At 45.3% G+C, this 144179-nt stretch overlaps 1 protein-coding gene across 1 annotated transcript; it reads left to right on the forward strand.

Annotated features, from left to right (window-relative positions):
* Positions 1–337: 337 nt before the first annotated feature.
* On the forward strand, positions 338–68980 carry LOC146181097 (ferric reductase 1-like). Its single transcript, XM_084575709.1, has 15 exons — positions 338–563; positions 4416–4552; positions 7772–7863; positions 9816–10050; positions 13378–13590; positions 16940–17038; positions 28568–28727; positions 35208–35318; positions 36068–36183; positions 43876–43962; positions 46142–46198; positions 47057–47156; positions 47670–47828; positions 62536–62789; positions 68873–68980. Exons 1-15 carry the CDS (start codon positions 338–340, stop codon positions 68978–68980), a joined length of 2154 nt encoding a protein of 717 aa, XP_084431835.1.
* The last annotated feature ends 75199 nt before the right edge of the window (positions 68981–144179 follow it).

Here is a 144179-nt window from a genome sequence, read left to right on the forward strand (position 1 = left end):
AGCTTTACAAACGAATTGTGGCGCGTCGTTACACTTGCTGCATTTGATTTCAGAGGTTTGCCTCCTATTGCGTCGACATTAATAGCGGAATGTCTTTAAGCGTATCGTCGTGAGGCATTTGAATCTAGGTGGAGCGAAAATTTTAGCAAGACTTCTATGTCCCGAAAAGTGCCGGCATATAAAATGGGATTTAGTAAAAACGAAGGCTTTATATACTTTTTCTCAATGTGCCTTAAGCCGAGATGGCGGTATGAAACTTGGTAGCTATTTTCGATAGATATGCTCTCTTGTGGCGCTAGAGGACGATTATTTTTCTTTTTGTGCAGTTAGAGAGATCATGGCTGGCAGCATGCGGAAAGCCCTTGGTGCTTGGTTGGTCCTTGTCATCGTCTTTACCCGAGCCTGCGCGCTCCGCGATGAGTGGCCCGTGGACCCCTGCGCGACGGTGACGTCAAAGCCAGAATCCGAACCAGACGCTGAGAGCGGCGACCAAGCTGCCAGCGACAATGCCGTGGGCATTGAGCTCAAGATGGCGCTGCTGTCGGGCCACCGCGGCGTAAAATGTGAGTGACGAGATAACGAGTACAGCATTTTTCAACCCGCAATTTGCGGGTTGACACACTACATTGCGGGTTGCACACTTGTGAGGTTTCCACCCGTAAAAATAACTAAGGCTGCGACTTAGGCGAGTTGGTATTGATTCAGTGAAAACCATGCGGGAAAACGAGACAAATGAAGAAATACACAACAGAAGTGCTGGCTCGCAACTGATTTTTATTTAAAGAAAACGTTCTTTAACGGACGATAACCAAAACTATTGATCATACCTGACGGTGAGGGGACGCACATACCAACGCAGTGGCACATGCGAGTGATACAGTTAGATGACTTTTCCGGATAAATAGGAAAGCTCTTTATCATTGAGAGCGATAGAAGGATCGCTGATGCACCCTGCACTGTTATCGCGAATATGAAATGCCTCTACTTTCACGTGTTAGCCGATATTTATGTTTGGTCAAATATAAAAATTAGATAACACGTTCTATCGCTCTCAATGATAAGAGTTATCTTATTTATCCGGAAAAAACATCGAACTATATAACACGCTTGTGTCACGGCGATGGTGTGTGCGTCTGGTCACCGTAATGTATGACCAGTAGTTTTGGTTAACCTTCCTTTACTTTTGGCGTTTTCCTGGCTAGGGAGGCATTTAAAGAAAGTTTTCATTGAATAAAAATTAATTACGAGTCAGCGCTTATGTTGTGTGTTTCTTCATTTGTTTGTTTTCCGCGCAGTTTTCACCATGAACTGTAACAATTTGTTTAAAAGTTGAAATTTGGTTCTTTGCGGAATATCTACATGTTCGGAATAGGCCGTGTCTTCAGAATTTTTCTGTGACAACGTTCCGCGCAAAAAAGAAAAGAACAAAAACATCGTCGTCACTATGACATTGTTAACGCTAAATCTTTAACTGTTACTATATCGCTGTCACTAAGCTGACTTAGTTTGCGCCTTTTTACGCTTATTAATATTTTAATTTCGGGAAATGTTACTCGCCGGAATAGTGATTAAAATGACGATAACTCACATGACCAATTATAGGCCCCTAACATTTCAATTGAATTGAATTTTTTATTTTTCCATACAATATATGGAGGAGGCTAAGGAAAAAAGCTGCACGGAAGCAGCTTGAAGGGCCCTTCACCCCCTTACAAGCAACAGCGCAGGACCGCTACACGCACGATGTCCGAAGGCGTTGACAATTTTTTTTAGATGATGGATATTTTATACATAGACAAACACTAAAATTAAAACACAATCATAAATCACTACACTTAGACGTTTGCACCAAAAAGGAAAAAAAATATATTGAACGTTTTAAAACATTCCGGAACATTTGTGCACACAAGAATGAAATTATTGGAGTGAAAATGCATCGAACAACTTTTTCTTATACAAGAAGGTTAGTGAAAATCTCCGAGTGCAGGAAGGATTTGAATTCTGTAGGGTTTAATTTTAGAATACTTATGCCTTGGCTTTCAAGACAGTTTAGGAGCGTAGGCAGCTGTGGCGAAGAATTTATGTTAGTTATGTTAGTTTATGCACCTTCTTTCTGGTTTACACCTCTCTTGTTTTGACGCTCTACTAGCAGCATGCAGTGTATTAATACATAAATAATTCATATAAGTATGTAGCGAATGACGTTTGCACCCGACCGTGAGGAAAGGAGTGAAGCATTTGAGCTTAGAAAAAAAAAAAAAGTCTCCATGCTTCAACGCATATTACTCTTTGCGGCAGTGTGCACCGCCGGAAATTATGGCGCATATGTTCCTGAAGGAAGTCCGACTGACTGTATACCATGCAAGGTAGGGGAAGTGTAGTGAAATTCTTTTCTATTAGGTAGCACTGAGCAGGGCGGATTTCTTCGTGACTAAAAGGAGTCTAGGAAGAGGATTTGTGGGCTAGGTAATGCGGGTCTCGCTGGTGAATTACCGGAGCAAAATGATAGCATTATCTGGGACAAAAGTCTCTGTACCGCACGTCTGGTAATTGTGGACTTGAAGCATGAAGTAAACAAACTATATCACCTTATTTCTCTACCACACTTGAAAGAACTAAAGTCAAACTTCCACACCGACAAGTATGATCCGAGTACACTGGTTCATATGAACTTTATGCGCTGTGGTTGCGGCTTGCGTGGTTCACAGGCATTTGGCCCGATAGTACAAATGCTCTGAAAATCCCGTCTGTGTCTAGTAGATACCAGTGCATGATTTTTATGATGAAGAGCGGAAATGCAGTAATAGCTCGCAAATTGCAATAATTATTGGGAAGCACGTACGCTGCTTGATATAAATCATAAATGATTTTTCTAATATTTACTAGCCATCTATGAACAAGGTGTGCCGATAAATAGTTTTCTTCAGCAGTGGGGAGATCATTTTTCCGTAATTCCCGAAAATCATAGACATTATTCCCGTAATGATGTCTATGATTGCTTTAGGGCTATACGCAGAGAATTCGTGTTTTTAGAGAGGGAGAAAGTATTTACATATAATCACCCTTGTGCCTTTTGTGCGGCAGAACAAGAAAGAAATCTCGAACAAGATTATCTATTAGCACATATTTTCCCTTAAATAATAAATCTCCCTTCGAATACCTTCTCTAGGAGCCCTAAACCTCTAAAGTACTAGCCGATAACTACAGCTATTCTGTCCTCGTGATTATTCTGAGACTTCATGATAGCCTAACTTTCTTGTGACTGAGCTTATTCAGGAGTGAGAAAGGTACCTGCCAACTGCAACCTTGTTTTCAACGCGCTGAAGTCTTTGAAACAGCCTCCGTCACTAAATATTTTTCCAAGTCACTTTCTCTGGCTCATGCATATAAAGTGTGTGCAATTTGTAGGATAATGGCTGGGACACTCGGTTTCTGGGTCTTCTGCAAATATATATTTCTATCTTGGTGGTGTCCAATATGACAGGAAGGAATCTAATGCAAGTTGAGAGAACTTACAGCGTGGTATGAATCGTGGTCTTTTGAAAGTAGGAACTATAGCAGCGGATGATGCCGCAGCTTCCCTGCCAAAGACAAAGACTTCGGTCGAAACATCGGTCAGTTAGCGGTGCCTCCCATTCTTTTTAAAGGTAGCCCTTTGCATACATGATCATATTTGCCTGCGGCGCTGAAGCGGCGTCCTGCGGGCCAAATGGAGTCTTATAGCAGCTGCTTTTCGAAGGGTATATTTCTTCGGGGTGCTCGAGAGCACATTTTAGTTGACAGTGCCTGATTTAGTAGTTCCCCTTATCGTGATCACAACTTCATTCGTCAGTTCTAAACAAGCGTGTAGTCGTATAGTCGCAGTGAGCTTTAGCGTTCCTATTATCAATATGCGCAACATCAGAGGCTGTATAGCTTCCGGCCCAATTTGAACCACATGTGGCCTTTAACGGGCGCTATCATCGCGCAGTTAAAGCGAGATTCAGCATTTAAGATGTGTCGACACACGACCACAGCGTTATAGATTCGATACCAGGCCATTGGACGTAACAAGCTTACTAAGCCCAATACGTTTTATGTGTAACTGAACATTGTGCGTGTTAATACATTCGTCTCTACCATTGTTGGCTCAGCACCTTGAAGAGGACATTCATTCTTGCAGTCTCGATGGCCAGGTAGGACAATAGGGCTCTTGAACAGTCTCCCCCCGCCCCGTTTGCTCACGTTCCACATACGGCATTAGTGTTCTACGCCCGCCGCTCTGAGCAAGAGTGGCGCTGGCGAATACTCTCAATGTTAAGTTACATTATCGCGGCTGGTGGTTAAGGGATAGAAACATCAAAGTGGGAGGGGGGACATGGGCCACTCGTATGTTGCGGGAATTTCTCGCAACCTTATCTTATTCCCATCCCCAGTGATCATAAGCGGGTCCTTCCAAGGGTTTCTCATCCAAGCCAGGCGGAGTGACGACAGCGGCTCCCTCGTGCTCGGACATTTCACGCCAGGAAGTGACGGTGGCGCAAAGACGTACCCTTGCAAGGGAAAAAAATACGTGAGTGTACTGCAGTGCATGCATGCATTTAAGGTGGAAAAATTTAGCTTCCTCGGCCATGTAGGCAAGTGTCTGGGGAATAAACAAGTTTTTTCTTCAAGCTTAGCTGCCTTGTGTAAAGATGGCTATGTTGGGAACTGCACTTAATAAACGGCGCTAGGTTTAATTTTAGGGGGGGGGGGGGGGACAATTGATCTGATTGTGTGTATGCTTGCTGAAGTCTTTTGCTACCTGCCCCCCATTGTAATATGAAAACTTGTCTTTCCTATCTTCTTGTTAACTACTAAAATAACTTGCAGCTCATTGCAGTAAGCTTCTGATTAATTTAGAAAGCTTAGTGATTCTCTTGATTTTTGAGGTCCGTAATCAGAAATGAGGCTTTGTGCTGCTGTACTCCATACATATCCTCGACCTTGACTAGCTTCTGTACTGTACAGCCCGGTGTGATGACTGAAAGAAAAGCTTCAGATGTGTGGTGCAGGCCTTCACAGCCAAGGAAATAGGAAAAAAATTCAGCAAACAAATTACGTATTGCAAAAGAGGAATACATATTTTTTCACATTATTTGTGCGCGCCTTAGGCGGTATAATGGCGTTGTATAGGGTCCTTCAGTCTTGCTCGTGATAGAGCAATTAATATTTCAAAAGAAGCTAAATTTAGTCGGTCTGGTTCACACTATCATTTAAACTTTTAAATGATCTTTCCCTTCTCACTCTTAGTTCATAATATATTACATAATTTCTGTGCAACAATAATTATCTAAATGGTGATTTGAAATCTAAAAACTATTCTCGCTCGTTTTCCTTCATCCTGCTTTTTTTTTTATGCAACATCAACGCCGTATGAACTGCGAACACAAAGAATGATATGGAGCAGCAACGGGAGACTTTGCTTTAGGAAGACTTATTATATCTCCATTTGCGAAGACAAAAGGGACTTACATTATAGGCTATCGATAAGTAACGTCCAGCAGTCACCAAAACCATGAAACGCATAAATGAATGTGTCTCTTCAATTTATTTCGATCATTAGGAAATTGGTCGTGTAAATATCCTTGGTGCAGAGGCGATCGATAATCGATTAGAGGTAGAAGAAACAGTGAGCAGAGGGAAACGCGAACCAGCTGCACAACCTTCTACTTTTAGTTGTATTTGTGTTATTGGTGACCAAACATTCAGCGTGTTCCTACATGTCTCTACCCAATACCTGCTCAATCAGCTTGACGAAGACCTAGTTTCTGGAAGTAACGATGCCAAGGTAGTAAAAAATGACGGCCCAGCTGCCGCCTGCCGCTGTAGATCACGTTACACGTGCCCCTTGTGGCATTACAGAATGTTCCATGTCCGCCCCCATGGACCAAGGTGGCGCTGATGTGCACACGCAGTGCTAAGTTACATGAAATGCGAATGTCCTAAAAAAAAGATAGGACAGCTTGCGGGTGCCTTGTGAATGTATCTCATCGGAATATGTTGTTTTGTGCTCTCCTTTCGATTAGATTATCCTTCAAGTAAAAGAATTGCTAAAACAACGGTTTTATCAACAAACGTTTACCTTATCTTCCCTTGTTTTCGGCGAGCGTTGGCTTGAAATATAAGGGCATTTAGTTTTCCCTTTGATAGTGAGAAGGCTGTTTTGGGTTAATAAATGTTTAGTCGGGTACAGTTCTATGACGAAAGCAAAATGCCATTGAAACATGTGCCACTAGTCAAGAGGGTCGACCTATTTCGGAACTCTCGCGGTTATTCCTTGGTTAGACACTTGCCACGGTAGCGCGCATTGTCCCCTCAATTTTATATTAAACTATCAGTGCTGGAATTCACCACGGATTAACCGTGAAGTCATGACTGTGAGTCGACACCATTGGCTGAAGGACCTCATTTGACAGACATTTGTCGCTTCGTTTTCCAGTTGTATCCGACTACAATAAGCACTATCGGTATACATATCCAGCAGCAAATATTATGTATGTCGGCGCTCGACTACTGTGGTCAAGGACGCGGGATCGAATCCCGGCCTCTGCGGCCGCTTTTCGATTGAGGTGAAAAGCAAGGCGACCGTGTGCTGTACGATGTCAGTGCAGGTTAAAGAACCCCAGGTAGTCGAAATTTCCGGAGTCCTCCACTACGGCGTCTCTCATAGCCCGAGTCGCTTTGGGATGTTAAATCCCACAAACCAAACCAAATATTATGTATGTCCGTTTTTTGGAGGCTGCGTTTTTTGTTTGCGTTTTACAGTTGCTCTAATAGATGCGAATCTGCACAAGCTAACTTGACATGACTGAGCGATGACTAAGGACTAGACCGGGCGCAACTAAGAGGGCACGAATCAGTGAATATAGCGTCCAGTGTGAAAGTGCTGCATCTGCTTCCTTTTGCCTTAAAGAACCAAACTACAAGTCTCTTGAGATGACACTTGTAAGTTATTCAGTGACAGATGCATAGAAACATTCAGTAACAAACATTCAGGAACAGATTTGAATGTATATTGTGTCCCCTTCCTTCGACTGCCACAAATGCGAGGTCAGCAGTATATTTAAATAAATGAATGAATGAACGAATGAATGAATTAATGAATGAATAATGCAATGCGAATGAAGGTTATTAATTTTCTTTAGGCAGTTGGTTTAAAGCTTGCAATCTAGAAACATCTGTCTGAGCGTCTGAAGCCTCTCACCTCGAAACAAATAAGTGTTGCCGCTACTGGGCGGTCCCGCTGTGGCGCATGTAAATAAGCTTCGCTGACCATTTGTTTTAACCCTCGTGCTTAACTGCCTCTCTCCAGCACAATGCCCATCTTTATTAATTAATATCTGTGAATCGTATGTCCTGAATATAACGCTTTCGCGTTGCCCTATCAATTGTGTATTTCGCTACCGATGAGTAACGCGCCAATTATCAGTTTCTCCGAAATTTGGCTGAAGCCTGCATGGCGTTGAAACCGTAGTGACGAACCGCAAGCGAAGAGAAACACGACAGTCTAGCCCTCGTGCTACGAAATGTTAGACTATGCTGAATTGTGTTTAACTGTTTTTCGTAAAATTGATATTGTTACGGGTTTATATTTTTGTAGCTTCACGTTTTCAACTTCGATCGTCACTCGGTCATTTCAGGTAAGCTGTAGATATCTAGGCAATAGCTGCGGCATAGCCTGTGTAGTTATCTCGCTTTTCATTGACTTTGGAAGGCGTTAATGTTCGCTTCCTCTGTTGTTCACTTGCAGGCTGTCATTTTGCACAAGGACTATTCGACGAAGACAAGAACGGCGGTGGTGTGGCGACCGCCGCGTAACTTTTCAGGAAAGATCGTCTTTCGGTACGGTAACAGATCTTGATGTTTTCTATCACAGCAATGAAAACGTGCTATATTGGAAAAAGAGGTGCGCTTTAGAGGCGCACATGTGTCTGCGCGAAACTACCGCACTGGACATTTCCGACGCTGGACGGCTGAACGTCACGTTGCCAGCAAAAGTTAATATATAGAGTATATATTCACATGTAGAAGCTTCAGCATTTGAAACACGCACCGCAGCCTCGAAACAAGAGGAATGCGCTGCACACCTCCATGTATGCACGACCGTCAGTGTACGCACACTCCTTCGTATTGAGGCACACCGCCAGTCAGCGACAGAATGTAGACATCTTATCTGTTCCCGTCCGTAAATTGCAACACGAGGTTCGCAAAACAGTCCTCTCTTCTCATCAATTTACCGCCGATAGCCGCCAATGTGCCATCGGCGTTATGTGCGATATATTGATCCCCGTTTTAGGTCGACAGACTTAAAACAGATTAACGAATAGGCGCGCTTATCGATTATTGAAATTATTTGGCTGTGCGCCATCTGTCGAGCATGCTGGTAAGTATACAACGCACATGAGAAGTTAGGGATTGGAACTTTCTTATATTGTGAGGGCATGCGCGAGGACTTGAGGCTGAGAAAAGGCTAGGCGGAAGTTGGGCGAGGTGTCCGGCATTGAACAGGGCTCAGGTAATGGAGGCAAACTTTATTAACGAGGCATGGTGCCCCACTATACTCAGCTTCACATCTTCGCGCCGAATAGCGCTTTCAACTAACTCGCACACACACACCACGCTAGGCTTGGCCGCTTGCCTCGGTGGAGTTGTAAGAGGTAGGTGGCGCCAGTGATGAGCCGATTACTGTATATATTCGATCAAGATGAAAGAATACTATCTTTTCATTCTTGCAAGTCTCGTATACAAGATCGAAAGCAAGCGGATAATAAAGAAGTTCCACAGATGGAACATGAATTGTGCGTTTGGCTGTCGAAGAGGCATTAAAAAGGGTGGCTTTAAGGTAGTGATGGAGCGCCGCCTCACTTAAGGAGCTAAAGCTGGTTGGCCTTGCTGAAATCGTGATAAAAATGGCACTTCAGTTAGACATGATAGGGGAGGTTCCAGGTTTGATCCCCTGAGTAATCACGTACCCACGGATTTTAAATAAATGCCAAATTTCTCCATTCCTGTGCATGGCTGATCTGGGGTAATTTATTTATTTATTTATTTATTTATTTGCAAGTACTGTTAGCCCTTGCGGGCTGTTACAGGGTGGGAAATGCACATTCAATCGGTTGGTATGAGAGTCTTTGGCCAAACTGCTGCACAAGGCTCTATGTTGCTAAAGAAACAGTTTCATAATTTAAATACAAAAACTGATTTCAGACCAGTTTTTAAGTATTATTTGGCTTGATGCATACACGGGTAATTACTGATTCGTCAAAAACTATAGAGGCAATTAGGCTCCGCATATAACAAAGCCTTAAACGTGTCTGAGTGGCCTTGTGTATTGAGAACGCAATGCTACTGACGAGCCGATTCTGATATAACCCTCTCACATGAAAGGAGAGACCCGAAGTTGGCAGTACCTGTCCAACTTAACGTCAGGCAACCCTAAGTGCAGCCGGTGCGTGGTCACGTCAAATGCCAGCTACCGCGGGTCAGCGCCATGCTCGCAATTTTTCGCTCACAACGCCAACGCCACCTCCGGATATTCGGTGAACGGGGTACATAACGCTATCGCGGCCATAAATAAAATCGTTTGACATAAAAATGGAACTGACTGACTTATTAACTTACTTAATAATGAATGGTTTTCTAATAAAAAGTAGCGGTGATAGTTAAGGATATGAGACTTAATTTCTGACCGAGTAGAAATTAAACGCGTGGAAAAATTCTACTTAAAGGGTTCGCTAACGTGCCTTCCATTGAATAGCCTTTCACTCTTGCATTACGCACCTTTCTTTATCCAGGACGAGTGTTACGCGAAAGAATGGAGAAAATCCGAAAAATATAGTCTCGATACCTGTCAACGTAGAAAAAGGAAAAGCATTCATCTGGTCCCGGTCAGTGCGGAGGAGCTCACGTACCCCACGCGCTCGAGTCGTTGCGCAAGCGTCCAAGCCAGCCGGTGCAACGGATGCCACTGACCTGCCTGGTAATGGAGAAGGGGCCGGGAAAGCTCTGGATATCGACGATCCGAGTGGGGCAAGTACATATTTTCGGACGGAACTGCGATATATCCTGTGGATAATGATGTTAGTTATGAAGGTCCCCTCAGGGGCAGCACACATGCTAGGACGTACACCGAAATTCGGTAGCGCAGTTTCGTTTTGAGCATTGCAAATGGCCGAAGCACTCGATAAAATGCTTTCAAAGCTTTCCTTTATGAAATGTTTAATGTTTTATTTTCAATGCTGCAAGCTTGTTCAAGCAGTAACAGCATCACAACTTGTGCGCCTCTTTCCTTACAAGCAAGTTGTTTCTGTACAAAGGAAGGAAGAACTTGCATTTTTTTACGTGCTACGCACGAATTGCTCTACTATTTGAAATGCGTTATGCTGGTTGTCCCACGTAGCATAAACCAAGATGTTAAGAATAAAGGACATATGGAATGCGAATTAATCCAGCTGCATGATGCCGGCATTAGCATATTTATATAGTATAACTGTATAACTACACCCCCCCCCCCCACACACACACACGTATATATATATATATATAGTATAACTTAGTCTCCTTTGGTCAATAATTACTTTTGAAACATTGGAGCAGGCCTCAAGCGTAATATGCAACGTTGTATAGGGACTTTAGGAAACAATTTACAGATTGATTTTGTACACACTATGTTTCATACGTTATTTTTTCTCTTTGCTGAGAACGCGGAAAAAGCAAAACAAAGACACGTGGAGGTGGGCTTGATTACGTCTGTTATGCTGCTCTCAAGCTTTCAATGAATAAGCAAGGTCGCCTACAGAGTGACTCTGGCAACGGAGCTTTATACAGTTTGTTGGTACTTGAGCCACCGGCTCATGTCGCACAACCGCGCAAATGCCTGCTTTTTGGCCGAGCATTGCCAGAGCGATGATGCTCCACAAACTTCGATAGTAAAGAACGAAAGAGCTTTTTGTGATAAGACAATCGTACGATCGTGAGAGCCGAATGAAACTCTTGCTTGGGCCTGGCTGCTGATTGGCTCACCTAATTTTGAGGTCACTTTCCCCGTATACGGCCACAAGTAACTGATACAAAAATTCCACACGATTCATTGGTATAATCAGGTTAAACCCGGCTAGTTTTAGTACAAAAGCATTACTTGACATTGTAAAATCCAATTAAGAATGTTGTGGCGTGCACCTGCACAGCTCGGACAAAAGAAAGAAAAAGCTTGCGGAGCGGAGATGGGTTCGAACCGATGGATACATCGTTGGGGACGAGTAGGAAACGTCGTGGCTGTCACCGCAGATTTCTTTTTACTTTACTGCCTTTAAAGCAAGTTATAACGAACACACTTCACAACAAAAACAGGGCTATTCAAGAGTAAACAGTGCAGTTCAATACAATACAATGCACATGCATTTCACAAAACAGCAGCAGCCTTAGCTGATAGTGAATACTCTAATTTGTTCATTTGTTTTACTTTTCTAAACAGGACAGCGGTTTCTTCGCTGCAGGCTGTCGTGGATATTCTTCACGCTCTCCACAAAATATTCACGTGCAAATCAATTCAGAGGCCGCAATGGCGAAAAGTCATTGCACTACGCCACATTTCATGCAAGCCAAGATGAAGCATTGTATTGTATGGGTTCACCGCGTCCACCAAAAGCAAAAGCCTAATACCGTGCGGTGTGACTGGGTGGGGGGGGGGGGGGGGTGGGGGGTCTTTTTGAAATGTGCCTTACACCTCCGCAAAGGAACTCCTCCAGTAAAAACTTGGCTGAATGCAAAGGGGATTTACGTGTCGTAGGGTACACAGTGTTTTCATTGTACAAACGATGAGTGCATTGGACATGTCTTCATCCACTGCAACTATGCAGTATTCTTCCGGGATGTGCTGCAACTTTTGCAGAACACACACTCATGTTATGAATTGCACTACTTCGTCTTCATAAACTTCCACCTTTAGCGAGAGCTTTCGAACTGCCTGCTCTGTTTAAGTGTGCTAAAACTCCGCAGTTTTTTTATTCTGCTCCAAGGAAGGAATGCTCAGCCAGGACCACTTATTTGCGAATACATGGTACAAACGCAGGAGGCTTTGATACTCACAAGTGGCATATTACCTTCTCCCTTCATCGTGACCACAGTCACACTGCAGCTGACTTTCTTTATGTAACGCACGCTTAACAGGCACCCAATTTTAGTCCGCAAGCGCTCATCGACGCGTTTTATTAATATTTCGCTAGCTTCCTTTGGGAAAGCGAACAAAGACTACATAAAACAACGAGCAGGCAAAGTCCCCCTATTGTCCATGCCATGTCGTAGGCGCTGAGATCAAAGGATGCCGACCGGTGCGTTCAAGGTCAAGACAGAAGTACGAATAGTGCTGCGCCGGAGCTGCCACCACGCGGTGGGGAAATAGCAGCCACTCATGTGCGTCGGAAATGGCAGCATGAAACACTCCGCCGAGTTTGCTCGGCATGCGCGTTGAAATAGTTAGACCTGTGTCAATAATAAAAACACTGCAGCTATAAAACACGCCTATTCTATTTAGTTAAACGTGTAATTCTAAGCAAGCACGAGTTTTCGTGGCTCTTTTTACTGTCCAAAGCAATAAATTTGCTAACGCAGACACACGTAGTCTGTTTGAACCGCAATGCAAGCGGCCCCAGAAATTGGTGCGGCTGGCAAAAAAAAAAGGCGACAATTGCGATTCTATTCCTATAGTACTTGTTTTGACTTTGGGTTGATATAGCGATCACTAAACATTTGGTTCAGTTAGAGGATCTAGAAAGTGTGCGCCCGTTGGAAAACCCGAAAGGTGGGGAAAGCGTAATGCTACCAGATACGCAGGACCCTGATCATACATATCCCCCCTCGCTTTCTTCCCTTTCTTTCTTTCTTTCTTTCTTTCTTTCTTTCTTTCTTTCTTTCTTTCTTTCTTTCTTTCTTTCTTTCTTTCTTTCTTTCCTTCTTTCTTTCTTTCTTTCTTTCTTTCTTTCTTTCTTGTTTGTTTCTTTACCTTGTTTCTTTCATTCTTCTTTCCATCCATCCATCCATCCATCCATCCATCCATCCATCCATCCATCCATCCATCCATCCATCCATCCCATCCCATCCCATCCCATCCCATCCCATCCCATCCCTTCCTTCCTTCCTTCCTTCTTTTCTTTCTTCCATCCTTCTTTCCTTCTGTTCTTTCTTTCTTTCTATCATTCTTTTTTCTATTTATCATTTTTTCTTTTTTTCTTCCTGCGCGCCCTTCCCTCCCTTCTTTCTTTCCTTTCGTTTCCTTTTGTGAGGAATGAATGAAATCCTGGGGCTGGGTTTGTGCTCGGCCTGAGGTGAACACAGTGACGAGCTTCACCCGTGTTGTAGGGCGGTGCCGCTGGGGGCAAAAACATCTACCAGGACTGTGGCGTGGCCACTGGCTGCTTCGGCTACCCCTCTGGGTGCATCGCCACGGCCGACTGCCTCATGCTGGTCAGCTACCAGTTACAGGACGACGGCTACCACTTTGACCTGGTTAGCGGCCAGATGACCAAGGATCAGTTTTGGATCGGCGCCGGTGTCTCCGATACTGACAAAATGGTTCGTCTGTGAACGATCTCCTACTATTTATTCTACTAATAATTAATAGTGAAATATTTTACGTAAATAAGAGGAAATCAATTTCTTAATACCTTAATAGAATAATAAAATATTTTATCGATACATAACTGTCAAATGTCAATAAGAAAATAAATCCCAGAAACGTTACCCCAATTACTCCATTAGTCTGTAAACTAAACAATCGACTACAAACTCAAGCACTGACTGCTTTAGTTATTCATGAATGCAATTAATCACCCACGCATGATTTGTCTCAGCATGGAAGAATTTCAACCGGTCGAATGGAGGACGTCTTTTTTTGGCAATAGTATTTTTGTCAAAATTGAGGCCATCACTCAAAGCATGTATTATATCGGGGCAGCTTCTCAGATATTATAAAGGTTCCCTTTTTAAAAGAAACTTGTGCAGCGTAACGGCCAAATCGAGTGAGTCTTCCTGTTGTTTAGAATGCGTGTTCTCAACATGGTCGTTAGGTTGCTGACTTGATTTGCGTACCTTTCTTGAGGCCTCAGACGAAGTTGTACAAACCATTAAAGATGTGCGTGCTCGTTGCACTCCGAGCCTCTTTTTTTCTTTCCTGCTTTTTTCTCTCCCTCTCTCTGACCACGAGACAGGGGAGCTGTTGAAGGATTCTTTTACTATATTACTCTGCTCTGTATCGTGTATCTCAACCGACAGCTATAATGTCTTACTTGTTTGGTGAATCATATACAAATTCACTATTTCAGGGTTCTCGGGGGCAGTTGAATTGCTACTTATACTACCCGGGACAAGTGACAGAGCAGGGAGAAAATAATAAATTCTCTACTTTTAGGAGGCAGATGGAATAGTAAACAACGGAAGAGAGATAGAGAGAGAGTCAGCTCACGCGAGACGCCAGGATGTTGCAATGATAAATCCCGATTTCGTAAAATGAAAATGTTATAAAAGCTTATCGCAACATCCGTAATTTAAGGCTGAAGTATCTTTGGCGGCGAAAATTTATCCGTGCAACAAGCTTGCTTTCAACATTACGAAAAAATTATGAAACAGTCACGGCTGAATCATCATCATTATCATCAGCCTGACTATGCCCACTGTAGGACGAAAGCCTCTCCCATATTTCTCCAATTAACCCGGTTCTGTGCTGGCTGCATCCACTTGAATAAGGGATACAAAAAGGGATACACTTGAATAAGGGATACACGGCTGAATAAGAGATACAAAAACGAAAAATTTTACTAAGCAATTCGTAATATTTTTTTTCTAACCATTGAGGATATTCTGGATTTTTGTGTGTTTCGATAAATGTATTTTTCGTTATATGAATGTTTTCTAGAATATAAACAAATGCAGAACTGATACCATTTTGCATTTTCTTCAGATATCAATTTCATCAAGGAATTTTAAAATATATATTATTTGTTTAAAAAGAAGGTACAGGATACAAAATTGAATAGTTAATAAAAAACAAAGACAATGTTGAAGGTGCTGAAAAGTGCGTTTTGAACGATAAACTCCCGATTATCACATCTCCATGTTGTGCAAGTGAAGCTCCACACCATTGTGCGTGGATAGAAGTCTATTGTCTTTTATTTCTGAAATTTCAATCAAGATGATTTAGTTTAAAGCGAGAAAATAAATTTCACTTTAGCTCTTGTGTAGAACATCGTGTCATCTGTTAACGATTCCTCAGCGTATAGAGCTCGACAACGTCGATCTTGTGTCTACGTCACCTTCGTTCATCAGTGAAGTTTCCACTGTACATAGTTGTGGGCGCATATTTTGTAAGCATTAAGGTAGCCCTACCTGAACCAGTCAGCTAGTTGACTGCATTCATGTCGTAGCCAGCTGGGTTTAACAGCGTCATTATAGGCCTAAGCACTAATACTCACACTAATACTATAGTGCTAGCGTAGATCCTGTGAGCGCTGCATGGAGAAAACTTCATTGGCACAAACGAAATAGGAATTTGTGCACTTGAATGAAGTCATCTGCGCTGCAAAACTGTAGTGTATGCAAGTTTCACGCAATTTTTATAAGTGTAGAGTATTGAGCTATGCGCACTGCAATGACATTTATTGCGGCGGTTGACTGATGGTGATATTGATCTGTGACGTCACAAAATAGCCTTCTTGCTACAAAAGAATGGCATCCAGATGCTTTTTTTTTGTTGGGGCCTCGTTTTGAGAGTAGTGTGAACTGAATAGCTGTACCAAGCACCGAATACGCAGGAATAAATGACGAAAAAATATGCAAAAGTTTAGAGTGGGTACACTATCGCCTTAGTTTAGGACAACTACACAAGCACAGTGGTACTCCTTGCTTACACGTATCGGTATCTGCAGGGACTGCAATACGGCTTACGCCTAGAGAGCTGATTTTTATATTCATGAGACGAAAATGACATTCATCTTCAATTGAGACTCGATTCTAACTGCGCAAGATGCATCTACCGGCAGGTAGACCTCCTTCATTCTAGCGTGACTCCTCCAGACAAGTGGGACACGCTCTTAACCATTAACACGCTCTTAACTTATTAACCGCTATAGTCATGAGGATTTCGTTTGGTCGCTTGCACACCCAGATCCACACTCTCAGCGAACTTATTTGCAGTAAGTAAATCACTCGAGGTATAAGTAGCAGTGATGGTTGGTCCTGGCTTCCTGCGGGTCATCCCCAGACGGCGCTTTGGAGCCCGCATTTTTCTGCTCTCGGCTGCCTGGCTGCAAAGTGCGCCCGTTCAAACTTCGAAACACAAACGAGTTTAATTAACGCATTTCTTCATAAAGAGCAGGTCTATATCACGTGATAACACTCGTTGATTGTCATGCGGTATCGGCGGTATCTTTAGTTCCAGCCCTAAATATGCACGACGGCGAGTGATGGCAGACTGGAGTGATTATCTGACTCAGAATGGCGCAGGCCAAGTGCCGTGCTCTGCGGCGGAGAAGAGGTGAGGGCTGACGCAACTTTTGGGGCCAGAGGTGAATCGAAAAAAATATTTCGAAGGTGAAAAATCGAAGGTGAAAAAAATCTTGATGGAGCTTTCAGAAACGAAAGGTAAAACTACAACTGCAACTGCCACTACGACGCCGACGGCGCTTCGGCCGAACGAGCTGTATACGCTGTCAAGCTGTATAAGCTGTCCTCAAAAAAAAAAAATGTTCTGCAAAACCCGCTTGTTAAAGAACCCCAAGTGGCCGAATTTTCCGGAGCCCTCCACTACGGCTTCTTTTAAATCCCGAGACCGGTTTGGGGCGTTAAACCCCGTAAGCCAAACGAAACCCAAGCATTATTGGAAAAGAATAACCGTGAGAGCGTTTTCTTTGCGGTTTCATTTTTTCAGGACGCCACGCACGTGGTTGAGTGCCTGAAGATGAGTGACGGGACTGTCGTGATACAGGAGTCCTACAATGTGGGAACAAGCAATGAAGCTCTGCCCAAGGTGAGTAGTTAACGCTAACCTGAGCTCGACGTACTGGTGTACCTAGCTCTTGTACTGGTGCTTCCTTGCCACATCAGTGAGCAATTACTCATTACAAATCTACTCCCTGTTGAGGGATTCCTATACACATTCGACGGACACCGTTTCCATTTAGTATTATTGATCAAGTTGCGTTAGCTGTACCATGTGCTAGCCTTCCCTGTTAGCAAAGTTGTTAGAGCGACTGCCCCAGACAGATGGTGATCTCTTGTTCGAACTCGGGACCAGGATGGAGTTTTCTTTACCTGCGACGAAGTTTATGAGAAACATGTATAGCTTTCCTTTGCAGCCGCTGGTCACGTTTGGGTGGATATCAGTCAGTAATTAGTCTATTACAAACCTAATCCACATTGATGGGTTACCTTAAACATTCTACCATCAATATAATGAAAAACCTCGCAAATAATACAGCCTTTCCTTTCTCCTGTCTGAGATAGGCTGCGTTTTATCTTGTAGCATAATTCAAAAGTTCGCTTTTGAGAGTATTGTTGTAATATTCGATTTACAGGCGAACGTTTTGCTAGATTCTTTTGGATGATTTTTAAAGCGGAAAAATTTTTAGTCTCATGGAACGAAATCCCTTGCGCGAGGTGTGATCTGTGGGCTGATGTGCCACTTGCTAATAACGAATGTATGATGAGAGAAATTACCTGTCAATCATCCTGATGACGTCGTCAGAAAAATAGAAATACTTTCTCCACCGGGAATCGAACTTCCATTCCTCAGATACCCAGCCGAGCGCTTTATCCAGATGGGCCACGCCCGGGATCCGTGAAACGTACATCATAATTCTCGTTGTTCACCGTGTGGATGATAGGGATGACAATTACACTGCAATTAGTTATAATGACAGTGGTCACAATAGCCATGATAATGACGGTTCATTTAGTTGATAATGATAATGAGAGCGAACGCGATGCACCGTGTGCAGCAGCAATGGTTCCGGCTTTCACATTTCGGCAGTGTAGATTTCTCAGGGGTCTCGGAACTTTTATTTGTACCTAGTTGTCACAATAGCGATGATAATGACGGCGCATTTAGTTGATAATGATAAACAGAGCGAACGCGATGCACCGGGTGCAGCAGCAACGGTTCCGGCTTTCACATTTCGGCAGTGTAGATTTCTCAGTGGTCTCGGAACTTTTATTTGTACCTAGTGGTCACAATAGCGATGATAATGACGGTGCATTTAGTTGATAATGATAATGAGAGCGAAAGCGATGCACCGTGTGCAGCAGCAACGGTTCCGGCTTTCATTTTTCGGCAGTGTAGATTTCTCAGTGGTCTCGGAACTTTTATTTGTACCTAGTGGTCACAATAGCGATGATAATGACGGTGCATTTAGTTGATAATGATAATGAGAGCAAACGCGATGCACCGTGTGCAGCAGCAATGGCTCCGGCTTTCATTTTTCGGCAGTGTAGATTTCTCAGTGGTCTCGGAACTTTTATTTGTACCTAGTGGTCACAATAGCGATGATAATGACGGTGCATTTAGTTGATAATGATAATGAGAGCGAGCGCGATGCACCGTGTGCAGCAGCAACGGTTCCGGCTTTCATTTTTCGGCAGTGTAGATTTCTCAGTGGTCTCGGAACTTTTATTTGTACCTAGTGGTCACAATAGCGATGATAATGACGGTGCATTTAGTTGATAATGATAATGAGAGCGAAAGCGATGCACCGTGTGCAGCAGCAACGGTTCCGGCTTTCATTTTTCGGCAGTGTAGATTTCTCAGTGGTCCGGAACTTTTATTTGTACCTAGTGGTCACAATAGCGATGATAATGACGGTGCATTTAGTTGATAATGATAATGAGAGCGAACACGATGCACCGTGTGCAGCAGCAATGGCTCCGGCTTTCATTTTTCGGCAGTGTAGATTTCTCAGTGGTCTCGGAACTTTTATTTGTACCTAGTGGTCACAATAGCGATGATAATGGCGGTGCATTTAGTTGATAATGATAATGAGAGCGAAAGCGATGCACCGTGTGCAGCAGCAACGGTTCCGGCTTTCATTTTTCGGCAGTGTAGATTTCTCAGTGGTCTCGGAACTTTTATTTGTACCTAGTGGTTACAATAGCCATGATAATGACGGTTCATTTAGTTGATAATGATAATGAGAGCGAACGCGATGCACCGTGTGCAGCAGCAACGGTTCCCGCTTTCACATTTCGGCAGTGTAGATTTCTCAGTGGTCTCGGAACTTTTATTTGTACCTAGTTGTCACAATAGCGATGATAATGACGGTGCATTTAGTTGATAATGATAATGAGAGCGAACGCGATGCACCGTGTGCAGCAGCAATGGCTGCGGCTTTCATTTTTCGGCAGCGTAGATTTCTCAGTGGTCTCGGAACTTTTATTTGTACCGAGTGGTCACAATAGCGATGATAATGACGGTGCATTTAGTTGATAATGATAATGAGAGCGAACGCGATGCACCGTGTGCAGCAGCAACGGTTCCGGCTTTCATTTTTCGGCAGTGTAGATTTCTCAGTGGTCTCGGAACTTTTATTTGTACCTAGTGGTCACAATAGCCATGATAATGACGGCTCATTTAGTTGATAATGATAATGAGAGCGAACGCGATGCACCGTGTGCAGCAGCAACGGTTCCGTCTTTCACATTTCGGCAGTGTAGATTTCTCAGTGGTCTCGGAACTTTTATTTGTACCTAGTGGTCACAATAGCGATGATAATGACGGTGCATTTAGTTGATAATGATAATGAGAGCAAACGCGATGCACCGTGTGCAGCAGCAATGGCTCCGGCTTTCATTTTTCGGCAGTGTAGATTTCTCAGTGGTCTCGGAACTTTTATTTGTACCTAGTGGTCACAATAGCGATGATAATGACGGTGCATTTAGTTGATAATGATAATGAGAGCGAACGCGATGCACCGTGTGCAGCAGCAACGGTTCCGGCTTTCATTTTTCGGCAGTGTAGATTTCTCAGTGGTCTCGGAACTTTTATTTGTACCTAGTGGTCACAATAGCGATGATAATGACGGTGCATTTAGTTGATAATGATAATGAGAGCGAAAGCGATGCACCGTGTGCAGCAGCAACGGTTCCGGCTTTCATTTTTCGGCACTGTAGATTTCTCAGTGGTCTCGGAACTTTTATTTGTACCTAGTGGTCACAATAGCCATGATAATGACGGTTCATTTAGTTGATAATGATAATGAGAGCGAACGCGATGCACCGTGTGCAGCATGTTACGTTTCTCCCCCGAGAAGTGGGACAGCTGACGCGGCCACCGCATAGCAACAGGCAGAACCGCGAGCGGATCGGCCATTTCGGCGCCGTTCATCGGCCGCGCAACGCTTCCTCCCGCCGACAAGTCTCAGCGTGTTCCTGCCACGCGCCAAATGTGTGTGCGTGCGTGTGTGTGCAAAAGCTGGCCAAGCCTGGAGCTCGAGGGAAAGTGCGTCGCCCTCTCCTGTCTGCAGGAGGTGGAGGAGATGAGGTCGGAATAAAGCCCCTCAATAAACTAAAAGTAGCGCCAACATGTGAAGTTTGCCGCCCGCCTCCTCTCCTGCGCTCTCCTTCGTCGTTCGACCCTCTCATTGGCCGAGCGCCGTCACGTGCGCGCGCGCGCGCTTTTTTTTTTGCTGGGCGTGCAGCTTCCTCCTTTCCAGCGGGGCGGGCGGCGCGCGCGCGGCACATATCGCCGTGTGTTTTGCTGCCACGCTGACTGCTACTAAATCGTTCCCGCTGGCTATTTAATTTTTTTTTTCAAGAATGTTGCGCTCTTTGGCCGGCGGCGGTGGTGAAGGCGAGTTCAACCAACGCAGACATCGCGTACAAATGGTGTCACGCACTGACAGTTGAAAACGGAACCGTTTCAGCGCAAAATATAAAAAAAACTGCTACCACGCTTCTCAAGTTTCACGGTAGCTTACAATTCAGTCCAACCTGCAAAGAAACCACACAGACTGCAGCTTCCGCAGCCTAGTTAATTTTTTTTTTCAAGCATGTTGCGCACTTTTGTCAACGGCTGACGGACTCAAGGAGGTGAAGGCGAGTTAAATCGACGCCAAAATCGTGTACGTATGGTGACACACCATGGCAGCTGAACACGGCACCGTCTCAACGCCAAATATAAAAAAAAATAACTGCTACCTCCCTCCCCAAGTTTACCGGTAGCTCACAAGTCAATCAAAGCTGCAAAGACTCCACACAGACTGCAGCTTCCACCGCCTATAGTTAATTTGATCTGCAGCTGAAGTTGAAAATACATGGAAGACAGCTGCTGCCACACTTCTCAAGTTTACCGGCAGCTCGCAATCCAGTCAACGCTGCAAAGAAACCATACACAGACTGTTCCAAAATTGTTCCTGTCCGCCGCCTAGTTACAAATTTTATAAAGCATGCCGCTGAGTGGCCAAATGTGACGAACTACGGACACACGGAGATGACGGCGAGTTGAACCAACGCCGAAATCGCGTATATGTGGTGTATGACACTCACAGCTGAAACTATTCTGGCGGGAAATCCCTGTCAACATTCGGTAATTATGTTTCAGCAGTGAGTAATATTTTAACCTGAACCCATTGCGACAAAATTCAAGGCTCTGGTGAGACCCGGCGCACGGCCGCCTCGATCGGCGCGCGCGCGGCGCTGATCGAGACGGCTGTGAAGGGCGCCTGCTCCGGAGAGCGCGCGCTAGTCGCGCACCCCGTAGGTGGAGCCACGGTCGAAATGCGAGAGGAGGAGCGGCGCCGCCGGAGGAGGAGAGAGGAGATGGCGCTACTTTTAGTTTATTGAGGGGTTTTAGGTCGGAACACCTGCGATTGAGTCATTCGTCGTGAACCAACATGTTTGGCTCTCCCTTTCCTGTGAGGGTTTACCCATTCCCTGTGAACTGGAAAAACTATAAAAAGCAGCGGCCGACTCCGCTGAGATAGAGACTACTTTGACGCGCCGTCGGCACGACGCTAGACACCAGCTGTGTGAGAGTGTCTGTAATCTCTCCGGGTCAGCTTCACTGCCCGTTTCTTCCTGATGTTACAGTAAAGGTTGTTTCGTTAAAAGACGCCTCGTCTTTGCTGGCACCTTTGATGCCGTCCGCCGTCCACGGAGCCGCCAGGCCAACGCTACCGAGGGGCCGCGCGCCGCAGCGGTACGCTACCCCAGGCCCACGCGCAACCCAAACCTAACAAATGGTGAACAGCGGTGGGATGACCAAGCCGTAACCGTGGTACGTGGGACGACGACGACCAAGCCGTAACCGTGGTCGGAGGAGCCAGGCGATACCATCGTCCAACGTGAACAGCGGAGGTACGAGGACGACCAAGCAGTGACCGTGGTCGGTGAAACGAGGCAGGCCTGACCGAGGTGCAACATCTGGTGGGAAGAGCGGAGATGTCCGAGGCGTGACTCGTGAATCAAAGCAGCTCAGCGGAAAGGCGGGAGCAGTGCAACGAGCCCTGTGTGATGACTGGTTGCCTGCAGCGGAACGACTGCGTTGGATTCTTGGCTGCGAGGTTTGGTGAGTGCGGGACTTTCTTCTACTGGGTTTTGCCAGGCTTTTGTTAAGTAGAGAACAGAGCTGGTAATTGTGTTGTCGTTGTTGCTGGGTTAATTGCAGCAAGGCAATAGTGGGCAGTAGAGAAGGCAGCACTCGGAACAGCCATGGGTTTGGATTTGAAGTCGTTGCGCAAACCGAAATTGCTGGAGCTTGCGGAGGAGTTGGGTCTGGATTTGTCAGACAAACTCAGAAAACCAGAAGTGTTAAAGGCTATTCTTGAGTTGAAAGCTGAAGATGACGAGCTTTTGGAATGCCTAGAGATCATTGAAGAACGTAAGGAAAGGCTAGAGAAAGAGGAGCGTGAACGTGAACGTAGGAAACTGATGCAGCTGGAGATTTCAGCACATAGAATGAGCGTGGAAAGGATTAAAGCTTGCAATGCCATTCAGTGTAACGGTTCAATACCGCGAGATGGTCCGTCACCGTTCCTCATTGCCGAGGATGTGGCCGATTATTTGGCAGACTTTGAGAATGTCTGCAGAAGTAAACGCTTCGAGCGAGATAGTTGGGCGCAGAAGTTGGTAGCTCTTCTCTCCGCTGAAGCGTCGGAAGAAATCAAGCGATTGGTTGGCGACCGCTTGAAAAATTACGATGAACTAAAAGAGTCATTGCTGATACGATATCAGATAACGCCTCAGGATCTTCGGAAGAGATATGAGAGCGAGAAACATTGTAACGAGGCATACTTTGATTTGGCCTATCAGTTGAAAGCCGCTGTAAGCGAATGGCTAGACAGTGCGGAAGTTCCGGAGCAAATCGAACTTGCACCGGAGTGTGAGAAACAGCTTGGGGAAGCGGCCGAGCAATGTGACCGCAGTAGCGAGCCTACCGAGCCTGGAACAGAAGAGTATCCTGTTACCTTGGTCGAGCCACTAGCTGAGACGGTTAGCACAGGCTTAATCGGCGAGAAGTCCGAAGTGACGCCGTTAAGCGAGGTGAACTGCATGCCGACCCAAGTAGCTGTTGGAGATACAGTTCCATCAAATGAGTGTGGGGAACTGGTAGTAACTGAACCGCCTCTCGAGTTAAAAGCAGAAGCTTATGTAGAGCGTGGCGGAGAAGCAAACCAGCTAGAAAATGACAAAATTGCGGTTTCCGAAATCAGCTGTGTCGTAGAGCAGGGCGCGCAGAAAAACGAAGTGCCGATCAGCGAAACTGCGCAGCCCGCGAGTTGTGATCAGCCAGGGCAGACCGACGAGAAGTGCGCGTCCGCTGTAGAGAGCGAGACTTGCGAAAGCGACAGCGAACGACCAGAGCAAAGTCAGAATAGTTCGTGCTCCGAAACCACGCTAGGTTGTATTCGCGAAAGCAACCCCAGTGCGAACGCGGACGTGGCACACATGACCCTCACGCAATCCGAAGCGCCCCAGCTGTCGAAAGAGCTGGATCGTGCGCCGGTTAACGCTGAGCGATGCGGCTCATCGGAGGACCCGTGTAACGTGAGTGGCGAGCCAGAGGAAATGCCTAGCTTGAGGGCTGGCATAAGCGGTTGTTCGGATCTGACTGAAAGTGAGTCATGCGATGCAGCCGCGGCGCCGCCAGAGGAAATGCCTAGCTTGAGGGCTGGCGTGAGCAGTTGTTGTTCGGACTTGTCTGAAGGTGAGTCAAGCGCTGCTGGCCGCGATGCATATGCGTCACCACACTTTGACCACTCAGACGACACCGGTGTCCTACTAGCTCCGGTTACCGCTAGAACGTTAACCGCTAGCTTGTCAGAGATTGCTCAGAAAGAAAGCAGAAGGCTAGTATTCCAGTGCTGCCGACGAAAAACGCGGAAGGGCAGGCGCGAGAAAGAATGCTGCCCTCCTAAGGAGACCAAACGCATACGGTTGCGAAAAGAAAGCAGAAAGCATGTGTTCCAGTACTGCCGCAGAAAAAAGCGGAAAGGCAGGCGCGAGAAAAAATGGAACAAGTGGAAGCTATCGCTCAAAAGAAAGCGACTATCCCAAAGGCAGAAATGCGCCCGTGCCCAGAAAATGCGTGACTGGTGCGCCAAGCGTAAGGAGAGGGATAGGTTGTTTAGCAAAGCTAGTGACTTATGCTCACGCGTTTCTTTGCACAGAAACAGGAAGGTACGGTTGTTCCGAGAAACGGATAGCCGAAGCTTTAGTGAAAAGGGTGATCTCAACGGTAATGCCGATGGCTTAAGTCGAAGCCCTTAACGTGAGAAGAAGCCTCAATTTTCACTTGTTGTTTTTCTTCCTGGCATAGGATTTTGAACAGATTGCATTGTATTATTTTTGTTAGCAGTGCTGTTTTGAAAATGCGATTTTCAAATTTGTGGACGCGTTCCGAGTGCTTCTGAGCTGCCCTTTAATATAGATGGGGGCATAAGAGGGAAATAGTCTGGCAGAACTTGGTGAAGTTTGTGCCGTGCTTGCTGGCTGAACGGTTGAGTTTTTAGCGTGGTTGTGACGTTGTGGGTTGTCAGAAATCTCTCCTGAAGACAAGTTGCAGAGTGCCTTGGAAACCCGGACTTGCCAAGGAATTCTTCAGGCTGACTGGCTCAAGAGAAACAGAGTCGGACGACCCGGGCTAGCAGCAACATCCCGATCCCTCCGGACAGCGGATGCAGTCCCCTGCTCTTCGGGATCTCCCTCCCCCTGCGGGGCAGTCTGTTACGTTTCTCCCCCGAGAAGTGGGACAGCTGACGCGGCCACCGCATAGCAACAGGCAGAACCGCGAGCGGATCGGCCATTTCGGCGCCGTTCATCGGCCGCGCAACGCTTCCTCCCGCCGACAAGTCTCAGCGTGTTCCTGCCACGCGCCAAATGTGTGTGCGTGCGTGTGTGTGCAAAAGCTGGCCAAGCCTGGAGCTCGAGGGAAAGTGCGTCGCCCTCTCCTGTCTGCAGGAGGTGGAGGAGATGAGGTCGGAACACCTGCGATTGAGTCATTCGTCGTGAACCAACATGTTTGGCTCTCCCTTTCCTGTGAGGGTTTACCCTTTCCCTGTGAACTGGAAAAACTATAAAAAGCAGCGGCCGACTCCGGTGAGATAGAGACTACTTTGACGCGCCGTCGGCACGACGCTAGACACCAGCTGTGTGAGAGTGTCTGTAATCTCTCCGGGTCAGCTTCACTGCCCGTTTCTTCCTGATGTTACAGTAAAGGTTGTTTCGTTAAAAGACGCCTCGTCTTTGCTGGCACCTTTGATGCCGTCCGCCGTCCACGGAGCCGCCAGGCCAACGCTACCGAGGGGCCGCGCGCCGCAGCGGTACGCTACTCAGGCACTCGCGACCCCCAAACGTAACAAGCAGCAACGGTTCCGGCTTTCACATTTCGGCAGTGCAGATTTCTCAGTGGTCTCGCAACTTTTATTTGTACCTAGTTGTCACAATAGCGATGATAATGACGGTGCATTTAGTTGATAATGATAATGAGAGCGAACGCGATGCACCGTGTGCAGCAGCAACGGTTCCGGCTTTCATTTTTCGGCAGTGTAGATTTCTCAGTGGTCTCGGAACTTTTATTTGTACCTAGTGGTCACAATAGCGATGATAATGACGGTGCATTTAGTTGATAATGATAATGAGAGCGAACGCGATGCACCGTGTGCAGCAGCAACGGTTCCGGCTTTCATTTTTCGGCAGTGTAGATTTCTCAGTGGTCTCGGAACTTTTATTTGTACCTAGTGGTCACAATAGCGATGATAATGACGGTGCATTTAGTTGATAATGATAATGAGAGCGAAAGCGATGCACCGTGTGCAGCAGCAGCGGTTCCGGCTTTCATTTTTCGGCAGTGTAGATTTCTCAGTGGTCTCGGAACTTTTATTTGTACCTAGTTGTCACAATAGCGATGATAATGACGGTGCATTTAGTTGATAATGATAATGAGAGCGAAAGCGATGCACCGTGTGCAGCAGCAACGGTTCCGGCTTTCATTTTTCGGCAGTGTAGATTTCTCAGTGGTCTCGGAACTTTTATTTGTACCTAGTGGTCACAATAGCGATGATAATGACGGTGCATTTAGTTGATAATGATAATGAGAGCGAACGCGATGCACCGTGTGCAGCAGCAACGGTTCCGGCTTTCATTTTTCGGCAGTGTAGATTTCTCAGTGGTCTCGGAACTTTTATTTGTACCTAGTGGTCACAATAGCGATGATAATGACGGTGCATTTAGTTGATAATGATAATGAGAGCGAGCGCGATGCACCGTGTGCAGCAGCAGCGGTTCCGGCTTTCATTTTTCGGCAGTGTAGATTTCTCAGTGGTCTCGGAACTTTTATTTGTACCTAGTTGTCACAATAGCGATGATAATGACGGTGCATTTAGTTGATAATGATAATGAGAGCGAAAGCGATGCACCGTGTGCAGGAGCAACGGTTCCGGCTTTCATTTTTCGGCAGTGTAGATTTCTCAGTGGTCTCGGAACTTTTATTTGTACCTAGTGGTCACAATAGCGATGATAATGACGGTGCATTTAGTTGATAATGATAATGAGAGCGAAAGCGATGCACCGTGTGCAGCAGCAACGGTTCCGGCTTTCACATTTCGGCAGTGTAGATTTCTCAGTGGTCTCGGAACTTTTATTTGTACCTAGTGGTCACAATAGCGATGATAATGACGGTGCATTTAGTTGATAATGATAATGAGAGCAAACGCGATGCACCGTGTGCAGCAGCAATGGCTCCGGCTTTCACATTTCGGCCGTGTAGATTTCTCAGTGGCCTCGGAATTTTTATTTGTACCTAGGTGAAAACATCAATGTCGTGAAAAATTTGGATCCCTACCCTTAAATTTGGAGCTGATTTTGTTACCGACGTAGCCTATAATGTATATGCTAACTAAAACATTGTCAACTGAGGCACGCATCTTTTTTATTATTATTTCTTGGCCATTTGGGTCGAAAACTTGTACTATAGCTTTGGGAATCATGGTTCCGCGACAATGAATTCAACGCCGCATGGACCAGAAACATAGGCCTAAGAGTTGGCACGGAAATTGGAACGTGTGCATCTCGGTAATTCACACCAGTATTTGGCATATGTGGTCATCGAGTAAGGAAGCATTCTCGGTCGACTGACTTGTGCACCTCCATCGCTTACATAAACAGTTTGGACAGAGTCAAAGAATTCATAACTATTGACGAGCCCGCGTCGCCCAAGGCAGCCATCGATGACAGGGCGGAAACTCAAGGCAGCGCGTTCGAGTCCGACCTCGGCGGCCCGTTTGAATGGAAGGGAAACGTAGGAGGTTCCATGTGCTGTGCGATGGCCGATTTATTCCTGATATGCCTGCTACGGCACTTTTCTCTCTCTTCTTTCAATCCCTTCCCCCCCCCCCCCTTCTTTCGCCTTTCCTTTCCTATATTCTAATTTATAATTTTACAAATTTGCTTGCGAATTGTTTAGCATCGACGAATTATTAGCCATGTGCATTAGCGTCCTGACTGCCTCATGAATAAATTCCCCTCATCCGCGTAGGACTATATCGTGCAACATTCTGTGCGTGGTTGGTGTGGAAATTTCATGCGATGGCATATAGTGCTTGTTGCGGCGAAAAGCGTCGCCTCGTTTCACGCATCACGGAAGAAACTAAACTAACATAGATATTCTCGTCCAGGCGCGCGATTCAAACCCGCTTCTGCGAGAAAACATCATATCTAGTTACCCTTTTAGACTACTTCATAGGCAAGTTACGCCTCAGATGACTGCAGCATTGCAGCCAGTCTTTTACTGTTCGCTTCAGGTGGTGTCTTCAAAACCCTCCATTCATTAATTCGCGAGCATCAGTGCACAAAGAAGGTATGGTATACCGAGTAGAGCGATAAATGTCAGTGTGGCATGCTGTCGCAAAAGGGGCATGGCATTGCTTATAGTGAGTTCGCAAATTTTTGTGGACGCACTAGAGAATACGGTATCGCGTAATGTATGCTTTGCTGCCGCGTAATATGCTCTTGCCGTGATTGCTTGCACCGAATCACGGTTTCATATGGGCGGCTTGTTTTCGTGCCGCAGCCCACAGATGGCATCACGTACAGCAAGCATGAGGTGACCGATGGCGTACTGAAGTGCTCCTGGGTGAGGCAGGCCGTGACAACTGTCAAGGATAAAACGTTCGACTTCAAGAACAAGTACTTTGTGATCCTGGCCACGGGTGGCATCGCGGGCACAGGTGGTGACTCGCTTTTTATTCTATAAGCCTTGCCATGTGGCATAGGATAGTGCTGTCTGTTGGCTAAAGTAAGCCGTGCGGACTATTATGTCAGGTTCACCATAAAGACATTTCTTAACAACTGAAAGCGAATCACTATTATTTAACTGCCCATTGCTCAAGTGTAGAAAAACATTTCTCAATGTTATTGCTCACCAAAAAAGCGTCGTGCGTGTACTTTCATCTCAAAATATGGAAGGCACAGGAGCGATGCTGGGGTTGATTCCTATGAGAACAATGAGGGAGCACAGAAACATGAAAAGTAAAAATCTTCACCACGCATTGTGGCATTGGTAACCGCAAAACGTGTCAGTTAATAAGATAGAAATTTAAATAGATAGAAAAAATGCATTCACAAACTTGCACATATCTAAACATAAAATTAACAAATGATCCGTGTACTAGGAGCTGTGACGAAAATATTATAGCCTGAATAATACCTTGTTACCACAAGGAAGCAACGAAAACAACGTAGAAATGAGGTTTGAAGGAGTGAAAAGCACAAAACTGCTATACTTAAAATAGGCGTTCTTAATGTTGAATATAATTTGTTACGTAAGTCTTATGACGCATTTCACGGTTTCTGTTATTTGGGTTAGACTGAATAGTGATAGCGTTGCGTTTAATTCTGGGATGTCATTGCTAACAAGATATAAAAAAGTTTTAGGTATACTAAAAGCTTCGTTTTTTGTTTTTATCACGATGGTTATTTTTAACGCAAGCATTGAATGCCGCCTAATTGAGTGTGTGTCACGAGTGTTTGGTTTGGTTTGGGGGGTTTGACTTCCTAATGCAGCTCAGGCTATGAGAGACGCCGTAGTGGAGGACTCCGGAAATTTCGACCACCTGGGGTTCTTTAACGTGCACTGACAGCGCACAGCACACGGGCGCCTTGCTTTTCGCCGCCAGCGAAAAGCGGCCGCCGAGGCCGAGGTTCGATCCCGCTTCCTTGGAAAATGTCACGCGTGTGAAAAGCGATCTTCGCTCTACTACTTCACAGCATTCAAGCGTGTTGTGTGCGCGTATTTATGGGAAAGTCAATGGTGTGGCAAACTGTCTGTTCCAAACTGCACTTTACCATATACAAAAAACTTTAATGCTCATTACACTGTTAAAGAGCCCCAGGTGGTCGAAATGTCCGGAGTCCTCCACTACTTCGTCTGCATAGCCTGAGTCGCTTTGAGACGTTAAACCCCACAAACCAAACTAAACCAAATCACTGCACTGCGCTAGACTAGGGCTCGGCCAGGTGTTCTAGCGAAGATAATGTAAGGAGGCAATGAAAGTTTTCAAACGGGGAAATTGTGATAGGGAAGTAATTCATTTCAGAAGAGAGCGAATGTACTCATGCATGCATGTTGATGTTAAGGATCTTACAACGCGACGACAGGAGAAGAGAGCGAAGTGCGCAAGTGTCTGTTGCATGCGTATACCGTCAAGCATTTTATGCATGGTTGTTGCGGGAAGGAGAGACAGGGGCTCAGTGTACAGCAGCAGTCTTTTTTTTTATTTAGTTGCGTCTAGAACGTTTTACAAAATATACTAGCAGATAGAATGGCTTCATGAACTGAAACTTTCGGGATGTGGTTTCGGAAAAAGAATCACACATTTATTCGCCAGTCAATCAGCTCATATAGTGCAGACCACTTATGTTCCTCGCCAATTTTTAATCTTTTATTTCCATTTTTTGTGGCACCGCGAAGACTATTTGGTTAAAACTGTTTCTCACAAATTGCGTTCATGTCTGAAAATGCGTTCTAAGCTATTGGCCTCACATTTCGAACTACTGATTGGGGCTTAGCTCATTCGGGGCGCTGTAATACCGAGGGAGAGCGCTGTGCGTAGCAAAGCTGTTTGTAGGCTGCCTCGATGACCTTACCTCCATCGAGACGATCTACAAAATAGATAATCACACCGTTCGGATGGCGTCAGTGAAGTTGGCATTCAAAACATGCGCGCAAAACATTCATTCAAAACATGTGCGTTTTGAATGAAGTAGGTCAGATAATCAAATGGGTAAAGACGTGCATTCCTGCATCTTTGAAATGCCGCCAAATTGAGGTGTGGAATAGATCTCGAAAACTCAGTGCTATATTTTCCTTTGAACCTTGTTCTACTACGCCCCACCATGATGGCTCCGTGGTTAGGGTGCTCGACTGGTGAACCCAAAGACGCAGGATTGAATCCCAGCTGCGGCGGCCCCTTTTCGATGGAGGCGAGAAGTAAGGCGCCCATGCGCTGTACGTGGGATGTCACTGCACGTTAAAGGCCCACAGGTGGTCCAAATTTCCCGGAGCCCTCTACTACGGCGTCTCTCATATCATGAGTGTCTTTGGAACGATAAGCCCCATAAACCTCAAACCGTTTTGTTTTCAAGCAACAAATGTCCAGACTGAACGAGGACTTGTGTGCGCTGCTTAAGCTATTGCTTTATCGTCGCTAGCATACCTTCGTAACTTAGTTATCGACTTAAGAAGCCACCAGAGTTGTCTGAAGAAATAGTACTTAAATGTCACCTTTTGCACATTGTTCGTGACGGTAACCTTTATTGTTTGGCCATTTCACAATCTGAAGTTTGGCGCCGAATCCTATATTAGCGACCGAAGGCTACGATGATCTCGACACTCGTGAGCCACATGTTGCACTGTTAATGCCGCCATCGCCGAGTTGCTTGTTTTTTATTGGGAGTAAGTGAACCCAATAAAAAGCTTTACTCTGTTTCGCTGGCTGTTTGCCACATTAGGAAAGAATAACGACGACGTAGGCCAATGAGGATGGCTTGCATTACAGAATTATGCGGTGTACCTGACTTTCGACCATAGACGTGATATGAGCAAAATCATGTTGTGCCGGCCATCTTGATGAGCCCTGGCCTAACGATGTGCGCAATAGCCTTTCGAAGGGATAATAGTTTTATACAACGCACACAAGCTTTTCGTCTGTTTGCTTTGCACTATGGCAGCATGCAATGTAGTTAAAGGCTTTGGAAGTTTGCGCGTTTAAATATGGCCACCTTCATTTGCTGGCGCAAATTTACTTTCGGCACATTAAGAAGTGGGAACTCCGCCTGAGGTTTGAGCAACATTCATGTTAGTATTTTTGATGTTCATCTTTCGTTCTTATTATGTTGCAATATATCCTTAAAATGCGAGCGCCTGCTATCTCATGGCATTATATTGTGCTGGCTTTCCTATGCCATTTAAAGAAGGCTCTCGAAGAAAACTAGGTTTATTTAAGAGAAATGGAGGCGACTTTTATTATCGGAGATTTAGCCATAAATTCTCGTCATTTCGTTTGTACCTTGGTGTTCGCAGAAATGAGCTGGAGTCATTTATTGGCATAGTACGTGCATTATAACATTAGCTGTCTTCGACAAAAGTCATGGACCTAGGTCTCAATTATCCCAGTTTATCCATTGTGTAAAGTACGAAATTACAAAGAAGGAAGCCCTACCACCGTATATTTTAAGTTGCTACCACACTTATAAGCTGTTTCATACATTCGCTTGGGCCGAAGGAAATTGAAATCATTGTTTTGTAAAATTATTTTGGTGCCTTTTGTGCATAGCTCTTGATGAGTAGGAGGAAAACTTCATGGTCGCCTTGAAGGCAAACCAAGGAAATTCGAAATTACTCTTGTTTCCAAGCATTGTAGGCCTAATTTTTTTAACAGACATCTTTGTTTCTTTATTCAAAAAGTTGAAAAATCAGAGAGAGGGGTGGTGTTACAATGGCTAAACATCGCATATTATTCCTCCTAGTTCGTATTGCGCAGCTTGAACGCAGTGGCAGCAAGTTTTACATTCAGATCTGAATGGACTAGCGAGCGAGATCATACTGTCAGAAACATTGTTTGAACTCTCGTACTAATAAGTAAATAACGCGCAAATATTTCATGGTGATCGAGTTCAAGACACCCAGGACGCAGCGTTTTCTAATAGCCTATCTGCCTGTAAAAAAATTCTGAACTGATGAACATACATCACAAATGCATCTTATTATATTATGCCACACACAAAAACACTCTATTACGAAGGTTCCCGGTTAGAAACCATTTCCCCTGTTTCCTTTAACACCCGGGGAACCTTCACGAACTTGAGGCTGAGAAAATCAGGAAGCGCGCCAAAACATTCCGACAACACCGTCGAATCTACACTGAAAAAATGCGCAAGCCTGAGCATCGCTGGTGCACACGGTGCATCCTTTTTGCTCTCATTATCATTATCAACAAAATGCATCATCATTATCGTTGCTAGTGTCATCATTTCATTACCACTAATTGTAGCGTCATTGTCATCGCCATCATCCACACGGTAGACAGCGAGAATTATGTGGTGTGCTTCACGAATCGGACGTGGCGCAGTTGGTTAGAGCAGTCTGCTGGGCATCCAAGGGATGGAGGGTCGACTCTCGGTTGAGGAGAGGATTTTATTTTTCTGCGACTTTAGTTTCGGCTTATTGACAGCTATAGTGTGATCATGCAAACGAACGCAGACAGTATGAGCCATTATAGGCCTTCGCCTTAAAATTAGCTCCCTACCGTGTCCTTGTGTTTGCCCTAAAATGCTACGCCGAGTATATCTTTAAAGTGGTAGTAATCACAAAGTTCTGCCAGCAGGCGTAGAGGCATACATAGTAGGCGTTGAAGTGAAAACGGGGAAGGAAAGAAGTGCTTCCCACGCTCTGATGCAGAGTGTCTGGTTTATTTATTTATGCAAGGCATAGTTGCTATAGTTCGGCAAAATTTAGTGCAGAAAGAATAGATGATGCTTATCGTGAAAATGAGTCACTGTTCTTTTATGACCTTGTCCACATTTCTCGTAGATTGTTCCAAAAAAAAAAAGGGCTACCCGCAAGCAAATGCAAGACAACGTTCAACAATGGCGAACCCATAACGTATATGCATCATCACGTATCATACAACAAAACTATTTATGCACAGTTTTCTGCATAACCAAGCTGGAGCAACAGAAGTTTTGACCACGCTGCTCAAAAGTTAAAGGAAGCTTTCTAGAAACAGCTAGAAAGCTTCTTTTATTTTCTCTTGAGCAGCGTAAAGCGGCACGTCGAAGAAAGGGGGATGCAGGACAAGGTTAATTGAGTTATCAACACCGTACATAACTTTTACTACATGATTCGAAGCCTTGAAACATGTGAATAAGGACTGCTTCGCCTATTCTTTTACGCTTCCAGTGTGAGCTGCAGGGATTAAACTATCACAGTTTTAGGTGATGCAGTACGTCTTAGTTTAGGTTATGCACGTCATGCAGTACGCAGCGCCTTCATCCAGTACTACTGCACTTAGAATGCGTATAAATGCTTTGTCACACTTGTTACCCATTCATTTTTTATCTTGTATGTAAGGAGAGAAAAATGGAAACACGGGGGTCAGTTGGTTGATCATCCTGGGGAATACTGCGCTACTTGATAGACAGGGGACAGGTGAAGGACAACACACGAATGAAGCGCAAACTTACAACTGTTTATTTTTATCGACAAAACACGTACATATATACATATATCATTCTCGTCAAATCACGAACACATCCTTCATGCGCGGGATCACGCGCGTTATCACGTTGACCACAACTCCGCATCTGCACAACTATAATATCTAGCTCCTCCTTGCGCAACATTGTCTGCGGTGCGAAACAGGCTGCAAACCATTTTTCCACAGGACTGAAATTGTAGGCAAACAAAAGGAAATAATCGAAAGAGAAATCGTAGAAGCCTTTTTAATTGAGTCAGCAGAAAGACACATGTGTTAGTACACCATATGTGGCTCTCACAAAGGAGGAGCTAGATATGATAGTTGTGCACATGCGGAATTGTGGTCGAAGTGATAACGTGCTTGATCACGCGCATGCATGATGTGTTCGTGATTTGACGAGTATGCTGTATGCATATATGTACGTGATTTGTCGATAAAAATAAACAGTTGTAAGTTTGCGGTCCATTGGTGTGTTGTCTTTCACCTGCCCTCTGTCTAGTAAGTAGCGCAGTATTCCTCAGCATATAAAGAGAGCAAAGGCACATGCCAATGACACCTAGGTGACAATGCAGAGAATTACGTCAGCCAGTTTAAATTCCAATCCGGGGCGCAGAGACCAGCGCCTGCGACTGCAGCTCCTCGTATGATCGGTTCGCTCCGGCATTCATATGCGTGTCTGCGCTTTTCGGTTGGTTTGTCGGGTTTAACGTCCCAAAGCGATTCAGGCTATGAGAGACGCCACGTCTACCTGTCCCAATTCACGACATCTGGGGCAAATAAATTTGTTTCTCTCTCTCTTTGTGCTTTTCCTTTCGACAAATGGGCTGGGGGCCTTATCTATTCACAATACATCAACATTATGTTATTGTTTCATGTCGGAAACACGGAGGGAAATGCGTAAAATCAAAGGAGCATCCAATGTTTACGATTCTTATTTTGCTCCCAAATTCCCAGCCAAGCTGTATCACGGTGCTGACAAAGGTGCTTCGTCTGAGCCACTGTCTATGGGAGAGAAACGTTTGGCAATAGCTGCCTCGGAGAGGAACCCCCTCATCCTCGTTCACGGTGAGTGTGTCTGCAAACATCTGATCCTCGGTGGCCGCTTGTTGACATACCTCTTTTTTATTGATTTTATTCAGTTCTTTTTATTCCAGCGGGCATTGACAGTTGGGGGAGCCGGTATGAATTTCAATTTAACTTGAGGTACCATGGAAATATATATCAACGCTAGAAAATGCGGTTGGGCCACCGGTATTTCATCACCGGCTTCCGCAACGGAAAAATGTTGGATCTAGCTGTAGTAACACAAAGGTAGCAGCGACGAAAAAAATTTACTAGTTTGTTACGGCTAAACCTAGTGTGTAAGCGATAACAAGTAGCAGGGACGAAAAAACATCTGGTGGGTGAGCTACGGTTAAACCTAGCGTGTACGCGATAGCTTTATGCGCGTCCCTCCCTCAGGACCCATGCTGCACCAGTGGCCTGCTGCGCTGCACGCTCGTCACAGTATGAGGTCACTTATCATATGACACCGAATCATACTCCTACGTCATTGCTTATCGCTTTTACTTTCGACCTTGACTTTTTTACCAAGGGGTGCGACACTATAGCGAACCACAAGTGCTTTGTGATTTCACCTCTGCTTCGCTTGAAGGTCATGCTCTTGTGAATGGAAACCTTTGCACGGCGTAGTAAAGTATCGCATCAAACCAATACTCCGCCTGTCCGCTGCAGTCAGCAGACGCTGACGCGCAAGCGAAAATTAGGCGCAGGAAAAGGCATATAAATCAAGTAATCAATTATTTTTTTTCCAGGAAACTTAATGCTATTGGGTTGGCTTTACCTCGTGGGACTCGCCATCATGATCGCCCGTCACTTCAAGCCTGTCTGGGAAGGCTCGCTCATTTTGGGCGACAAAGTCTGGTTTTTTGTAAGTGTAAAATGATTTCTTTGCATAATACCAAATTGTGGACATCACTTTAGAATACCGGACTTCCTTGTGCGGCGCGTACAAGATATTCAGAAGTCATTACGGACAGCCGTCTTTGCACAAGTAATTTATTTCTGGCATGTCTAGTTAAACTGGGTTGAAATTCGGCAAGTTTAAAAATGAAAAAAGTGATGCATCCGAGTGCTAAGAGACTTAGTTTACTTTATTTGGTTTAATTGCACGCTTATAAAGTGGAACTTTTGTGCTATACAGTATACCTAGTGGATGAGCACAGATGCCCGTTTCTTTACAGTCCGCCTTTGTTGCTTCGAATGCTCGGATGTTGGGATAGTTAAGGCTTTCTGTCTGATAAGTTCAAAATATTACCATGCCCTCTATCGAGGAACTAAAGCTACGTATTCGATATCTGTATGTGTACATTATATGCTTGTCTTTGTCGAGCTTTCGTATTTTTTCCTGAAGTCTCTGACTACATCGTTATGTAGTCTGAGCATGGTATCTTGCGTACAGAGGCCGGGCCTGAATTTTTACTCAAGACGAGTCCAGTGCACCAGAAGAAAGCTCATTAAATTGCATCGCTCTGTACACAATGTGAGGGAGAAGCCGTTGCTGTAACAGTTTATTTATCATGCTAATTTGACATCATCATTGTTTCACCTGTAGAGGGAATCTCTGTCATACCGGTTGTTTGGGCAAATACTTTCAAAATCTATGAATAAAGAGAGTTCAAAACAGACAAATATGGGGTACATGTAATCTCCGCCTTTAGGGGTTTGGTTTTTGTTTTGTGGGGTTTAACGTCCCAAAGCAACTCAGACTATGAGAGACGCCGTAGTGGAGGACTCCAGAAATTTCGACCACCTGGGGTTCTTTAACGGGCACTGACATCGCACAGCACACGGGCGCCTTGCTTTTCGCCACAAGCCGAAAGCGGCCGCCGAGGCCGGGATTCGATCCCGCGTCCTTGGGAACAGTAGTCGAGCGCCGTAACCACTGCGCCACCCCGGCGGGGCTCCGCCTTTAAGGACATGGTGTGATAGGGTGCCGTAGTAGACGGCTTCGGAATGATGTCGAGCACCTGGGAGGAGAAGGAAGAATATTTATTTTTGCCGAATATGGCGCGGCAGCCACCTCCGGGTCCGCACGCAGGCGTCCGGGGAGGCAGTCTGTCGCACCGCGGCCGGAGGACACCCGGCCCCGTCTAGGAGAAGAGGTCTTCAGCCTCGGCCGCCAGGCGGACGGCGAATCGCTGAGTTTTATCGTCGAAGCTTCTTAGCGTGGTCTCCCATTCATCGCTAGTTTTAATCGCGTTGCGCCCTGGGGAACGAACGCATCTCCATATTATGTGATCTAATGTTGCCACGTGGCCACAAAATTTACAAATTTCGGTTTTTGCATCGTCCTTATCCCGCCCTCTGGCACCCGTCCAACTCCTCCATAGAGGCGAAAAGAAATTTCGAGCTTGGAGTCTTCTCCAGTCATATGATTCCTTTTTACTCAGGGATCTATCCGGTGGCGGATATATCCTCCGGTCTTTCTTCAGGTTGTCGTTTATATCCCTAAACGTACCAATACATTCTTTGCTTTTAGATGTTGTTGTAGAGGCGCCCACAGTACCCCGAAGTAGCGAGGAGCGAACGAGCATGTGGGCAGCCTCGTTGCCGGCGAGACCGGCGTGTGCTGGGGTCCAGATTATGATCACGCTTTCGGTGAGAGACGACACGTTCAGAAATTTTGCAGCACGATTGCTTACTCTGCCCTTGCTAAAATTCCTAACCGCCGCTTTGCTATCACTGATGACATGTTTCACGCCTGGTCGTGCAATGGCAATGGCTATTGCAATCTCCTCCGCCTCTACCGGTGGTAGATCTAGGTTTCTTTCGATTCCTTTGGCGATCCCGGTGTCTAATAGGGTAACCGAAGTTACGTCGCCTTCTTTCCCGATCGCTGCATTGGTGTAGGCGACCGATCCCGGCGGGAGTTTGTCTAATTTGTTAGCGAGGTGCTTAGCTCTGCTTTTCCTTCTCCCCTCGCCGTGTACGGGGTGCATGTTCTTCGGTATGGGTGAGACGTATAGGTGCTTTCTGATTTCTCAATCTATGCTTTCTCTGACACTTTCGCCTTCCCCTGGCGCTAGTAGGTTTACCCAGTCGAGGATTTGTCTACCCGCCGCCGTTCCTGCGAGTCGCTCTCTCTGAGACAGCCTGACCGCCACAGGTAGCTCTTTCCCCTCATTATGCTACCCCATTTTCTCTAGAATGTCGTTAGAAGTAGTTATGGGGAGTCCTAGAGCGCACTTCGTGCATCTCTTAATTATGGTGTTTAATTCGCGTTCTTCGGTCTTGTTGATATTTAGGAATAGAGTCGCGTAGCAGATTTTGCTCGTGACAAAATTTTGTTCTGATCTTTTAATTTCTTAATCAGGCTTTTGTTACTACCCCAGCGGTTGATAATCGTACCGAATATTCTAATTTCATCTACTTTCGGGACTCCGTTCCCATTGACTTTAATTTTGATATTTGGAGTTATCTTCCCACTACTGCTGGTCATTACCAGGAGCTCCGTTTTTTCTGGTGAACATCATAGACCTACGTCCTATGCGTGTTTGCTGATTATATCTGCTGTCTCTTGGAGCCTGGATGTGATGTACGAGTCGTCCCATTCGCACATCCAGACGGTCAGAACGTCCGCGTAGATGCTTAGTTTTAGGTAATCGAGATGACCAAGCTTACGGGGAGCTTCCTCATTGCGATGTTAAAAAGGAAAGATGAGAGCACAGCCCCCTGCGGAGTGCCTCTGTTACCCTGCGGAAACTCCTCCGAGTTTAATCCCTGAAAGCTGATGATCGCCTTCGTGTCTCGCAGGAATGATCTAATGTAGTTGTAGGTTCTTTCGCCTACTCTTAGCTCAGGGAGCCCGTCGAGAATGGCGTTGTGGCTGACGTTGTCGAAAGCTTTCTTAAGATGTAAGCCTAGAATAGCTTTCGTATTTTTTCCTGAAGTCTGACTACATCGTTATGTAGTCTGAGCATGGTATCTTGCGTACAGAGGCCGGGCCTGAATCCGACCAATTCAGCCGGCCACGCATCATTCTCTTCGGTGTATTTGGTTAGCCTCCTCTAAATGACTTTCTCAAGTAATTTGTCTACGCAGGATGTTAGTGATATTGGGCGGAGACTCTCCAAGTTCGGTGGTTTTCCCTGCTTGTGGATTAGGGTGATCTTAGCCCTCTTCGACTCTTGGGGTACTTGACCACTTTCCCACACCTGATTTAAATACCTGGTGATGGCATTGATCGATTCGTCGTGCAGATTTGCGAGCATCTTGTTATTAACGAGTTCCGGCCCGGGGTCCGAGCGTCTTTTTAGGCCGTGCAGCTCTACTCTGACTTCTGCCACTGTTATGGACACGTCAAGCTCGCTGTTCGCCGGTCCGTTGTAATCTCTGTAATGCGCTGTGGCGGGGGGAGCTACATACGTGGACTTGAGCTTGTCGATGAGCTGTTTGTCCGTACCCTTAAGGCTGTACCTCGCCTTGACCTGTTCTATGTTGACGTCCGTTTTGGACTTACTGGGGTCTATCAGGGACTTGAGCAGTGGCCAGGTCTTGGCCCCATTCATGGTGCCCCCCATCTCGTCACATTTGTTATCCCAACGTTGCGACTCAAGTTTCCGGGTGTATTTTTTTATTTCAACGTTGTGTCCGGCTATCTCTCTCCTGCGATTTCGGTTCCACTTTTGCTTTTTGAGCTTCTTCGTTAGCTCTTCTTTCTTTTTGAACATGCCCAATAGCCTGCTATTCATCGCCTCAGGCAGAGCTTCGCCTTTAATTTCTTCGGTGGCCTCGTTAACATGGGCAATTAATTGGGCGGCCCAATTTTGAATGCACTCTATATCTCCAATTTCTTCCCGTTCTCTGATCTGTCTGAATTTATCCCAATCCACTTGGGTTTTCGTCCGATACACAGCGGTCTTAACGCTCGCTTTCCTGCTTAGTTCTACCTCTAGCACGTAGTGGTCGCTACCTGGATCCTGATGCTTGTTCGTCCACTTAACTATGCAAGTTCTATGGCAGAGAGTCAAGTCTGGGTTTGTGTCCGCTGACACACTGTTGCCCACCCTCGTCGGGCATCTAAAGTCGTTAGCGATGTAGAGGTTTGACTCATTGATATCTTCCAACAGCGTTTGACCCTTCGTGCTGCTAGTCGTGTAACCCCATTCTCGATGTCTGGCATTAAAATCGCCTGCTATTATTAGTGGGCTCTTACCTGCCAGGCTAATCACTCTCTTAATGCGTGTGGTTACTTGCGTGAGACCACCTGGGATCTTTAACGTGCACCGATATCGTACAGCACATGGACGCCTATTCGTTTCGCCTTCATTGAAACGCAACGTTTCGATGAAGGTGAAACGAAGTGGCGTCCGTGTGCTGTGCGATGTCAGCGCATGTTAAAGATCCCCAGGTGGTCGAAATTACTCCTCAGCCCTCCACTACGGCTTCTCTTTCTCTCTTTCCACTACACTCCAACCTTCTCCCCTTGCTATGCTGCGCGATTCAGGTGTCCTCAGGAAACAGGTGGGACAGTTACCGTGCCTTTCCTTTCCTGTAAAGCAATTATTTATAATACTGTTTTGTTCACTGCTTTGAAATCGCCGTTGGAAACAATCACCGGCCAGCGATAATTAAGAAGTTGATTAGGGGGCTCTGTTAATTTTCAATGTAAGAAGAGGAGATATACAGCATGTTGAGTTCGACGTGGCAGATTGTTTCTGCAAATATTGTTTTAAAGTTTTGTTTTTTGTTTTAAAGAAGTTATTAAAATATTTTGTGGTTAGGACTCCTGTATTGTTATTTATTTATTTGAACTTACTGTTTGTCTCCTCTTGTGACTTTTATTTATTTATTTATGGCGCTGAGTTTGCCACACTGCATAAAAGGTTGCACATGGCTGCACTCCACACATTCCTGTGACGCTATACCTCTTGACTTTTGCAGGAGTAGATTTATACACAACAAAGATGATAGTGAACAACACAATAATACAAAAGCTAGCAATTAGGTTTAAAAGGCAAGAAATCAGCATTCGTATGCGGACACATCGAATTAGAAACAGGGTACAGAAGATAGCCAACTCTGCCCTTCAAAGCATCCATTCAGTATTCCATAATACAATCATGCGCTGGGCACATGACCGAGGGAGAAATAACATCAGACCAATATAGAATGTGGATGGTCATCAAGTCTGGCTTGATGACAAAAATGATGAGGTTGCACACTCTATGAATGTTTCTAAGGAATGCTGCGCAGTAATAGATTTATCAAGGGCGTTGGATTCCCTTACTGATCGGGGAAAGAAAAAATATGTGTGTTAGCACAGGAGTATTCATTAACCGTAAAATCATGCTGTGACGTGTTTCTCTAGAACGGTTTAAACTAATGTTTAAACTGTTTACAATGTTTAAACTGTTGTTTAAAGTATTGCGCGAATTGATAATGTGTCTATAGGCCTACGCGAGAAAGGAGCTTCGTGAGAGAGTCAGTGCGCCGGTATATGTGGTAGATAAAATGAACCGTTTTGAGTTGAGCTGATTTGAGCATGGATACATCTTTTTGCATATACGGAAACCAGACGACGTTTGCATATTCTAAGATTGGACGGATAAGGACCTTATACGCGAGTAAATTCGTATCTGAGGTTGCAAAGCACAATGCGCGTTTAAGGAAGTATAAACTACTCATGGCTTTTTTGGTAATGTTTCATACTTGGGTTTTGGAGCTGAGATCATCAGAAATAATAAAAAAAAAGGAACCAATATTAGATGGAGTTACAATGTATAGTCCCTTAAGTCAAACGAACGAAAAATTCTAGGCTGTGCGGCAACAAAGGTCACAGCTTTAATGGTTCCCTACATCTGCTTGGTGTCCTCTTTGCATGTAATTTTCTCAGACACGCTTGTTCTTCAATTGTTCAATTGTATTGTTCTTCTATTATTAATTTGATCTTTTTTCTTTGCCTATAACTTGCGGTTGTGGCGCTTTCTTAAAGCCCCTAAACGTTTGAGCTGAATGAGCGATTGTAATTACGATCCTAAGGAGCAATGGTTTAAATTCCGGATCGATTATATGTCTTTCCTGCCTAATTATTGTTATTTCATCCCAAGCACTATTTTGTGGCGGAAATTGAATACACGATTTCTTCGGCAAATGAAGGAAAACGTAGCGACGTTATCACTGTTTTGCCGTGTTACCCTCGTGAAGATAAGTACCCATTGACCAATTCGAATGTTCTTGACTGAATCGAAATAGGCTAGGGACCAGGCTTTCCGTTCAATGGTTTCTCTAATGCCGTCGCATTAAAGCTCTGGCAGTCGCTAAACGTTAGGTCTGTAGCACTGTAGTACAAAATGAATGTCGCATTCTGGCTTCACTCTAGTGCTCACGTTATGAGATGCACATACGCATCTCTGCAGCAGAAGCGTCTGGTAGAGCAGAGATCGCGCAGATACCCGATCGCGAGACGCTTAATATAGAGGTATAGTAAGCGTGATCCGCAATCCATAGCCGATATCGGTTACCAAGCGTTCCACTGTGCATGCCCATAGAAATTTGAGGGTGCCACGTGGCGCCACATGGTGGCTGGCGGCACGCATATTTGCCGGATCGGTAGCCCTGGCTGGGCGCGGTTGCGGAGCATGGTAAATTGGAGGTCACGCTACGCTATAACTCTATAATGAAGCAGCTGGATACGAATAATGTACATGTCGATGATGTAAAACAGGTATCTCGGTTGCGGTGTACGCTCGCCCCTGTACGCTCTCTGTAGACTGTGCTCTGTACCCTTCTCTTCCTTGTATTTTCTGCATTTTGCCGGACGCCTAACAATATCAGTGTTTCGGTAGGAGTGGCAGGGTGCATCTAAGATCATGTTTTTCGTTGAGTTTCTATTCACTGCGACATTACAACAATTACAGAGTTAAAAGAGGCCAGGAAGAGCGACAGAAGGAAACCGACAGCACGCTAGAGTTCAACTGACGTTTGTTTGAGACGTAAAAAAAAACCTCACCTACCCGTAGCGCATGCTCAGGAACCTCTTTTTTTTTTAACTAGCGTCAATGTTCTTTCACTTTTTGTGCGTTATTGTTTTATAGGACTCGCTTATGTGAGAACGAATATGAGGGGGGGGGGAAGGGGGAGGGGCAAGGAGACTCTTGAGCATGTTTTCTTTCACGTGTTAAATAAACGTCAGTTGAAAGCTACAGCGTGCTATCTAGTCCGTTGCTTCTCGTCTCTGTCTCTTGTTGCGATGTCACAGTCACCGACTGACACGCAGCAACTAGCCGAACGGACTTCTTTGATCCCATGCTAAATTGCTTGCATGTAATGCTATTGCTGCTGTGCTCTTATTTCCAGTTTGCATAGTTATCAAAAGTGTCGCTATCTCACGTGACATCGAGTCATCTGATTGGTCGAAACGCCGGAATATGATGTTACTACCTCTTCCGGTTCTGTGGCGGCAACGCCCGGTTTCGGCGTTTTGAACCAATCAGATGACTATAAGTCACAAGTGGTACCGACACTTCGATAACGACGCAAAAACAGAATACGGGACGTGGTGACGTCACATTCACTTGATGCAGTGTGTACAGCTTTTCAAAAACTTTTGCGGTTTCAGCTTCACAGAGGGCTGATGGTGACAGCCATGACTTCTGTACTCGTGAGCGTCGGGGTCATATTCTACACAACTGGAGGGTGGAGCTATGTGAGTGATTTTGATTTCGTTCTTTCATTGATAAAACCATAACATGACACAGGAGGGCAGCCACTAGTCACGTGAGAATTGCTGTATTGTTGGAAAAATAAAGATATAATTCGTAACAAATTTAAAAACCACACTTGAAAACACTTGTTTAAGGATGCGTTTCCAACTTTACCGTGAGCCGCTTTTGTCATTCTTCCCGATTAGCGAAAGGATCAATAAATTATATTTTTAAACGTCATTATAATATACTTAGAATTATTTTCCCGTGCCCGATTTCAAAATCAATTCGCAGTATTCTGGCAAATGTGCCCCGAACATATATTCCAAGTAGTTCAAAACTAACGTTTTTTTAACACAGCTATCGAAATCATGATATAATGAGTGCTATAACGCTTACTACCCTGATAATAAAAAGAAGTAGGATTTCAGCCACTAAAACATTTTCTTGAACGGCGTGCTTAATCTTGGTACAAACGTTTCTGAAAGAATAATTAATAATATTTACCAGGGTGTATAAACTGCAGTGTGCCGCAGGGATATTCTTATAGAGTGTTCTGCAAATATATCGAACCCCGGTTTGAAAAATTCTCCCGCCTCAACTGGAGGCTCATTTGCTCTGAAAGAGCGCAGAAAGCTTGCGGGTTGTTGTCCCCTTCTTTACGAGTTAAGTTGGACCATGGTGCCTACTTGGTTGTGCCGCGCGTGATGAGAAAACAGAACCGTCTGCGATGGGACTGAGGAGCAAAAGACGCAAACGTAAATTTTCCGCCGAAGGGCAGTAGTGGCACCATCTAGCACCATTGCAGAAACGTGCCGGCTTGCCTTGGTGTGGTTGAACCGCAGCGCTTTTCCCCAGCGTCACCAGACGGCGCTACAGGTGCCTTTTGCTAGAGAGGCTGCGCTGGCGTTTTTTGCTCCTCAGGCTTGCCGCAGATGGTTCTGGTTTCTCCTCATGCGCGGCCAAACCAAGTAAGCACCATGGTCAAACTTACATCGTAAAGAATGGAGCAACAACTCGCAAGCTTTGTGCGCATTTTCGGTCCAAATGAGCCTCCAGTGAGTTGGAAGAATGTTTTAAACGGGGGTTCGATAAATTTGCAGAACACTGTACAATTGGCACTCATGCTCTCTTTCGTACCTGATGGCTTCTGGTCCTTCGCGCTTTCGTTGCCCTCGCTTTGACGGCGCCGTTTTCGAATGTTATACCCCAGTCAAGCGTGCAAGTTAATGTACACTTAAGGGGAGCCTTTGAATTTTGGCACCTCAACAAATATATTCGCGGACAGGAAGGAATCGGGAAATAAAGAGAAGGTTATTGGAAGCACACATTGGGAGAATTTTCTATTAGAACGGGTAACGCGAATGGCTGTCCTGTGTTACAGTAGATAAAATAATCGAGAAATGATAGATCTTCCCATGAACCACCACTGGTTCGTATCCTACTGGTGCCGATATCAAGATAAATTTTTGTTTGCCGATCCAGTCCACTTGGACGGAAAGCATCGCAGTGTTTCGGAGCAAGAAGAGGTTTCAGCATTGTTTCCTTATGCTGTCATGTTCTCCAAACAAACAAGAGTGACATTCACTGCTCAAGCATTTTTTCCGGTGCATAAGGATGTATGTCAGCCAATTCGACAAATACATACGTGTGATGATAACAAGAAAACTAGGCTGTTATATCTAAGTGACTACATGGCTCCCATTCGATGATTATTAGATTCATTCTAAGCAAGCGTAAAATCGTGCTCTTAAAACATACCCAGTTTCAATTCGCTGTAGCAGCTGCTGAGAAATTAAATGTGGATTTTGACCGCCGTATTTTGCTAATGTGCACTGAAATCTCTGTGCGCCACTACACTTGTAGTTCGCTGCTGTCGAATGTGGACACCGAATTCAAAACATTGTGGTTCGTTCTTGGTAATATATCATATTCCTGCTTGGGTTCTCTATGTTATGAGGTCTCCTAGCACTGGCAGTCTTGGCACATTCATGCAGTGGAATTTGAGCATCTGATGTATTGTCTTGTTTAAGCACTGTGCGCAGCAAAACACGTTGCATCGCATTATTAGAATGTACAGGACACAACGTGAGATACTTGTATAACGCAATGATCGTTATATCCCGTAAATTAAGCAAGACAGTGTGAACCGTCGGCCACACCTGTACTTTTTGCGTGCAGAGTGGGAACCCGCATCCAATCCTGGGCCTAACAGCCGTGGTCCTGGGATGCTTCCAGGTAAGAGATCTCCACTTGAGCATGAAAAAGTGTAGTTCGGAGTCTTCGCGAAGCATCGCTGCAAGACGCAATTTGTTGCTCTTTCCCATTTTTTTGTACTGTGTTATTGCGACCGAAATTCTTAAAATGTATTACACTAAACGGCAAATGTTTGCAACGGATTTCCTATGCCTTCCACATTAAATCACGTTTTTACATTCGGTTCGTCGTTGGGGACCAAATTAAACGGATCAGTGAAAGCATTCCGCTTTTGATTCCTTCTTGCGATTTCTAAACTTTGAATCTTTTTGCAGAAATGTTGCCTGAAGAGTGCAAATGGAATGGCACAACAGGGCGTTTGGTATAGCGCTTCGTTCCATTCCTTAGCAAGAAGCGAAACATTCTGCTGCGGATCACATATTTTTTCAAAGTATTTGTGTGAACGAACCTTTTTAGAGCGTTTGATCTGCTGAAGCCATTCTGTGGATTTGAGATACTGCCGCACTCTAAACTTGAAATTACTCCTACAAGAGGTATTTGTATCCGCGTTAAGACATAATATGGGGAGATGTCCTAAAGCAAAGAAGAATAAAATGTCTCAGCCCGTACTATTGGGTATAACCAGCTCTCAGCGTCGAGACAGTGTTCCTACCACGTAACCTTACGCATACCAAGGGATCACAACTCAAAAAAGGAAGTAATGAAAAACTAATTGCCGCGACATTGTTCCAACTGATGCTACCGATCAATAACCATGTTCGCAGCGTCGAACGGCATGCATCGCTCTGAAATTCTGATCTTTCGAATGAAATGAGCCGTTTTCTGATTAGAAGTGCATGATTGCTGAATTTAACATTATACGAAATGCTGTTGTTCCAGCCGATCATGGCGCTGTTCCGCTGCCACCCCGAAGAACCGAACCGCTACATCTTTAACTGGATGCACTGGGCTAACGGAAATGTGGCGCAGTGTTTTGCTGGTGTGTTTCCCTTTTTTGCATTTGAGAAGCGCTGGTGGGCACACATCTGTTACTGGGGCAGATATAACATTTCGCGGCATACAATATGATATATCACAGTTTCATAAAAGACAATTTTCTGCGCCTTCCAAAAATGTACTCGGGTTTAGGTTTGGTTTATAGGATTCAAAGTTCCAAAGTGACTCGGGCTATGAGAGACTCCATAGTTCGTTTTTTTTTTCGTGCATTTTGTCCGTGCTAACATTGTGCTGCACTTTTACATGATGCCAAGGACGAAGTGAATACATGTTCATGTTACCTGCTATCATTTGCCGTAACCACCTAGTGATTTTTGCTTACAATGCTATTGAAGCATTTTCTATAGGATTGGGTCTTTAACTCTATAAGTTAAATGTTTCGTGAGAAAAACGACGAGTTACTTTCCATGGTACTTACTTCGAGAGGGTTCTATGAAAGCGTTTTGCGGCAATCCCAGAAGTGGGCTTCTCATTCACGATCTTCATGCTCTTCCAGTGGCTACGATCTGTTTCGCCTCTGGACTGGCGAAATCCTACCTGGAGAAGTCGACCTGGTTTCTCCCCACGGTGGCGATGTTTGTCGTCTTCTACATCTTTGTCCACGTAGCGCTGCAAGCGCACAGGAGCTTGGCGAAGGGTGCCGCGGCGGCTGCCGGTGAATACCAGTTTTGTTTTCGTCTTCCTGCTCAAACCGTAGTTGTACGAAGCAGTTCAATCAGGTCGCGATGCACAAATTTATCTTAAATAATATGAAGTTTTATATTTCAAACGGGTTCTTGACCAGATAAGGAAGAAAGTTTAAAGCTTACATAAAGTTAATTTGAATGCATTATCTTTCGAGTGGTCTAGAGAGAAACGAATTCCTTTTCCCTGGTGCACAGTTTATCGTGAAATCAATTCTATCGAGGCAGTAAATACGAGGCACAATTGTATAGGTTCGAAATTGCTTTTATTGAAGTTAATCCGCCATATTATCGCCACTGATGCTGTGGTGTATTCGAGGCGAAAGTAGGGCAAACCTTTCGACAGTAATTTTTACGCCCATTTGCTGCAACGTCTGTATTAAACTCGAAGTGCTTGCGGGAGCTGCGTAGTAGCTGTTATGCACCAAAAGGTTTGAAAAAAACAAAAAGCCACATCTTCTAGAGAGCGGATTAGGTGCCATGCTCTGCCCTGACGAGTTACACATTTTTCGCATACTAATTCAGCAGTACATTCGGGACCAAACCAGCCTTTTAAGGTCAGATGAGATGCAGCAGCGGAGTAGAATGCCGTTGGGGTTTTCAAGAGTGCAGTCAAAGTATTATACAATGATAGCGAAGGCTCCATAGACGCCTATACGTTCAAAACTTGGCGGCTCATGGGCACTCCAGTGCCGCCTGAAAATTGGGGGGACAACTAAAGTTGGGGACATTGAATGACGTCAGGACTACGTATGTCATAGGCGCGAATTATAAAGTGTCATTTTTCTCGATGCACCTTGCCCTATGTCGAGGCCGTCCTTTTGAAAGGTGCCTTTCAGCGCTTCCCAACCTTTGCCATCTTATCGGGCTTGTATCCTGGTATTTGAGTGCAGTTGGCAATCAAACCCAACAAACATAAAGACACAGGAACAGAGCAAACCTTTTCCAAAGAGGCAGGTCAGCACACTTGTGCAGCATGACCTCTAAAGCCTTGGCGCAACCACACAATTCCCAATAGAGTGTCGAAGAATATAGCTCGAAAACGTTCGTGCTTTATTATAACAAGCCCACAAATACAGAAATAAAATATACCAGCAAAAGTTATAACAAATCCAGCACTGACCAATATATAAGTTATGAATGCGCACACGTAAGGCAGACACACAAGCAGACATATGCTCACGTGTGAAAGTCCTGCGTGAAACAAGGCAATGTAACATCGACGGTATGCACTCCTCGCTCTTGCACGGTGTGTCAGTCCTTTGCATGCCTGGAGCTCAATTTTATAAGCGCCAAGAGCTTTGAACGAAACGAAAAGCGTGCCACAATGGCGCAACCAGACTTAGCGCTGGCCGCACGTAGAACGAGAAAACGCTGGATTTACAAATCTGGAAAACATCCGACCTAACAGCAACGACAGACAAGCAACTTGCATCAAGGCGAAAGCTTCGCAACGGGAACATTTTTGGCGCAGCGAGCTAATTTCGTATTATTCTTTGGAGCACCAGCGCGACGGCAGCGATAAGAAACTGCATTGTTGGCCTATTCGCATGCACTCAGCAAGGCCTGCAAAGTCGACAAATGCCGATGCAATATCAAAAGGGGAGACGACAAGAGTTGCAGAATTAAAAAGAAAATGAAGTATTTTATTAAAATAGCTGACGTATTTCATAAAACAATCAAACATTTTTATTTGTCTTGTATTGGTGCATAGCCATTTCAATGTGTGGTTTTATAAGTCCTTTATGGGGGTTTGACTCCTACCCCTGGCTTTGCTGCAAACGCCTCCGCCCCTACTTTACTTACGCCAAGGAGTGCACTGATAAGATCACCCCAAAGCTGGATTACCCCTCCACCTATATATGAACGCGGTAGGTCGAAAACACTCTGGCGCCAATAGGGTGATGCAGCACTGAAGATTGCGCGGAGCGATAAAGAAGCGCCTAATTTGAAAGGGGGTGCTGCTTAGGCGTACAGAATAGTGACAAATAAATGGACGTAGACGTGTAACGTTACATTACTCTCAACGTCTATGTCCGTTCCTTAGTCACATATCTTTAAACCTAAGCAGCGCAACCTTTAAAATTATGTTTTACCAACGAGCCCAGTCGCAAACACTTTTTTAGAAACACCTCAGGATAACAAAATAATCTGCCCTTTGGAGAGAGAGAGACAGATAGAGAGAGCGAGAGAGAAAGAGAGAAAACTTTATTGTCCACTGGTGTGAGCCACAGGCCCGGGCCAGGCGCGGCCTCACTGCACTAGATCTGTGACAGTCCATGTTGCTGCAGCACTTCTGCGGCCGGCGTGATGGCGGTCTTCTGCCGATGGGGGTCCGTCGCGCGCAGTAAGGCCTCCTATTCCTCCTAGGTGGAGAGATCCGAGCCCGGCGGGGATCAGCCGGGCACTCCAAGATATGTGCTAATGTAGCGGTGGGATGGAAGCACAAGGCACAAGATGGGGTGAAGGCACCTGGGTGCATGTGGGATAGTAGGTATTGCGTGGGAAGGATTTGGGTCTGCAGGCGGCGCCATAAGATTTGATGGTGGATAGTAAGTGATGGGTGGGGTGGGAGGTAGAGCTGACGCTCGACTCGATATGCCTGCATCAGCTCACTGAAGCTATGCACGCGCTCTCTCGAGTCGTCCAGGCCCGAGTCCGCCGCCACTCGGTTTATAAGTCCTTGGGCGTGGACATTGGAGATATCTCTTCCATGTTGTGTCCTCTACCTGGTAAGGTGCCGTCCCATCGTCCTTATCAGAACAGGTCACGATGGGAGCTGAGAGCGAAGCCCATGCAGCTTCAGCAGCGCTCCCGTTGGATAATGTGGCGCGCCCCTGTCGCCGCCCGTATATACTTTCACCTGCACGTTTATTCCGTGGATGTCACAGGACATTCCATGAGTACCTCGTTCGTGTTCTGTAGCGCTGGAAATGGAGCGGAGAGGGCTTTTTGAGCAGCGCACGTAGTAGAACAAAATGTTCCTAAACGGGTGCAGTCAAACATACTGCAATGTCTAGCCTGGTGCCCGGCTTATCAGTGATGAATTGTTTTTGCCATCACCGGCTTTTAGCGATGTTACTTGAAATCCTCCATGACTTCAGCTGGAATCTAGTTTATATTTTATTGCCATCGTTTTTTTTTTTATTTTCCGCGTGCTATAAGGTGCAGATTTCGTTTCCCCGTGGCGTGATGCAATATTTTATGCTACAGCGCTTTGACCCGTCTGATTTGAAGTTGCGAAATGGCAATACATCAATGCGATGCAGGGCGTTTATAACAAAAATAACTATAGCAGCATAAAATTATTAGCCGAGGGCCAGTGCCCTTCTGGAGCATTCTGCGCTTCAAAAACATCACTGGACGAAGTGTTGTGGATTGGAAAGTTTCGTCACATGATCAGCGCTGCGCTGTCGTGGCTTGATCTGGTACTCCAACAGCGTGCGGCCCCGTCTACGTTTCCCTCGTGTTCGCCTTTAAATCGTTTTTCGAGATAAAGGGAGCGCTTGCTACCGTTGTACAATGGGCAAACGCTGCAAACAGCGCTTCAGATAGCCACCGCGAACGACTGGCTAGGGCTGGGGCAGCCAGCCACAGCACCTGCATCCCCACAGGAAGTGTGACGAGAATTCTACAGTGTCGCTACCAAAAGGGTTGACGACTTTCACTAGAGCATCATGTGATGCTCTTCCAGAGATCCTTCCTGCCGTAATTCTCGAAACCTACCGGCTTCACCCGATAATTGTACACTATTAAGAGCCTAGGAACTACGGACCAGACAATGCTTCCTGCTAATGTAAGCTCCAAAACGACTCATTTATAAGGCAAACTTTTGGCTCGGGGACGTTTTTTCAAGGGGCGGCTCGATCAGGAGAAATTTCTTCCAGGACGGTTTTTCCGGGTTCTTACCTTCCGGCGACATTTTTTCCGGATGCCTTTTACCTACACCCGAGAAATATAATGATTCTAGCGCCTTCAGTGTGGTCAGCAAGAAATGCATAATTCTTACGAGAAAGGGTATCGCAGATCTGGCTAAGGAATTGTTCGTTATTGAGGAAAATAAATGAAACCAGCTGGAAGATGCATCCGACAATTTGTTAGAACGGTCTTGCACTGCTTACTGTGGCCAGCCGGTTCTCACGCAGTCCTGCAGAGTTTAGGGGGGGGGGGGGTAGTGGCATCTTATATCTTATATATGAGCTCAATATTGTTTCTTTCCTTTATTGTCTAAAAGCACTTGCTGCTGGGCTAGTTGGTATTGGTTCATATTTAAAATAGTTTAAGGTGCAAAAAACAGACAGACACAAAGGTAAGTGACAGGACGAAGCGCCATGGCGCTTCGTCCTGTCACTTACCTTTGTGTCTGTCTGTTTTTTGCGCCTTAAACTATTTTAAATTTCCTTTATTGGTTGCCATCACGCAAGCAATTTCGTTGCATGCACAAAAAACGGGAAATCTTTGGTTTGGAACTCAGCTGCCGCAGCAGTGGAAGCTGACCCACGCCTCCTGTCCCGCTTTTGGTTCGAAAATCAGCCGCCAGGAGGAAAGCGTTCGGGACAGTCTAAAGGTGCGCGATAAGTTCAACTCCAGCAGATTCTCATTTATAGCCCCTTGAATGCTTGCGTTTTGACTTTACTCCTGCTCCCGTATGGCTGTCACCGGCGGAGCGCTGTTGAGAAAAAGAAGGAATACTGTATTCTGCTGTCAAGAACAGATTGCGTCGCTTCCTGCGAAAAGAACGTAAGAAAATTAGCAAGAACGAGTAGTCATGTTTCTTACAGAAAGAGGGTACATAATGTAGCTTAGTTTGACTTTAATTTGTAATCTGTTATCACAAAGGCTTATTACAAACAGTTACTGTTAAACGCGCCGCAGTTTATATAGGTGCTTACTGCGTAATGTTGTTGCTTATCTGCTTATAATATTTACATCATCAGCATGTGGATTAGTGGCAGAGCGGTTGTTTTTTGTAAGACACGATGTCAGCGCCCCTATTGCCGCCCAAAAACAGACATTTAATAAATAAATTTTATATCCAGACAAATGGAATAACTGACTGAAATGGGAGACGGCTGGAGGGGGGTTGTCGCATCTCTTCGAGAACTCTCAGCCTAAGATTGGCATCTGTGTAAACCTTAGCACGGGATTTTGGTGCTGTGGGAAAGCAACGCCATGTTTTTTACATGAGTAGCAGGTGCATCGTGGATTCCCGTGCATCGGCATCTTGGCGCTCTGTGCTCACAAGTCAGCCTGTATTTTATATGTTCATGTGTTGTTTTGAACATAAATAACCGTCATAGAAATCTCCCTATTACAAACTACTTTCATCTCCTCATCTGTTGGCACATAGGTCTTTTGGAATTAAGCGAACACGTTTTAACTGACCAGAATAGTCTAATGTGCGTAAAAAAGGGGAATAAAGATATTCAGTTTAACTGCTTAGAAATGATTAATCTAAAATGACCTAGTTAGGAGAAAACGATCGTCAACATAAAAATTTGCGACGTTGAGCTCTCCGAAAAAAAAAAAAAACTGATTCATTGGCCGCTCTTCCACCGCTCACTACCATCGTTACCAAGTGACAGACGCGTCATCGAATGCGTCTAGAGAACACTGTCCAAGGGCGTCGCCTGCTGGCCTGGGATGAACAGCGTAACAACAAAACACCAGCCCTATATGCATTTCTTCCCCCTCGGGAGATGCCAGTAGTCACACGCCTCTATCGCCGACCCATAAACCGCGATTTTGTCATTCCCCGGGAGCACCTCGCTGCCCATCACCGACAAGAGCGAATTCCTGATACCACTGACATATACACCGACGCATCGATTACAAGCAAATTTACATCTATGAGCTGGGTATGCGATGACAACATTTCCCTTTCAGGCGCTTATGCCTGCCACCTACCTCAAGGTACCCCTCTTCATGCAGAACTCCTCGCGATTTGGGGAGCCTTGTCAGGAGTGCCTTGAACCGGAACTAGTTCAATTCGTATTCTTACTGATTCCTATGAAGCTTGAAAGGAAATCGCTTCTCCGGGTTCACAAGATGCAACAGCTACGGCCATACAGCGCCTCCTTAAACGCCACCATCTCGCGACCAGAACTGTCGCTATTCACTGGACCCCAGGTCGCTCGGACGAATCAGGGGGCAAAGCGGTGGCACACGCCGCGGCTGCCTTGGCAGGTGGGATGATACGATACGATAAGCTTTATTTTCCAACAAAGATGGAGGGAGACGAGGCTAAAAGCTGCGGCCGCAGCTTGACTGGTCCTCGCCCCCCCCCTACAATAAGAGCGACAGAGCGACAGGTGGCACTTAACAGCAAGGCATACAATACCAATGGAAAATACTGGTTACACAAAAGATATACGCGTGGACACTGACAAGGACGACAGCAATGTGCAGTGGCAAACAAAAATTCTAGGCCCATAGTGGAGTCTAAGAAATCGAAAAATTAGGTAACCTTGAAAAAGGAGATAATATATGCAACTCTCTTGCATTTGAAATCAGTTTAGCCACATGCACACACAGCATTCCAAAACAAAGGGTAAAAAAAGGAGTATACTAATACATCAGAAATGATATCACTACAAGAAAGTCATCATTTCCAAAAGTTATACAATACTAACACCGAAAGAAAATGTTCTTAAGCTGCTTAACATTCAGCTGTAAAATGTCGGTATTATTAGACAAATAGGAATTTAAAAGCGATGGGATACAATATTTTAGTGTTTGCGTACCATAATTCGTTCTACTGAAATCAACTTTCCAGATTTCGGGTTTCCGCGTAAAATGTCCAGACGAAACTTTGGGAGTTAAGTTTCCTAAATTTGTTAGGATATTACTATTCTGCTTTCTTCCTTTGATTAATGCGAGACATAGATTGTATTTGTACATGTCTCTCACTTGCAAGAGTCCCAGCTTTTGAAACAATGGTTGCGCATTAGCGTCGTACATAGAGTGTGTAATGATTCTAACTACCTTTCTCTGAAGCCTACTGAGTTTCTGCATATTAGTCACTGTAGTAGTACCCCACACGAGATTGCAATAATTATTGTAAGACGAAAAGAGAGAGTTATATAAAAGCATCATAACATTCTTAGGTAAGAAAAACTTGTTTCTATACAGAATACCAATTACTGACGCAAGCCTATTACATATGTAATCTATGTGTCGGTCCCAAGACATAGTATCTGTAAAAATGACTCCTAATGTTCTAAATTCACGCACGATTTCTATTTCCGAGCTATTTAACTCAAGTTTTAACTCCGACGGTACCAGTCTTGTTTTCGCACGAAAAACGATCGCTTTTGTCTTATTGTTGTTGATTATTAAACCGTTCTGTTTTGCCCAATCACCTACTTTAAGTAACGCCGAGTTTGCAATGTTAAACAGTTCTGTGTAGTTTTCTGAGACACAAAAAATACTAGTGTCGTCAGCATAGATGGCGAACTTAGCCAGTCTTCCACACTGACGATGTCGTTTATGTATACAATAAATAGAAATGGTCCTAAAATACTTCCCTGTAGGACCCCCGACTGTATAGAAAGTAGACTTGAGGAATGGCCATCGAGCTCAACATATTGCACGCGATGTGAAAGGTATGATTTGATTATCTCTAACGATAACCCACGAACACCGTACTTCTTTAGTTTTTCAAGAAGCAAGTTGCGATTCAGATAGTCAAATGCCTTGGTGAAATCTTGGTATATCCCTAGTACATACTGTTTGTTGTCTATGTTTGTTAGAATGTATTATTTTTGATCTAGCAACGCAAGTTGTGTGGATCGAAATTTCCGAAACCAATACTGCGCTCAAATTAGGCTGTTTGTATTTTCAAAAAAGGATTCAAGGCGCATCAACACAACTTTCTCTAACCCTTTAGAAAATACAGGAAGGATAGAAATTGGGCGGTAATTATTAAGAATGTTATGATCACCTTTTTTATATATAGCTCTGACCTTTGCTATTTGCATGTCATTGGGAAATACTCCAGAGCTTATACACAAGTTAAATATGTGTGTTAGGACAGGTGATATAATATCAAGAACATATTTTACAGGCTTAATTTGTACATTGTGGACATCACAGCTGGCTGAGTTTTTTAGTTGTGTGAACGTTAAATACACTTCATTGTTCGTCACAGGACGGAAGAATATACTTCTGGGGTTTTCCTTAACGAGGTGCTCTACATGATTAGGCAATACAGGTAGAGGTAAGTTTACGAAGTGCTCGTTAAACGCATCCGCCAAGGCAGGACCAGAAAGCAACTTGTTATTGATCTTAAGTTCACTAATCGGACATGGAAGTTGTGAACGGCCAAGAACCTGATTGAGCTTTCGCCAGGTAGACTTGGAATCATGCTTTACTGAACTAATGGAATTTGCAAGGTAATCACTTTTAGCCTTTCTGATTTCCTTATTAAGGCTATTCCTATACTTCTTAAATTCTTTCAAATGAGTAATGTCTCGGGACCTAATGAACCTATGGAACATGTCATTCTTAACTCTAATTTTAGCATTAGGTAATCATTTATCCAAGGTTTCTTATTTTTCTAGACACACTGATGGTGCGGAAAGGAAAATGTCTGTAAAGCTTTGCCCCGCCGGGGTGGTGCAGTGGTAAGACGCCCGACTACTGTGCCGGAGTTCCCGGGTTCGAACCCGACCTCGGCGGCTGCGTTTCGATGGAGGCGAAACGAAGAGGCGTCGTGTGCTGTGCGATGTCAGCGCACGTTAAAGATCCCCAGGTGGTCGAAATTACTCCGTAGCCCTCCACTACGGCTCCTCTTTCTCTCTTTCCACTTTCATTCCCACCTTCCTCCCTTCCCTTACGGCGCGGTTCGGGTGTCCACAGAGCAAGTGTGACAGTTACTGCGCCTTTCCCTTCCTGTGAACCATTTAGATTTAGATTTTGTCTGTAAAGCTCGACGAACTTCTCAGTGAATAAGCAGTATGAGACATTAGGATCTGTTGATTCTTGAACATTTGAACAGTCCACTCTTGATATTTCATTACGGAATCGGTCTAACAGCGATGGTAAAATCTGCTGATAGGTAACTTTGCGATTTATTCTCTTCTCCTTTTCTAAAAGTTTCACACAAACAAAAATAGGCAGGTGGTCACTGAGGTCACATGCAAGAACACCCGATTTGACTTGATGATCTGCGAAATTGGTTAAGAATAGGTCAATCAATGTTGACGAACAAGATGTAATACGAGTTGGAAGGAATATGGTGTTAGCTATGTTTTGTGATTCAAGCAACAGCTTTAATTCTTTGACACGACTAGATATTGTTTGAAGCATGTTTAAGTTGAAGTCGCCGCCACAAACAAGGTTTAAATTAGAGTCATTTACATTTACTTCCCCACCCCCCTTGCTTCATCCTTTTTCGACCTTGGGCAGGCAACTCACCCCTTCTCTTGCCCTTATGCCCTATACTCGGACCAGTCTTCGTAGCCTCAGTCAGCATCGCATGCAGGTGGCCACACCAGACCCACCTTTTACGAGAAAAACCCATCTCACCGGAAGTTAAGATGGGCTTACACGCCACGTATTATGGCCCGCTGGCGTCAGTATACGGATAAAATGATTGCGTGCACCCACTGCACGACTCTAACTCGCGGCGGCATATCCCATCTACTCTGGTATTGCCCTGCTTTTGCTACTGGACGCTCCGAGATCAAACCCTACCGCCTGAACTACCGTTCCCTCCTAGAAACTTATGCTAACACACAGATGATATTTGCCAAGTACGGCTCGCTTAGTGGCCTGGTTAGAGCAATGTGATTCGAGTAACGACCTCCTAAACAATGAAGATTCTCTCTACTCCCCTTTATCCCCATCCATGGCCATGAGCTTTCCAATTGAATAAAGGACATTCAATCAATCATTTATAGATAGGGAAAGGCACGGTAACTGTCTCACTTGTTTTCTGTGGACACCTCAACCGCGCCGTAAGGGAAGGAAGGAAGGTGGGAGTGAAAGTGGATAGAGAGAAAGAGGAGCCGTAGTGGAGGGCTACGGAGTAATTTCGACCACCTGGGGATCTTTAACGTGCGCTGACATCGCACAGCACACGGACGCCTCTTCGTTTCGCCTCCATCGAAACGCAGCCGCCGAGGTCGGGTTCGAACCCGGGTACTCCGGCACAGTAGTCGGGCGTCTTACCACTGCACCACACCGGCGGGGGCAGCGTGATAACATGGGAAAATGCGTTGGCGCGATGAGTTATTGGGAGTGAGCGGTGGCACGATTTGGAAACACAAAGGGTCGCGCGCTACCAATCCGCTTAATGCGCTTCCGGCTTGTGTCAGAATGTCATGTGACTAAGAGAACGTTGCTCGGTAGGAGCAATGCTTTACGTCCAATCCCGCACTTAAATGAGCACTGCAACGAACGTGCGCCAAGGAACGCCAAGGAAAAAGCCTTTATAGGCTCATGAGTGTGTGTCCATGCATATGTCCGTGCGCAGAAAGTGTGACAAACATGAAAATTCTAGGGGGAACTTTGGACCAATAAACTGCGGGGAAGGGAAAGCCTTTTTTGAGCGGTGGTCCGAAGCCCTGCACTACGGCACCTCTTTCCCTTTTTCACTCCCACTTCCTTCTTTTCCTCACGTCCCTGTTAAGGTGTCCGCGGAGAATTGTGACAGATACAGTGCCTTTTCTTCCCTGTAAACCATTTTAAAACGCCGCTGATGCCTGCTGTACTCCGCCATGATGACGTCACATCCGGTAATGACGTCGCGAATTTTCAGGACGTCACGAGGGGACGTGATGACGGCATAGTCAGTCATCTTTAATTATCATCATCACTGTCACTGACTACCACTAATTAGCGATCACTATCTACCACTAACTAGCGGCGGCCGTCTCCATGGCGTCCGCGTTGGAATGGCACTAGACAAGGACATTAAGATACGTTTCTCACGTGCCCTGCGCGGCTAAACCAAGATGATTGACAGCTATAGCGTGACCGAGAGGACGGCAGTATGAGCTATTAAAGGTTTTCGCCTTAAAAACGTTATACACCTCTAAGGTGGGACTGTTTTAACAGGCACCGAACAGTCAGTAAGGAGTCATCCACCGTTAAGTAAAGATCGCACAAAAGCCTTAAAAACCCCTGCGCTATAAAGGCTTTCACATCCCATAACTTTAGTGGTCCAAAGCGACGATGATATACAGAAGATCCAACCAGCGGTCAGAATTACCACAGGGAACGCGGAAAATAGAGGCCTCAAGTGTTCACCTCAAAAATCGGAGTTACTAATCTACGCGAACAAAAGGGAGAAGCCAAGCGCCTAAATCACAATGGACCGTGAAAAAGTGCCCCAGGTTAATCAGATTAGGATCCTCGGACTCTTCATCTCGGCAGACTGCAGAAACGGGTCCCTAACAGCCAATCTGCAGAACTATGCTGTACAAGTAATGGGTTTAATCAAAAGGGTATTTCTTAAAAGCAGGGAACTCAAAGAGGAGAGCCTGCTAATGCTAGTACAGGCTTATATCGTCAGTAGGGTAGGATAAGCAACACCCTATCTAAAAATGACAGCAAGAGAAAGGAAACAAATAGACGTCGTAATAAGGAAGAGCATCAAAAGCGCACTTAGCCTTCCCAGTGGCACCTCCACGACCATTCTAGAAAGCGAAAACCTCGAGAAACAAAATGAAGTCATTCGCCTGGCGGCTGAGGCCGTGAAGAACTAGTGTATTCTTGCGCGCTTCTATTTGTGGAGTCCGAGCCCCCCCCCCCCCCTTCCCAAGTAGCACAAATTGGGCTATGACTTGGGGGCCCGCGTTGGGCACGTGGGGGCAGCCCATACGGGCCCCATGCGGGATTTGCAACACGTATCCGGAGGGGCCCCGCGTGGGCGGCCTAATTTTGCCGCGATCGGTCCCAATCTGTATCCGTGTGGGCAGCCTGAATAGGGCTGCCCGCATTCAGCCCAGGTAGCCAAATGCGGGCAGCACAGCAGAAATATTAATGGGTCCTACGTTTGTGCAGGTAGTGCCGTCCCATTGATCAAGGTTTTAATTTTTAAGTCGATTAATCCCTCCAATACTTTAATTGTACACACGCGGGATTTGCGGAGGCCTGTCCGTTTCGGGCTGGCCCAGGTGCTGCCCTCATGGGCTGAATCTGGCGTTTTCGCGGCCGCCCAACTTCCAGTAATCATCAAGTGTGAAACATTAAGCACTATTTTTTTTGCCTTGTATGTGACACTCAGAAACATGAGAGAAATTCCCAACACTACAATAATGTGGGCTGTCCCACATACCCCCAACATGTTGGTCTGAATATTTATTTCGGTGGTGTGTGTAGAATAGCAGTGCCGCAGGAAAAATTTGGACGTCGTTCAGTACACACTCGCAAAGAGGAACAGTTACTGTTGCATATTTTCTGCCAATACTGCATAACTAACGTAGTTTTTAGAGTGAAAATAGATAGTCTTTATTCATGGCATGGATATGCTTAGAACAGTTATGTGAAACCTCCAGAAGAGGCAGTTAGTGTCCGGTATAACATGATTTACATAAATAAAATGGTGCTTTAAATATAGTGTGGAGACGCTTCAGAATGGTAAGCCCGCCTACGGCCAATGTGGGGCCCACGGCGGCCTTTCATGGGCCGCCCCAATTGGGCTGACCTTATTTTTACCGCATGGACTACGAATATATGTTGCATTTTCCCGCAAGTGCCCCAAGAAATACCCGTGTGGGCAGCGTGGGGGCGTGCTCGCTTTTCAGCCCGGCCGCAAACCATGCGGGACCTATTCGGCCTTCGCGTGGGCAGCCCCAATCGTACAATCCCGTTTTCTATTTGCTTTAGGCCCACATTTGCATCGGATCTGCCCTAAATTACCCCGCAAGAGACCGATGCGGCAAAAGCGGGAAGGAGCACTTGCCTGCCTCGCTAACGGCCATACGGAAATTATCTAGGTTTTTGGTGGGCAGCCCTATTTAGAGCAGCCCAGGAATTTTCTGCATGAATCCAATATTTTCGTCTGACCTTTCCTCAAGTGCTCCTCAAGGGTCCCGTGTAGGCAATATGCGGGCATACCCGTTTTAGCCCCGCCGCGGCCCATGCGGGACCTATTCGGCTTTTGAGGTGGCAGCCCCAATTATATTAGTCCAGGCTTTTCCTACACAAAGCCCAAATTTTCTTTGCATCGGCCCTAAATTTCGACAAGCGGGACACTTGAGGGCCAGATGTGGGAATATGTACTCAGTTAGCCCTTTCCGCGCCTATATGATGCCCAGATGGAAAAAGCAGGGGCAAGCCCAATTTGGGCTTGCCCGCTTGATCCCTAAAAAGGGCCCTCATAGGTGTTATTGTGGTTGCCTGAGCCCAACTTGCCCATACGGGCCCCAGGTGGGCCATGTAATGTGTGCTACTTGGGTTCTGTTCTATGCACCTGAGTGGGGGAGCAGAGGAACCTCCTATATCGGTTGCAATAAGTTTTCAACAAATAAACAAATTACGATTTTTTTAGCTCTGCTTTGGGATGATGAGGGCGCAATACCCGCTTTATTCAAGGTAATTTGGACACGAATAATGAAGTCTAAATCTGCACCCTGAGTATTAGACCTGAGGCTCTTAACATCTTTCAGGGAGGCAACCATCAGCTGTGTCCTAATCGGTTTGCTCAGTGTCTTATTCTCGTTGATCTAAACAATAATAAAATAGCTCGCTTTCCTTGTTAACTCCTTGGTAGGTTTGTAGGGTTTAGCCTCCCAAAGCGACTCAGACTATGAGAGATGCCGTTTGATCACATGGGGTCTTTAGCTTAACTTGAACTGGTATCGCACAGCTCACGGGCGCCACTTTGTTTCTCCTCCATCGATGCAGCCGCCGGCAGTAGGGTTCGAACCCGGTTACTTTGGTGCATTGTCGGGCGTCGTAGCCCCTGCGCCACCACGACGGGACAACTCTTGCATGCCTCTTTATTAGTGTATTATTTCTATAATCCTAATGCTGGCAATACACTAGGGCACCTGTGCATCATCTCATCGTAGGCTGGATGGCGTTATTTAATAATAGGCTGGAGGTTGAATCAGAATTTGTGTTTCGTCATTTGCGGTAGCAATGACATTGGCGAAACCATTTTATTGAAAGTAAAATACAAGGAATGTTGATGAGAAAGTTGTTAGGTTCTTTACCCAGAGATTCCCGTTGGTTAGGGCATGCCGGCCTCGCTTTTTCCAAGAGAGCTCATTGGTCTTCGAGGTCCAATGACATTTACGAAAATGTCGGTCTCTCTACTGTGGTGGATCGCAATTTTATAGCTGAAGTGCGCATTTCTGCCTCTTTGGCAGACATGATCATCACATACAGATGCTAGGTATACGAGCCCTCTATAACAGCCATTTAAAAGTATGATTCCATTGCAGGGAAGCAATCATTGCAAACAAAATATCATCTTCTGACTGGCTAAGTCTAGTGGCATCTTTTATAGGTAGCTCCTATAAATGACACCATAACAGCGCTTTCTTCCTGTTAACTTGCCTCTGCCACGACCGATCAATGAAGCCGCATTTGATGGTGTTGTGCTTCCACTGAGCGGCCGTGTCTTTGTTTTGTGGCGTTAAAGTAAGGCAAGAGAAATGGTACGGCATTTGCCACCGTTTGCGCCCGTCTGTGCGTTACCATTGAGCCTCTGCCGTCTCGTTGCAGCACCGGCTGCGTCGCCTTTGGGCGAAGTGCTGTCACCGAAACAGGACGCCGGGGCTGCCGGTCCTCCGTCGCAACCCGCAGGTCAGCCGCCTGACGCAGCAGCACCACCGGCCGAAGTGGTCGCGTCGCCCCCGCCGCCAACGGGAATTGCGACTGCTGGTGGCCCATTACCTCCGGAGTTAGGGGCGGCCGGTATCCAACAACAGGAGGAGAGAAAGACTGGAGCCCCCGCCGCTGCCGCGCAACCACAGGAGGTGCGCTCTCATCGCTGGCTGCTCTGTCGCCGATGCTTCGTTCTGCCTGTTTTTCAACTCTGTCGTATTACTTGGATGCTGCTTCGGCTTCATATATGGAGTGCACTGGTGGATGACCCCAGTTTCGGCCATTTTTGCTGTTCACGCATTAATTATGAAGATTTCAAAGAAACCCTAACGTGTATGCATTTCAAGCTGCGGGATGAATACACATGCTAGTCGTATTAACCGAAGTGCACTTTGATGCGGCAGTTTACGACTTTGCTAATTCGTACTTGGAGGTTATAGAGACAAAATTTAAGAATAAGTGGTTTATGCGAAGAAAAGGGCGTGCACATCAGGCGTGATTTGCAAATGGAGCCGCTAGACGGTTACCTATTAAGGCTGCCGCATCACACCATTAAAAAAATTGGTGGTGGCCTAGCTTGGTTAAGTATGGATATCAGAAGATAAAAGCTTCGGCGATGCATTGGCTTAGCTTGTGGTTCCGTGGCGTAGTAGTGACTTACCTTGTTTTTCACAGTTGCACCTTATGGATATTCCACGGCTTATCATCACGGTTAAACATTGATTACAGCCGAAAATTACATAAGATTAAACTTTATTCCGATTCTACATCATCATCACCGTTACACTTCTGTATAGTTATAAACACAGCCCGGTGAAAGCGCGCGGCACCGGCTACAGGTCAAACGGCGGAGTCGCGGCGGCGGTTGCGGCGGCAGCGGCGGCTCCGTACACATGCGCCTCACTGTGACGTCACGTGCTTTGCGCATGCGCAGCTTTGGCTTTTATTGCGAAAGCAATACTACGCCAGGTCTGACCGCTCGTCACTGTGTGCCGTGTTCGTGTTCGTTTCCGTGTCCATGACCATGGTCCCCCGGCAGGAGCTGTCAACTTGGGTCTCTTGTTTCACATGGGACGGTTATGTCAGAATCAGCCTGCTAGGACCCTGGCATTCCCGTTACCCCTATAGGCTACTAAGGCACGTTCATACGGCTTGGTTAAAGCGGGGCTTTATATATGTTTCTAACGACGGAGCACACGCGAGACGGAGTTGACTAGTCTAGTGAAGCTTTTCGCTTCAAAAGAATAGAAATGCCACCCCCCCCTCCGATTGTTTTTCATGACTGGCCGCCTCGACCCCCTTGCTTCGGGCTGACATTAGAACAAAATAGCGCTAGAATTCCGGCGGTACCAAGGAACTAGAAGTACATATGAATGCTTGATTCAGGCTTCGAACTCGATCGCTATGTTTCGCCAAGAGAGTTTGATGACCCCGTGATGACCAGTTGCTCTTACGAGCTGGCTTCGCTGGGGGTATCATGGGTTTTTGAGGTGTTTGCAAACAGCTCTCGATGTACTACGAGCCCCACCAAAAAGAGCATGAAGGGCGTTCTACTTTCTCTGTTTCTTAATGAACGCGAAATGTGCATGTATTTAACTTACGTTTAGTGATTTACGAGCCAGCCTTTGTACACGCATGCTTTTCAGTCCGCTGGGACACCACGAACATCATACTATGGATGGAGAGACCCAGATGCCTTTTTTAATTTTTAGGTTATCAGAAGGTGAATACAGATTTCAAAAATTCCGTCACCCTATAGCCTCATATTTTATTCAAGATCTGTACGCTGGTAGCGAAGGCTCATTGACGCGATTACGTTCAAACCATGGCGGCTAATGGGCCCTCCAGCGTGACCTGAAAAATAAGGGAGGGCTAAATTCATGGACGTTCAATGACGTCATGCCTGCGTATGATATTGGCGCAACGTATAAAATGACATTTTCTGGATCTGTCCTGTCGTATTTGCGAGCATGTCATTTTGATCAGGCCTTTCAGCGCTCGCCAGACTTCGGCATTCAATTCTTCTGGAACCCTGCTGTTTGAGTACAGTTTACAATTACATCTATAGTGCAGAATCGCACAGACAGGGAGAAAACCGGCACAGCGTCTAGAGAGACAGACTGAGCATACATATTACTGTATACCGGCAGTGTGCTGGCGTAACCATACAGTTCGCAATACAATGTCGAACAAGCATGTTTCGTATATATTCGTGCTTTAGTATATCGACTACACATATACTGTGATGAAGCATACCAACAAAATGTGCGACCATTCCAGCACAGACTGACAGAAGCGACCAATGCACATACGTGAAATAGACTACGCATGCACGCGGGAGCTCACTGGTAAAAGTCCCGCGGGAAACAATGTAGTAGGACACCGATGGTAGACGTCTTGCTGTTGCACGGTGCATCATTCCTTTGCATGTCGCGAGTTCAGCTTTTATGAACGCCAGGTGCTTTGGAAGAAACAAAAAGCGTGCCACAACGGCGCTACAAGACTTGGAGCTGGCCGAAAATATCAACGAGAAAACGAAGCAATTACAAAACTGGAGACATCCTATCAAACAGCAATGGCTGTGAAGCGACTTCCAAACAAATCAAAACTTCTCAACCGACACATTTGAGACAACCGAGCCTACTTAGTACCGATCTACGGAGCACCAGTGTAGATAGCAAGACGGCAGCCACGAGAGACTGCTTCGCTGGAGGCTCCTTCGCGAGTGCCGCAACAGGGCTTGCCAAGTCTCACTAAGGCCGATGCAACTAGCAGTTATCAAGACAGAGCGCGACAAAAGTTTTGAAAAGTTTAAAGATAGCTTATCCTTTCACGAAAAGGTATCGAAATATTTATTATTCTTATGTTGGTGCAGAGCTTTTAACGTGTAGTGGTACAGTTTGTTTGAGTAGTACCCCCTCCAATTCATGTTTACGCTGCAGCAGCGCAAAATAGCTTTTGGGCCAAGTCTCCGCTAAATGTGCACTTCCGCCATGTATTATCTGTGCCCGGTCATAGGCATTAATCAAAAAAGGCCGACTGTCGTGTTCAAAGCCACGCCGGAAGAATAGTGCTGCGCAGGCGCGCTCGCGCTGCGGTGAGACTGCGCATACTAGTTTGTTCTGCTCGTGACGGCACATTCTTAGGGGAACTGTACTTTTCCCCAATTATGTTGGCGTTTCTACAGAGAAATGGTACGCGAGCTGAAGTTTTTGATCTGCAGCAGCGATAGAGCCCTGCAATATTGAAATAAGCCTGTTACACTTAGTTAAGCGCCTAATTATAACGAAGTACAATGTTTCTTTCCACTCCATTGTGTCTAGATTACTAAATTTCTTAAAGCATGCGCGCTTTGTCTGCTCGAGCAGCAATGAAGACATCACTGCTGGAGACTCTAATGGCAGGTAATGGCAGGTTGACACGTCTGACTGAGAACTTTCAACCAAAACCATTCTTGGTTTCATAACTGGCAACAGAGCTCACAGGGGTATAATAATGCAGAGGGCTGATTCGTGCATTCTGAACTGCAAGTTCAGATCAGTTTGATAAGCCGCCTTGCATATTTTGTGCGTTTGACTATAATACAAAGAGCATAACTATGTGCTCGCTGGGAAGAAGTGCTCTATCCGCTGCTGCAGTCGTGGTTATGCGCCCTGCAACGAGAAATTATCGTTCTGCAGCGCTCCTGAAGACGGAATTCCAGCTTGACCTGATTCCAGACGTGATTCCAGCTTAAAAAAGGTCTTGCAACGCTCGAACCTCATATATGTAATTAAACGGTGTTTGCTTCGAGGGCCGTAGAAAAAACGTCCTCCTATTGATGATGCTGCTCCTTGCTGGCGTGGTGCGCGTAAAAAGCAAATTGAATGTACTACCTCACGGCACTTTCGGAACGCCTCTGGAACTGTAGCATTGACAGCCCGAGTAAGTGGAGTAAGGCTTACGCAGCTATGAATGAATGAACGCGGCGCTTCTCCGCAATGAGGCAAGTATCACAAGGCAAGAGTAGCATGCCTACGCATGACGCATAAAACGGAAGGGTTGCGATGCGAGCACTTCATTGCTGAAGATTACTTCAGGGCAGCGGCCATCTATCTTCGGCGCGCATCGCGAACCGGTGATCGCTACCAATAGTTTTAGATAAGTCTTGAGCTGCAGCGCCTGGGAGAATGACCGATCATAAAACAATGTAGGCTATTTCAAATGTCACGGCGTTCATCTTAAGTTGACGACCTCTCGAATTCTTTTCCTTGCACGTCGCACTTTATTCCGCGGTGTAGCATATCAAGCTTGAAGATGACCGAAACTTTGTTTCAGTAAGAATTTGATTGGCCGTTCTCACTACTGATACTGTAAGACTTAGGAACCTCGTCGAAGGTTAGTTCCAAATCAGAGCAGCTTATCACACGACATGCAAACCATTTGCATACTATGAAGCCATCATAAAATAGGCTGCTGGAAGAAAACTTTGTTTCGAAATGCGATCCTATAAAATAGATCGGGGAGAACTTTGTCATAAAGGATTTGATGGCCGCTTACTACTAGCTGCCATATCTAAAGATAAGGCTGGTTGCGTGAGAACCCAGTGGAAGGTTAGTTTCAAATCGCAGCAACTTTACAAGGGCATGCACACCTTAATAAAACAAGTTGGCTGTAGAAGGCGGCATTGCTTAGAAATGTGATGTTAAAAAGTAGATCGTGTATGGCGCTAAATTAGGACTTTTGTAGTAAGAAAATTGGTCTAGGCCCTTTTCACTTGTAAATACCAGTTACGCAAAACAAAGCCTGAAAATTGTATCAGGAACGTGTGTTTAAGTTGGGGATAGTGTAATGGCGCGCGTAAGATAGGAGGAAGCGGCCAACGTAGAGATGATATAATGCGGGTCCTTATTTTACGGTAATGCTGGCCAGTGCCTTTCGGGCACTGTACACTTGACAGCGATTCGAACAAAGCAAAAACGTTTCGATTCTGTATCTTAGAGACGCAGCTCGCGCATCCCTAGTAAACGTTTTTTATCAAACACCGATGTCGCATTTTTGTAGCGTAAAGATGCAGTACGCGGTTCAGAGCAGAGTTTCGCGTGAGTCTGTGCCACCCGATATACGCATGCCCGAGAGCCACCCTATTCGAATCGACCAACCAGAAGTATCATGCCTAATCACCATAGATAAGATGGAAAGAATCGGTTTGTTTGTAATTGTCTCCAGTCTCTGCACTCATTAGGTGTGAAAGCCCGATCTGGAATTCTGGGAGGGAGATGAACCTCCAAAGTTCTCCTTCAAATGCGGGATAATCTCATTTGGGAGTGCTACGATTCTCCCGGGCATATTGATGAAATCAGAGAGAAAGAAACCTGGGTTGCCCTCCTCCCGATCCGGGCTCCGGAGCAGCAAGCTCGAGTAATCCGTCTGGAACGGGATGCTTTGCTAAAAACGTCCTCCTGCGGGGCTCACCTCTCCCTTGAAGGCCCCCTAGGGTCTTCCTAAGGAAACTGAGGGGCCTCTCATCGACGGTAATAAAGTTATCTTGAACTTCAACTTGCCCAATCACCATTGAAGAGATGCCTAAAAAAGTTAATAAACCTTGTTTTCCATCGGGGAGTCGAGCCTCCATCCCTTAGATCCCTAGCCCAGCGCTTTACCACTGCGCCATGCCCTGGAAAAGAGAACACTCTGGATTATTCTCCTTGTCTACAGCGAGAATAATAGCGGGATTCATCGAGTGACATATACAGCGCCTTTCCTTTCCTGTAGACAAATTATAGAACGCCGGTGAACTTTAATGCATTCAATGGAATACTGGTTGTGTTCGACAAGGGGCGCGCGATGTACCGTCACGAGAAGATGCTTTCCCAGAGCGGCCGCGAGAGAGGCCCGGAAGACTGAATTTTCCCAGAGTGCACTGCCGCGGGCGTTTTACGCTTTACGCTACGTATCCAGACATAGCAGAGCTATGCCACTGCCAATGTTTTTCCAGTAATATCTGAAAAACAATTCGATTTCTGAAAATAGCTACTACATCAGAGTGACGGTTCCAAGAGACGGGGATGGTACAAAGTACGGCAGGTGGTCAGGTGGGTTCGTAGGAAGGAATTTGCGGAGTTGGCATATTCGCTGCTATTACTTTCTGAGATAAGGTGATGGGCTGAAAATTCTTGAGTTTTAATGAACATGGTAAATTCTCTGCTGTTCATGATTATGAATTCTCTTCCTGGTGTCGTTGTCGTATCTCCAGGGAGCCGATACATTCCCGGTCGCCTTGCTAGCCCTGTACGCCGTCGTGTCGCTGGTGATCGTCGGCTTCCTCTGTGGCATGGTCTGCACAGCTCCACCGAAGACGTGAATGGGTCCACAGAGCTGCATCAGTTCCTAGGCGTCCAATTAAAGCTACTCAGGACAATGTTTCCGCGTATTTATTATAACTACAGTGGTTTAAGCCACGAATCCTTTATTTTCTTACGCATATAAAAAGCCTCAGCAATGCCGTACGGCTCCTGTACAAAATTTATCGGCAAACTCGAACACGGAACAAACAAAATATGCAATAAATTTTAATGAAACGTATAAATACCTTTACTTTCATGTCCCGCTCCTAACTTGATGCAGCTACAGGTAGGAGACAGCACAGTTCGGGTACGAAAATAAGAATTGCAGAAAAAAACATGTACGTAGCTGAGTCGCTTACAGTAGTTTCTCGCGAAATGGGCACTTGATTATACGGTTGTCTTTTTTTAGAACGAAATAGCACACATACAACTACGCGAGCTATCTACAACTCATTTATACAGTTAGCACGGGAAGGGCTTTGCTCGCATATGCATGCACTGGACCAAAGACAGTAAGCCGTAATGTGTGAAGGTGTGAACAACGCGTAAACATCCGTGAATAACATGCGGTACTGTTCACTCAGCTAAACGACTGTTGCGCTAAAACTTGTACCAATTTATTTTGACAGTCCCTAGAGTGTCTATATTCATCTGTTATCATAAAAAGATGATCTATAAGTCTCCTTTCAACTATTCTATACAAAGTCAATAGAAATATGGACATAGAGTTTCCTTAGATGTTTGTATGGAGTCTCTGTAGATTAGGCTATTAAACTGTTTGGAAAGAGGTAATAAACATTCCGTTTATATTTGTCTGATGTTGGTCTACAGATAGGTTTCTGTAAATGGGCTGTGTATCTATTTAGACTGATATTTATTAAACTACTACCTTTTGGTTTACATTTATTTATAGACAAATATATAATATACAAATAGACATTTATCTATAGCCTGTTCATCGGTAATCTACTGATTTGCGGCCATTTCCTTACAGCAGACTAATGGATATAGACTGCGCATAGAAGAATATCTATGTAACCGGTAGATTTTGCCTGTGAACTGCATTAGATATGCCATGTTTCGAGGTCTACACTCATATATGTAATGTGTGACTGCATTTCCGAGCATAGTTCATTTATACAACAGATCAATAAGTTTATCAACCATTTACAATACCTGTTAGATCCTACGGAAAATTTTTAGTGCTATTTGATGATCGTGAAGGCACTGCGCTTACATGTAGCCATGGCAGGACTCCATCGGGGGCGACAGCGGCGCTGTTTACGACCTGCGCAGAGGGCGTATTTCCTGTCTGCCGCCGCTGCGAAATCTTGGCGCTGTGACCTTCCTCGTCTTAAGAGGAGCCTTAACTCGTCCTCCGCCGGTGGAACGGCGGAACGGCCGCTCTCGTGCGGCTCCTGTTGGTGCGTTTGCTCTGGGGTGGCGTTTTCCGGGCGGAGTGAGCTGAGAAAAAAACGACTGGTCAACCCGGTGATCGCAAGCTTGCACATGCTGTATGCATTCACTCGATTTTCATACGTTTAATCTCACCAAAGACACGTCGTAAATTTGAGAAGCGCTCAGAGCGCTTGATGTTTGCCGTAGTACTGACAGTCATAGAAGATCATGATTGCGGCGGTTCTTGAGCCATCCTACAGGCTCTGGCTGCGCACCGGAATCTCGCTGAGGAGCACAAAAAACAGGTAAAAACTATCAAGTAAACTACGTTTTTTTTTTTATGGAGTTCTCCATCACTTGGGAATTACTTAAATGAAACACCGGGAATCTCTACAGACCGAGACTTACAGAATGGGACGCAGCAGTAAACCATGGCACTGTAGTCACATGACCGACAACAGAAGAGGTCGACTATTCCAGGCGCAGAGGCATCTTTTGAGAATTGATGAACCGGGACTTCCAGAATGGGGCGCAGCAAACCATGACACTGTAGTCACATAGACGACAGCAGGAGGGGTCGGAACACAGATAGGTCGCTTATTTCAGGTGCAGAGGCATCACTCGCGAACGTGTGTGCACATCATTCAGGCAAAATAAAGCTAAAATGTGCGCCAAGAAACGTACGTCCGAACCGAAGGAAATGCCCGAAAGTACACGGCAGCCTAGAAGATGGACCGCTGTCGCGTAGTCAGCTTGCTTACAAGGCGCTGGGTTTAGCCACGTAGGTGGCAGGCAAAAACATGTATCGGGAGGCTCTGCAGCTATCCATACGAGAACGGTAATAAACACCTTGTGTTAACCTGAGGCTATGCGCACGCACTATAGAACAGTATAAAGGAGGCTACTGTGAGCACGCAGTTCGAAGTGAAGAAAAAGTGGGAGAAGTGCTGATTTTTTTCAACTTTAACAGAACTTACGACTGATCGAAAACCTGTCTTGCCTACAGACAAGTGAAGGCGCCCGACATTGAGGCTCATATGGAGAAGCAGACAGAAGCATGCCCAAAAGTGAAAAAAAAAAACGCCATCGCTCTGGCATATCCTTTGAAATAGTGCATGCAGGTGGAGCAGGTACTCATCTTCGCTCGGCCGCTAATTTTATCAGATTGGCTGAATTCGGTGCATCGCAGTGAAGTATGGATGTGACGGAAACAGCATACAACGCGCTTGCTCCGTTTCTGACAGCGAACAGAATTGACAGACCTGAATGTTCATGTGATAAGTTTTGTGATTCTGAAGCCGTGTCATGACATTTTTAATGAACGCAACTCTCTCTCATATCACGAAGGAACAAGGTTTCCGCAACAGGAAAATAAGTCACTTTTTTACACCGTAACGGAGTTGACCTTACATTACAACGCTGTTCCTAATTATTTATTTGTTTATTTATGCAGATTACCTACAGAGTTCCAACTGTAGGGGGAATCAAATAAAAACAGACATAAAGTACATATATTATGATAAGGCTACCCAAAAATATTATAAAATAATATGCCTCTGCCTGTGCTGGCATAAAGTACAGAATAAGTTAGGCAATAGTGTTTTTCCAACGCAGCGTAATAGCAACAGAGAACTGAGTTTTCAGATTTTGTTTTCCGATGTGGCGCGCTGTGAGAAATAAGACAAAGTAAATATTACTGTTAACTCAACCAACACTGAACCACGTTAGCACACATAAAATTGATACTAGATAATTTCCCCGAACATTTTGCTCACTCACTAAATTGAACACATGCGAAAGGCGAATGAAATTTCGCTTCGGTAAATGTAAGCGATTCATACCATTAACTCAGTTGAAACAATCTACACTACCAACCTTTAGATGCGGCACACAAACTAACTTGCATATATTCTTTCCGGCGGTATCTACCGGTAATTTATTAATGTAGTGAAATCCTTTAGAAATTAAGCTTACGCGATGTCAATCGAGATGAAGTCAGAGGATGCTCACATTGTGTAGGCATTTCCTGACCTCGCATTCATTTGTTCACACTTGCAGCGCCGGTTCAATTCGGCATGAGATCCTTCGCGTCGACATAGTACGTGCTAAGGGAATAATCGTGCAAAACTAATCGAAGAACAGCGCTCCATGTAAGACCGCAAAATGCAATATATACTCAGTCCAGTTCACTAAAATTGGAGGACTATCCCTCGTCTTTGTATTTTGCAACAGTCAACACTGTGAAGAATATCTATTCTGAAATTCGCGAAGAAAATGAACTCTCCGCCATTCTTTATTTTCGCACTATGATCGTTGCAAACAAGCGCTTAAGTGCAAAATCAGGTCCACACCGGCCGCCGTCACAGAGGGGAGCGACCAGGTTTTGGTTATAGTAACTCAATAAATTTCAAAGTACCGCGAATGTCCCATCGTGCGCTGCAACCGTGACCAGCGCGGCCACGAAGCTTCAAACTGTTCAAGGCGTGACTCTGGCGTGACTATATGGAAGTCAAACGCAGAGGACATTTTGAACGCAGCATGTGCATTTGCTTTGACGAGCCACGCAGCTACTTTTAGAAACTGTAGAATTTGCGAACTGTGAATGATGAGATAGTATGGAAGGCTGAGTGGCAGATACAACTAGTACCTAGCCTAGGTCTCATGTTGTGCGTAATTATGAAATGCACTTTATACTGAACAGCTATGTTTAAGACAAGCTGCTACATGAGCACCGAAATTCATGTCAGCATTAGGGCTGTGCTCAGAGGTAAACGCTACGAGTAAGATATTACAACGTTTTATATCTAGCCGACATAGCCATCTGAATAGCAATATTATTAGACAGCTTGTTATGTATGTTATAAAGCCCTCATTAACTACCTTGAGGAATATCATAAGCTAAAAGCTAGTTTCAGTCAACCAGTGGCTGTATATGAAGGTCAGCGCTGGTGAATACTAGAAACACGGGCTGCGAAAGTCAAATACATCCTGATATAATATTAAAGTGAGTGCTGGATGCTGAATGGCAAACAAAACTTCTGTACGTAAATATATGCGTGGAAAAATCCCACCGGGGTTTCACATTTCGTGAATAAATAGATAAAATTATTAACACGATCGCCGTTGTTTTCTGACTAAGGCTTGAGAAAATAAAAAAAAATCCGAACGGCCATATAGTTGCGCAACGAAAGAGGACAACTTCATATTTTAAGCACTCTCACGTTAAAAATATGACTCGGCACCCTCACCAGAAGGTAATATTTTCTGTTTCAAGAAACACACTTCCACACACAAAAAAAGAGTATCTTTTACTAACTAGTCCTTCACCTTGCTCTCCTGAAGAGCATCATTTAAGTTGGGTCTACAGCACCAAAGAACGTCAACACTCCGAGTGCCACAGGTCATGCTTCGAAAGCGAGAAAAATCGTCATTCTAGCGCACAACGTCTTCATCACGGTATTTTATTACGTGCACCATTTTTACGCGCTCTCTTTAACCTTAATTTACCATTTATATGCGTTCCACAAATTTCGACCACTCGACCTCGACCACTTGCTGCCCACTCACATGTCTGCACACATCGTCAATTAACAACTAATTTTGTGCGGGTTGCCATGAACGTATCCCAGTTGATTCTGTGATTCTGACAAGGCGTCTTTCTTTGTTGATTTTTTCCTTCTCGATACAGAAATACCTTTGCGCAGTCAGTCAGCCTGGCAATCTGCCGCGAAATGCTGATTGCCACAAAAAAATTAGAGGATCTCTTAGTGGCCTCTTCAGAGGAGAACTTGAGAACGTGCACTCTCAAGTCGTTATTTGACATCATATTGGTCGTTTCGTAGTAAAGATTGGTCAGGCCAAGTCATTGTAATCATTATCACTCATTTCTAAGCATATTTACTCGTTTCCACTCAGTCGCTGTTATTCAAGTCGTCGTTTGGCATATTCGTTGTTTTGTAGTTATGATGGGTCATGCCAACACATTGTATTCATTACCACTCATAGCTACTCATTTGTATTCATTCCTTATCAGCTGTACTCATTTCAAGTCGTCGTTTAATGTACTGGTCATTTCTTAGTCATGATGAGTCATGTCTAGTATTGTTGTCATTACCACTCATAGGTAAACATTTTACTCATTTCCAATCAGTTGCGGTCATTACAGGTTGACATACTGGGCCTTACAAGTTATTATTCACCATTATATTGACTAGCATTAGTCATTAACACTATAGATGTCTATAGAGTTAATGCGGTTTGACATACTGGGCCTTACAAGTTATTATTCACCATTATATTGATTAGCATTAGTCATTAACTCTATAGATGTCTATATATAACTTTTATTCATTATCTATCACCATCAATCGTTTTCATTTGTAATCTCCCTCCTCACTCGTTCTCTATTTGCGAGTGATACATCAGCGCACAGATGCAATGCACAAATCACACGCACAGCTCCTGCGCAAAGATTTTCACTCCATGAGCCTAGAAAGGATTTCGCTTTAGAAAACCCGAGCAAGATAACGACGTGAAATACCGCAATCTCCACACAAGCACACACTCCGGTAAAAGGTGCCTACGCTGTGATTGTCGAAAGCTTGATGGTAAGCTCACGGGGCGCCGCATTACGTGACCCAAGCTGACCAATCGGTGGTGTAGCAGCGCGGGGAAAGGAATCGCGGTACTCTGAAAATTATCGAATGATTGTAGGTTTGGCAAGTCATGCGCGCCTCTCACGGTGGAAGAGAGGGCAACGCGCTAAGAACTTCCATTGTATCTGCGGCGAGTGTGCAGGCCATATGGAAGGGCGCCAAGCCAGCAAGTGTACCAAGCCGCCAAGTGCACCAAGAGTCCGTCCATGTTGTAGCAATTGCAAATGAGGCTTCATTTTTAATCTTGCCAAATATATGATAAATATTTACGGTGCTGCACACCACTACATAAGTATAATTGATGATCATCTTCTATGTGCAAGCCAGATGAGCTTGCAAAACGCAGAGGGAAAGACAATTCTTGAGGAAAGCATTACCATTTCTAAATTGCGCCAAACAAATTTGTTTCCAAACTGCAGTGTTCCTAGCAATATATACTATATCCATGATGATTGATAGTCTTCTTTATTGACACAACTTTAGAAGAAAATATGCACAGAATATAGCTTTTCTATTTATTCTATGAATAGATTTTTACATACAAATTTGTTAAGCACTACTTGCTACAAAATAATAAAAAAAAAAACATTTTTCTGAAAGTACAGATAAAAGAGACATACTGATTTTCCTTCAGCAGCACCGTGGCCAAGTCTGCTACACAAGCGATATGTGAGGGCTTACAGACAATGCCGCTACGACCTTGAGGGATCTGCAGGTAGTGCGCTGCCAATGATCCTAGCTCCTGTTCTATTATTTTCGGGGATTTCATTTTGATCGCACCCTCACGAATCGGGACGAGAACCGCGGGAATCTGGTCGACACCCTATATTGCAATCACTACAGACACAGGCTTTGGGCTGGCAAGCTGGTAAACCAAGCTACCGGACTTCCGCCTGGGGAGTTCACCAGCGTCTCTCAGCAAATCAAAATCTCTGGTTCACATCAACTGACGCTTAACCTAAGCGCTGGCCAACCCTGACCGCCCACGTAGAACGGTCGCGTACCAGTCATGAACAAGCTAGAACTGTCAAGACAGGCAGGGAACAGCGACCGAGGTACCAGCGCAGCTCCACGTCCGCTGTTTTGAATGTTGAGTTCCTCTGTTTCGTCTACGTTTGCCTCGTGACGAGGCCAGGTAAGGAGCCCATTGTCTTCATTTTCTTCTTGTGGCAACGTTGACAAAAATTATTGTTCTCAAAATTTCAAACATGCGTATCGACTTGCGGCGTACAAACTTATAAATTTAAGGATGCAACCCGTGAAAACAAACCAGAGAATCGGGCTCCAGTTATTTAGATTTATTATATCAAGTCTAAATGTCAGAATAGTGCAAAAATCTCCATCACTACTAACCCTTATGCATAAAAAGAACACAGAATAAATAACAAATCTAGCGCATAGTTTCCAGGGAACTACAGTTTTTAAATCGATTCATAAATCGAATGTCAGAGATTATGATAAAAGGCAGACTTGACATTTCGCAATCTTAATTCTTGTTTGTGTCCCGAAGTAATTCTTTTGACTGCAAGCCTGAAAAAGTGGAAGGCCTCCATGGGTTCGAAAAGTGCAGCAACACATGCTACACGCTCTTCAACTTTCATGTTTCGAAGACACCACAGAGCTAAGGTTGCAAAACGATGGTTGGAAAGAACATACGAAGTAGTCTTGGAGAGCCTATTAAGTGAGCTAAACAGTTATATTCCACAAAACTAAATAAAAGAAAAAGATCGTGGTCAAGATGGACAGAATGACTAGCCGAGAATAAGAGAAAATCAAATTTACGAAATCACAGCAGCAACAAGCAAAATGTTCCTAATCGAAGACGGAAACATCCCCTGGTCATCCGCAAGTTGCGGTATCAACCACCCTCCAGGAAAGTTTGAAGGCCTTCGTATGGTTGACGGGCGATCCTAATGTTGCACATAGTGAGGAATTTCGATGATAATAGATATTAAGAAAAAGTATTCATCGAAAGGCAAACAATTTGTCAAGAAGAGAAGCGATTTGTCTATTTACAAAAAAAAAACATTACGCCTAATTTAGCAATCATGGCAGTGCCATCTCTAAGTTATAGAAGCACTCATTGGTAATTTATGAACAGTGCTCGCCTAGCCTTAAAATGGTTGTATTACTGAAAACATCGTTCCCGCCACGTAAACTAGCTGGAAAGTGACTACTGAAGATAGCAGGTCAGGAAAGTGCAATTAAGTTAAATATTGTGGAGGCTACAACACTTCCTTAATCTTTTAGAAAAAGTAAAAAGCGATAAATAAACGTAAAATATATAACGTGCACGCAACTAGGAATATAAGCCGCGACCTTTACGCGGCACACAGGGTCTCAGCTGTGAAGCCGGAGAATTTCCTCTGTATGCCGCTTTAAATTCTTCGCAATGCCAGCTACTGGAGCGCTGCTTAAACAGCTGAGTTTGAAGAATTGAATAAATTATCTGCAGCATATATATCTTTCATTCTGCAAGAATTTCTGACATTTGTTTTCACTTGTGAAAAAGATATTTTATTTCTGTCCTCTGCTAATAAATAAAAAGAAACTGAGCTGTCTCCATTCTAACTACGTGGGACGTGAAAACACGTCGGAAGTATGTGAAATACTTGAGCTGTTAGAAAAGCAGGACCGACGAGGTTAAGGCCCGAGGATCAGAGGAAGCTACATATGCCACATTCTAGGCCTAAATAGACAACTAAAAAAGGAGGTGTCTCTGTGTTTCACCATTTATTGGCTGTTCGGTTCGCAGTTTCTGCTAGTACGTACATTAAAACAATAGCTTACTTAACTTTTATACGGCCTTGTTTCGCTAAAATAGCATGACGCATCTGTTTGAGTAGAGAATGTTTTGAATTCGTCTCAGTATATCGTGTAGATGAAATTTATAGAAGGAGGCTTTCCCAATGATTAAACTTTGCTCGCAAACAGATGTTGCTGTGGGATATGAACTCGTTCAGATTTCGAAGTTCTGCGCAGAGCGTTCTTAAGAGTTCAAAACGCTAAGCTTGCTATTATAAGGAGAGCAGGGTATCATATGGGCCCTAGAGTTCATCTTAGTTTGCTATGCCTGGATATACGTAGCGAAAAGCAGTGACTGTCTCGTGATCAGAAGATAATTTTTTCAGTATTCTGCCCCGTTCGCCAGCAGCTAAACTCTACTTGGCTTCCATGTCGAGCGCGTCAATGTTCACCGGTGTTCTATAATTTGTTTACAGGAACTAAAAGGCGCAGCATAACTCGCGGAAGGCAAGAAGCGCCGCCCGGCGGCATTGGAGCGCACTCGTTCCCGCTTGCTCCTCATAGCTGACGGCAGATGGGTGATGTCACATCCTTGACGTCACCCGAATTGAGTGACTTACGTATTTTATTATTTGGTGCTTTCAAATTGCCCGCCAATCGCAGTATCTGTCACTTGCGGAATCCCTTTATCGTCCTCACTGTAGACAAGCGGAATTATGAAGAGCGGTAAAGTGCTAGACTGAGGATCCAAGGGATTGGAGCTTGACTACCGGATGGAGATTATTAATGTTTTTTAATGAGGAGGAGTCGCACATCTCTTAAGCGTTGCTAGGCAACGTCGGCAGATCTTGGCGAGGGGGCTGTGCAGCTGGCCTTGGCTGTGACGTCACGGCATACGGCATATGGCGTACGCGAAGCTCGGCTCCGACCCTCGTAGTGAAGCTTTTCGCTTCAATATTACGTGGAGCCTCAGGCTTCACCTTAAGAGCGTAATGCAATAGGGTATGTTATTTTCATTACACATGTCAGATAATTTTTGTTTCGGTCGACTTTTGGGGAAAGTTTGGAGCAATCCGTATCTCACTTATCAGTGGTCACCTACACTTGACTGGTGAAGATATTTCGTCGATTTGAATCCTTATTGCCGACTACCATCGAACGTGACAGAAAAGATTGATACTTAATGAGAAGCGATAAGACACGACACCACTCCTATTGCTGCCAAAGGAACAGCTGAGTCACATTTTCGATACGAAATGGCTTGCCTTTTTTTTCAGGCATATTTTCAGACTCTTTTTTTAGGCGTTATCTCAATTCTCCAAGCGCGGTCGCCGTCAGAGTAATTTCAGAAAGCGGCCGGTGAGAGAGAGAGGAATACAATAACACCTGATTATTTTTTGCGTTGAAACAACTTAAATGGTAGCGCAGGCAGATTGCGCCGCTCGGAATAGCAGTGCTTTTAGGAGCATCTTGACGTGCAGGTATTTGATGACAGGTAGTTAGACGTCTCTATTGAGAAGTAGACGTAGCGGTGGGATGCTCACAGAAACGTGCTAGGCCATCCAACGATGGAAAGCCGCCAGGAGCATGGTCTGCAGTTGAATTAACTTTGGCGAGGAGGACACCTATGTGAAATATCCATGGCTATGTGCCAAAAGGGGCAGGAATTTTAATGGGCCTGGGGCAAAATGCCGTCGCTGCAACCTAGTTATGACACGTATCGAAAAAAAAGTTTAAGGACGAAATTTTCATGAGTTCGTATGAAATTTGCGTCGCAATTTTTACAGCGTTCAAGGTGATGTCGTACTGTTTCGCTGTCTACTATTCACATGCTAGTTAAATTGACGGCCTCGTAACCTTTGGAAAATTCTGCACTAGTCTATAACGCCTAATATTGGCCAATCGAAAAGGCAGAGTTAAAGCTGCTATCACGTATACTCATAAGGAGGAGCTTGTCAGCGATGTCAAGGTGATGGCGAGTGCGAACAGTGCGCACACAGGCACCATATTGGCACGGGACATGCTCGTGCCGAGACGCCTCCTTGCAGGCTTGTCCGTTTGAGATCGAAGCGCGTTCCCAACCTTTCGAGGAAGAGCATCGTAACTGTAGAAGTCTGTCTGCTTGGTAGAGTGGTTGACATGTGAGTTGTAACACCGCCATACAGTAAAAAACGTCTTCAGAAAGCGCCGACAATTGCTATCCTCTTGCTTGGGTGCTCCATTCTCTTCGGTGCTCCTCAACTGCAGTGCAACTGAACGCATGCCTGCCATGGGAAACGCCTCTTGTGCCCAATGGATAAACATTTTATTACATTAAAGTTAAAATTATGGGGACTCTCAAGTTTTACCCTGAGAGTAAACGCAATAGCACCCCTTTATTTCATAATATTTAAGGAAGAGAACTCTAGAATGAGCTCTCTTCCTCCATGCACAAACCTCGTGGTTGATGAATGATGGAAGTTTCACTTTGAAGTCTCACGCTGTGCAGTAAATATCCGATGCATTGTCGCGCGCAGTCGCGAAAGCACTATGCTATTGTGGCAGATGATCTCGCCTCGTATAAAACTGCAACACCCTTGCGCTGCCCAGTGAACATTGTAGTCTTCATGAAGCTTCATCTGCACCGCGACAGAGAAGCAAGACGTACCAGTTGCCGAGGAGCTTACCAAGCGCAGAAACGAGTCAACATGAAAGCGGCAGTAGCAACTGCGGCTGCAACCGATGGCTAATCGTCGTGAAGCTCTGTTAAAAAACAGGCGTACCTCTACAATAATTTAAAGTAGTTTTTTTTTTTTGGGGGGGGGGGGGGGGGGAGGAAGCCACAGTATCACTGTCACATTTAGTTGGACATGTAGACCTAATTTGCAAATTGGTTTATAAGGAGGTACAGGCTCAGTACCTGTCACAGTTCTCGGTGAATACCTGAATCGCGTTGTAAAGGGACACTGCCTCAACTACAAGCCCCCATTTTCCTACCACGTTCCGATCACTTCTGACAAAGTCCTAGCCTAAACGGGGGCCCGGCGACCTCTTTTCGGCCGCAGGAGCTGTATACGCTCTGGCGTAAATATAACTGATTAACTTGCAAGAGTCGCGAAGCCGGTCTTCAGGTGCTTTTGTGTGCTTGAAAGGGCGCGTTTGGAAAGCGCATAATACGAGCTTCTAAACCAGAAGTGCTTTTAGTTCCCCTATAGACGACCTTGAGGCGATGTACCGAATCAGATGTTATGACCAGTGTGAGGCATAGGTATACACGGTGGGCTACAGGGCTGGGAGAGGGCAGACACGGCCGAGTACTACAGAGCAATATCTAGAAACAAATGGCGACGAGTGGTGTTAAGGGTAGTGTTAAATTATGGCTGCAATAATTGCGTGCATGATCCAGAATGCTTGAAATGTTTAACAGGGAGCATTCATGAGCGACGCAACAGTTTGAAGTGCTTCATGTCCACATGAAGCAAATTTGAAGCTGGTAGGAAGAACGGCAGCTGGAGGGTAATAATTACTTGTTTTGGAGCAAGTATTGAATCCATATATAAAAAAGTGGCCGTAGAGGACTTGTCAATTGATTGGGTGCTTCATCGTCTATTTGCACGATGGCGTCCAAAGGTACGGCTTGTGTATACAAGGAGCTATGCAAAGCTCGCTAATAAAGCTGTAGTGTGATGCACCAAATGCTTCCAGCAAAACTTTAGCACCGCGACCACGTTATGTATAGTAAAGTTCCATGACGAAAATTATTGCTAGTTTCTCAATGTGCAAAGGTTGAGAAGAGTAGATTTTTGCATGAGATATTTCTTTCTCTTAACTATGAGCACATCTCGTGAAAGTAACTTTCTTTAAAACATTGATAAACGAGCAGCTAATTAAATGGGAGCATAAGAACGGCTGTAAGCAATAAAAGCAAGAGTGTGAAAGCTGCGCGCATGCAAAATAAATATTGTGCATTTAGAGTGGGTTTCCAAAAATTTTAAATGAAATGATGAATGCTTTTGACTTGGCACTCGAAATAATTGCAGTAATCACTGCGTAGCATTCCGCAGAAATATATTTTTTCTGTATAATGTATTTTCGCAAATAAACGAAAGCTTCAACACGGAAACAAAGTTCCTGAAATAACACATTGTAGCCTTGGCAGAGGCTGCGCGTATAATGGCAAGCAAAAATTGAGCAGGGCACAAGATACGGATATTAAGTATTCTCAATATTAATTTATTTGACACAAAAAATGGCGCATCTTGTGTAAAAAGAAATATTTCTGGAAAATTGAAAAGCCATAACGACCTCGACGCAGAAATGCATGCCATCTGCGAATCTTGAGCAACTTTCGTTTTATGACAAGCTCAAATGTAGGCTGAGCAGGATAAGCATTGTAGTTCAGGATAGTAAGAAATCAATATCTCCAGCTTGCTGAACAAATTACTCAATGCAAAAGATAACAAGAATTTTTGTTATATTTTGATGCTTTTACCCCTGCTGACATTGCCGTCGCGCTTTTTAATTATCATCTTCGTATACTACACATTGTAATGGAAGCTGCGCTCACCTAAAATGTTCAAACGTGTTTTTTTTTCGATGCTTGCCGTCTTTAATCCAATTTATCTAAAGCAGCGTGCGGATAATATAGCTGAACCACAGTGAGTTGACTTCATTTAAAAACATTCTTTTAAGCATTCTTGCGGTTGGCAAGAAGCTTAGTCTTAAACGGTTAATTTAATCTAGAGCTTTTTGTTTGATGTCATGCGACTGGAAAGCCATGGCTCACATCCCAGTCTAGCTATAGTGTGTCTCTAGACATGAAGAAGTTGAATTAGTGACATATCTGTAACCAACATTTCTAGTCGCTACTGCAAGTAAATATTGAAAGCTTTGACACATTTAGCTCGATGTGTCCTTCTGGCAATTTTCTTCTATTTCTCTGCTCACATCAAGTCAGACGTATATAGTGGCTGCGCGGTGGCACTGATTACACATTTCGCCAATTGTGTGCTTTTGATTTTTTTACCTACTTGTAATTACTTTTGCCGCCAAAGTCAGGTACTAAATAAAATCATTTTATGGTGAAAGAGCTCTGAGTAAAAAACGAGCAGACCAGCGTGGCACTGACATCAAGCCTTTAGTTTGAAGATAGGAACGCTATGCTACAATGACAGGAAATGTGCCTGGTGGTCGTCGTAGGAAAGAATCCCCGCTGCTTATGGGAGCGCTAAATTCAGAGGCGGGGAAGGAAATTTCAAGTAAGCCCGCCGATGGCAACTAGAACGATCTGGAACAATGCAAAATCATGTCACGTGTGGCTGCAATTAGTTGTGGCAAATATCTTCCGCGACAAACTGAAAACTACGCGCTAGGCGTACAAAGAGAACAAGGCTTGACGATATTTCTTGTACATTAATGGCCTGTGGAGGAAGGTCTTGCATATTTTGCTTCAGAGCTGTAGCTCTACAACTCAATATAAACCAAATGACCGCTTCGGTGTCTCCAGATGACCTCGAAGCTTAGCCAAGTTAAACTTGGACTTAGCCTGCCTAGTAAATAGCGGCAAGTCTTGCTTTATATATTGGGCTATCAGAGACTGATACATGACCCCAAAAGCAGACGTTTAGGACAACATATGGCACAATTACTGCTTTACTAATTCCCCATCGCAATTAATTACAGTAATTCATTATTAATATAAACAGCGCGAACACGAAGACAAGGGACAAAAAATTTACATTAATAATGAGTAAGTACCAACTCGCCCAACGAAGTATCTTGGTAATTGCAGTAAATTAGGTTTTTGAGACAAATTTGAACTTTACAGTACATCAATTGAAATACTTTTGTGGTATAGGTCGAGTGTAGTAGGAATGGACTAATTGTATGTCTACATAGTGTGAGCACTTATCGTGAACTTCACCCATTAACATCTGATTACTCATCGCCACCCTTCGTTTCACTTGAACTTCATCCTCATTTTTAAATCGTCATCATCAACTTTCTGGGTGGTCGTTCTTCGTAGCCAATGTTGGAAGGGCCAATAAACCTCAGTAGTTCCAGTCCACAATAATTATATTTAGTTAGTTTACTGACATAAAAATTAAACTATAAGCTCCAGCATCAGGCCATATATTGCAGGATAACTGATGTCGATCTAATTTTATGTCCCAATTTATTACAGACGATTAGTTAATTGTGCTTGAAGTTTCAGTCATGTGCTACAGCATCACGCTATGTATCGTGGATAGTTTGTGGCGACTAAATGCACAGTTGACAAATTTTAAGCAACAATTAACTGGCATTATATGGCTATTTTTGATCAAACATTTTACTGTACGCTACAGCCTGAAGTCATTAACTGTTGGTAGGGTACGTGGAGTATGATTCTCAAGGCGAATTGTAAGTCGAGTTAATTCTGAAATATATAATTTCTGCTACACATTCAAGACATGCATCCCTAGAGAACTGTTATCAAACATGATTAGAGTGGGTTACTGAAGATCTTAATTATGACACCTAATTACGTAACTGCTTAAACGTTGAACGTTATGCCACAGCCTGAAGTAAAATAATGCTGGATATCTTATGTCGTGAAAATGTGCCTGCCTAATTATTTCCTAATGCGTACATCTTTGGAAGATATTTTCAGTACGACTTGATTGCGCTAATTGCAAGTCTTATTTATCGTCTAATGGGTTACTGCTGTTAAATAGATCGCCGCACTTCAATGCAGCATATTATATCATTCAAGTTTAGACAAACAGAGTCGAGAAATATATATTGTCACATAGGCGTTTGGGCTTGTAACAGAAAGTGGTAATAGGCCCAGAACGGGACCGGAGAGCAGGTCAAGAGCACCAAGAACCGGTCGAAATGAGACTTTCCTTCTACTATACGCACGCAGCTCGTGAAGAGCATCCGTCCAGCTGATGCTGTTGCACATGGGGCAATATCATCGTACCGATATCGTGTAGTCATGGCTGTAATCAGAGTTAATCCACTATGATTTCTTGTTTGAGCTCTTTGTGTTAATTTAATAAAGCATTTGCTCGCTGAATAACAGCTTGAAAAGTATATTCCAAAGAGTCGCTAACACATATCTTTCGTCTTGCACTACTAGCAAGTGCTTGATGTCCAACCCTCTCCCACCCAATGATAGACATTTTTACAACGATTCACTACTGTAAATACCACCATGATGTTTGTCTGAATGCGGACAGAATGTAGGGAAGAATGGGCGAGGAGAAAAGGGATGGTAATGCTAACTCTTAGGTGCAATTTCCTGCAGCACTTATTTAGTAGAACGGATATAAAGGCAGAAATGTGGAAGCACAGTAATGGGCACATAAATTTGCTGGAGGTATTATGGGTGCGGAAAAAGCGATCGTGAGTGTACAATATTTCATGACGGCAGCAATAGCGACAGTGACGGCGGTAGATGAAGCTTGGCCAGCACAATATAGATTGCTAGAACGTTGTGGCCAACCAATTATAATGCTCGACAACGTTACCTAGCTGCAGAACAGCTAACAATTGAGTTAAAACATGAACACGGGCGTGTAAGAAGTGAAAACATCAAATGACCTAATCATATAAGGCCACAGTTCGGCTTACACGTCATTACGGCAGGCAGAAGACCAGGCAGTGGGTGACTATGCCATTGGTTTTAGGAATAGCGGGGTGCAGTTACTTGTTGAGTTTGCAGAGCGCAATAACTTAAGAATCATGAACACATTCTTCAGCAAACAGAAGAACCGGAGGTGGACATGGAAAAGTCCTAACAGGGAGACTAAAAACGAAATTTACTTCTTATTGTTTTCTAACCCTGCCATTATGCAGGATGTGGAGGTAATCGTGAAAGTGCGATGCAGAGACTACAGGATGGTAAGGTTTCGAATTAGTCTAAATCTGAAAATGGAACGAAACAGATTAGTAAGAAATAAGTGCGTCAACGAATCAGTGGTGAGGGGGACGACAGAAGAGTTCAGGATCTCACTACAAAATAGATATTCAGCTCTAACCGAGGATAACGACATTAGCCTACAAGGAATGAACAATAATTTCAGAGATATCATTACTGAATGCGCTGTAGAAGTACGCGGTAGGGTAGTTAGAGAGGATATCGGTAAGCTGTCAAGGAGACGAAATATCTGATTACGAAACGCCAAAGTATGAAAGCTTCCAATTCAACACACCAGATAGAATTAGCAGAGATATCATAGCTAATCAATAAGCGCAAAGAGGCCGATGTAAGGATGTATAACATGGAGAAAATTGAGCATGCTGTAAAGGCTGGAGGAAGCCTTAAAGCGAGGAAGAACAAATTGGGCACAGGCAAATCTCAGATGTATGCGCTAAGAGACAAGGCGGGCAATGTCATCACGAATATGGACAAGATAGGCAAATTATTCGAAGAGTTCTACATAGATCTCTACAGTAGTAAAAAAAATCAGGACAATAACGAGGTTGGTGGTAGGGAAATGCAGTAAGCCATTGCGCCAGTCGAATTTAAGAAAGCATCAGAAACTATGAAAAGGGGAAAAAGCAGATTGAGGATCAGGTAACTATAGATTTGTTGAAGCACAGGAGGGGGGGGATATCGTGCTAGAAAAACTAGCCACCCTGTATACGCAGTGCCTGGTGTCATCAATGGTATTGGAACCATAGAATAACGCAAACATTTTCTGAATTCATAAGAAAGGGAACCCTAAGAACTTGTAAAATTAGACCAATCAGCTTACTGTCTGATACGTATAAGGTATTTACCAAGGTAATCGCTAATAGGATCAGGAGGACCTTAGACTGCAACAAGGCAAATGACCAAGCAGGAGTTCGGGAAGTGTACTCTATTATCGATTATATCCACACCATCAATCAGGTGATATAAAAATTCCCGGAATATAACCAGCCCTTATACATAGCATTAATTGATTACGAAAAAGCATTTGACTCTGTAGAAACCTCGGCGGTCATGCAGGCATTGCGAAATCAGTGTATAGACGAGCCGTACGTGAAAGTGCCGGAAGATATATGCACGGCACAGCAACCATAGTTGCGCATAAAGTAACAAAATTCCTATAAAGAAAGGTGCAAGGCAAGGAGACACAATCTCCCCAATACTATTCACAGCTTGCTTAGAAGAAGTGTTTAGACTTGGATTGGTAGCGGGGATAATGATAGATGAAGAATACCTCAGTAACCTACGGTTTGATGATCACATTGGCTTTCTAAATAACTCAGGGGATGAAGCTTCGCGCACTTGCGCGGGAACACACGCTTTTTCTTGTGGAATTCTAGACAGTTTGCGAACTGCCGCTCAAAATGCCTGGACCCTGACCTGAAGCTGTGGCTTCCACCTGGATTACCCCGACGTGAAGAAACTTTGCTGTGCCACCTGTGGGTTGGTGTAGCATTCACAAACTCTTATTATTTTATGATAGGTATGGTAAACAGCCCTGCAGGTACGAACTGTGGGTGCGACGTGATTATAGGTCACATTATTTGTGAGTGTCCATATACAGTGAGGAAAGACAGTGTTTATGCTGTGCGCTGGAGCGTCTAGATGGACGCTCATTGACTGAAATTAAGATTTTAGGTCCCTGGCCACGGCGATCGTTGCGGTGGAGGCCTCCCAGGCACAGCTCCGCTGTATGAAAAGCATAGGCCTAATCGAGAAGGCTATTATTATGCTTTTACGTTACGTGATATGACTGTGACTTGATATGATGTGACATGCCTGTGATGTGACAGTACTAACTTCACCCATCCCTTTCTTACAACTTGTATATCCACTCAACCCTTTCCCCCCGTGCAGGGTAGCAAACCGGTTCATTTTACGGGTTAACCTCCCTGTATTTCCTCCTCCTCCTCCTCCAGGGGATGAACTGCAAATAATGATTGATGACCTAGAAAGGAAAATAGAAAGGGAGGCTTGAAAATCAATATGCAGAAGACTAAGGTAATGTTAAACAGCCTCGGGAAGGAACAGCAGTTTACGTTAGGTAGCTAGGCACTAGAAGTAGTAGGCTAGTATTTGTACTTAGGACAGGTAGTAACCGCAGATCCGGACCATGAAAGGGAAATAAGAAGGAGAATAAGATTGGGATGGAACGCACTTGGCAAGCACTCGCAGAACATGACTAGCAGCTTACCGCTATCGCTCAAGAGGAAAGTATAGAACAGTTGCATCTTACCTGTACTTACCTATGGGGCTGAAACGTGGAGGCTAACTTAGAGGGTTCTACTTAAGTTGAGGACACCGCAGAGGGCTATGGAACTTAAAGTGGTAGGGGTAACATTAGGAGATAGAAAACGTGCACAGTAGGTCAGAGAAATAATTACTGACATTATAGTGGAAATTAAGAAAAAGAAATGGGCATAGGCAAGGTATATAGGGCGAAGAGAGGATAACCAATGGTCGCTTAGGGTAACAACCTGGAGTTCAAGGGAAGGGAAGTGTAGCAGGGGCGGCAGAAAGTTATGGGGGGGGGGGGGATGAGGTTAAGAAGTTCGCAGGGGTCAAGTTGATGCAGCTAGCAAAAGACCGGGGCAATTGGAGGAATATGAGAGAGGCCTTCGCCCTGCAGGGTATAGTCAGGGTGATGATGAAGATGATGATGACGGTTGTGAAACATCGGTAGAACGTTTTCCCTAGAAAAATTGCTTCAACAGGTTCAACGTTTGTTCCAACCGATTAAAGGGAGGTCTAGTAAGCATTGAGGAAAAAAGAGAAATATAAATTAAAGCAGTGTCGATGTTTGCGAAGTGACGTGCAAGTGGTCCACAGACAACAGAACGGACCCATCAGCTCTAACACTTCATACCACTAAGGCGAAAAGCAAGTGCCCGCCATTAAATTAAAAAAAAATTGGTTACTCTCTCTGCTGTTGTGACCACTAAGCGTAATCGATTGCCTGTTTCTTTTACGCCATCAAGTTTTCCTTCAAATTTCTGCAGGCTCGATTAGTAGTAGGTCCTCCATAGCATGTCGGCCTCGGTGCCTTTCACTCCCATTACTGCCCTGTTACCCGGCAGTGCACACAAAAAGCTACAGGCACGGCCCGGCCTTGCATCCTGCTTTCTACATTTGATTGCTGCTCCGACCTCGCTGTGTTGTCTGCCTGTGGGTTGCTGAGGCTGCCCTTGGAGCCGAGAGAAAATGGGGAAGGAGAGGACGCCAGCGTCACTCACCCAGTTGCTTTTACTCGCACCATCTCCACAGCAGCTCCGAGGGAAGGAGGGGAAAAGGGGAAGGATGAGTGCTTCGCTCGAAATAGAGACTGAGGGTGTTCGTCGCGTCGAGCGGGTGAGAGTAATGACAATTCTCCACATCATGCAGACTGGACCGGGATAGGACAAGTGTAAAGAGCGACAGTGTCCCGATTTTGATTAAATGTTGCATATTTAGGTAAACTTGAGGGGCATTAGAGAAACATGGCGGAAACGGGCAGTGGGAGTGGGGTACAAAAATACAACAAGGCTTATTTTTAGGGTTTGCTATGGTTGAATGTTTAAAAGGAAATTTTTTTTATAGAAGTAAGCTTCATCTGAAGCTGTTTAATGAGATGGTGGTGGTCTGCGAGGCTGCCTAGTGGAACTCGGGGGGATGACTGTATGCTATTAGTGATGCTTTCAACAAAGGATTAAATTCGCACAGTTCTTTTTCGTCCAGTAGTATAAAACGTATTACAACAGGAAGACAAGTAGGCATATGTTTCTATCAATGAGCTAGGGCAGAGTAAAGAAATTTAGGGGCATCATTATTGGTCTGGAGATTTTTGTGGTAGTCGGCCGGTAATCCAAGCAATCTTCAGCTACGCATGCGCAGCGACCTCACATTTATAATCCTATGCTGCGCAAGCTAACCGTTGTAAGTGCAGCCACAGTCTTGTTTTTAGATTTCAAAATTGCCGAAAGTTACTAGCAAGAGATCCTCTTTCACAATATCCAAATTCCTCTCTTTCGTACCTTCTGCGATGATCGCAGAATTTTACTGAAGAGCAGAAAACTAGACACTTTTTAACAGCAGGTGGTATGTCTCAGGCAGACTAAACGCTTGACCTAAGCAAAACGTAGGCGATCTCAATGTTTACACCCGGACGACCGGATTTTCGGGGGAGAGGACAGCCGAAAAGTCTCCTGTGTCGGCGGTTGTCAATGGCCGGCGGGGTAAAGTTGAACCGTGAAATGCCTACGTAGTAGGCAGGTATTTACCAAAAGAGGGCCAGGAAAAACCAGAAAGAAGACTCCATATCACCGAGAAAAAGTTTCTATCGTCATGATTATCCAACCGACCAAATCTAAAGGTCAAGGGCCATGTTTATACTAAGCGTAAACGTTATCTGCTGAGGGATTGGATAAATATCATGTGCAATTTAGGTAATCCTGTTTTCGCAACTGACCTAAATGCCGGAAACATGTTACAGAAGACTACCTCACACTTTGGTTAACGAAAAACTGCTTTTAAATGCTTTTAGTTCTTTAATTGGCGGCAAATGCTTAACTCTATGGATGCTCTCGGGAGAATCCAGATTTTCTCATTGCTGTGAGAATTTCTTTCTCGAGGGCTTTCATTATTGCTAGGTTCCACTATACTAGGGATAGACGTGACGCAACGGGACTGGAACAGTTTTTATATCCGAGTATTCAGAAAACACCTGGATATTGGCATAAAGTGCCACGTGCCCAAATTTCAAGAACGGTTGCAGCCTTTGGCGTCTAATGTATCTCCTCATTTGCATCGTCAATGGCTTCACCTCTTGCAAACTAAAAGGGTCATTTCGGATTTCAGAAGCAAGTTCATGGCCTGATATGATCTCACAACTCACGGCCAATTACCTAAAAAAATTCCACACATTCTTGCGTGTCATCACCATAGACTGCGACATGTGTAAATAAACACAGATGCATGCACAATTACCTTTCCACGATTTGGAAGGAGGCTGGCGGAAAACTTCTGCACCTGAGGTTTAGGAGATCTTTCGCAATTTAAAGCGTATAGAAGAGCACAGTGTGAAAAACAACAAACGTTTAGCTGTTTTATCAGTATAAAATTCGATCACGAATTCAGCTCATACTACGATCAAACAAAACACCGTTTTTTTAAATTGTACACAATAGTAATGCGAAATCACTACTTCAGCTACGGCTCTCCACAAGTTTTTATGATGAACGAGTGTAAAATCAACGTTGTCAATACGGGATGTGGTTGCTGGCATCTGACTAGACGCGTTTGTGTGTGACGTAGCACGACCATGTCGCATGGACGATTTGGCAGGAGCTGGCAGCTCGGGCTTTTCAATTCATTTCGGAGGGTGAGGACAGAATGCAGCCTTACAAAATCATTCCATTCAGAGTCGGACACGCTACCCATAGGCCACACAGGCTCGTCGTACGGCTTGAACAAGTAGGGTTATGTATCTATGTCGAATCGTCCACCACATAATATACCGTCTTACTCCATGCCCAAAGAGTAGTAGTAAAAAATCAGTCATCGAGTCATGTCTGTTGGCGCCTAAGTGCCAAGAATGAAGGGTGGTTCATAGTGGTTCACCGCGCTAACACCTAGAACGGCAATAAACACAACAAAGAGTGCGAACTAACAACTGGTTTTTAATGGGAGAAACGGAAGTCATTTTATACACAAAAAGTGATCGTCATCAAAGCAACATAAAGACACGAGGAAACCTTAGGAAATCGGTCATCGTAGGCATCAAATGTGTACAGCTGGACACATCATCGCAATAGTGTAAGCAGGTCAACTTCTTTCACTGACAACGACAGCGGTACATTGCTGATACACATATCGGCACCGACGGATGTGGTTTCGAACGCTTCTGTGATTTCTCTTTCTGTTTTGTTATTAGAATGCGAGATTACTGCGGTTCTTTCAAACTGGGGCTGGCATTTGCAGTGCTGACAATGCGTCGCCAGCCTTCCTGGATGCGCGATGGATTTACAATTGTTGGTATGCTCACTTAGCTTTTTGTTTACGTAACGGTCCGTTTAGCCGACATACTTCATTCTGCATGAAAGGGAATTGTAAATCCACCGCGCATCACGGAAAGCTGGCGACGCATTGTCAGCACTGCAAATGCCAGCCTCTGTTTGAAAGAACCGCAGTAATCTCACTTTCTAATAACAAAACCGAAAGAAAAATCACAGAAGCGTTTGAAATCTAATCGTCGGTGCTGATATGTGTATCAGCAATGTATCGCTGTCGTTGTCTGCGAAAGAAGTTGACTTGCGCAGGCTATCGCTATGAGTATGTCCAGCTGTACGCCTTTGATGCCTACGATGGTTGATTTCCTCAGGGTTCCTCGTCTCTTTATGTTGCTCTGATGACGATCGCGTTTTTTTTGTGTAAAAGGAGTTCCATTTCTTTCATTAACAACCAGTTGTTAGTTCGCGATCCGTGTTGTGCTTATTGCCGTTTTAGGTGTTAACGCGGTGAACCACTATGAATAACCAACAAGGCCCAATTCTCGCCATTTTAAGAATAAAGGCTTGGCTGCCGAAACGTCAAAACGGAGAGAAGCCTGACTGGCGGCTAAGCAGATGTGAAGCCAATATAGGAGGGAACAAGAAAAGACAGGGTCAAACTATGTGCACTAGGCGAGGCATTACTACGTATGGCTGTACTACGTGGAGGTTCGGGACATAACAGGCTTCGGCGATGAGGCGGCACTTCGTGCAGAGTTTTTTAACCATCTCATCGCCATGGATACCTCAGTGCGTTTGCATGATTAACTCTGGTTAAGCTAAGTCGTGATGTAGTTCTTTTGTGTTGTTTTACAATAATAAAGAGATATTTAACACGAATGCTATTATACGAATCAATGCCTAAATTGGAACTCATGACAACATGCATAAAGCTAATAACGTGTGAGCAGTTTAGACGAATTATGCTGATGCTAGACGAGACTGGCAGCGGCTGAAAGTATAATATAGCCATGGTGGCACACGATAAACGAAAGCATTTATATGAAATCTAGTTGATGAATTCTAACTACTGGACTAAAAGCTGTTGGAGTTAGAGTGATATATTAAGAGTACCCGCTATGCTTCGAATCAGTCAATGTGTGCGCGTAAATGTACAGTGTCAGGACACCATGTGCAATCAATTAATTCTTACAATACAAAAATAAGCCCCCCCCCCCCCCCCCCCCCCCCAATGCCAGTGTACCTCTGAATCTCTTACCTTTAGGCTTTCTTAAGTCTGGAATAGCAAGCCAGAAAGTCGATACCGCTGTAAAATCTCTTCATCTTTGCTTTCAATACTTTCTCTTTCTTCCTATGTTTAATGCTGCAGGCGCTAAGCGCTGCTTGCTGCACATGTTTGATTTATTGAAAGGAAACTTGCAGAGCACATTTTCTTGCTTAGAAAAATAAGGCGGGGTTTCCCATCTTATACCGATTAAGATGTGCGATAGCATTGTTGGAATAGTTTGCCATGGTTTCGACTTTAACTTAGTATAGAGACCTGCATAGAGGTAAGTAAGTGGTTATTTTATTGTGAAAATAATTAAAAAGACAGTTAAAGTATTTTTGACAGCTCCAGTATCCGCTATCCAATCTCCAGAAGCAGCTGAGCTTGGGTGGCGGAAAGAAAGGGGTAGTTTGTTGGTTTTTGGGGTTTAACATCCCCAATAAACTCAACCCATGAAGGAAGTCTTAGTGGTGGCCTCTTGAAATACGCCTCAATCAAAGCGGATTGGCGTTCGTGTGCTGTGCGATGTCAGTGCACGTTAAAACTCCCCAGGTGGTCGAAATTACTTCGTAGGCCTCCCCTACATCTCCCATGTTTCTCTGTCTACTTTCACTTCCACCTTCCTCCCTTATCTACTCGCGGATCGCGTGTCTATAGGTTTAGAGGCGTTTAATGTGATCTGATATCTCACAACACTGGCTCCAACTTTGTTTAGGTTAGAGTTTGAAGAAAGGAAGGCACAGTGTAATTTTGGGTTCACACCCTATAATTGTGGACACCTGCACTTAGTCAGACATTGAGCTAAAACATTTTATACACCAGTGCGCATCCTTTTCACGATGAAGAAACAAAAGTAGGCATGTTCCACACGACGACATGCCCACCCTAGCACATAAGACACTATCAAGCCCCGCAATACAACATACCATTCACATCTATGACAGTGAGAGCAGCCTGCTTCAAGTAGAGTGAGACAGGTCGAGTTACAACGCGCCGATTAGCAGCATGGCAAGCAACGAGAGTTGAGGACAACTCAGAGGGCTATGGAACGAAAAATGGTAGGGGCAACATTAAAAGATAGGAAGCGTGCAGAGTGGGTCAGAGAAATAACTCAAGTTACCGACATTCTAGTGGAAATTAAGAAGAAGAAATGGGCATGGGCAGGACATGTAGTGCGAAGAGAGGATAACCGATGGTCGCTTAGGGTAACAAACTGGTTTCCAAGGGAAGAAAAGCGTGGCAGAGGGCGGCAGAAAGTTAGGTGGGCGGATGAGGTTAAGAAGCTCGCAGGAGGCGAGTGGATGCAGCTAGCACAGAACCGGGTTAATTGGTTAATTGGAGAAATATAGGAGAGGCCTTCGCTCTGCAGTAGGTATAGGCAGGCTGATGATGATGATGAAACAACGAGAAGCAGCTTGAAGAACCATGAAGAAGCGAGAAGCTGCACTCTCATTCCTCCTAGTAACCTAATTATTCAAAAAGCGACCGAAGCCAACCCTTCAATCAATAAAATTTGCTTTACAGGAGGGAGGTGGGAGTGAAATAGGAAGAGAGGAAGAGGCGCCTGTAGTAGAGTTCGGAGGAGTAGTTTCGACCACCTGGCGATCTTTAACGTGCCCTCACACTCGCACAGGCGATGGGCGCCTCTCAATTCTGTCTCCAGAGGACTGGAAGGCGGCCCTGCTTGTCTGCTCAGACCTTCAAGCCCAAAAGGCTTTGGTTCAGAAATCAGGACGGCGGCTTCGACCAATGAGGTTCCGGAGTAGGGACACCACCTAGTATGCGGGTCCCCTTAGTGGATTCACACCTCTACTTCAAATAAGTTTTTACCACCACAATTTAAATGCAGCCGCCTGATATCAGGTTCGAACCTGGCTACTACCATATAGCAATCGGGGATGTTAATTACTCCCACTTCCCCCTCACTCGGCGGGTTAGGCAAGTAATGGTTTCTGATTAAAATAGCACTTTAATAAAATAAAATAAAACAAGGCCGTAGTCGAAAACAACTGGCATAGCGAGAGTGTCTTAATAGCAGTCCTGATAATGGGGGTTGGTAAGTCTTGTTCACTTTTTATAGTTGTCAGCAAATAAAACAAAATGTTCAACAATAACGGGCTGGCGTAGATTTCATTTCGGTGTCTAGGTAGCACAGTGACGCATGATATAAGAATTACAGCCATCCTTGATGTCTTTAAATAAAAAAAAATGCTATAACTCAATCAACTCGAAATACCTCAGTTTAAGGAGCACAGCTGAGAGAATTTTCAAAAAGCTCTGTCGTTGCTTTGAAAACAGGCGTCAATTAGTACCGAACTTTGATGGTTAGAGATTGTGCTCGTGATAGAAAAGAAAGGTTCAACTTGGGAAAAAAAGCGCCAATAAAGTCGCGAATCGATTACTAAACGAAGTTACAGTCTTGAATTTTATAGTAGCACGAACCTGACATAAGATAATTCATAATTTGAATAGGTCTTAAGCCTGCTACCTGCTCTAGGAGACGTGCTCTATTTTTGAACAAAGCCTCTTTACTCGTGGCGATTGTTGATTTAGTTTGCTCACTCTACACTCGTGGGTGAATGGCACTTCTATAGTTTTATTGATGTAAATAAAGTGTCCAAATTATGGTTCAGAAAATATGGTGCCTTTTAGTACCTTCTGGTTGCGACATTTCCTGATCAGCAAGACTGAAATTCTGCATGTTTGCAGGTATAGAGCATAAATATAATTTCCTTACTTCAAATGGAGGCTATATAGCTGCCAAACGCACATTCGCATTATTCACAATGTTTTCTCCCATTTACACTGAAAGAAACATCTAGAACATGTAGATTCAACGTGCATCTTGAACTTGCACCTCTGTAATAAAAACTGCAATAAATAAATATGAGGACTGCCTTTCTTGACAACTTGCTATGTTTGCAACCTATGTTTGCCTTTCTTGGCAAACATAGGTATACACTATAGTGCTCTTTTTCTGCTCACCAGAAATTGGTTGCTAGATTCTTTTATTTATAGCCTAGTTAGGCTTCCGTGCGTTGTTTGCATTGTGAGCTGTTATCTATAGTGCCAATAAATATACGTCCCGAAAATGCAACGCTCTTTCTGGTTAATCCTTCATGGAATAAATTTAAGTACTTTCTAAGCCCTTGATAATACTGTCTCCTTATAGCACGCCCTCCAATGGCATCTTGGCAGATTGCTTAAAATAATGGATATATTTAAAGATCAAAATTGGTTTTTATAAGAGGCATATTTAAAAGAACCTCTGAGATGCTCAATGATGAAATTGAGAATTACATATCTCAGAGGATGCATACCACTGTCAATATCTGTTGAGAAATTAGAGCAGGCATGGTACTTCCCTGCCTCATGACGGTAAAAATGCATGTTGTATATAAACACAATTCATTTGTTTCCCATATCGATACAGTGTAAGACCTTTCTGCTGTTGGGCAATGAAACGTGAAGTGTCGCCTACAGTTCAGCTCCCAGTTATCGTAATTTTGATGTAAGTACCATATTTACTAACATAATATTGGTAAATGACATGTATGTCAGATTTCAGATACATGTCAGGTAAATGACATGTATGTCAGATGACATGTATGTCAGACAAGATTTCTTTGATAACTCAAGAGGCAGTGCCCTACTTTTTGGAGCTAGATCAGGGTGCCTTAGAGCACGCAGCTACAAAAAGAAATTTAACAATGGAGATGACGCATGTGCTGTATGTGGAAACTCCAGTGAAACAATTGCCCATATTATACTCCAATGTAATGGTATCCATCCGGAAGTTGGTGCAGGCGCAATCACTGTTCCTGAAGCTCTGTTGTTTAGAGATAACAGTGGCCGGGTGAATAAACTGGCGGTGGAAACTAGCAAAAAACTACTGGAAGACTGGTGGCTTAAAAGCAGAGAAGTGACATAATGTTAGTAATGTAGGAACAAAATTTAATAAATAGAATGATGGTTTAGTTAACCATTCTAAATCAATAATTAAGATATAGGGAGAAAAATGAGCATGATAGCTACTGCTACCGCCCCGTTTCAAAGGGGACGCTCCTATATTCCATCCATCCATCCATCCATCCGTCCGTCCGTCCGTCCGTCCGTCCGTCCGTCTGTCTGTCTGTGTCTGTCTGTGTCTGTCTGTCTGTCTGTCTGTCTGTCTGTCTGTCTGTCTGTCTGTCTGTCTGTCTGTCTGTCTGTCTGTCTGTGTGTCTGTCTGTCTGTGTGTCTGTCTGTCTGTCCGTCCGTCCGTCCGTCCGTCCATCCGTCCGTCCGTCCGTCCGTCCGTCCGTCCGTCCGTCCGTCCGTCCGTCCGTCCGTCCGTCCGTCCATCCAGAAAGCTGGGCGTGGGGGTGCAGAGTAGGTAGGTGGTGGCGGTGGTGGTAAAAACGTTTATTGTCCGGAGGGGGTAAAAACGGAGTTCCGGTACCGCTCGCAAGCGTCGAGGGTGCCCGATGTCGCCCTAAGAGGCATGGGTTAGTAGACGAAGCGGTTTGCCGCTTCGGCTGCCAGATGGACAATCTCCAGATGTGTTGTCGGGTCTTTGCTATGAAGCACGGTCTCCCGTGATTCTGCGTCTTTGAATGAACTGTAGCCTGGGAGCGGCTGCACTCCCAGAAGATATGATTTAGAGTTCCTATGTCATGGCAAAATCTGCAGAATTGGTCCTCCAGATTTCCCTTATTGCGTGAGGTATTTCCACATGGGAGATATTTGGTTCTTGGCTTGCAGGCGGCGCTTCTACGGACGTGAAGGACCTATACGGGGTTCGATATTTCCGCCGTCCTAAGTTGTGCTGGAGGACCTCGTTGTAGGCCGCGAGCGTTTCGACCTTAAAGTTAGGTTGAGGCCTGCGTCCCCATCGGATAATGAGCGCTCGGTTGAGGGCGTTGGCCGCTTCGCTTCCTGGTATGTTGGAGTGAGCGGGGGCCGAGGTCAGGGTGATCCCTCGGTCTATGTTGCCTTTCAATAATATGCTCAACGCGTAGTGTGATATTTTGCCTTTGCAGAAATTCCTCTGTGCCGATCTGCTATTACTGATGATCACCTTCGCTTCCGTACTAACGCACACTAGGGCAATCGCCGCTTCCTCCGCTGCCGTGACGTCTACGCCTTGTTTTATTTCAGAACCGTCAACTACCACGGGCACGGAGCTACCGTCATCGTCAAGGGCGGTGTCTGTGCAGGCAACGAGAGCAATATTGGGCATAGACTTAATCAAAGTGTATGATAATGTGCAGGGTAGGCGTCCGTAACAAAACCCACACTTAGAGCGCACAAAGTAGTTCACACACAGAGGAAGTTTCCTGTAGACACATCACACATTATCACTGCATGGCCGCCATCTTAGGTTTGAAACGCACAATAAAAACAACAGTCACGTACGCCACAACTTCGGTTTTTCTGGGGGTCGGATTGCCAGGTAAAATATATGGATATACAAAGGAAGCTCTACACTTTGGACGTAGTAGGGTAGTAGGGGTAACTTTGAGTGGGGAAAAGTAAGGCACGGACCAAACAAGTAGCACGTACTCTCCCACTCGAGCATGCAGAGTGTTGGAGCTAACCTAGTGAAAGCTATATCATCCTGAGCTAACGTGCCCGTATGCGTTCTCGCATGCCCGACTCACAGTTACATATACAGGCCCCGTGAACATATGAGGTTTACAGGACAACAATGCAGCGGTTGCAATAAATGCTACGTGGGCAAGTTAAAAGATGCTGCCCATTGTGCGAAAGTCATTGAACATGAATTTCTGTAACTAACCTTCCTATTAATAGATGTGTATATCGCCTTCCTTGATAACTGTTCTTATTTTATAAACATAAAATAGACTTCAGGGCTTTGTTTTTTTCGCACCAGAAACCTGCGCGTACGTTCTTTTATTGATAGCGCAGTTAAGCTTGTGCTGATTGATAGTGTTATTATCTATTATCTAACTAGCGCCAAAAAATGTATGGGAGAATTTTTATTTATATTAATAACAGTTCACAAATGAGCGCGCTTGTTGGACAATCTTTCATGGAACACATTTAAATACTTTCCAAGCAGCTAATAATGGTACTTCATTATCGCATGGCCTTTAAATGCGTCTTGGCAGATTGCTTAGAAGAATGAGTAAATTTCACGGGCATGATAGCTCTTTGCAAGAAATGCAAGTCAGAAAATTGTGAGAAGCAGAACGATGAAATTGTATGCACATATGCATGCGCATATATGCACATATACTAAGAATTGTATGCACATATACTAAGAAGATGCTTGCGAAGGTTATAATTTCAGCTCAGAAATGAGTGCAGTCATGGCATTTCCCTTCCTCGTGGCATAAACAATGCGTGCTGTATATAAGAGACTCCATGTGTTCCCTGTGACGCAATGATTAAAGACATTTTTGCTTTTGGGACATGATGCTCGTAGCATGTCCTGCGCTTCAGCTCCCAGTCACTGTACTTTTATTGTAAGTACTTCTATTATCATAATGCTATCATGACCCCATCCTAATTGCGATCAATAGGCTGGATACGGCATGTATGTCGTTTCCTGAATCTTTAGGCACCAGAAACAAATATAAAACTCTCTAGGCCGAGCTACGTAAGCTCAGCACACTCTCTATAGACGTTTTCGGAACACTCAGAGAAGACGTTTTTTTTTTTTTTTTTTCTGGCCCCCCATTAAAGGGGAAGGGGATAGTGAGGAGTTATTCCGCAGCTCTTTCCTGCTGTAAGAGCTCAGCCCAGAATCAAATATGAAATCCCATTTCGACCCCTTTTTGCAAGCGTCTATACATCTATTATAATGGCGTAGGGCCCCCCTGTGAAGGAATATGGACATTTGAGTGTAGGCGCCAGAATAATATTAGCGGAGACGACGGAATGCCCCCAATTCTGAACAATTTTCTACGGAATAGGGAGAGGCATCACTTGAGAGGAAAGCTCTTTTTTCAGGAATTCTCGTCATGCACACTGAACGGCGCAGCATCATCAACGCCATCCGATAACACCAGTAATAGTTAGCGAGGACTTGAAAAGATGGGCGTTACTGGGCCTCAAGCAAGCGAAGCCCAACTACCGCAGAATTTGCATAAAAAAATGGTACCTGCTTCCCTTCAAACTTTAGACGCTTCTACCCTTAAGGTTAAAGTTCAACTATGAGCAGTCAGTTACAAAGATCTTTCACCGTTATGCATGACTCTCATCACGGCTAAGCTGATGATGATAATGATGACCTGAAACAAAATGACACATACCCACGGCGGGGGATTGGCCAGGGTGCATTGTAGTTTGTAAATAATTATGTTCAAGGACTGGAGTATTCAGATAAATATGGATCTTTAACTAGAATTTGAAAAAAATAAAAAGGAAAAGAAAAGGTAATGAATTCGTACATAGCATAGGAATCTACCTGTTGAAATTATGTAATCATGAATGAAATCGCAAACTGGTTTTAAGGCATATCCCTTGACGCTTGCTCCGAAGGAGAGGAGAACCGGAATGGTTTGTGGAAGGCCTAATCTCAAAAGGGGAGTTGCTAAGTAAATTTTGCTGAGAGATGCGAACCTCCGGCAGAAGAGAAAAAAAATGATCGATGGATTCAATTTCTTTACAAGACTCACAGAGGTTAGTAGCGGATAGCCCCGAACGACATAAATACAGATTTAGTTTCGGTAATCTGCAGCGCAAGAGAGTCATAGACACCTCACATATCCTTGAAACACACATGCGGCCACGCCAAGGCCATCTGAGGTAGAAATGAGAGGCTTGTTACTGAGGTGATGGAGTCATTGGAAATTTTGAAATCATGCTAAAGTTAAGTAAACGGTATTAGGTATGAATGGAACAAAAGGTCCACTAAGAGCGGATTTCGCTAAAAAATCTGCCCTTTCATTATATGTAAAACCACAGTGCCCTGGGACCCATTGAAAACGCAAATCTGAAATGTGAGGCGGAAGGAAGAAATAAAGTGAACGGCAAAGCAGAGTATCCTTCGAATTTTCGAGCGATAACAGCACGGATAGGCTGCCAGAATGAAATGAAATATAACCTTAGAAATATTACTAGGGATTTTAGTCAAAGCCAACTCAATGGCCAGAAACTCAGCAGCGAAAATTGGCGTATAGTCTGGCATCCGAAATGAATAACTCCAGTCAAGAGCCTGAGAGTATATGCCAATAGCTGCTTTTTCATCCTGCTGAGACGCATCCGTAAAAATGGCAATATGGTTCAGAAAATTGTCTAGGTATTCCTCTATAAGGGCATTTATTACATTTGCAGGCAAATGCTTAGCATTCCTTGGGAAGGTGTCATCAAATGAAATTATAGTATCAGGCCGCCGGTGGTCAACTTGCACTAAAGAGGTTACTGACACTGAAAGTTTGGGCAGCAGGTAATTTGTAAACACAACATGAGGGAGCTTATACCTAGGCCAAATATTATCAAAGAAATATGATGGGATTGAAGTACATAGGGGGTCAGCCACTCCAGGGACTGGCTCCAAAGATCCTAAATATGTTCGCACAGTTAGAAGCTGAAACCGCGAATTTAGATAAGGTATCCGAGCTTCCAAGTATAGCAATGCATTAGGCGCAGAGAACGTCGTTCTAAAACAAACAGGGGCTCAAGCTTGTACCTTGGGCACCCAGAAAAGAGAATGGAGCCGAATTCAAGTATTGGTCGTACGTAGGTCTTATAAAGCAAGAGCAGAGTGTCCCGACGCATACCATATTTCTTACTGCTGATTCGTATCAAACGGCCAAGGGCACGTTCACCTTTAAGCACAAGGCTTCTAATTTGAGGCCTCCAGCCTAACTGTGGGTAGTATAATACACCCAAATATTTAATAAAATCAACCTGCGGGATTAGGACAGAATGATAATACAAGGAAATGTTAACGGGGGATATCTGTGGGAATACTAGGACGGAACATTTGTTCACATTTAAAGTTAGCCTTAGGCTGTCCAGCCAGACCTCAAGGGCATTTAGATAATCCTGCAACAATTAATATAGGGTTTGAATATTTGTGGCAGAAGCAAAAAAAGCTATATCGTCTGCATACGCATAAACTTTGACGGCCGGATGAATAGGAACGTCACGCAATTATACATTGAACAAAAACGGCGACAGGACTGCTCCTTGGGTACACCTCTTGACTGGGTGTAAGTGTTGGAATCACGGTGTTAGAAGTAATTCTAACACCGTGGTTGGAATTTAATACATTCTTAGTGCAGAGCAATGATCTATCCTTTAAAAATTCCCTAATCCAAGCAAAGATTTAGAATGGAGGATGTAGATCAGCTAGCTTATGAAGCAAAATGCTGTAATATACGTTGTCGTACGCCTTGGCAACATCTAAAGTAACTAGTGCTGAAACCTCGTTTTGCCTCATGGCAACCCTAATACAACTCTGCAAGACTACGTGTGCGTTCCAAATCGAGCATCCCTGTCGGAATCCAATCTGAGCCTCGCTAAAGCCTTGGAAGGAACATGATCCGTGAGACTAGAGCAGACTATCTGATCTATAAGCTTAGCTTAATTTGAAGTGATAGCAATCGGCCGAATGCTGTCAAGATGAAACCCTCTCCCCAGGTCTTTAAGTGGTAAAATAATTTTCGATGTTTTCCAAGCTTGTGGAATCCAAGCTTTTTCCAAAGACCAATTCACAATTTGCAATAGGTCCGAGGCAAAGTCTTTGAATAGTATTTTCAGCATGGCAACAGATATTCTGTCAACTCCAGGGGTAGTTAATTGCAGGCAATTAACTACAGACAATAATTCAGATATAGTTACCTCAGTGAAGTTTATACCAAACTGCAATAGGTTTGAAGAAAAGGTAGTGCAAGTTTGAAAGCGCGCCGCAAGGCGTTGGGCAATTGATTCCAATTGATCTAATTGATCTTTTTTAGACAAAACAGTGAACTGGGTGGTATGGAAGGAGGGCAAAACTTTTGTACATTCCATGTATCTATAGAGAGATTTCCAGTTGACTGGGTTAGACAAATAGGTGTTCAGGTTCACATTATATTCTTCCTTAACCTTGGACAGTGCTCTTTTGAAAGAAGCTGCAAAGAATTTGCAATTAATCCAGTTGTTTGGGCACTGATTGTGGGCTAGGCGCTTCCATGCGGCTTTCCTCTGACGATAGGCTTTTTCGCAATCTTCATTCCACCAGCTCGAAGGAGTCTTGTTTTTAAAAGCAGACTGAACTGTAAACTCTGATCGCCGAGTTGCGTCTAAACCGAAGACAATACTTCAGGACCGCGATTCGATTTATTAGAAGGGGCAGATGACCTGAAGGTCTCTCCTAGATATTTCTTGAACAGGGTAATGTTAACAAATTTAAAGATGTACCAGTTGACCTAATCGGATTACATGCAATGTTGAAAGTGATAGGGTAGTGGTCACTTGACGTACCGAAGTCTATTGTAGACCACGATGATACTCCAACGCCATTTGTAGCTAATTTTAAATCAATAGCTGAATGAGAGTTTGCTCTCACATAAGTACAGGCGCGACTATTATAGCATTGAATACCATTTCTAGACAACCAAGACCAAAGTAACTGCCCACTATAGTCTGTTCTGAAACCCCATATGACATGATGGAAATTCAAGTCCTCAGCCAAAACTACATTTGAATTAATTGTCAGCAAAGCTTCCAAACAATCTGTCCTACGGACGCCCGTGGGAAAGTAGATATTTGCAGTTATGACCGGGACACACTGCGGGAAAATTAAGTCAACGGCAAGTATCTCACAATCAGGCCCAATAAATTCATGAACCACTTTAGCACGATGAACTAGATTTGTTGAAATCGATGTTAACGAGCCTCCGCCCCTGCCGTGTGGGCGATCAGCTCTAAAAACACGGTAAGTTTTAACTGTGAAAGGACGATTAGGAGAGAGCCAAGTTTCTTGCAGTAAGATAATATCCGGGGTAATTTTAAGAATAAGGTTCTATAAGTCGTCGAAAGACGATAAGATAGAGCGACAATTCCACTGAAGTGCAGATGCAGCAACAGCCTCTTTCAACACATCTGTTTTCTTTGCAATTCGTTGAGTACCTTTCTTAGATGTGACATGCGGATGGTCCGATTTATTAGAAGAGGAAGCACGACGCTTCTGAGAAGGGCAGGCCATCTCAACATCTGACTGACATGCGGTAGAAATAGGGATTCAGTCAGTATCGTTGGCTCCCACAGGCGCGGACGCAGAAGAGGGGGTAGGTTGAATGTTATCAAATGTTTTATAGGAAGTTGAGTCGATAGACGGAGTTAGAGTATCCAAGGAAGACGATGCAGCCTGCACGGAAATTACTTGCGGCAAAGCATCGCTGAATGTATTAATAAAGCGATCAATTACCCCAGCAACAGCCTTCTCTACTACAGCAACAACCGACTTTGTTAAGCTTGCTTCAACATCAGGAGTTGAGGTGCGGACAACATTTGCGTACGCACTCTATTTTTTTATGCTACTAGGGCATAAGCTTCTGCGCGAGAGTACCTGTCGCGTTGAATAATGATTAGGACACTCTGCTCATCGGCCCTCTTTGGAAAATTGGAATCATCCGCTGTGTGACTGCATTGGCAAAGACAGCAGTTAATAGACTCAGATGTGGATTGATCTGAAGCATGGTCACCGCTGCAAACGTAGCAGCGCGCTGCCGACTTGCACGCTTTAGCACTGTGCCCAAAACACCAGCAATTTTGGGGCGTGATGTCCGTGCCCATCCTTCTGGCCCCCTTTATGATAGCATTCTGATGTCTTTCTGTGTAAACATTCTTGAATGTGATGAAGGAATCGATTTCGGAGTGGTGGCTGCTCCTGGCCCTATGGGACTGGGACTGGTAGGCCAATGCCGCTCGCGGTGGGTTTAGACTGCCACCATATTTTTATCGTTTGTAGGCCGTCATTACATCCGCTACTGTTTCGGTGGTAGACGACCGTGGCGAGGCGCGTCTTTCTCTTTTTTTCTTTTTCCTTCTCTATTTTCTCTTCTGTCCGCATGGACCTAGCCCTCAAGTACGGCTCCTCTTTCTCTCTTTCCACTTTCACTCCCACCTTCCTCCCTTCCCTTCCCTTATGGCGCGGTGCGGTGTCTACCACTGAGATCAGTGGTGTCTACAGAAAACAAGTGAGACAGTTACTGCGCCTTTCCCTTCCTATAAATAAATCAGCCCCGCCGGGGTGGTGCAGTGAAAAGCCGCCCGACTACTGTGCCGGAGTACCCGGGTTCGAACCCGATCTCGGCGCCTGCGTTTCGATGGAGGCGAAACGAAGAGGCGCCCGTGTGCTTTGCGATGTTGTTGCTGTTGTGGCTGTAGGAAGATGGAGAACAAAATGAACAGGCCTGCTACTGGCTCTGTAGCTGAGCCACCTCCGCTGCCTCCTGCAGACAGAAGAGAAAGTAGAGAAGAAAAGGAAAATGGAGAGAAAGACGCGCGCCGCAACAACAGCCTTCCTCTACCACCGAAGCGATGGCGGGTGCAATGACGGCCTACAACAGACAAAACTTTGGTGGCAGGCTAGCTCGCACCGCAAGCGGCGGTGACCTGCCTGTCCCAGTGTCAGCGCACGTTAAAGATCCCCAGATGGTCGAAATTACTCCGCAGCCCTCCACTACGGCTCCTCTTTCTTTCTTTCCACTTTAACTCCCACCCTACTCCCTTCCCTTACGGCGCGGTTGAGGTGTCCACAGAAAACAAGTGAGACAGGTACCGCGCCTTTCCCTTCCTATAAATCAATCAAAATCAATCTGTCTGCATGATGCAGCGGAGGTGGATGAGCTACAGAACCAGTAGCAGTACCTTGTATTTTCTGTTCCCTATTCCTTCAGTCGCAACAACAACAACAATGTGAAGCCCTCGAGCTGTGATGAACATGGTGACTGCTGTTCATTGCGAAGGCTCAAAGGCTGCGAGAGTCAAGTGCTTATATATTGTAACTTCACCTGCATGGTTCTTAAGGTTCTTTACATTACACCGGGCAGCCGTCCTATAAAGTTTTCACCTTCTAGTGAGCGTGACAGATACAGCGCCTATCCTTTCTTATAAACCAGTTAACAATGAAAGTGAAAGCTTCACTACGCTTGGCATAACAGATATTCGTGGGACACTAAATTTGGCCTTTAATAGAACTTGACCTAATTAAGTGTGGGTCTCTATGATTTCGTGTTGTTTACCGAAATGAATGCGGCACCTTCCTTCTCCAAAACCTAATTTAAAGGTGGTCGAAATTACTCCCTTACCCTCCACTACGGCTCCCCTTTCTGTCTTTCCACTTTCTCTCCCACCTTCCTCCTTTCCCATATGGCACGGTTTATGTGTTCACAAAACAACTGTGAGAGATACCGGGCCTTTCCTTTCCGGTGAGCCAATTTAATGGAGATGGTGGTAAGACATTTATTATGGGAACCAGGGACATTCGAAGTATTGAGGTGGTTCCTGATTCTGGCTGGTGTCGGTAAGGGCGTGCCTGGCAGGGACCGCTTCAGCCCAGTCAACCAGCATCTTTTGCGCTGCTGGGTCCACGCTGGAGACCGCGATCTCCCAACCCTCTTGATCCGTGAGGCCCCATTGGGGCGGTGGCTTGAAATCTTCTCATAGAAACATTATGTGATTGAAGATGGCTCTAGGTGCGCCACATAGAGAGCATGGGGTTTCATACCGGCTCAGGTGTGCCAACGCCAATCAAGCTGGGGTGGGAAAGGCTTTGGCATGTACCTGTCGCCAGATTATTTGATGGGGTGTTGAGAGAGAGTTATGTGGTGGAGCATATAAGAGTTGTTGTTCTCGGTAGTGAAGAGTTATATCATGATAGGTGAGCAGTCTGTCCCGTGTGCTTCCCCAGTCTTCGGTATGCTCCGTTCGGTTAACGAGCGCTCGAGCAGTTGAGTGGGCTGCTTCGTTACCGGGGTTGCCTGCATTGCCTGGTACCCAAACGATGTGAATGGGTCGGGGAGCTGTGGAGCCAAAGGTTAAGATTTGATGGGCGAATGGGTGTATTTTTAGTCGCGAAATTGTGAATGGCGGGTTTAGAATCGCTGAAAATGAGTGTGGTAGTGGAAGAGGAAATGGCTAGCGCTATGGCTGCCTCTTAGGCTTCTGTAGACATTTTTGCTTTGACCGAGACAGAAAATACGTCATTGAAGTTATAAGAAATCACACTGATGACACATGCTGTGGGGTGACTGTATTCTATCGCGTCTACGTAGGCCGCTCGGTGTCAGTCGCGTGGTCTTTGTGTAACGCCTTGGCTCGAGCTGCTCGTCGTGCCTTGTTGTGAGCAGGGTGCATATTTTTAGGTAGGCGTTGTACGGTAAGGTTGTTCCGGATGTGCTAGGGGACTAGGTTTTAGCGCAGCGAGAATGCACCTGCCTGTTTCTGTGGAGGAAAGTCTGTTCATCTGGGCAGTACGATGAGCATCCACTAGTTCTTGGATTGTCTTGTGTACTCCCATGTTTAGGAGGCGTGTGGTAGAAGTATGTTTCGGGAGGTGAAGTGCTGTTTTTATGCCTGACGAATAAGTGCGTCCACTTTCTCCGTTTCTGCCTTTGTAAGATAGAGATACGGGAGTGAATAGACCAGTCGGCTGATGACAAATGCCTGTACAAGGTGCCGGAGATCGTGCTATCGCATGTCTCTGCGCCTGTTTGCTATTCGTTTGATGAGTCTGATAGTTCGATGGGTGGTGATATTCAGTTGCAGGATAGTTTCAGTGTTGAGTCCATTGTTTTGCAGGAACATTCCCAGAACTCTAAGTGTGCTTACCTGGGGTCATCATCATCATCATCAGCCTGATTATACCCACTGCAGGGCGAAGGCCTCTCCCATATTTCTCCACTTAACCCGGTTCTGTGCTAGCTGCATCCACTTGGCCCCTGCGAACTTCTTAATCTCATCCGCCCACCTAACTTTCTGCCGCCCCCTGCTACGCTTTCCTTCCCTTGGAATCCAGTTTGTTACCCTCAGCGACCATCGGTTATCCTCTCTTCGCACTACATGTCCTGCCCATGTCCATTTCTTCTCCTTAATTTTCACTAGAATGTCGGTAACTTGAGTTATTTCTCTGACCCACTCTGCACGCTTTCTATCTCTTAATGTTACCCCTACCATTTTTTGTTCCATAGCCCTCTGGGTTGTCCTCGACTTAAGTAGAACTCTCTTGGTTAGCCTCCACGTTTCAGCCCCATAGGTGAGTACAGGCAAGTTGCAACTGTTGTATACTTTCCTCTTGAGCGATACCGGTAAGCTGCTAGTCATAATCTTCGAGTGCCTACCAAATGCGCTCCATCCCAATCTTATTCTTGTTATTTCCTTTTCATGGTCCGGATCTGCGGTTACTATCTGTCCTAAGTAGACATATTCGCCTACTACTTCCAGTATTTCGCTACCTAATGTAAACTGCTGTTCCTTCCCGAGGCTGTTGAACATTACCTTAGTCTTCTGCATATTGATTTTCAAGCCTACCTTTCTACTTTTTTGTGTAGGTCATCAATCATTATTTGCAGTTCATCCCCCGAGTTGCTTAGCAAGGCAATGTCATCAGCAAATCGCAGATTACTGAGGTATTCTCCATCTACCCTTATCCCTAACTGCTCCCATTCCAAGTCTCTAAATACTTCCTCTAGACAAGCTGTGAATAGTAATGGGGAGATAGTGTCGCCTTGCCTAACACCTTTTTTATGGGAATTTTGTTGCTTTCTTTATGCAGAACTATGGCTGCTGTGCAGCCACTATATATATCTTCCAGCACTTTCACGTACGGCTCGTCTACCCCCTGATTTCGCAATGCCTGCATCACCGCCGAGGTTTCAACTGTCAAATGCTTTTTCGTAATCAATGAATGCTATGTATAAGGGCTGGTTATATTCCGAGCATTTTTCTATCACCTGATTGATGGTATGGATATGATCGATAGTAGTGTACCGTTTCCGAAACCCTGCTTGATCCTTTGCTTGATTGCAGTCTAAGGTTGTCCTGATTCTATTAGTGATTACCTTAGTAAATACCTTATACGTAACAGACAGTAAGCTGATTGGTCTGTAATTTTTAAGGTCCTTAGAGTCCCCTTTCTTGTGAATGAGGATAATGTTTGCGTTCTTCCATGGTTCCGGTACCGTCGATGACACCAGGCACTGCGTATACAGGGTGGCCAGTTTTTCTAGCACGATATCCCCCCCGTCCTTCAGCAAATCTGTAGTTATCTGATCCTCTCCGGCTGATTTCCCCCTTTTCATAGTTTCTAGTGCTTTCTTGACCTCGTCCTTCGTCACTGGTGGAACGTCGGACTGTTTTTCCCTACCGCCAATCTCATTACGGTCCTGACTACTTTGGCTACTGTAGAGATCCGTATAGAACTTCTCGGCTACTTTGACTATCTTGTCCATATTAGTGATGACGTTGCCCGCCTTGTCCCTTATCGCATACATCTGGTTTTTGCCTATGCCCAATTTCTTTTTTACCGCTTTAAGGCTTCCCTCGTTTTTTACAGCATGCTTACCTGGGGTACTTGGAGCCCATCTATGCTGTTGTGTATGGAGGCACGTTTTGGCTTCGTAAAGCGGCGATTTGGATGGTGCAATAGGAGTCCGGATATGGTGGGGGAGCACGCTAGGCCGATGGATGCTGCGTGCGTTGCCACTACGCCCGCTCCTGCTTGAAGAGTGTCCTCTATGTTTCCTACATTTCCCGTGGTTGTCCACAGGGTAATGTCATCCGCATACAGGGTGTGGAAGAGGTCTGGGCTTTGTGTTAGTTTGCGGGCCATCGGGATGAGGATGATGTTAAATAGTACGGGGAAGAGGACTTATCTCTGGGGTGTTCCACGATTGCCTAGAGAAAAGGTGGGGGATTTTATAAAACCGAGTTTGAGTTCCGTGGTGAAGGTCATGGAGAAAGGCTGCGATATGAGTGGGTGCGTTCTCCTACTCCTAGGCTAAAAAGGGCATCAAGGATTGAGTCATGTTGAATATTATCAAATGCTTTGGTGAGGTCCAGAGCTAGTAAGGCTCTCACGCGGTTTCGATGCTGCGGATGTAGAATTTCTTCGAAAATTTGAAGCATGATGTTTTGTGTGGATAAGTGGCTTTTGAATCTCAGCATCATGTGGGGGAAGAGATTGCGAGTATACATGTGGTTGTGTAATCTGTTAAGGATTATATGCTCGAAAAGTTTGCCCATGCATGATGTGAGAGAGATTGGTCGGAGGTTGGTTATGTCTAGAGGTTTGCCTGGTTTGGAAAGGAAGGTGACTTGCAGTACCTGCCTTCTAGTGCTTGTTAAACAAGTCTGGCTGGAGTGGAGGTGGTGAAGGGAGGCAGTTCCTGGCCCTACGGGGATGGTACGATAGGTCAACGCCGCTTGCGGTGGGGGCTAGCCAGCCACTGATTTGTATCTGTTGTAAGCCGCCATTGCACCCGCCACCGCTTCGGTTTTGGTGGACGATGGCTGTTGTTGCGGCGCGCGTCTTTCTCTCCCTCTTTTCTTTCCTGTCTATTTTCTCCTCTGTCCGCACGAGACAGCGGAGGTGGGTCAGCCACTGATCTCCACTAGAGCCAGTAGCAGGGCTGTGCATTTTATTGCGAAAGCAATACTACTCTCACTTTCAAGCCTTTGCGGTGCGACGGCGGTGCTCATGAAATGACCTTTCGCATGACCTCTGTGTGACGTCATGCCTCAAAGCTGGGCGACCATCTCGCGCCGTCCGTGAGAGACGGCGGTACGCATGAACGGCGGCCTAACTCCCGCTCTCCGCCAGGAGCGCCACAGGTGTGGCGTTATACAGCTGTATAAAGCGGCGACCGACTCGCGCCGTCCGTGAGAGATAAGCTTGCCCTGATGGGACAGGGGCAGGTAGGTCAACGCCGCTTGCGGCGGGGGCTAGCCTGCCACTGACTTTTATCTGTTGTAGGCCGTCATTGCACCTGCCACCACTTCTGTGGTGGACGACGGCCGTTGTTGCGGCGCGCGTCTTTTTCTCCCTCTTCTTTTGTCTTCCTTGTCTATTTTCTCTTCTGTCCGCACGAGGCAGCGGAGGTGGCTCAGCTGTGCAGATTTTTTTTTGCCTGTGTGCCTTTGCTATTTACTTTAACGAATATGAGAGACGATCGCAGGTTTGCTTGGTTTGCGCATCACCGTCGCTCATCCCACTGCCACCAGCGGGATACTTGTTGATGAAGTGAGCGAGGATGCAATTTGTTTTGAGATGAAAGAATTGTGCGTAATTTGACGTAAGTTGGAATGGCACTTAGCACTTTCCTGCTTACGCAGTTGAGGCAGTAATTGCCACGGGTCTCGGAAATAATCGAGGGCTGCGTAAAAAAATAAAATAAAAATGTGTAATGGTAATTTCTGCTTCCAGTGAGTGAAGATTGACTGGTGTGCGATAGGTAATGATGAGATAACAGAATATTTGTAATTAATTGTACCAATTGATGAAATAAAGCAACAAAAAAGAAAAAAAATTGGAAATTGAGGGTTTAAAGGTGACAAAATGCTTAGTGGAAAAACCAGTACTTGGTGATGCTAATGAAGAAAATTTAGAATGTGTAATTGTATAATTGAAGCAATTGAATGTGTTCAAAGGTGACAAATTGCTCAGAATGGAAAGGTGATTGTTGCTGACCCTGAGTAATGGTGTATAAAAATATACAACATTAAATAAAATAGAGAAACAAATAATCAAAATATAAAATAAATCAGCTAAAAATTCAAAAAGGGAAGAAAGAAAACGTGTGTGTGTGTGTGAGACAGACGGTATCGCGTCATACCCTTAACGGCGGAGCTTAAGTGTCCCGCTAATGTTTTATAACAGTATTACATAATATAAATCTGACTTTATGAACACAACCAGTTGCACGAAGCACTGACACTTCGCAGTAATGTGAGTTGAATTTTCAAATTTCTTTTCGTTTCAGCCGAGTTCCTTGAAGCTTCCCATGACAGCATTTTCTTATGAGGTTAAGGCTTCAAATGTCTGCTATCTGAAAGAGGGAATAAACAACAAATCGGCATATTTACAAAATCAACTGAGTTTCAGGTGGCTGCCAATTAGCGAACTATCGGGCGACTCGATAGAACGCACAAAAGTGAAAAGCAAACCTCATTATTTTATCGGCCGCAATAGCAGGTATGAAGGCATAGAAAGCAAACCTGAGCTGCGCGCTCTGGACGCGGACCGGACTTCGCATGTATTATCAGGTGATAACATCTTTAGAAACGGGCTGGACGTGAGCATATTACAACGCACTAGTGGGATGTCATCTTCTCGTGCTTTACTAGACGCCGTGGGATTGGCAGCCGCTTTTGCAGCGTGCCTCGGGCGCACTAGACAGCCGTATTGCTCTCTGCACCAAGCACTACAATTTCGTACGACTGTGAAAAGTAGTTTTGGTAATCATGCACTTGCCTTAATTCAAATACACAATGGTAAACGCGACCTACGTAAAATAGGTTTCAAAGAACGTATTTGAACTATAGCGTTCGGTATAGGCAACCTGCAATGGAGTTTGCTGAGACATGTGGCGCCACCTGGCGGCCGACGGGGGATAATACTGAGGCGGCGCAAAAGCTGACGCCGTGTATGTTGCGGCCGCTGTGTTCCTTCTGCGTTCGCGTTTTGTTATCCCAGCGAGTGTAATTTACTCATTTAGTGACTTCAATGGTCTCGTGCGATGCTTCGACTACTACGGATGCGAACAAGAATAAAAATAAGCGCAGGGGCGACGAGAAAGACTGCCACAATAGCGAAAGAAACCTAAGCGTACCACTTGCTGAGAGAACCTGAGGAGAATGATGAGAGAAGTTGATAGTGGCTGTAAGATAGTAATGTAACTGAAATTCGTTTTGTTATGGATTGAATGGCGTACAGACGCCAAGGAGCTAAAATACGACGATTGCCCGTTGAGCGGAGGAAACGGTATAAACTTCTGACTCGGGGAGTCGCACGCTGGTTGGGGCACTCTCCTCAGTACGCGCTCCGCGCTGTAAAATCTGGAGTAACTGGTACATGCTGTGCAAGATCGAGTAGCATTGTCCTTTTAAAGGACGTAACGTTCAGGAAAGCAACACAGTCGCGCAGCCGCAGCATCGAATTCCAGCCGCGTTTCATTGAAGGCGAAATAAAGAAAAAAATGCTCGTGGATCTGTGAACCGGATTTATAATGCGGTGTCTATTCGGAACCACAAAGCCAAAATATGTTCAGAACTTCCAATAACAGATTTGAATAAACATATTTATCTGCAAATTAGTTCATAAGACTTAAGGTGCTGAAAAAGTCGAAGTGCGGAGTGTGGCGGCCCGTGATACTGTGTACGCGGAGTATGGAACTTTGTTCTATCGTTCCGCGCCAAACATTTCTTGCACCGACTGCTCAAGCTGCTCTAGAGTTTCTTGCCCCAGACGATAGACCGTTCCATCATTAGTAGCAACAGTAACAGTAAAAAATCCTAACTCTAACGACCTCATTTACGAAAGCTTTGCCGTTGAGTGCCAGCCTTTCCCACCGGCTTTCCCCAAGCTTGAGGTACGGAGGTACAAATGCATGCCAGTTGTTGTTGTTAAGAGCTTTAGTTTTCCAACGATGTAGGAGGCCCCCTACTCCCCGCCCCCGGCACTCAGGCCGATGGGACGGAGGCCTGGGCCTCCGCGACTAAATGCCAGGTTTCGTTGATGACGCACGCTACAACCGCACAGTGCTTGCAATCGCCACATCAGTAGCGGGTACCGCACCATGCCTCCTGTAACCTTCGCAGCACTGTCTAAAGGTGCACTCCGAATAAAAATGTTCGTCATGGTATTAAACTGTAAAGCGAAACCACGAAGAAATTATTATGCTGCTGTAATCAATTACAAACAGCAAAAACAAAAAAAAGAAGTAACGGCGATCGATCTCTTCTCAGGTTCTCTCTGCACTTCCAATGTTTGGGTATGAGGTGTGAACGCAATAGGTAAATGAAAAGCTACGTTTACAACATTTTTCATTCATTTAATGATTTTTTAATTCATCATCACATATCCGACTGATGCCCTCAGACAATGAATTTCGTTGCAAAAAAAATAAAAAATCGTTCACTCACGCGAAATTCAAAGTTATGCGCGCGGGTGTTCCGTCGCGAGCGGCGCGCACTTCGCGGTGACGAAGACACTGTTCACGTTCTAAACATGACCATTCTCAAACAGGCGGTGTCCTTTCGCCAGTATTGGTTTTTGGAAGTAGCTCTGAAGACATTCGATTGTCTTAAAACCGCAGGAATTGAGAGCCGAGATGCTTCCCGCCGTACAACGCGAACGCAACCCGATCGCGCCGGCCGCCTCAGATTAGTCGGCGCCGCCGTTGGCGGCGCTGAACACTGCACTCCACTAGCGCCGCCTGGCCATTGCAGGTTGCCTATACATGCATTGCTCCTTCTCCCGTGTCCTCCATCGAAGCATAAGCTTATCCTTCAAGTTAACAAGGCTTCATAACACGCAAAACAACCTTGCTGTTTTAGGTGATAGCGCGTTCTGTGAGCTAGCTCCCAGTCAGAGGGACGTGAATTGTAATGCTTTACAGGATGCAAGTGACACTTTTAAAACCGGTTAGGATTGCGAACGAGCGGTCGCATACACGAGTATACCTTGTTTCCGTGCGCATCTAAGACGGTGCGCTTGCTGCAGAAGGGTACGCAGCAACATGCTGGCATCATTTCGAATAGAGCTTAGTGCTAGCAGCGACTGCTGTGATGTTAAAAAATGAAACAATTGCTTGCGACCATTCCAATGCACCTTGCGGTGCAAGCACGGGTTCCACAAAGGCGCGCATTGGCAGCGTACTCGATGGGAGGCGCGGGCGGACTGAACAAAACTTCATTCATAAACCTTTATTCATGAGGATGACCTGAGGCCTAGAGGGGAAGGGGTGGGTTAGGTGAGGTTGAGGGCGCCAGACTCCGACCTGAAGCCTAGCAGGGCACTAAGCTTGCGCTTGGCGTTGGTATTGGGGGCTGTCCAGTCTTCGTAACTCCGAATGTGGTGAGCAGATGTGTAGCGTGCGCGGAGGCCAGCCGTGCCAGGACAGGTCCAGACCAAGTGCTGCAGGTCAACGGAGTCAGCAGGGCAGTTGGGGCAGCTGATTTTGGTTCGGCGCCATTGACTCAGGATGTCCGGTGTGTACGCTGCACCGGCTCGCGCCTTGTGAGTCAGAACTTGGGCTGAACGAGAGAGGCCGGAAGGGATCGGAGGAGTAATAGCGGGTACAAGGTCCCGCAACAAACCCCTCCGCTCATATTTAAGCCGCGTGATGACAGAGTCCGGTATGATGAAGGAGACGGGCGAACAGTAAGGGTGGTCCGAGTTGGACGGGCCCACATCAAGGCTATGCCGGCGGTCTTCCTCTAGCTGCGCGCCAGCGGCCTCGTGGGCCATTCTGTTCCCAGTTCCTTGTGCGTGATGTCCAGGTGTCCAATGAATTCGTACCGAGACTTGTGAGGTCTCTCGCAGGTATCGGCAGCGCTCTTTGATGCTGTGTTGTACTGAGGTCTTGTAAGAACGGGCTTGCAGGGTTTTTATAGCCTCTTGACTGTCGGTGTAGATGTGGATGAAACGATCTGTTCCTTTGGTGCAGTGTTGAAGGGCCTCGTCGATGGCTGTTAATTCGAGTTCAGTTGCGGACCAGTACCTGCGACCACTGTGGCTAGTAGCGTGAAGCTGTTAACCCTCTTGGTAGTAAGCGGTGGATGCAAACGTGATGCCGGAGTCAACGTCATGATATAGGGCGGCGTCAGTATAAATGAGGAGACCGATGTGCTGGTCTTGTGTACCAATTATGTGGCTTTGTCGGTGATCTCTTCCTGGCCCTTTGGTGTTGGTTGGAAGGGGTTTTGGATCTGTTACCAATGTTTCTGTCCTTGGGGCTGTAAGGTGGTCCAATATGGGCAAGTGTAGGTTAGCTTCGTCAAAGATTCGAGTGAGGAGGCGATGCCCGTTGGGTGTGTGACGCAGGCGAGTTTCATGATTGGCTCGGTGCGTAGCAATAAGTGCATCCACTGGTGGGTGCTGAGGCAATCTGTGAAGCTCCGTGATGCGCGTGTGTACGGGTAGACCAGTTATAACCCTCAAGGCAGAGTTATAAAGTAGGCCAAGTGTCTTGTAATTGGCTGCGGTCAAGTCAAAGTAAGGGGCACCGTAGCGGAGCTTAGCGAGCAGAATAGCGACGGTGAGGCAACGCGCTACCTCCGTCCTTGCGCCCCTACTCTTGCTGCTGAACCGTTTGATTAAGTGGAGCGTTGGCCTCCATTGAGATTTTAGCTGTTGGATCCAATCCTGAGCAGTACCATGCTGATTGATGGGAACTCCAAGTATCCGGAGATAACCTTCCGGGGGTTGTACGATGTTTTGACCGCCGAAGTGAAGGTTGACTTCCACGCCGCCAGGCGGTGAATGTATGACCAGAAATTTAGTTTTTTCTGAAGATGGACGCATGCCTGTGGAATGAAGTTCAATCTTGATTGTATCTAGTGCTATTTGCAGCGTCTCCGTTTGTTCTCGAGCCGTATTACGGTACGTGGTCCAGAGCGTGATGTCGTCCGCATATATTGTGAACCATAGGCCATCGATGTTGTCTAGTTGCATTGCGATTTTCGCCATGACGATGTTAAATAAGGTGGGGGAAATTGGTGAGCCCTGAGGCACACCCGTGCGGTTTGTAAAATGTTGTGCCGTGTGGTTAGTATCGATTTGAATTTCATAGGTTCTATTACTCAGGAAGGATTTCACAAAGTTGATGACGCGGGCTCCAACTCCAGTGTGGATGAGCGCGTCGACAATGGCTTGATGGCTGATGGTATCGAACGCCTTGTGTAAATCGACAGCTACGAGTATGTCAGGACGGCCTTTGCACCATCGGCGTGCTCTGTTCAGGTTGGTGTGTAGAAGATAAAGGCTGTCCTGTGTTCCTAGCTGAGGGCGGAAGCCAGTCTGCAACGGGTGAAAGTAATTTGAGGTCTCAAGGTAATGTGTAAGTCGATTGGTGACCATGCGTTCCATTATCTTAGACGGTTGAGGTTAGAGAGATCGGTCGCAAGTTGGCAAGTTGCGTGGGGTGTTTTCCAGGCTTGGGAATGGGGATGGCCGCCGAGTGTTTCCAATGTGGTGGTAGGCAGCCCGTATCCCAGTGCTGGTTGATGAGGTCAAGCAATTTTTCCTTAGCAGGTGTGCTGGAGCTCCGGAGCATGCTCCAAGTGATGCCATCTTTGCCGGGAGCGCTGTTCTTTTTAACTTGTGACAGAGCATATTCGAATTCAAATGTGTTAAAGGGGGCGGTAATGCCAGTAGAGTCTGTGGATGGAACAGGTGCATAGGTGTCAGGTGGGGGTGGTGAGGCGGTTTGCGGAAAGAAAGTGCGGGCTGCCTCCTGTTCAAGCTCGGTAGCAGTCTGACTAGTTCGGAGGAGAAGGGTTTTTCCGGTATTTGCGGATTTGCTCTTGCCGTTCATGGCCCGGAATACTCTCCACAGCTTGCTGGTGTTGCTCCTATAGGATAAAGTGCTACAAAAGTCAAGCCATCGACTTCTGCTAAGGCGTTTGCTATAGCGGCGTGACTCAGCAGTGAGGCGACGAAGTTTTAGAAGCTTTTTGTATTCTCTTCCACATTGGAGATAATCGAGTTCGGCTTGTTTTCTGCTTTCCCATAGGTTAAGCAGGTGACGGTCAGGTACAGGAACGCCTTCTGTTACTTGTGTGATTGTAGTGGCTGAATCACGGGCGCGTTGAAGGAGTGTTTCGACTGGCAGCTCGGCGAGATGATCGTCTAAAGCCTGTCGGAAGCTTTTCCAATTTACGGTACGAGTATTTCGTTTGAGACGGCATAGATTGGTCTGGAGCTGTATCTATATAGGGTAATGATCACTGCCTATTGTTTCAGGGCCACATCGCCAATCTTAGATAATGTTGTTGGAGTACCAGGTTAGACCTGGAGACGTATCGTGTTGACCAGGATGCATGCCTCGTCGTGTCTGATAATCAGTGTCATTGCCAAGGTATAGTCCCGCTACCTCTGTGGATGTGATGTGCAGACGTGTTCCGAGAAGACTGGAGCATCTGTAACCCCATGTTTGATGCTGCGCGTTGAAGTCCCCGCCAATGAACATCTCGTCTTTAGGATGAGCGTCGCGAAGTTTCCGTATCCACTCAAAACTGACTTCGTGAGGCTTTGCGTGGGGTCTGACGTATGCGCTGACAACCACAAGATGTTTGCGGTTGTATCGCAATCGCGCTGCTACGATTTCGGTGAGCAGAACGCGGATGGGTCAAGTTGAGCATGGGGAGTATTTTTATGAATAAATATAGCAGCCTGAGCGCGGATTACAGAGGCGTTTTGGTATCAAGGCGTATGCATAATACTTGGAGAATAAAGTGCCTTGTAGTGACGGATTCCAGGGGATGTTCCGTTTGTTTCTTGAAGGAGGAGAATTGGGGGGCAGCCTATGCGCTCAAACAAGAGATTGAGTTCGTGCGCACAGGTTGCTAGGCTTCGGCAGTTCCACTGAAGAACATCAGGTACGGTTTCGATTGAGGCGATAGCCATGTTAATCGGTGGGGCGAGGCGGATGTTTATCGACCGCAGCTATGTTGGGACGCTTTGGAGCGCGAGGGCCGTTTTCTAGAGCGTCTAGGTGTTGTGCGAGGTGAGCCTGGTCATTCCGTATAAGCTGTTGTTCGGCTGTGAGTTGCGTTTGAGCATTATTGAGGTGCTTAAGTTGGCTGCTAATAGCGTCGAGGACGGTAAGCTGCGTTATGACAGTTGCAAGTTGTGTTAAAATCTTTTCTTGTGCGGCTTGTTGTGCTTCGTAAGCGTCAACTCGTTTCGTGAGAGCGGCCAGTGCTGCAGATACTGTGTCGACTGATGTGGTGGTGGGCGAATCACAATTGATCTGCGTTGCGGAAGGAGGTGCTGCCTGGTTTTGCGGTGCGCTAGGAGGCGCTGTCTGGTTTTGCGGGGCGTCTGGCGCTGGAGAGGCTGTTGAAGAAAACTGAGAAGGTGGGGATGAGCCAGTTAAACCATACTGAGGCTTGACGGTTTCGCCTCATTATCTTTGACCTGTTTGGCCTCTAGAAGCTGTTGGAACGCTAAGTGCTTGTCCAGCATGAGGGAACGCGCGCGTTCGAGATCAGCTTGTGCTTTGGAGAGTGCCTTGTCTAGATCAGACGCGACCTGTAAATTCGATGGTTGTAATTTCTGTTGCGAGTTGCTTGAGGCGGATTCTTCGCTGTTTTTTGACTGTTATGTGACTCTTTTTTGAGTTTTTTGGGTGAGTTGTAGTTGCGATGTAGAACAGGTAATCTCAGATGAGCCAGTGTCATTGCCGAGGTTATTGCTGTGTGACCGGGCCTGCGTAGGCGGCGGGACTGACGGTTTCTTAGCGGGGCATGTTGTGCTGGTAGCAAGATGACCCTGTACTTTACACCTAACACAGTATGGCAAGGTGCAGGCCGCGTCTCCAGTATGTGCAGTTCCACAACGGCAGCATACAGCGGCGTTCGGACAGAACGCTTGCATGTGTCCTGCTTCGTGACAATGAAGGCACACAACAGGTCGATGTTCGAACGGGTATGCCTTTACAGGACAGTTGTAATAATAAACACGTTTCGGTATGCTCGGGGCTTCCATTGTAATTAGGGCAGTGTTCGATTTCCTAAGCATGCGTGCGGCAAGTATGGTTCCATGCGGCGAAAAAATATTGGCAATCAAATCTTTGCCGGAGCTGCCTGGCTCTATGGAATGCAACACAAAGCGTACAGTGTTTTTAGGCGGTGCCATGTAGCTGGTAACTCCAACTGAGCCCCATGTGGGGTCGCAAAGCGTCTGAAGGTGGCGGGTTATGTTTACAGCATGCTCCGATTCTTTCACGATTGCTGTTATTGTATTGCTGCGACTGTCAGGTCGGTACACTGCAAGTTTGGCAACGCTGGGGTCTATGGCGTGCTGGTTGAGTAATGTTGCTAGTCGGGCACGTGGGAACGATGAGATGTCTCGGCGTTCCGTGGGTTTAATAACTACCACATGGTAAGGCATGCCTCTTAACATTTGAAAATTGGCTTGCTTACGTTGCTGCAGAAGACGCTTCTTGCCGGGCACAGTCTGCCACTGGTGCGGGTTGTTGGCCTGTGTGTCGTCATCCATGTAGGAGCTCCATTTCGCCTGTAGATCGGTGCGGTAGTTAAAAGTTAAATTGGTTCACAGGAAGGGAAAGGCGCAGTAACTGTCACACTTGCTCTGTGGACACCCGAACCGCGCCGTAAGGGAAGGGAGGGAGGTGGTAATGAAAGTGGAAAGAGAGAAAGATGAGCCGTAGTGGAGGGCTACGGAGTAATTTCGACCACCTGGGGATCTTTAACGAGCGCTGACATCGTAACTGTTTTCAGGTTCTCGGGCGTCAAGTAGCTGGCGTTCGTACTGGCACAGGGGGGTTGCTGGGCGTCAGTGTCCATCGGGTCAGTGGACTCGGCATCAGCCGAGACATCCGGCATAGCGTTGTAGCCAGGGCTGCTAGGCCTAACAGGCCTAGCGCCGTCTTTTTCGAGCGTGTGGCTGTATATGTAAAAAGCCGTCTAAAACATACCCGGGATTGCTGCCGATGTCAGTTGAGCACAAGAACTCTGTTATAAGTTCCGGGTTAAGAATTAGAGATAGCGGGCGGCTAAAGAAGCATGAGCATGAACTCCCGACTGAACAAAATATGGCCGCCGCGCACAGTTTCTATATCTTTCACTAGATGGCGCTAACCTTTGTAATGCGATATCATTTCGTGTTCTGGTATGCCACCTGGTGGATTCCCATAACACCCAGCTAGCCGAAATGGGCCGCACTAGGCCAGATGGCGTAGGTGCATGACGTGTTTACCTATGTTAAATTAAGAAGCGGCGCAGATGAAACTTCAAGAAAACGACGATGTTGTCTGATTGGGGGAGTTTTCTGCAGTAGAAACTTTATGAAGGCGAGAATGCGTACTTCACAGCGCAAAAGTGTGCGGCAGTTTTACGCGAGGCGTAATCGTCTGTGCCGATTATAGAGCTTCGCAATGTTTTTTAACGGACATTCAACAGACATTACCATGCAACGCTTTTTGTAATATACCGCACCGTACTACCATTTGTTGATGATATTAAGAAATTGTGGTTTTGATTGGCCTACACAATCTTTACAAACTAGTCTGATGGAGAAAAAATGGCGAGTTTATTGTTTATGAAAAATGACCACTTAAGCAGGATGATTATTCATTTAAGAGAACTGCATGCCCAACAAAATTCGAACTTAAATTGCTCTGCCTCATAGTGCTTTGCCCTGCACTGCATAGTTTCTAGCGCATTGGTACTTATTTGTGTCATATACTGCACCGCGTTGATGTTAGGTAAATTTCTGGTCTCGTAGTTCGTGCAGTTTAAGTTGAGGACAACGAAGAGGGCTATGGAACGAAAACTGCTAGGTGTAACGTTAAAAGATAGGAAGCGTGCAGTGGGTCAGCGAAATAACTGAAGTTACTGACATTCTAGTGAAAATCAAGATGAAGAAATAAGCATGGGCAGAACATACATGTAGTGTGAAGAAAGGATAACCGATGGTTGCTTAGGGTGGCAAATTGGTTTAGTTTGGTTTGTTAACATCCCATAGCGACTCAGGCCATGAGAGACGCCGTAGTGGGGGACTCCGGAAATTTCGACCAACTAGCGTTCTTTAACGTGCACTGACATCGGACAGCACATGGACGCCACTGAGTTTCGCCTCCACGGAAACGCAGCCGCCGAGGCAGGGATTTGTCCCTCATCCTTGGGCACAGTAGTCGAGTGTCGCAACCACTGCGCCACCCGGCGGGGCCAATTGGATTCCAAGAAAAGGAAAGCGCAGTAGGGGGTGACAGAAAGTTAGGTGGGCGGATGAGGTTAAGAAGTTCGCAGGGGTCAAATGAATGCAGCTAGCAGAGGACCTGGTTAGTTGAAAGAATAGGAGAGAGGCCTTTGCTCTGCAGTGGGTATGTCTTGCTGATGATGATGAGAATGAGTGTGTGCAAAGTTCAGGTACACAGAGTATTGTTTCATTGTATTAAATGCCGTGTAAAACGGTGATGGTATATTGGTCTCCCACCTGGGCTAGGGAAGCTAATTTGTTCATTCTGGTGCGGCTTGTAAACCCAGTGACGGCAATATTTTTTCTTTACTGACAGTTCGGTTCAATATGCCTTGTCCGCAATTCGTGTCCACGTCACTCACGTGGCAAGAATGGATTTCGCATTAACTCGTACTAATTTACACTATTATGCTGCGGTCTCCATCAGAAAGGGCTGTGCAGTCGATGTAGCTGTGCCAAATGTCCAGCGGCCTAATCATGTTGTGTGCAAAATATTTATCTACTAGATTGTTTTTCCGCATTCTTCACACTATGTTCTACCCATGCATCTGCAGCCTACTTCGTCGGCAGTCTGAAGTATTGTTTACAGGATTGAATCTGGGCTGCACTGGCGTCTGCTGCTAATACGCAAACAGTGCATCAATTCGTCGTTCTTGCTTGTGTTCGGTGACGCAGCTATGCTGTAAAGCGTACTGCATACCACATTTCCCAATTTTCTTTTCTCGACCCCCGCATGAAAATGCTCTTTGGCGATGTTGCCATTTTGCAGAGGCTCTCGCTTCTGAACGCTACTTTTTCACCATGAAGGAATTTTTTGTATTCTTATTAGGTTTTTTTTTATTGCTGTTATCATCAAAGCAGTCATTATACTTTGTGCTTGTACGGTTCTCTTATTTGACTCAGCCGCTTTCGTCGATTGGACACCACATGTATACTTTGGATCAGTTTCTTCGAACTGTCTCGCATCGGCACGCCATATGTGCCACCTATTTAGCTGTTTTTGCTGACCTCAAATGATCAATGATAAGTGAAACTGGACAATTTGCGGACTATGCGTTCTTCATTTCTGGAATTTTTGGAACGATTGTGTACAGAACTATTTAAATCGAGAAATATGTCATTAATGTCCGTGAGAAGTTTTACTGGACATTTCAAACTGACTTCCCGGTATCTATAATTGGAGCCAAAATAAATCATTTTATGCTGAGAATTGATGTCATACATAAACATATTATTTAATGCCGAGAACGTATTTGCTTTTGTGTCTAAGCATGGAAGCGTCAAATGGAAATCACTCAAAAAATAAGAATCTTAAAAAGAGTTTTAAAGCGGGTGATTCAAAACTCGAGCTCAGCTAACAGGCCACAGCGCAGGAGAGCCGGCAAGGAGACCCTCCCTCTGGCTGAGCCCCTGCCCCGAGGTCCATGTCGATGTAAATAAAGTCTTCTTACTAACTCACGCACTCACGCGGCGACGGCATTCTGTAGAAAAACACGTCACGCTTGTGCGGAGAAACTTCCTTCACGAGTGAATAGCAAAATAGAGGACTTATATTGTGAATTAAATAGGTGCATGTTTAATTCGGCTTGGTTTCATGAAGGAATTTTTCACACAAAAAGAATTTGTAACTTTCGGCCGGAAGTGGAATTCACGAACGTGAGTTCCAATTCCTCCAGACCACGAATTCATTTTTTATTGTACTCAAAATATACATTTACTCAATAAACGTGAGCGGTATTAGACCTGCGCAACATAAATGATGTTAAAGACAGAAAGTATGAAAACGAGTCAGGGGCTGGTTTGGCAAGTTTAGGAGATTCAGTCTTACTGTGGCTTCCTCAAAGTAATATTATCTGAGTGGCCGTGCGTGATGGTCTACCATCCTGTTTCTACAAGATCATAGAAATACCTTGTGGAGATGAACCACAAGGTATTGAACCACATGAATTGTTTTTCGTTGGCGGACCTCTGCAAATATATTTGTCATGACCCGCTGAGCCAGGTGAAAACGGGACAGCGAACCGCCGGCATTCAGTCCTACTGCCACGAAGAACGAAATGCGCGCGCTTGGCAGCCATGCTGAGGGGGTCGTCTACTTTTGCGCCGAGATCACAATGGCATGCTACGGGGCCCCCCTGTTGCGAGTAAGCCATGAGCGAAGGGGTATGGTGAAAAGCGGACCCTGAGAGTGTGAGTCGTACGCGGCGAGAACTGGCACTATTGTGAGAGATTAACGTCACTGCTATAGAGCCGGACAGTGGTACTCCAGTAGCCCCTGCACATGAACTCAGGCTGAACGCTAATTTGTGGATTCAGCATTGTTCGTTTGAACGTGGATTTTATAATAAGAAAAATGGGTTAGTTCGCTCGATTTCGCCGAATGGAGACCTTATATAGTATTATAGGCCGCTATTGTGTCCTGCCATTAAGGTAGAGCTCGAATGTCCCTGAAAATTATTTAACAGAAATTTCTCAAAATATCAAGCGATGATAGAATAGAATGATCTGACCTATTGTTTGACAATTTGTGATAGACTCACACAAATAAAGGATAGTCAAACAGGGCTTTCAGGAATAAGCATATAGGAACCGCATGAAAGGAACAGCAAGCTTGTGAGATCACTGTGTCTAAAACAACCAGTTTATTTAGCGCGAATAACATCATAACTGAGTGTACGTATTGAAACAGATCTAATGGCCTCCTTGCCGTGGTCGTTATCGGCGTTGTGACCGGAATATCAGCCGTATGCCTCTGGAAAGCAGCAGACGGCAGGTGCTATGACGACAGAAGATCACATGACATGGCAGAGGTTGCAGGAGTTGCCAGCTGGTGTATCTTATTTAAGATGCGTGAGTTTGGACTTCAACACTTCCCAACGTCAATTTTTCAGATGCATAGAGAATTCAGGAAACAACTTTTCTGTGAAAGAATAAAACTTGATCTGCAATTCTTCTGGCAGAGTTTTCTTGTTTGACCTGTATGCTCTCCATTGAAAGAGATGGTAGGAATATGCGATCATTATTTTATCACAAACCTTCTGGTTAGCTGCACGTGCAGATTATATTATTTTCCTTCCCTTTTTCCAAGGGCGAAATGTAACGCTGTGCTCGCCTTTTTTTTAACTATTTGCTGATGCAGAATAACCACCTGGCATAATGCTCAAGCAGATGTAGAACAATGTCCGGCAAAGGTAAATATTCAATCTTTTGTAACACGATTGCTTAGCTTTCATGCTCGGTGGATTAGAACATCGAGGCCATGCTATCGAGTACTTTGCTCCCCATCATCTACAATTAGTCTTAGCGATACCTTGGTCGTGCCAGGAGCAGTAGTTTATCTGTCTCATGCGAAATAACAGATTATTGCTGATAACATCGAGGAATGGGGTGAATGTGCGTTCGGTTCTTTGCTACGCCAGTAGACTAGAAATTTTTGATGCACTAAACGCGCCTTAGTTGAAATAGCTTTTAAAGTGGTATATACTTGATATGCGTTCGTTGGGTATTGACAGCAAACCTTACCGAGCAAGGTAACTCGCAGATGTTTCCAGCGTTGCGCAGTAGTAGAAGATACCCTCAACATACATTGAACATGATGCGAACAGAATATATAGACCTTATGCAAAATTGCTGCCCTCTATCGGACCTTCAGCGAACCGCGCTACGCGACGCCATGTTCAATGGTTGAGTGCGTCGGCTACGCTTAAGGCTGCTGCCATCGCGTTACCGCGTCTGCTTTGTGCTGTGATTTCTGAGTATTTGTTCCCACTCAAAGCATAAAATGAATGAATAATAGACGATTGACTTGTCCACGCTTCCTACATTTCAATTTTACTTCTCGAAGCGATACTGCACTGCCAAAACGTTTTGCGAATGGTGGTAACAGCGTAGCTACACATTTCAAAACCTTCATTGTTGCTCCGGGGCATTCCTTGATACGCTACACAAATACGCGTCCATCAAAGTCAAAAACATATTGATATTGCTTCCGGGTGTAAAACATGTGTGCGATGACATTACGCGTACACCGAAGCTTAATGTTGTTTCTTGTTTTTTTTTTCTTTTTTTAATATAGGACTGATGCCTAATAAACACTGCGCTCTGATGTACCTTCACAGCTCCCAGTGAAGCACGCGCACTATTGTTCCCATCCTCTGTCTGAACGTTTAGCAGCTGATGTATCTTGTTAGCGTGTAATCAACCATATAGCAGATCCCATATTCTATATGTTACTGGCTAAAGCCCCCAACCACCTGAATTTGCCGACGAAACGCGACAGATCAACGACGTGATTCCGTGCGCGCTGATCCTCCTCAGGTATGTAGCTCCTGTTGCCGTCACATCGTGGTTCTATTTCGTGAAAATAAATATATAGCAGATACTGCTGCCTGCGAACTCACATAGCAGAGGTCTGCCTTATACCCAGATGCAATTTCAAGCTCCTTCGTGGACGCGTATTCGAGCAGTGCTTTGTGCAATGCGCAGTTTTTGCAGCAAATCCTTTCTCCTCTCAAATACCGCATTTGTTCTTTTTCTTTCCGTAATTCTTGACGGAATTGAAATATTTCAATTGTTTTTTGTTGTCCATGTCATTGATGAGCTCAGTAGTGAGACAAGGAAAGGGGGGGGGGCGAATGAGGTTTAACGGCTTTCTTTGCTTGTGAAGATACTGACTGAAAAAACTAATCGCACTGCATTTTCATGCAATATTCGACACTAGCGACATTCTTCACGAAGTCGTTTTGCAAAAAAGTACCAAACGTACACGGGCTGTCTAATGTTAAATGACGTTTTCTTTCTATAGCTGCCGAACATATTTTACAAAGTCCGAAATTATGCGGCGTCCACTCAGTTCACACCTGAAAGAACACAAATGTTTTCAGTGTGGAAGTGTGATGCACGGGATTTTTGTTTTTTTTTTCCATATTTCAAAACAACAAACATTTGCCAGCAGCAATTCAGGGAAGTAGTAGAATGTACCAAGCAATGGGCATACAGAAATTGTGATGCATACATGTATAGGGCTGGGTACTTTTAGACAAAATAAAGTTGGAAGACATGTGGGCGCTCATTCTTGCTTCTAAGCGCGGCAATGTCCCGCCGGGATGGTGCAGTGGTAAGACGCCCGACTACTGTGGCGGAGTACCCGGGTTCGAACCCGACCTCGGCGGCTGTGTTTCGATGGAGGCGAAACGAAGAGGCGTCCGTGTGCTGTGCGTTGCCAGCGCACGTTAAAGATCCCCAGGTGGTCAAAATTACTCCGTAGCCCTCCACTACGGCTCTTCTTTCTCTCTTTCCACTTTCACTTCCACCTTCCTCCCTTCCTTTACGGTGTGGTTGAGGTGTCCACAGAAAACAAGTCAGACAGTAACCGTGCCTTTCCCTTCCTATAAATCAATTAGTTTTCTAAGCGCAGTAAGGCTCGCTACAAATAATATTGCTTTGTGGATATTGTCAAAATGATTGGCATTTTCAATCCTTACCTCATTACACTGTTTTCATAAGATATTTTACAATTCAGGCGCACCGTTCATCGAAAGTGCACCTAGCGCGGCAACCACGCGAGAGCAGATTAACACAATCCTCAAGAAAGAAAAAAAGAGCGCAAGGGATGTAACTTGCTGCTTCTTTTCTTTTACACCTTTATTTTAATTTTGCGTACACCAAGGGGCACAACAGTATGTCGATACTATCGGCAACGACGAGCATTAACGCAGCCGGCTGCGCAACCCTCTATGCCGTTTGCCGCTCCTCAATGCAGCTACCCTTGAACCTGGCGGAAACGCGCGCGGCGGCCGATAGACGGCAGCAATTTTGCATAAGGTCTATAGGTACCAAAATAGTGGTATATCGAATAAAACAGATTTTTATGATGTATAATGTTGAAGGCTGATACCAAAACTATCCAGCTGCGGCTTGCAGATTTCATTGTTTATGCTGGAAATTGTTACGTATGTATTCATCATAAATATGATGCTTATGATGTATACGTACATTATAATTATTAATATTCAATTACACCATGATGTTTCGATTACGCCTCATTTTTTCGAAGAACATTGAAAGAAAGGGCAAACCCTGAGGATAATAAAGTAACAATTAAACAACACTGCTCATCAGAGGGAGTCGTGTTGGCGCTCATAGTAGGACTTCATACCCGGAGGGAGAAATTATTAGTGTGCCAGCCAATTCGAAAACTCTTGTCCACGACAAATTACCCCAGAAAAAAAGGTGCCGGTGGAACACCCATTGAAGAGTATTCTAAGGTTGGTTTCTTCGGAAGTGCGGCCATGGAGTCGGTAGGAAATATTTGACGAGTAGAGACTTCTTTCTTTAGAAATAATTTACAGCGGGAAGATATTTGGGCACCACGTAAATCTGAAATGTCTGATTTCAAAGGCGAAAAACTCTCAAAATCAGTGAATGTTTGGGAACTTCAGTAATTTTCGTAAAGAACCTGTGAAGTTAATATTTTCATATAATTCTTAGCATCCCAATATCAATTATAGCCTGTACATTTGTTCCCTCGGTAGTCCATAGTATTTATTATTCTTTCTATAAAACCACTGGAACGCAACTGCCTCTCGAAGGGAGCCTGTTTTAAAATTTGGGATGGCAGGACGAGCGTCTGAAGAAACTTTAGGTAGGCATTGAAGCTTATACAATTGTACCTTCATAACTTCATAAAAGAGTCTTGTAGTTTATCACAGTTGCCACACAAATGTTGTAAAGCTTCCTCTCTTGGGTTTCTGTGAAAAGTCATTATTACGAATTGTAAAAGCAGGACAAACTTCGAGAGAAAATCTTTCATGCGCGTAGAATGCCGAGACAATATATATCCGTAGTTCATAAAAGGTATCTTACTATGCTACGCAATTCCATCACAAATTTGTTGGAAAGAGCAGTGCATTTATCTCCTGTACGGATTTTACTACTTGCTACAAGCACAAAAAAAAATATCTTAGAAAACTTGCTGCTGCTGCCAGACGTCGATAGGTTAGACTGTCCCCTCAAAGTGTGCAATAACCCCGCTTTTACGTCACAATTAACTGCTGCTCAAATTATGGGCTCTGCATCGAAAGCAAAAAAAACAAAGCTTAGTGGCAATATGCTTTTTTAATATCGTTATTTGCTGGCCAAGTTCTTCATCAAAACATGTATGTGCAATTACAGACAACTAATTTTTTTTTCGCAGATATTCTTTCAAGAAACACAACCACTGTTCTTGACTGTCATGAAGCAAGCTTTGTGGTCTCGGAAATAAAGAGCGCAAATAAGTTATCGGGAGCTTGCGGGAGGCAGCGCGTGGGCCCATACGAACGTTGCTCGGCAAAGAGAATAATGCCACAAGCTGCAGGCGAGAAGAAAGAACCTTCGCACATATCTTAAACTGACTTGAAAACGTTGCAGCAAAGTTAGCAAGCGTCTCATCGAATTTATAGCAGTATGTTTTAACGGAAAAGCTTGCTTCATGACAGTCAAGAACAGTGGTTGTGTTTCTTGAAGCAATGTCTGCCAAAAATAAATTAGTTGTCTGTAATTGTACATACTGTGAGCCTTCTGTGGACCTTCTTTCATTTGTACATGCCATCATCATCTTCTTTCAATTGTACATACCATCATTATCGTCCCGCGGCGCCGGCTCCAGCGCGTGCCTGGGTTTGTGATCGGATTAAAAACGCTAGACAAGGCTTCGCTGTCCTTGCCGCCACGACCTCGACGTCTTGACCTAACCTTCTTCCACAAGTGGTGGAGGTGAGAATTGATCCCCTTGCTGTTTTGTGCCCTGCCTCTCGCTGGAGCTACGTTCCGGTCGCTGTTTACCGCCTGCCACCATCGTTATGTCTACCGAGAGCACCCACGAATCGGCAGGACCCTGTACCTCGGCTGCACCACCCCCTCCGACTGTGCCCACACGACAGCGCGACCCGCCGCTGTTCGCTGGTCGTCGCGACGAAGACATCGAAGACTGGCTGGACACCTATGAACGCTGCAGTAACTACAACCGGTGGGACGATGCTCTAAAATTTTTGAATGTTTCTTTCTACCTCATTGAGATCGCCAAAACCTGGTTTATTAACCGCGAACCTCACACCACTACCTGGACAACATTCAAGCAGCAGTTCCGCCAATATTTCGCCGATCCAGCAGTTCGGACTGAGGTCGCGAAGAACAATCTCGCCTCTCGCCTCCAAGGTCCCGATGAGTCGTACGCGTCTTACATAGAGGCCATAATTGCACTCTGCCGGCGTGTTAGTCCCACCATGCCGGAACCTGAACGCGTACACCACATCTTAAAAGGAATTAATTCTGCGGCTTATAATACCCTGATTGCCCAGAATCCTTCTACTGTTGCGCCATTATTGCGACCTGCCAACGCATCGACCAGCTGCAGTCCTCCCGATTGCAGACCGGCATTGCTACTGGCCCGACCTATGCTGACCTGGATCTACGGGCACTGATTCGAGCCATCATCCGGGAGGAGCTCAAAGCCCTCAAGCCTGTCTGTCGACACGGGTGCGATAATTCTTCCGTACCTTCTAATGACGCCGGTATCCGCAACATCATTAAAGATGAGCTGGCAACAATCACGCGACCTATGGCGTATGACCCTCCTGCCCCCCGCCCAGCATTGACTTACGCGCACGTTGCAGCATCACGCCCTTCTTTTGTTCCGCCGCCCCAACTGGCATCGCTCTACAACCACATAACGCCGTGACGACGGCTCAGCCTACGCCACCCTATTACGCACCCTTACGCCTCTCTCACCCAGTGTGCTACTACTGTGGAATACGAGGACATATATCCCGCTTCTGCCGTCGACGTATTCAGAACGAGCGGCGTGGTTATGACGCCTTCGAAAGTGACGTACCCTCATATTATCAGCGACGACCTATTTCCAGCCCACCTCGAAGATCATCCCCACCTCCAGAATCCTCGCCTGAGCCTCGTGGAACCCATGCATCCCGACGTAGGTCCCTATCCCCATACCGCCGCTCAGTTTCCCCTCTCCGAACCGCAACAACTCTCCCTGTCCGCCATCCGGAAAACTAAGCGTTGCAATTTCCGGAGGTCAAACTGCAGTCTGCGAATTTACCAAAAGTCCTCCAGATTGCCCGTATAATGTGATTTCTGTTTTCGCTGAAGGATTACCCATCGAAGCATTGATTGATACAGGGGCTGCAATTTCTGTCATTCACGCTGATTTGTGCTACCGTTTGCGAAAAGTTACGACACCATATGATGGGCCTGAACTCCGTGGAGCCAATGACGTCCCTTTGCGCCCTTTAGCAAAGTGCACCGTACGAGTTGTTATTGACGGCGTCCGCCATCATGTGCAGTTTGCTGTGCTCTCACCATGTGCGCATCTGATGAATTTTGGATGGGATTTTTTGTCAACCGCTTCGGCGTTAATTTCTTGTGGCGACCATGTTATCCATATGACAGACAGCAATTTTTCATCTGAAGTTTCCGAACGGCATCATCCCCTCGTTGCCGCCCCTGATACTGTTCTGCCTCCTCAGTGCGAAAAACTGCTTGCCGTTGTTTCTGACCACATCGCTGACGGGGATGTACTCATCGCACCATCTTATCGTCATCTTGCACGCGGTATCGCATTCCCGTCTAGTCTTGTGAGGTTTTGCAACGGCTCAGCGACAGTAGCGGCCACTAACACTTCACGTGAATACCTCGTGCTTCGAAAAGGAACTTCTCTCCCCTGCATGGTGGATGTTCAACCTTTGTCCTTGATGGTGCTCACCGCCCCTCAGCCTCAGCACCGTGTTTCGACAGACGTCTCTCTTTCTGTTCTCACAAAGACTATTAATCCTAACCTCACGCCGAACCAACGCCAAGAACTGCTGACATTGCTTCGACAACACGAAGCCATTTTTGGTGCCACTTCCCCACCACTGGGACGGACTAGTGTCGCGCACCATCGCATCGTTACTGAAGATAACTCTATCGTTCGCCAACGTCCTTATCGGGTTTCCCTCTCAGAACGAAAAGTAATTGAAGAAAATGTAAATGACATGCTCCATCGCAGTATTATTCGTCCCTCGACAAGTCCATGGTCCTCCCCAGTAGTCTTAGTTAAAAAAAAGGATGGCTCGGTACGCCTTTGTGTTGATTACCGCGCACTCAACAAAATTACCCGCAAAGATGTATACCCAATGCCAAGAATTGATGACGTCCTTGACTCTCTCCAAGGCGCCGAATATTTCTCGACTTTGGACCTTCGCTCAGGTTATTGGCAAATACCTATGAACGAGGATAATAAAGAAAAAACCGCTTTCGCAACTCCCGATGGCCTTTACGAATTTAATGTTATGCATTTCGGACTTTGTAATGCACCAGCGACATTTGAAAGGATGATCGATACTGTGCTTCGTGGCCTAAAATGGACAACCTGTTTATGTTACTTGGATGACATTGCCATCTTTTCGTCAACTTTTCACGACCATCTCACGCGCCTGAATGAGGTCATCACGTGTCTCGCTTCAGCGGGCCTTCAGCTCAACACCAAGAAGTGCCACTTTGCACAGAAGGAAATTAAAATATTGGGACATCTAGTCAGCCATGACGGAATTCGTCCAGACCCTGAAAAGATCATCGCGGTCTTGAAATTTGCTCGTCCAGAACGGACTACAGAATTGCGCAGTTTTCTCGGCCTTGCGTCTTATTTCCGGCGTTTTATAAATCATTTTGCAAGTATTGCTGCTCCACTTCATCAACTACTTAAAGCACGCAGCCCTCTCGTGTGGACTGAACAGTGCGAAGCTGCTTTTACCTACCTAAAGCACGTCCTCACATCAGATCCCGTTCTTGGCCACTTCAGCGACAGCGCTCCTACCATCCTACACACTGATGCCAGTGGTCACGGTCTTGGCGCTGTCCTTCTGCAGCGCGATGCAACTTCGCGTGAGAAAGTCATTGCCTTCACCAGCTGAGAAAAACCACACTATTACCGAACAGGAGTGCCTTGCCGTCGTCTGGGCTGTCCAAAAGTTTCGCCCTTACCTATACGGTCGGCACTTCACAGTTGTGACCGATCACCATGCTCTTTGCTGGTTGTCTTCGCTCAAAAATTTGACAGGCCGACTTGGCCGTTGGATTCTACGCCTGCAAGAATACAATTTCGACGTCACTTATAAATCGGGTCGACAACACCAAGACGTCGACGCTCTTTCTCGCTGTCCACTTTCGGAATCGGCTTGCTGTTTTTCTTCCCAATGCATTTCCACCTATGACCACAGCCGACCATCTTTTCCCCGACGTATATCACAACAGTTTCATTTGACTCTGAGAACAAACACGCTCTCCGCTCACAGCAATTAGCCGATTTCTACTGCCGTCCCATCATCGACCGCCTTATTGGCGCTTCGAACCCACCCAATGCTCGGCTTCGCAGACAACTTCGCAATTTCAAGCTCGAAGATGGCATCCTACTCCGCTTCGTGTATTGCCCTGATGGAACTCGCTGGATCCCAGTCGTGCCGCGTGTGCTTCGCCCACGTATACTGGCGTCTCTCCACGATGACGCTACTGCAGGTCACCTTGGTGTTGACAAAACCTACGACCGCGTGAAAAAACGATTCTTTTGGCCTAGCCTATCTTCCAGCGTTGCCAAATACTTCGCATCCTGCCCTCTATGCCAACGTCGCAAACAGCCGACTTCTTCACCCGCCGGCCTTCTACAACCTGTTCCCTGTCCCGCCATGCCATTCGACGTAGTCGGCATCGATTTATAGGGTCCCCTATCTCTCTCCGATGGGGGTAACCATTGGATTATAACAGCTGTCGACCACCTTACACGCTACGCTGAGACAGCACCTGTACCGACCGGTTCCCCTCAAGAAGTAGCAAATTTCTTTTTGCGGTCAATTGTATTGCGTCATGGCGCTCCTCGGGTGCTTCTAAGTGACCGCGGGACGGCCTTCTTATCGACAGTCGTTGCCGAAGTTCTTTACGCGTCATCCACCCTTCATAAGACAACATCGAGCTACCATCCCCAGACTAACGGGCTGACTGAGCGATTTCACCGCACCTTATCGGATATGATCTCCATGTACATCACACCGGATCATCGAAATTGGGACACTCTTCTACCATTCGTCACTTTCGCCTATAACACAGCAGTACAGCAGACTACCGGTTATTCTCCATTTTTCCTCATTTATGGCCGTCCTCCCACTACAATTCTCGACGCATCCTTCTTCTCTACGCCCGACTACTCCACATCGGTACCTACCCAGTTCTTATCTCGTGTGGCCAGATGCCGTCATCTTGCCCGCCTCAACACAGCAGCGTGCCAGGAAGACCGCAAGAGTCGCTACGATTCTACGCATCGCGTGGTCTCTTATCGTCCCGGTGACGAAGTACTGCTTTATACTCCACTGCGCACTACTGGCCTTAGTGACAAATTCCACCACCGCTACCTTGGTTCCTACAAGATCATCAGCCAAACTTCTCCAGTTAACTACAAAGTCACGCCTGTTGATCCCCCAGCCGATCGATGCCACCGTGGAACTGAAATTGTTCATGTTTCTCGCTTGAAACCGTTTGTGCGCCGCGGTAAATCGGTTAGTTAGGTTCGGCCAGGCTGGCCGCTTCCGACCCCCCGGGCAGATTGTGTGAGCCTTCTGTGGACCTTCTTTCATTTGTACATGCCATCATCATCTTCTTTGATTTGTGCATACCATCATCATCATCCCGCGGCGCCGGGTCCGGCGCGTGCCTGGGTTGGTGATCGGATTAAAAACGCTAGACAAGGCTTCGCTGTCCTTGCCGCCACGACCTCGCCGTCTTGACCTAGCCCTCTTCCACAATACATATTTTGCTCAAAATATTTTCCTCAATTTAAAGAAAAAGCTAAGCAGCTGATAACCTGCGCTCAAATTTCGCATTACGAAGTAACGTAATCCTCGGAAAATATTTCTTCTTTTTGTTACTTTCTAACCATCCGCACTCCAGCCTGGCTATGAATAACACTTTATTGGACCACTCACTTTGCAGTTCGGTGTTATTTCTCGCAAAATTCGTGAATTACCTTTGCAGTGTGTACAATCTGTGGTCACATCTTCCACTTGTGCTCTGAAGTGTGCCTTTCATAATTGGTTCAGCGGAATGGAAAGGCGCCGTATCTGTTACAGTTGATCCCGTGGACACCTGAATCTCTCCGTACGGGAAGGAAAGAAGGTGGGAGTAAAGGTGGAGCTTGTTGCAATGGAAACGTGCGGTAACTGTCACATATGTTTCTGTGTACACGTGAATAGCGCCGTAAGGAAAGGAAGGAAGGTGGGAGTGAAAGTAGAGCTAATTACGCGGCACAACGCCTACGCGACACTCAATAACGGGAGCCAAGGAGCTGCAGTCGAAAAGTTTGCCGACGATTATATTACTTCCTAATGCAAAATTTGAGAGCAGCTCAGCAGTTGTTTCACCTTTTTCGTTAGATAACGCAAAGCTTTCGAGCAAGACATGTATGTACAATTACAGCGATTTTGTTGTTTACATTTTTCACACATATTCCTTCAAGAAACACTCCACTAACAGTTCTTGACTGTCATGAAGGAAGTTTTGTGGTCGTCTTAAGGCTTCCATTACGGCTCCCCTTTCGTTTTCACTGCCACCTTCCTCCTTTTCTTTACAGCTCCGTTAAGGTGTCCGCGCAGATTTGTGACAGATACACCGCCTTTTCTTTGCTAATTTTAAATGCCGCTGTGCCTCTTTCTTCATGTAGCCAAGCGGAAATATGAAGAGCAATTTTCGACGCGGGCAGGATGAGAAGTTAATTTGTGTGCTGTGCGATGTCAGCGCACGTTAAAGATCCCCAGGTGGTCGAAATTACTCCGTAGCCCTCCACTACGGCTCCCCTTTCTCTCTCTCAACTTTCACTCCCACCTTCCTCCCTTCCCTTGCGGCGCGGTTCAGGTGTCCACAGAGCAAGTGTGACAGATACTGCGCCTTTCCCTTCCTGTGAACCAACCAACCAGTTTCTGCACCGTTCGCCAGCAGCTAAACTCCCCTTGGCTTACATGTCGAGCGCGTCTAAGTTCACCGGCGTTGTAATAATAATTGGTTCACAGGAAAGAAAAGGCGTAGTGTCTGTCATACTGCTTCTGTGGACACCTCAACTGCGCCGTTGGGAAGTAAATAAGCTGAGAGCTAAAGTGGAAAGAGTGTAAGCGGAGCCGTAGTGGGGGCTACGGAGTAATTTCGACACCTGGAGATCTTTACCGTGCGCTGACATCGCACAGCACACGGACGCCTCTTCGTTTCACTTCCATCGAAACGTAGCCGCCGCGGTCGGGTTCGAACCCGGGTACTCCACAAACGAAACCAAACCAAACCATTCCTTTCCCGTAAACGAATTGACGTTAAACCCCACAAACTAAACTAAACCAAACCAAAACCATTCCTTTCCTGTAAACGAATTGTAGTCTTGCCGGGATGGCGCAGTTGTTAGACTCCCTACTACTGTGCCAGAGTATCCGGGTTCGAACCCGACCGCGGCGGCTGCGTTTCGATGGAAGCGAAATGAAGGGACGTCCGTGTGCTGTACGATGTCAGCGCACGGTAAAGATCGCGGAACATCTGTCACCTCGGAAGGCACTAGTTCCCGCTTGGTCCTCATAGCTGACGGTACATGGGTGATGTCACACCGTTGACGTCACACTAATTTAGTTACTAAATTATTTTACACATTGGTACTTTCAAATTACGCACCAATCGCAGTATCTGTCACTCGCGGAATCCCGCTATCATCCTTACGGGAGAAAAACGGAATTATGAAGAGCGTTTCTCGACGCAGGGAGCGGCACACCGGTAAAGTGCTCGGCTGGGGATCCAACGTATGGCGGTTCGATTCCCGGATGGAGGCCAATTTTATTGCGAAAGCAATATTACTCGCCCTTTCAAGCCTTCGCGTGTCCCGGGCGCTGTTGCGTCTTAGCCACGTGACGCTGTGACGTCACACCCCACGTGACACACGGGCTGGCAGAAGCTGTCAACTTGGGTCTGTCGTTTCACATGGGACGGCTATGTTAGAATCAGCCTGCTAGGAACCTGACATTCATGTTACTCCTATAGGCTACTAAGGCAAGTTCGTATGGGTTGGTTAAAGCTGGGCTTTATATGTGGGCTTAGGAAGAAGAAAAGAAGAAGAACGCTTTTTCACCCGCAGCTAATGCTTTCGCTCAATATTTGGTTCAGCAGCGTTGAACCTTTGAAATTCTTTTAATGAGGAAGAGACGCACACCTATTAAGCGTTGCTAGGCAACGCCGGCAGAGCTTGCTGAAGGGGCTGCGCAGCTGGCCTTGGATGTGACATCACTCGGTCGCGGCATACTGCATATAATATGCGCGAAGCTCGACTCTGACCCTTGTAGTGAAACTTCTGGCTTCAATAATCAGTGTTTGTTTGGTGTCATATACAGGATTTCACAGCAAGGTAAGATATGAGGGGACGGTAGAAAGGAAGCTTGCGGTAGTAAAGTGGATGCAGCTGGCACAAGACTAGTACTTGTTTGGTGCGATATACTGGATTTCAAGGCGAGGTAGGCGTACGAGGAGACAGTAGAAAGGAAGTTTGTGGTGGTCAAGTCGATGCAGCTGGCACAAGACCTGTGTTCGTTTGGTGTTATATCCTAGATTTCAAAGCAAGGTAAGCGTAGGAGGGGACGGTAGAAAGGAAGTTTGCGGTAGTCAAGTGGATGCAGCTGGCACAAGACCTGTTCTCATAAATGCTGCGCTGCTTAGTTGTACACGGACAAAGGAACTGGACAAACCCTGAGGTTAAGCGCTTAAGCTCAGCGTCTGTCCAGTTCCTTTGTCCGTGTACAACTAAGCAGCGCAGCATTTAGCAGATGTTCCAACTAGCCCAGTCGCAAGCACTTCGTAACAAGACCTGTGTTCGTTTGGTGCGATATACTGGATTTCAAGGCATGGTAATAGTAGGAGGGGACGGTAGAAAGGAGGTTTGCGTAGTCAAGTGGATGCAGCTGGCACAAGACTAGTACTTGTTTGGTGCGATATACTGGATTTCAAGGCGAGGTAGGTGTACGAGGAGACAGTAGAAAGGAAGTTTGTGGTGGTCAAGTAGATGCAGCTGGCACAAGACCTGTGTTCGTTTGGTGTTATATCCTAGATTTCAAAGCAAGGTAAGCGTAGGAGGGGACGGTAGAAAGGAAGTTTGCGGTAGTCAAGTGGATGCAGCTGGCACAAGACATGTTCTCATAAATGCTGCGCTGCTTAGTTGTACACGGACAAAGGAACTGGACAAACCCTGAGGTTAAGCGCTTAAGCTCAGCGTCTGTCCAGTTCCTTTGTCCGTGTACAACTAAGCAGCGCAGCATTTAGCAGATGTTCCAACTAGCCCCGTCGCAAGCACTTCGTAACAAGACCTGTGTTCGTTTGGTGCGATATACTGGATTTCAAGGCATGGTAATAGTAGGAGGGGACGGTAGAAAGGAGGTTTGCGTAGTCAAGTGGATGCAGCTGGCACAAGACTAGTACTTGTTTGGTGCGATATACTGGATTTCAAGGCGAGGTAGGTGTACGAGGAGACAGTAGAAAGGAAGTTTGTGGTGGTCAAGTAGATACAGCTGGCACAAGACCTGTGTTCGTTTGGTGTTATATCCTAGATTTCAAAGCAAGGTAAGCGTAGGAGGGGACGGTAGAAAGGAAGTTTGCGGTAGTCAAGTGGATGCAGCTGGCACAAGACCTGTTCTCATAAATGCTGCGCTGCTTAGTTCTACACGGACAAAGGAACTGGACAAACCCTGAGGTTAAGCGCTTAAGCTCAGCATCTGTCCAGTTCCTTTGTCCGTGTACAACTAAGCAGCGCAGCATTTAGCAGATGTTCCAACTAGCCCAGTCGCAAGCACTTCGTAACAAGACCTGTGTTCGTTTGGTGCGATATACTGGATTTCAAGGCATGGTAATAGTAGGAGGGGACGGTAGAAAGGAGGTTTGCGTAGTCAAGCGGATGCAGCTGGCACAAGACTAGTAATTGTTTGGTGCGATATACTGGATTTCAAGGCGAGGTAGGTGTACGAGGAGACAGTAGAAAGGAAGTTTGTGGTGGTCAAGTAGATGCAGCTGGCACAAGACCTGTGTTCGTTTGGTGTTATATCCTAGATTTCAAAGCAAGGTAAGCGTAGGAGGGGACGGTAGAAAGGAAGTTTGCAGTAGTCAAGTGGATGCAGCTGGCACAAGACCTGTTCTCATAAATGCTGCGCTGCTTAGTTGTACACGGACAAAGGAACTGGACAAACCCTGAGGTTAAGCGCTTAAGCTCAGCGTCTGTCCAGTTCCTTTGGCCGTGTACAACTAAGCAGCGCGGCATTTAGCAGATGTTCCAACTAGCCCAGTCGCAAGCACTTCGTAACAAGACCTGTGTTCGTTTGGTGCGATATACTGGATTTCAAGGCATGGCAATAGTAGGAGGGGACGGTAGAAAGGATCGTTTGCGTAGTCAAGTGGATGCAGCTGGCACAAGACTAGTACTTGTTTGGTGCGATATACGGGATTTCAAGGCGAGGTAGGCGTACGAGGAGACAGTAGAAAGGAAGTTTGTGGTGGTCAAGTAGATGCAGCTGGCACAAGACCTGTGTTCGTTTGGTGTTATATCCTAGATTTCAAAGCAAGGTAAGCGTAGGAGGGGACGGTAGAAAGGAAGTTTGCAGTAGTCAAGTGGATGCAGCTGGCACAAGACCTGTTCTCATAAATGCTGCGCTGCTTAGTTGTACACGGACAAAGGAACTGGACAAACCCGGAGGTTAAGCGCTTAAGCTCAGCGTCTGTCCAGTTCCTTTGTCCGTGTACAACTAAGCAGCGCAGCTTTTAGCAGATGTTCCAACTAGCCCAGTCGCAAGAAGACCTGTGTTCGTTTGGTGCGATATACTGGATTTCAAGGCATGGTAATAGTAGGAGGGGACGGTAGGAAGGAGGTTTGCGTAGTCAAGTGGATGCAGCTGGCACAAGACCTGTGTTCGTTTGGTGAGATATACGATATACTGGATTTCAAGGCACGGTAGGGATATGAGGGGGCGGTAAGAAGGAAGTTTGCGGTGGTCAAGTCGATGCAGCTGGCACAAGACCTGTGTTCGTTTGGTGTTATATGCTAGATTTCAAAGCAAGGTAAGCTTTGGAGGGGACGGTAGAGATGTTGAGATGTGGCAGAGGTCTGCCCTGCAAAGGATGCAGTCAGACTGGTGATTTTGAAATCAAGTTCTATAACTTTTTCTCTTTCTCGTGTGAATCATAACCCCACCTACAGATTGAGGATGCTCACCAGCATGTGTGTAGCGGTACGTTCCTCGTCCCACCCACCGCGGTTTTTCAATAGCTTTCTTGTTTTCCCTTTTATTCTTCTGCACAGCATATTAACGACAGAAAATGTTCGTTGTAGATTGTTGTTCAATAAAATGTCTTTCTGTAGGAAAATACACTTCAGCTCCAAAGATAAATTACTTCTAGTTTTACTCAATAATAAACAAAAATTATGAAATACAGCATATATATATTCTTTGCACTCGACGGTAATAAACACCGGAAATGACGTCGACAGAATATATGACATTATTGTCTTCCCAGGGTTGACGAGTCATTTTTGCCAGGTGACATGACTGGATAATCTTCATTGCCATATAATACGCAGCTCATAGAGATTTAGATAATAAACAATGGCGTTCTTATCTTAAGGGGTTATGAACCTCGCTCGTGTAACGGCAAAAAGCCTTTCTTGGCTCTGAGTGCCTCCTCAGGAGTTGCCCGTCAGCTCAGACAGATCCAAAATGAACATAACACAAGGTACATAAGCCAGGTAAGAACCCATTTCCTAACCAAACAGTCTACAATCCAATCCATCAGTCCATAATTCAGTTCAGATGAGAGCCAACCATCCAATTCGAAGCCAATTTAGTAACCTTAAGAAAAAACTGTAATTGGGAATCAAACTCCTAACCCACTGATCACCAGCCGAGCGCGCAAAACAAGTACGCCATGCTGGGCACAGGAGACATATATGTTAGTTTTCCTTGTCCTGTGTTCCGGCCGTCTCCATGGAAGCGTAGGAGGTTCGATGACACGGTTTCACTCCCGCCTGGAGGAGGGTGCGTGGGCGGCCGCGGCAGCTCATCGAATAGGATTTCTCTATACAGCAACTCTTGCGTCGAATAAGGCTCCTCTATTTTTTAAAGGTAGCGACAGGTCTTGATCCAGCCGCCCCTCCCTTCGATAGGCCGGTTGGCTGCACATCACCTCTTCGCCGCCAAGCTCCGCCCAAAGGGTCCAGCGGTGCTCGCTGCGCCGCTGAAATGCACTGCGATCTGCGCTTGTCAGCGTGATACTGGCCGATTACTTAAGCAAAAAGTACTTCACTCACCTCTATTGCATTTTTATGAGCGCACATGCAGTGCTTAATGCTGAAGCGAACGCAAGAATTACATCTTTGAACTCAAATTTTGAAGTGCACGCGTGACATGCGGCTGCGTCGGGCTGCTGTGCTTTCGGCGCGAAAGAGTCATTTTCCATTCCTCGCGGTGACGATAATAGCAACAGAAGGAAGCTATGGCGTCATGAGATCGGGCGTAAGATTTCCATGGCCACAGAAAACACCCGACTAAGCGAAGGGACTTCTGTCTGCTTAAAAAGCCGTTCGCTTGCCTGGGATGACCTTTGTTTGGGCATATGCTATTTCATCAGCAAAATATCACGGACGCTATGACTATGTAGCCATTACTTGCACTGTGGATGTCTAGTGAAAACTCACTGCCGTTTCGCGCCCCCTTAATTTCCCCGAACAGATCAGAACTGCAACATAACGTGTGGAATCAATGGTGTCAAAATGCTCAGAATGAAAAGACAATGCTTGATAATGCTTATTATGAAAATTTATTCCGAACAATTGATCAGTTAATTGATATAAATGGAAAATGAAACATTGGAAAAAGAGAATGGTGCAAATGCTTCAAAATGATCGAAATTGAAATTCAGTATTTGGTTATGCTAAATATCGATGTATAAATGTAAAAAAAAAAACATTGTACAATAAAAAGTGTAAAAACACCCGTGTGTGTGAAACGCTACTGAGCTATCCTTTTAACGGAGGAGTCTCGCAGCGTTGCACCTAATGCAAACAAGTTCCGCTGACCGCGCACAGAGACTCGTCAAGTTTCAAGAGGGGGCATCCAAGCTTACTGGTGACATTATTGCCCGGCAGGCAGACAATATAAAGCAAATAAGAATAGAAAAGTGAGTTAACATTATCCGTGAGCTTTGTGTCGCATCATACCCGATTTCTTTTTGTAGTTGTTGGAAGATATACATGCGTTGGCAATGCACAGCTGCAGAGAAACTGACTTTTTCTCCAAAATAAAGCTATTAAAATACTGTGTAAATGAAATAAACTTGAGCCAAAAAAGTTTGTAAAACGGAGTATACCCGAACGGTTACAAACGCAATGACGCCCATATCGCATTAGAGCTTTCTGCGCAACGACTTTCCCAAAAGTTGCAGACAACTCGCAGTCTACTTATTTTTTAAGTAAGGAACCGAGCCCAATACGTTTAGTGAAATATTGTTTCTACTTCAAGTTCGCTACTTATTTCAAAGCATAATTAATGAACAGTTTCCTAAACGCTGTACTGAGGCGAACGTTTCCGAAGAATGAGCTGGCACGTTTAACGCACGCGTTTTTTTTTTTTTACGTTTATGCTGCAGACGCATGTTTACGTTATTTTCTGTCTTTTGAAGCTTTTTGAGTAGGATAGGACATTATTGTGTGCACCGAGCACGACTTCATGAGTACGCGGTATGCACGAAAGACTGCGGCGCGTCGTCTGCTAGCGCTGCCCCGTGGACTCCTCGAGAGGGCGCCCGTGTAGTTGTCGCTACCTTTAAAAAAATGGAGGAGCCTTAGCGTCGAAAACAGCCGCACGCCACCTGCCGGTACCTCTCGAGACCAAGCTGCGCAACGAGCGCGCCCCAAAATCGCCGAATAAAACTATTGATCTCATATTTCTTGTAATTGGCGGTTTTTTAAATATAGTTATTTTAGCCTAAGAGAGCATTCTCCTTATCGTCCTTCTGAGGTATTAAGTGCCTCATAGCATTTTTTCTTTATATGAAATGTTACATTTGACGATGTATATGTCTTGATTTCAGAAGTATATGGGTACTATTTTAGGAAGAGACTTTTTTACTAGCCTGCAAGTTACATCTTTTTGATAAATAAGATCAGCTCTTAGCAGGTAAACTGTGCACGGGAAATAAAATTGAGGCAAATATTTTTAATGGTACCTTTTAGAAAGAAAAAGGATATCTAATAAAAACGGTGGAAGGCATAGTTTAATTTAAAATTGTAGTCTGTCTTCGGATGCGCAAAGTCAGTTTTTATATTCGGCGACTGATGATTTTCCTCTAGCTGTGGCAAAATATATTTTGCCTCATTAGTAATGAAAACGCCTATTCGCCACAGAGGGAAGGCAATCTGCATCCTAGAACACACCACCACACATAGATGTGAATATCAAGTGCACGTTTGTGGCGTATCCGGGTTGTGCAAGCCGGCTTATTGGGAGTGGATGCTTCCGAAGAAAAGCTAAAATACAATTACTCATGTTCGATAGCTCTTACTTGAGTTCGACAGCACACCGTGTGACTGCGAAGAGTAGAATATGTCATTATATCGCTGAGCCACAAACCAGCCTTTGTTGATGAAAACTCACTCACTCATGGTGTGATTAGCAACGCCCGCCTGGCAGAAGTACAATTAAAGGACAATACCAGACAACAATTACCTGTAGTCTTTATACGTGAATCATTTTTGTATGGAATCAATTACTGGAATCATAGATTGAAAGCTGATCAATTGTAGGTATGGTTTGACGCAATATTTTATCACCGGTCATCATTTTGTTCCATCCCAAAAGAAAAGTTTATTGCATACTAATATTATCAGGCATCTAATTTAAAAATTGAAACGTTCTTTTTCATTGAAGCGGCCGCCTACAATTTCTGTACTGAATGAATAATAGTTTGATAGTTGTAACTGCGAGCGTACTGCGACGCATTCGTTCTCATATTTCCACAGTTTATACTATTATCAAAAAGCGCATACTAGCGTGCGAAAATAATATCCCCACATATTTCTGTATCAATTCTGGAAATGTTCGTGGTGCATCAGATAAAATTTGGTTGTCATTGTGAATCTTTATTATAAGTGATATTGATCTTGAATGAAAATTTGGCGATGGTTACCTTCAGAATGTAGCATGAAATGACATCAGCTTTGAAGCTGTAACTTTAGAACTGTGCTGTGACATCTAGTCATCAGATTA

The sequence above is a fragment of the Amblyomma maculatum genome, chromosome 8 (genome assembly GCF_055883805.1).
Source record: "Amblyomma maculatum isolate TAMU_Amacu chromosome 8, ASM5588380v1, whole genome shotgun sequence".
In the NCBI taxonomy this organism is placed as follows: domain Eukaryota; kingdom Metazoa; phylum Arthropoda; class Arachnida; order Ixodida; family Ixodidae; genus Amblyomma; species Amblyomma maculatum.

Bases quoted from the DNA above. Each gene is read 5' to 3' on its own strand.
- LOC146181097 (XM_084575709.1), top strand. From the start codon at position 338: ATGGCTGGCAGCATGCGGAAAGCCCTTGGTGCTTGGTTGGTCCTTGTC. The intron at 17,039-28,567 runs GTGAGTAGTTAA...TTCGTGCCGCAG, and splicing joins GCAATGAAGCTCTGCCCAAG to CCCACAGATGGCATCACGTA. The intron at 36,184-43,875 runs GTAAGTGTAAAA...TTGCGGTTTCAG, and splicing joins GCGACAAAGTCTGGTTTTTT to CTTCACAGAGGGCTGATGGT.